This window comes from Mustelus asterias, chromosome 28, assembly GCF_964213995.1.
Source record: "Mustelus asterias chromosome 28, sMusAst1.hap1.1, whole genome shotgun sequence".
NCBI lineage: Eukaryota > Metazoa > Chordata > Chondrichthyes > Carcharhiniformes > Triakidae > Mustelus > Mustelus asterias.
The window spans coordinates 21,299,846-21,435,102 of record NC_135828.1 but is presented as its reverse complement, the minus strand read 5'-3'; the positions used below and the strand labels follow the sequence as shown (position 1 = coordinate 21,435,102).

Genomic DNA, 135,257 nt, shown 5'->3' with positions numbered 1-135,257 from the left:
CCCATCTCTGACCATCGACTCTCCTCCAGCTCCTCCACACGACGCACTTCACCGCCTTTCTCAGTTCGTTAGCTCCGTCTCCCTCTCCGCAGGTGCTGCCGGACCTGCTGCGTGTTTTCCAGAACTTTCTGTTTTTACTTCACTCAAAGATACAGTCGGGTGAGTAACCAAAGACTTGTTCAAAGAGGTAGCACATTAAGACCATAAGATATAGGAGCAGAATTAGGCCATTTGGCCCATCGAGTCTGCTCTGCCATTTAATCATGGCCGATAAGTTTCTCAACCCCATTCTCCTACCTTTTCCCCATAATCTTTGATCCCCTTACCAATCTATCTCTGTCTCAAATACACTCAATGACCCGGCTCCACAGCCTTCTGTGGCAATGAATTCCACAGATTCACCACTCTCTGGCTGAAGAAATTTCTCCTCATCTCAGTTCTAAAGGGTCGTCCCTTTACTCTGAGGCTGTGCCCTCGGATTCTAGTCTCTCCCACTAATGGAAACATCTTCCCCACGTCCACTCCATCCAGGCCTTTCAGTATTCTGTAAGTTTCAATGAGATCCCCCCTCATCCTTCTAAACTCCATTGAGTACAGACCCAGAGTCCTCAAACGCTCCTCATACGTCAAGCTTTTCATTCCCGGGATCATTGTCATGAACCTCCTCTGGACCCTCTCCAAGGCCCAGCACATCCTTCCTTAGATACGGGGCTCAGAATTGCTCACATTAAACATACTCCATGACAGAACTTCCACAGCTCTCTGAGGAAGAGAATTCCAAAGATTCATCATCCTCTGAGTGAAGAAATTCCTCCTCACCTCAATATTCAATGGCCGGTCCTTTATTCTGAGATTGTGTTGCGTGGTTCTAGAATCCCCTTCTTGCCCCCAACCAGGGGGAACATCCTTCCTGCATTTGCCCTGTTGAGTTCTGTAAATACTTTGTATATTTCAACGAGATCACCTCCTTCTTCGAAACGCTACAGACTACAGGCCCGGTCTCCTCAATCTTTTCCTGTCGGAGACTCTTGCCATCCCAGGAATGGATAATCCCAATCTTAGTGTCACAATGTCCGTGAGCTCCTTGTTGTTGGAGGATGAGGAAAGCAGCAATGAGAGGTTTCAGAGGATGAAGCAGTATTGATACCAATTGTTGCAAGTGGGGTGTTAATTTATTATTTTAGCAAGATCAAAAATACTCCAGATTATATCTTAAAAACACTGTGAAGGTACCGATTGGACAAGCACATTACCCAGAACCTTGTCAAGGTGAGCTGTATTATCGGACAAGATGACGGACTGTGAGACCTTGCCTTTCCCATTTGCACGCACGGCACAGTGGTTAGCACTGCTGCCTCACAGCGCCAGGGACCCGGGTTCCATTCCCGGCTTGGGTCACTGTCTGTGCAGAGTTTGCACCTTCTCATGTCTGCGTGTGTTTCCTCCAGGTGCTCTGGTTTCTTCCCACAATCCAAAAGATGTGTGGGTTAGGTGGATTGGCCATGATAAATTGCCCCTTAGTGTCCAAAAGGTGTGAAGGTTAGGTGGATTGGCCATGCTACATTGCCCCTTAGTGTCCGAAAGATGTCTACTTGGTGGATTAGCCATGCTAAATTGTCCCTTGGTGTCCAAAGATGTGTACTTGATAGATTAGCCATGCTAAAGTGTCCTTTGGTGTGCAAAGATGTGTAGGTTAGGTGGATTGGCCTTGCTAAATTATCCCTTGGTGTGCAAGGATGTGCAGGTTAGGTGGATTGGCCATGCTAAATTGTCCCTTGGTGTGCAAGGATGTGCAGGTTAGGTGGATTGGCCATGCTAATTTGCCCCTTACTGTCCAAAGATGTGTAGGTTAGATGGATTGGCCAAAGTAAATGTGCAGGGTTATGGGGATAGGGCAATGGGGAGGGTCTGGGTGGAATGCTCTTTCAGAGAGTCAATGCTGATTCAATGGGCCGAATGGCCTCCTTCTGCACTGTAGGGATTCTATGGATTGTTTGAGGTGTAAGGCGGACTCCTGATTCTGACAATCCCGCTCTGGAGTTAGGAATGCCTGAGGCCTGGCTCCAAGTTAACTGGTGAAAAGCTGGAAACCCTCTGAGCGCGTGAGCCTGTGCCGGGTGACAGTGGGTCGGGAACAGTGGTCGGGAACCATGTATCCGTCTATTTCTGTGACTCAACGATTCTGAGTTCCAACAAAGGTCACCGGGTTGCAATTCATTAACCTTTGCCCACTTCCTCCTCCTCCTCCTCCTCCCTCAAGGGGACAAATGGGCCATTTTGTAACTTGTTCTCCCTGTGAGAGACCAGATGACTCAAAACCAATGAGGGAGTCAAGTCTTCTTTGTGTGAGTGCAGTATACAAAGAGATTATTTCATCTGGAGAGTTCCCCAACTGTAAAACCAGGCCCAAGCCATGGTTAACCTTAATATTTATATAAATGTTAGAAACGATACCTCAGACTTGTTTTTGATAACTTTAGATGTTTTATATTTTAATCGTTTATTTTAAAATATAATTGCATCATATAATAATCATCCGAAGTCAAAATGAATAGTTATGAGTGTGTATAGTCTCAACAAGAGATAGTGTTTAGGAAATTTTGCACCAATGTTTCATTAAGTAAGCAAAGGATCCCATGAGCGCCAGGAGAGACTTTTTAAAAATGCTGCCTCACCCACGGGTGTGGGGACTGGCTGCCCCAGATTACCCGACTTGTCCTCCAATGTCAATGATATGGAACGGTGCACTGGCAGCAGGCGCTCACGTTTCCCGGGCGCGCGGGCGAGATGGGACGGATGGATTTGCCCACCTCTCTCTCCGACCAACAGCTATCAGCCCCCATTCGTATCAAAAGCAGGATGGGCCGGAGAGTGTTGCAAATAGCCTTCAGATCCCCGAGGACTGTAAAGGCGGCATGAGATACCAGAGGGAACACAGTCGGTTCATTGCACACACTGTGTAGGCAGTCAGCAATGAATCTCTCCTCTCAGAAGTACAGACACCTCACTTAAGATTGTCTCCAACTAATTAGTGATCATTTTGTCACGGGGCAGTGATGTGTTGGTTGTTTGACTGAACCGATTTCTGGGCTAACAATGCAGTTGAGAAGTTCAATTCGACTCAAATAAAGCTGAAAATAAAATGATGCTTTTTGGAAAAAAGTGGCCGGAAAGCTATTGTCAAAATCAGATGCTTTAAGGAAGGAAATTTACTGCCTGGACCTTATCCAGTCTATAAGAGCGTCTACTGGCCACACACACACACACACACAGTACCGAATGGAGTGACTGCCACACAGTCATGCCAATAGTAAAAAGGAAAATGGCTGTGTTGGTGGAGGCCTGATCACCCCCAAGATCCCTGACTCCCCCAGATTTCTGATTCACCCCAAGATCTCTGATTCTCCAAGATCTCTGATTACCCCCCCCAAGATCTCTGATTCACCCAAGAACTCTGATTCCCTCCAAGATCTCTGATTACCCCCAAGATCTCTGATTCTCTCCAAGATCTCTGATTCCCTCCAAGATCTCTGAATCCCCCAAGTTCTCTGAATTCCCCCAAGATCTCTAATTACCTCCAAGATCTCTGATTTCCCCTAAAGATCTCTGATCCCCCGACCTCTGGTTTCCCCAGATCTCTGATTCCCACCCCCCAAGATCTCTGAATCCCCCAAGAAATCTGATTCCCTCCAAGATCTCTAATTAGCTGAGGTCACCCACCTCCAGCCAGATCATTGATGAGCACCAGTTTTTAAGTTTATTTATTAGTGCCACAAGTAGGCTTACATTAACACTGCAATGAAGTTACTGTGAAAACCCCCCAGTCGCCGCACTCCAGCGCCTGTTCGGGTACACTGAGGGAGAATTTAGCACGGTCAATGCACCTAACCAGCATATTTTTCGGTCTGTGGGAGGAAACAGGAGCATCCAGAGGAAACCCACGCAGACATGGAGAGAACGTGCAGACTCTGCACAGAGAGTGGCCCAAGCTGGGAATCGAACTTGGGTCCCTGGCGCTGTGAGTCAGCAGTGCTAACCACTGTGCCGCCTCTGACCAGAGGTCAGAGGTGGGGCTGTTCATTCAGGGTGGGCCATGCGTAGACCTGGAAAACATTCTTGCCTGCACCATGCCAAGTACCAGGCAATAACCATATTAGACAAGAGCGAATCTGACCAATTGTCATCTCCGCCACCATCAACATGCCATGGTTCTCCCCGTGTCTGCGTGGGTTTCCTCTGAGTGCTCTGGTTTCCTTCTTGTGACACTAATAAATAAACTTAAACTTAAGAGGTCAAAGTTGACCAGAAACTCAACTGGACCAGATGAATGCCATGGTTATGAGGGTAGACCGGAGGCTGGTTATTCTAGAACACAGGGGACTAAGCAGAGAATAACAATGTCTAGACTTCAGCCAGCTAGTTCATTGTTAAGTCAACTGTTTCCAGTAAGTCATAAGCAGTCAAAAGCTGACATCTAGAACCAACTGATTTCTGGGCAGATTTCCCAATTTGGTTGCTCTTGGTGCCTGCTGGTTATTATGGTTTGGGGTCAATTAGCGGTCAACAGATGCAGTCTTCAACCTGTTTCAGCTGATTTCCCCTTCTGGGTTGCCGCACCTCCTGACCTATGCCATCTTCATAGACAAGGGGCGCAATTTTCCCATCCTGCCTGCCACGGGAATTTTAGTGGGAGGGGGGGAGAAGGGGGCCATGCAAAGGTTCATTGACCTCAGGCAGGATTGGGGCGAACACGACTGGAAAATCCCGCCCAAGGGTGCGATCTTTTCGGCCGTTCACGCTAAGCTCCCACAGCAGTCAACTCAGCTCCACTTACCCGCCTGCTCACCATAACCCTTAATTCCTTCACTGTTCAAAAGTCTATCTTCGTCATTCCAGTCCAACACCGGCATCATAGAAATCATAGAAACCCTACAGTGCAGAAGGAGGCCATTCGGCCCATCGAGTCTGCACCGACCACAATCCCACCCAGGCCCCACTTATTTACCCGCTAATCCCTCTAACCTACACATCTCAGGACTCTAAGGGGCAATTTTTAACCTGGCCAATCAACCTAACCCGCACATCTTTGGACTGTGGGAGGAAACCGGAGCACCCGGAGGAAACCCACGCAGACACGAGGAGAATGTGCAAACTCCACACAGGCAGTGACCCGAGCCGGGAATTGAACCCGGGACCCTGGAGCTGTGAAGCAGCAGTGCTAACCACTGTGCTACCATGCCGCCCATCTTCACATTATACTTGCAGATGACCATGGACAAGGGGCCGCAGGGATCTCTGACAATGGTGACACACAGGAGCTTGTTCCGGTACCGAGAATTGCCATTTGGTACCACATCTTCTCCTGCGTCGTCCCAAAGAGCAGCAGATCAGATCCTGAGTGGACGGAGCAAGATCCAGTGCTCCCTGGATGACATCCTAGACACTGGAAGAGAAGAAGAGGAACATCTTTGAAACTTGGTTGCCGCTCTCCAGAGATTGGAAGGCTATGGTCTGAGATTCCGCAAGGACAAGTGTGAGTTTTTCCAATCCTCCGCTGAACATTTGAGAGATGCGATTGATGCCACTGACTTTCCCAAATCTCCTGCTAAGCTTAAGGCCATCACAGAGCTGTCTGCACTTCCGGATATAAGCCAGTTACATTCCTTTCTGGGATTGTTGAATTATTATGGAAGATTTAGAATCGTAGAGTAGAATCATAGAATCCCTACAGTGCAGAAGGAGGCTATTCAGCCCATCAAGTCTGCACTGACCACAATCCCACCCAGGCCCTATCCCTGTAACACCATGTATTTACTCTAACTAGTCCCCCTGACACTAGGGTCAATTTAGCACGGCCAATCCACCTAACCCGCACATCTTTGGATTGGGGGAGGAAACCGGAGCACCCGGAGGAAACCCACGCAGACACGGGCAGAATGTGCAGACTCCACACAGGCAGTGACCCAAGTTGGAATTGAACCCGGTTCCCTGGCGCTGTGAGGCAGCAGTGCTAACCATTGTGCCACCGTGCCGCCCCAAAATTGGCCACCCTACTACTGTAGGAAATTGGAGCTGTCTCTACAGTCAGGATGTCTCCTATGGGGGGCTCATTCCTCCACCTAAGGAAATAGATATTAGAGAAGCTACATGGGGGCTTCTCATGAAGTACACATGGTGGAAATAGCAAAAGGTTATTTCTGGTGACCTGGACTGGGTGCTGACATCGAATAAAAAGCTAGAACATGTTCGCCCTGTACAAAGGATAGAAACCTGGCACCTGTAGCACCGCTGCATCCAAGGAAATGGCCTGAAGAGGCTTGGCTATATTACATGTGGATTTTACAGGACCTTTCGAAGGACATATGTTCTTAGTAACTGTTGACGCTCACACCAAATGTGATGACATCTATCTTTTCATTCATTCCTGGGACATGGGCGTCGCTGGCTAGGCCAGCATTTATTGCCCATCCCTAGTTGCCCTTGAGAAGGTGGTGGTGAGCTGCCTTCTTGAATCGCTGCAGTCCATGTTCTGTGGGTTGACCCACAATGCCATTAGGGAGGGAATTCCAAGATTTTGACCCAGCGACTGTGAAGGAACGGCGATATATTTCCAAGTCAGGGCAGTGAGTGTCTTGGAGGGGAACTTGCAGGTGGTGGTGTTCCCATGTATCTGCTGCCCTTGTCCTTCTAGATGGAAGTGGTGGTGGGTTTGGAAGATGCTGTCTAAGGATCTTTGGTGAATTGCTGCAGTGCATCTTGTAGATAGTACACACTGCTGCTACTGAGCGTTGGTGGTGGAGGGAGTGAATGTTTGTAGATGTGGTGCCAATCAAGCGGGGCTGCTTTGTCCTGGATGGTGTTGAGCTTCCTGAGTGTAGTTGGAGCTGCACCCATCCAGGCAAGTGGGGAGTATTCCATCACACTCCTGATTCGTGCCTTGTAGATGATGGATCGGCTTTGGAGAGTCAGGAGGTGAGTTACCTGCCGCAATATTCCTAGCCTCTGACCTGCTCTTGTATCCACTGTGTTTATGTGGCGAGACTAGTTGGGTTTCTGGTTTCTACCTCATCTGAGAAGACTATTGAGAAGCTGGGGGAAGTGTTTAGCTACTTTGAATTTCCAGAACAGCTGGTGAGCAACAAGGGACCAACTTATCTCGCAGGAATTTGAGAATTTCATAGATTCCGACTGTGCAAAGGAGGCCATTCGGCCCATCAAGTTTGCACCAACTACAATCCCACCCAGGCCCTATTCCCATAACCTCACATATTTACTCTGTTGATCCCCTGATACTAGGGTCAATTTAGCATGGCCAATCAACCGAATCCGCACATCTTTGGACTGTGAGAGGAAACCGGGGCACCCGGAGGAAACCCACGCAGACACGGGGAGAATGTGCAAACTCCACTCACCTACTGAAGGGGCAGCGCTCCGAAAGCTTGTGATTCCAAATAAACCTGTTGGACTTTAACCTGGTGCTGCGAGACTTCTTACCAAACTCCACACAGACAGTAACCCAAGGCAGTGACCCAAGCTGGGAATCGAACCCGGGTCCCTGGCGCTGTGAGGCAGTAGTGCTAACCACTGTGCCACCGTGCCAACCTACAACTAAACGCCATTCAACACATTCCATCATCGCCGGATCACTCTGCCACTAACGGATTAGCAGAATGCTTTATCCAAATCATGAAACATGCTTTGAAAACAACCAAAGAACAGGGTTTTCTTATCCAATGTCTCAAGAAATTTTTACTGATTTATCGGAAAACCACACTTGCCACGAGCGAGACCTCTCCTTATTACTCATGGTGAAAAGGCAGCTAAGTTCTTCATTCGATCTTCAAAAACCAAGGAGATTGTGACAACAAGAACAAACACAAGTGGGTCATGTGAAAGCAAGGCAAAGAACAAGAGTTTTCCAACAACAAGGAGTCTTGGCTCGGAACTACTCCTCGGGGGAGGAATAGATTCCTGCCACAACCCTTGCACACACTGGACCTGTCTCTTGTACTATCCAGATCAATGATGACCTTATCTGGGGGAGACATGCAGACCAGTTACTGGCTGGAAAAGCCAGTACTGGATAAAATTGGAGTCTGCTGAGTATTCAAGTATACCAAGTCAGGACCTTCCTGCAGCTCACCACACACTGCCGAGGAGGTTAACACCTCACCCTCTGTTCAGGAGCAGAGACAACTTTTACAGATGCACCATAGAAAGCATTCTTTCTGGTTGCTTCGCAGCTTGGTATGGGCTCCTGCTCTGACCAAGACCGCAAGGAACTACAAAAGATCGTGAATGTAGCCCAACCCATCACGCAAACCAGCCTCCCATCCATTGACTCTGTCTACACTTCCCGCTGCCTCGGAAAAGCAGCCAGCATAATTAAGGACCCCACGCATCCCGGACATTCTCTCTTCCGCCTTCTTCTGTCGGGAAAAAGATACAAAAGTCTGAGGTCACATACCAACCGACTCAAGAACAGCTTCTTCCCTGCTGCCATCAGACTTTTGAATGGACCTACTTCACATTAAGTTGATCTTTCTCTACACCCTAGCCATGAACGGTATGCTTTGTCTATATAGCGCGCAAGAAACAATACTTTTCAGTGTATCCCAATACATGTGACAATAATAAATCAAATCAAATCAATACAACATGGATAGGATCTTTCTCTACACCCTATCTGTAAATGTAACACTACATTCTGCACTCTCTCCTTTCCTTCTCCCCTATGTACTCTATGAATGGCATGTTTTGTCTTTGTAGCACACAAGAACCAATGGTTTTCACTGTATCCCAATACATAAGAACTAGGAGCAGGAGTAGGCCATCTGGCCCCTCGAGCCTGTTCCGCCATTCAATAAAATCATGGCTGATCTTTTCATGGACTCAGCTCCACTTACCCGCCCGCTCGCCATCACCCTCCAATACTAATAGATGTGACAATAATAAATCAAATCAAATCAAAAACCTCCAGTTCCCATGCCGGTTAAACCAACCAACCAACCGCTGATGTCAGTGTGAAGATAAAAATGCCAGAAGCTCGCCGTCACCCGTTCTGGGAGCAACAGCCTCCAGACCGCCTGAACTTATAACCGTGAGCAACTCATTGACTATCGTTCATGTTGAACTTGTGAGGATATTCAAATTAAGGAAGAGGAATGGAAGCGTTATATATTTGTCCTTTTTACCTCACCGTGGAACTCTGCTGTAGAAATGGAGGCAAGGAAGTGATGTTGATCATAGAATCATAGAAACCCTACAGTGCAGAAGGAGGCCATTCGGCCCATCGAGTCTGCACCGACCACAATCCCACCCAGGCCCTACCCCCACATATTTTACCCGCTAATCCCTCTAACCTACACATCCCAGGACTCTAAGGGGCAATTTTTAACCTGGCCAATCAACCTAACCCGCACATCTTTGGACTGTGGGAGGAAACCGGAGCACCCGGAGGAAACCCACGCAGACACGAGGAGAATGTGCAAACTCCACACAGACAGTGACCCGAGCCGGGAATCGAACCCGGGACCCTGGAGCTGTGAAGCAGCAGTGCTAACCACTGTGCTACCGTGCCGCCCATAATTGTATCAATAAAGGGCACCTAGGGATGGGCAATAAACGCTGGCCAGCCAGCGACGCCCATCAAAGAATCCCGACAGTGACAAAGGAGGCCATTCGGCCCATCGAGTCTGCACCAACCACAATACCACCCAGGCCCTATTCCCGTAACCCCACATATTTACCCTGCTAATTCCCCTGACACTAGGGTCAATTTAGCATAGCCAACCAACCTAACCAGCATGTAATGCGATGTGGCGTGGGAAACAGAGATAGCAGCAGGTAAGAGAGAGAGAACGCACACCACAATAAAGTTACTCATTTTCTATGATACTATGATTCTATTTATCGAGTGTCCCTGGGTATCTCCAAATGCACAACACAAGGGATTTTCATTGCAGTGTTAATGTAAGCCTACTTGTGACACTAATAAATAAACTTTAAACTTTAAAAAAATACCTGACACCTTTTCCAAGTAAGAAGTCTCACAACACCAGGTTAAAGTCCAACAGGTTTATTTGGTAGCACAAGCCACAAGCTTTCGGAGCGCTGCTCCTTCATCAGGTGAGTGGGAGTTCTGTTCACAAACAGGGCATATAAAGACACAAACTCAATTTACAAAATAATGGTTGGATTGCGAGTCTTGACAGGTAATCAAGTCTTAAAGGATCTTTTCCAAGAACAAACAAAGAACAAAGAAAATTACAGTACAGGGAACAGGCCCTTCGGCCCTCCAAGCCTGCACCGACCATGCTGTCTGACTGAACTAAAACCCCCTACCCTTCCGGGGACCATATCCCTCTATTCCCATCCTATTCACGTATTTGTCCAGATGCTCCTTAAAAGTCACTATTGTAGCCGCTTCCACTACCTCCCCCGGCAGCGAGTTCTAGGCACTCACCACCCTCTGTGTAAAAAACTTGCCTCGTACATCTCCTTTAAACTTTGCTCCTCACACCTTAAACATATGCCCCCTAGTAATTGACTCTTCCACCCTTGGAAAAAGCTTCTGACTATCCACTCTGCATGCCCCTCATAATCTTGTAGACTTCTATCAGGTCGCCCCTCAACCTCCGCCGTTCCTGTGAGAACAAACCAAGTTTCTCCAACCTCTCCTCATAGCTAATGCCCTCCAGACCAAGCAACATCCTGGTAAGTCTTTTCTGTACGCTCTCCAAAGCCTCCACATCCTTCTGGTAGTGTGGCGACCAGAATTGAACAGTATATTCCAAGTGTGGCCTAACTAAGGTTCTGATTCACTCAATGATTTTAAAAATAACGAGCTGTTAAAGAATCGCAGAAACTTGTTTGGTCATTTTTCTCTGCGTCCCTGGGCCTTGAACCAAGCGGTGGTTTGACCTTAGTGACTGACACACCAATGATAGTCGGCTCAGTCTGGGAGTGTTGGGTCATCCATTATTGCGCGATTCCGAGAAAACAGTCATTCGAACTAACAGTAAACAGAAACCAATCATAGAATCCCTACAGTGCAGAAAAAGGCCATTTGGCCCATCGAGCCCACACCAACAACAGTCCAACCCAGATCCTATCCCCGTAATCCTACATATCTACCCTGCTAATCCCTCTGACACTAAGATGGCACTGGAGTGTGGCGACCTCTTGCGATCTGTGCCCAGCATACCCTCTGATTCTATCATTTGCTCTTGTTCTATGCTTCTAAAACTCTGTAACTGTAACACTACATTCTACACTCTCTCCTTTCCTTCTACCCTATGTACTCTATGAATGGTATGTTTTGTCTGCATAGCACTAGGAGCAGGAGGAGGCCATCTGGCCCCTCGAGCCTGCTTCGCCATTCAGTAAAATCATGGCTGATCTTTTCGTGGACTCAGCTCCACTTACCCGCCCACCCTCCATTCCTTTACTGTTCAAAAATTTGCCTATCCTTGCCTTAAAAACATTAAATGAGATAGCCTCAACTGCTTCACTGGACAATAATAAATCAAATCAGAGCCAATAGACCGCACATTGTTTGGGACGAAACTGGAGCACCCGGAGGAAACCCACGCAGACACAGGGAGAACATGCAGACTCCGCACTGACAGTGACCCAAGGCTGGAATTGAACCCAGGACCCTGGCGCTGTGAGGCAGCAGTGTTAACCATTGTGCCACCGTGCCGCCCTATAGAATCATAGAATCCTTACATTACAGAAGGAGGCCAGTTGGCACAGCGGGTCTGCAGCAACTCTTACCCATGGCTTACCTCACGTATTTACCCCACTAAACCCCCTAACCTATAGGTCTTTGGACACTAAGAGCGGGATTTTCTGGCAGCGATCGCCCCAAAACCGGAAAAGCCATCCGATGTCAATGGACCTTTGCATGGTCCGTGTCCCACCCAATACGATTCCCGTGGCGGGCGGGACGGGAACATTCCGGTGTAAGGGTCAATTCAGCCTGGCCAATCAATCGGTTGCATTGCTCTTTGTGGGATCTTGCTGTGCACCGGTTTGGCTGCTGTATGAACTGACATAGCAACGACTACGCTTCATAAAGAACTCCTGCGAACCACTCCGGGGATGAGGAACGGTGTGAGAAAAGGAAGTATTGAAGGAAATCTAAAGGTGGAGCCAGTGAAGTTCTTTATCTGTGGAGATTGCGGTCACTGGGCTGAGAGGGTGGCACAGTGGGTAGCACTGCTGCCTCACAGCATCAGGGACCCGGGTTTGATTCCCGTCTTGGGTCACTGTCTGTGTGGAGTTTGCACATTCTCCCCATGCCCCGCAGCAACTCACCAAGGCTCCTTAGGCAGCACCTTCCAAACCCACAACCCCTGCCATCTGGAAGGACAAGGGCAGCAGATACATGGGAACACATTCATCCACAAGTTCCCCTCCAAGCCACTCACCATCCTCACTTGGAAATATATCGGCTGTTCCTTTGCTGTCACTGGGGTCAAAATCCTGGAATGCCCTCCCTAACAGCACTGTGGGTGTACCTACACCACAGGGACTGTTCAAGAAGGCGGCTCACCCACCACCTTCTCAAGGGGCAATTAGAGATGGGCCTTGCCAGTGACGTCCACATCCGGTCGAAAAATTCACAACCGTTCTGGCTATCAAAGATTCATCGTAAGTCAAACCATTGACTTCCTTTGAACGTTTATTTCCCCCTTTGCTGATCAGGAATGGACAAGGGTTCACCTACAAAGACCGTGATTACATCGGATCTAAACGAGTTAGGTTTGGTTTGACCCTCCTGAAGATGAATCTGCCATGCAAATTACCCCCTCAGCTATCTGTCTATAAGTGGGAGCTGAGTCCTACCAGGGGGCAAAGACATTGGGAAGGGGCAGGGTGGGGGGATGGTTCAGAGCAGCTATGCTGAGATAGGTCGGCCCACTTTGTAATTAATGAAAGCCCCTCAGAACCGGAACCTTTGACATCAGCAACAATTTGCATTTCTGTAGTGCCATTTAGGTACAATAACATCCCAAATTGCTTCACATGCGCCCAATCAGACAGAAGCTGGCACCGATTGGACAAATAATCAGAACCCAGGAGGGAAAAAGAGTAAAACAGAGTAAAGAGGACTGGTCTGGACTGTTACTCCCTTCTGGGGAGTTTGCACAAGTTTGGTTGGACTCTGATGATTTAGTAGACCACTAATCCAGAAGCTAATGCACTGAGGGACACGAGTTCAAATCCCACCCCATCAGAGGGTAGAATTTAACTCCAGTTAATAAATCTGGAATTGTAAACTAATCTCAGTAACAGTGACCATGACAACTATCGTTGATTGTGTAAAAACCCATCTGGTTCACTAATGTCCTTTCGGGAAGGGAATCTGCCGTCCTTACCCTGTCTGGCCTACATGTGACTCCAGAGTCACAGCAATGTATTCGACTCCCAGCTGCCCTGTGAGATGGCCGAGCAAGCCACTCAGTTGAAGGGTAATTAGAGATGGGCAATAAATGCGGACCATGCCAGCCACACCCAAACCCCATGAACGAATAGCGCTCGGAAAAATGTAGCTTCAAATGACAATTAAAAAGAACAAAATTTAGGGTCTATTAAGTCTGCGCTGACTCCAAAAGAGCATCTTACCCAGGCCCACCCCTCTCCCGGTAACCCCGTGCATTGATTTGATTTGATTTATTATTGTCACATGTATTGGGATACAGTGAACAGTATTGTTTCTTGCGCGCTATACAGACAACGCATACCGTTCATAGAGTACATAGGGGAGAAGGAAAGGAGAGGGTGCAGAATGTAGTGTTACAGTCATAGCTAGGGTGTAGAGAAAGATCAGCTTAATGCGAGGTAGGTCCATTCAAAAGTCTGATGGCAGCAGGGAAGAAGCTGTTCTTGAGTCGGTTGGTACGTGATCTCAGACTTTTGTATCGTTTTCCCAATGGAAGAAGGTGGAAGAGAGAATGTCCGGGGTGCGTGGGGTCCTTGATTATGCTGGCTGCTTTACCGAGGCAGCGGGAAGTGTAGGCGGAGTCAATGGATGGGAGGCTGGTTTGCGTGATGGACTGAGCTATGTTCACAACCCTTTGCAGTTTCTTGCCGTCTTGGGCAGAGCAGGAGCCATACCAAGCTGTGATACAACCAGAAAGAATGCTTTCTATGGTGCATTTGTAAAAGTTGGTGAGAATCGTAGCTGACATGCCAAATTTCCTTAGCCTCCTGAGAAAGTGGAGGCGTTGGTGGGGCTTTCTTAACTATAGTGTCGGCATGGGGGGGACCAGGACAGGTTGTTGGTGATCTCGACACCTAGAAACCTGAAACTCTTGAGCATTTCAACTTCATCCCCGTTGATGTAGACAGGGGTATATTCTCCACTACACTTCCTGAAGTCAATGACAATTTCCTGCATTTTATTGAAATTGAGGGAGAGATTATTGTTGCCGCACCAGTTCACCAGATTCTCTATCTCTTTCCTGTACTCTGTCTCGTCATTGTTTGAGATCCGACCCACCACGGTGGTGTCATCAGCGAACTTGAAAATCGAGTTGGAGGAGAATTTGGCCGCACAGTCATAGGTGTATAAGGAATAGATAGGGGGCTAAGGACACAGCTTTGTGGGCTATTACCATGGCTAATCCCCTTAACCTGCACATCTCGGAGGAAACCGGAGCATCCCCCGGAGGAAACCCACGCAGACACGGGGAGAAGGTGCAGACTGGGGCTGGGTTGGTGATACCAGAACATTCTGACTCAAGTGTAAATGGGTTTGCGTCTGAGTCACAATGTATCTATCTGTGGTAAAGTCATGAGGGCAGCAATAAGGAACACTGAGTACTAAGCAGGTGACCGATTAGCCAACTTTAACCACTGCAGAAACAGTCATTAACACCTGGTGTGAAGCAGAAAGTCTAAACACTTAGAAAAATATAACTAAAGGAAAGTGCGTTTTTGAGGGAGGGAGAATCACTTTAAATGATCAGCTGGGAGTCTGGAGGAATATTGGGTGAGATTTTGAGGTTCTGGGAACAATTGGCCCAGAATATCATCCCATTTAGTGACACTTACCTCAAAGCCAGATCAGAACAGTTAGATGTGAATAAATACTCTCTGTATTCCCGCTCCAACCTCAGGGCTTAACCCCCGACCTCAGAAGGTCAACTGGACAGCAAGCAGTGTTCCGGGGTAAGACAATGGCTGGAGTTTTCCGCTCTCGCTCGTCCCACTGCCAGCGAGAACGGAGAATTTGGCACACTCAGCCAAATCTCCAGTCGCTGCGGCGGGACTGGAGAATCCCAGCCACAGGCGAGTTCGGAGAATCCCAGCCCCGGGGGAGGTCGGGGGATCCCGGTCAATGTTGCAGCTGTGTAAATCAGAGGGGATTTGAAGCTAAACCACGTTAATTATAGGACAGTCAGGTGGCCAAGAGCTCACTCAGGGAGGTTTGCTCTGAGGAGATAATGGAACGTAGGAGCGAGGGAAGAATTTCCAGATTTACCCAAAGCAGAACTCACTCGGAGGAAAATGGCATCTGCATGGGCACTGACAGGGTGCCCTTGGGCTGAATTTGCCCAGTTGGATTGCAACCCCCAACACCAGCTTCTGTTCAGGGATCTGTCAGTGACCTTGGCTCCCAGAAGCAGCTATAAAGAATCAGAGGTCTCATCCAGCTGAGGACAGCGAGTGGAGCAGGGACCTGTTAGTCCATTGGGGAGTGTTTGTAGCAGGAGAGGCAGGCTTTACTGTATTAGAGAGCAGAACGCAAGGATGGCTGAAAACGAGAGAAGTTGGGAGAGAATTCCTGCTCTCAGGAACTGGGATGATTTCCAGCTCTCCGGGGCTATGAGAGGATTCCCCTACTACAGGGCTGGGAGAGAATTCCAGCTCTTCCCGGGATTGGGAGAGAATTCCCGCTCTCTGGGACTGAGACATTATTCCTGCTCTCAGAGACTGGGAGGAAATTCTAGTTCTTCCTGGACTGGGAGAGAACTCCCACCCTCAGGGACTGGGAGAGAACGCCCACCCTCAGGGACTGGGAGAGAACTCCCACCCTCAGGGACTGGGAGAGAACTCCCACCCTCAGGGACTGGGAGAGAACGCCCACCCTCAGGGACTGGGAGAGAACGCCCACCCTCAGGGACTGGGAGAGAACTCCCACCCTCAGGGACTGGGAGAGAATTCCCACTCTCTGGGCCTTGGGGAGAATTCCCACTCTCTGGGACTGGGAAAGAATTCCCACTCTCTGGGCCTGAGGGAGAATTCCCACTCTCTGTGACTGGGATAGAATTCCCATTCTCTGTGACTGGGAGAGAATTCCCACTCCCTGGGACTGGGAGAGAATTCCCACTCCCTGGGACAGGGAGAGAATTCCCACTCCCCGGGACAGGGAGGGGATTCCCGTTCTCCTTGGGGAAGAGAAGATTAAGGTGAAATGTTACAGCAGTGTTGACAGTGACGAGGGATTGGGACAGAGTAGATTGGAATTCAGTGATCCCAATGGTGAGAGGGCCGGAGGATACAGATTTCAGGAGATTGGCTGAACGGGGAATGGTGAAATGGAACAATGTCGTTACGCGGTGAGGATCTGTAATGCACTGCATGACAGCGTGTTGGAGGCAGGTTCAATCACATCTATCCTTCTTTAAGAAACTCCTTCCATTCAATTAATCTGTTGGTCATCTAAACTAATGTGCTCAGCATCATACTCTGTTTTATTATAACTTCTTGTTCATCCCTAATTGCCCTTGAACTGAGTGATGGCATTTAGGGCAGGACCCATTGCTGTGGGTCTGGAGTCATACAACCCCTACAGTGCAGAAGGAGGCCATTCAGCCCATCGAGCCTGCACCGACAACAATCCCACCCAGGCCCTATCCCCGTTACCCCACATATTTACCCTGCCAATGCCCCCGACACTAAGGGGCAATTCGGCATGGCCAACCAACCTATCCTGCACATCTGTCCTTGGTGCTGTGAGGCAGCGGTGCTAGCCACTGTGCCACCATACTGCCCATGTAGACCAAACTGGGTATGATAAGGACAGCAGATGGGTTTTCATGGCAATGGATAAGACTTTTTAATTTCACCATTTGCTGTGGTGGGATTCGAACCCGGGTCCCCTGGGCCTCTGGATTATTTAGCCCAGTGACAATACCACTACACCACCGCCTCCCCATTCCTGTGAAATGCCCTGTGGCTTTTCATTATGTGAATTACATACACATCTGTTACTGCTGTTCTCTCCCTTAGAATATGCACTGTCGATGCTTGTGATTAAGATTCCTCTCTCCCACAAAGTTTATTTCTTAGTGTCACAAGTAGGTTTACATTAACACTGCAATGAAGTTACTGTGAAAATTCCCTAGTCGCCACACTCCGGCGCCTGTTCGGGTACACCGAGGGAGAATTTAGCACGGCCAATGCACCCTAACCAGCACGTCTTTCAGACTGGGGGAGGAAACCGGAGCACCCGGAGGAAACCCACGCAGACACGGGGAGAATGTGCAGACTGCACACAGACAGTGACCCAAGCCGGGAATCGAACCCGGGTCCCTGGCGCTGTGAGGCAGCAGTGCTAACCACTTACAGCTGTCCTTGGGAATCTTGCCTAAGTTGTCCTCTGATAGAACCAGCAAGCCCTGGGTCGGTATTCTGTGAGCAGGAGTGGGTCCCTCGTTCAGGGTCCCTCATTGAGGATCCCTCATTGAGGCTCCCTTGTTGAGGGTCTCTTGTTGAGGGGGTCCCTTGTTGAGGGTCCCTCGTTGAGGGGTCCTACACTCCACAGCAGTCCTCGATCTTGGTCAACCTCCAGCCCAATTTCCCACAGGCCTCTTTGCCTCCCTGCTGGAAAAGATTTGACCCGTTGTTTTGCTGGCTTTCCTTTGCCCTGTTTCAACTTGCCCCCCTCGGGGGTGGGACGGGGGTAGGGGACATACTCTTGAGAGTTCTGCCACTGCTGTGCTGTGTGTGTGGGTGTTAAACCCAGGCTTCAGGGCACGAGGTTAGTGGGGGAAATGGAAAGGAGGCCAGGAGCTCTGATGCTTTGTAGGTGACAGGCAGGTTCGAAGAGAACAACCTCTCCTGGCAGTGGAGCTTGCTGTAGACTGTGTTCGTTTAAAACCAGCCTAATGACTAGACAGCTTAAACAAATAACGATTACTTCAAGGACAAGTCTGAGAACATCACAGTCCCTAACATGCGTTCTCTCAGACTGAGCTGGAACCCTGGGTCTATAGAGAGTGGGCAATTTTTAAAAAGAATTTGTTCATGAGATGTGGGTGCTTCTGGCTGGGCCAGCATTTATTGCCCATCCCTAATTGCCCCAGGAGGGCAATTACGAGTCAACCCACATTGCTGTGGATCTGGAGTCACATGTAGGCCAGACCAGGGTGAGGAAAGCAAATGTCCTTCCCTAAAGCAATCAAATGGGTCTTTATGACATGGTCATCATTAGACTTAGAATCATAGACTCCTCCAGTGCAGAAGGAGGCCATTCGGCCCATCGAGTCTGCACTGACCACAACACCACCCAGGCCCTATCCCCATAAGCCCACATATTTACCCTAATTAGTCCCCCTGACACTAAAGGGCAATTTAGCATGGCCAATCCACCTAACCTGCATGTCTTTCCTCCGGGAAACCGGAGCTCCCGGAGGAAACCCATGCAGACACGGGGAGAAGGTGCAAACTTGACGCACAGTGATCCAAGCCGGGAATCGAACCAGGTTCCTTGGCACTGTGAGGCAGCAGTGCTAACCGCTGTGCCACCGTGCCGCCCAGAATTCCAGATTTTTATTGGATTCAAATTTCACCATCTGCCAAGGTGGGATTCGAACCCGGGTCCCCAGAGGATTACTCTCTGGATTACTAGTCCAATGATAATCCCACTGCTTCCCACAGGGCACTACAATCACCTCCTCCCAGAATGGAGGCAAACCCCAAACTGTACCAAGGGCCGGGCCTGAGTAACTGTTGTGTGGTGAATGACCAATTTGGTCCAATGCTCACAGGCACCTTGATCAGTCAGGGTGGGGAGTGGAGTTCAAAGGTTATGACACAGAGCTCTGTTGGAATTTGATCCAGGTGGGGGAGGGGAGGGGGAGGCTTTGGCGGAGGATGGAAGCAGCGCAGAGGGCCTGGAGATTCCTTGGGTACAACGATTTTCCTTTCGAACTGACAACAATCAAAGGACAATAAATGTGCCATTTTCCCAGTGGCCTATGGTCAACCGGTCAACACTGGGCAACAATGGGGTGTGCCCGGCACATGTTGTGTCCTTTGGCATTGGTAAACTGCACCTGAGCTCTACCTGTGCCACCTGAACCCAATGAGACCCTCACCTGAATCTCTACCAGGAACATTTAAGTTATGAAGAGAGGCTGGATAGGCTTGGGATGTTCTCGTTGGAGCAGAGAAGACTGAAGGGTGACCTGATCAAGGTGCAAGAGATTATGAGGGACATGGACAAAGTGAATAAGGAGCAGCTGTTCCCCTTAGTTGAAGGGTCAGTCACGAGGGGATATGGGTTCAAGGTGAGGGGCAGGAGGTTTAGGAGGGATGTGAGGAAAAGCTTTTTTACCCAGAGGGCGGTGATGATCCAGAATGCGTTGCCTGGGAGGGTGGTGGAGGTGGGTTGCCTCACATCCTTTAAAAAGTACCTGGATGAACACTTGGCACGTCATAACATTCAGGGCTATGGGCCAAGTGCTGGCAAGTGGGATTAGGTGGGAGGTGTTTCTCACATCGATGCCGACTCGATGGGCCAAAGGGCCTCATCTGTACTGTGTGGTTCTATGATTCTATGTGTTAGTCGCCAGGGAGAATGGCCAGAGCTGGGAACTGAGTTCACTGCAGTGAGTTCCTGACTCTCTCACCTAACTAACACAGCAAATGAAAATCAGCCTCTCTTGCGTTCTAAGTGATATCTCGATATTGACCCAATATGTCCCAGAATGATCTTTGTTACAATTTACAAATTGACTTTTGTTCTTTCTAAGTTTAACTTTTGTTTAGACTGATCTCCTCTCGGAACGCACTGAACTTCTCTCCCCGCGGGGTGAAGGAATACAGGCTAAAATTTCACCTCGGATCATCGACCGTGGAGAGATAGTGAATCTCGACGTCCTGCGCTTTCTGTCGTAACGGGACAGAGTCAGGCCCATTACACCGTCTGCTGGCACTTTGAAATCCAATCAGTGCCGCTCATTGGCCGCGGTTGCCTTCCCCAACGGGCAACGTCGCGAGCGGATAGGAAGATTTTCCAGTCCCGACCGTGACGATGTCCGTTGGTGTTGGGGTCGGAAATTCTCACCCCCCCTCACCCCTTTTCCAGCAGCCCTACATACTTCTCCTCTTCAATTCTCTTTTGCAAGTTACCGTCTGACTCAGCGACCCTGTCCATTTGGGCAGGACCTTCCAGATCATTGTGTGCAGTTTTGGTCTCCTTTTCTGAGGAAGGATGTTCTTGCTCTCGAGGGAGTGCAGTGAAGGTTTACCAGGCTGATTCCAGGGATGGCGGGGCTGATGTATGAGGAGAGATTGACTAGGTTAGGATTATTTTCGCTGGAGTTCAGACGAATGAGGGGGAACTCACAGAGACTTATAAAATTCTAAAAGGACATGACAGGGTAGATGCAGGGAGGATGTTCCCGATGGTGGGGAAGTCCAGAACCAGGGGTCACAGTCTGAGGATTCGGGGTAGGCCATTTAGGACGGAGATGAGGAGACATTTCGTCACCCAAAGAGTGGTGAGCCTGTGGAATTCATTACCGCAGGAAGTAGTTGATGCCAAAACATTGAATGTATTCAAGAGGCGGCTGGATATAGCACTTGGGGTGAATGGGATCAAAGGTTATGGGGAGAAAGCAGGATTAGGCTATTGAGTTGGATGATCAGCCATGATCGTAATGAATGGTGGAGCAGGCTTGAAGGGCCGAATGGCCTCCTCCTGCTCCTATCTTCTATATGTTTCTATAACACCCCGCTGGATTTTCGTGCCAAATTATCTCAAATCTGTGCCCTCTGACGTGCCTGCCAGCGGAACCAACTTGGGCAGGCGGAGAAGTGGCCCTGGTCAAACCTGAGGAAAAAGACCTTCTGAGCGAGGTCAGGAAAAGCCGGTTAGAATATCTTGGCCACATAATAAGAAATCATGATTCAGGAAGTCTGATGTTCTGGCTAATGCTCCGAGGACATGGGTTCAAATCCCACCAGAGCAGCTGGTGGAACTTAAATTCAATTCATTAATCGGGAACACAAAACAATCTCAGTGATGGTGACCATGACAATTAGCATTGATTGTCGTAAAAACCCATTCACTAATGCCACCCTTACCTGGTCTGGCCTACATGTGACTTCAGACCCACAGCAATGTGGGAAATTCTTAACACAAGTCAGGAGTGTGATGGAATATTCCCCACTTGCCTGGATGGGTGCAGCTCCAACAACACTCAAGAAGCTCGACACCATCCAGGACAAAGCAGCCCCGCTTGATTGGCACCCCATCCACAAACATCCACTCCCTCCACCACCAACGCACAGTGGCAGCCATGTCTACCATTTACAAGATACACTGCAGCAATTCACCAAGGCTCCTTAGGCAGCACCTTCCAAACCCACGACCTCTACCATCTAGAAGGACAAGGGCAGCAGATACCTGGTGATACCACGACCAGCAAGTTCCCCTCCAACCCGCTCATCACCGTGAATTGGAAATATATCGGCCATTCCTTCCTGGAACTCCCTCCCTAACAGCACTGTGGGTGTACCTACACCACATGGACTGCAGCGGTTCAAGAAGGCAGCTCACCACCACCTTCTCAAGGGCAACTAGGGATGGGCAATAAATGCTGGCCAGCCAGCGACACCCATGTCCTGCAAATGAGTAAAAAAATACAAAAGAGCTGATTTAGAATCATAGAATCCCTACAGTGCAGAAGGAGGCCATTCGGCCCATCATGCCTGCACCAACAACAATCCCCCCAGGCCCTATCCCTGTAACCCCACGTATTTACCCAACTAGTTCCCTGACACTAAGGGGCAATTTACCATGGCCAATCCACCTAACCCGCACATCTTTGGAGTGTGGGAGGAAACCAGAGCAAACCCACGCAGACACGGGGAGAATGTGCAAACTCCGCACAGACAGTGACCCAAGCCGGAATCGAACCCGGGTCCCTGGCGCTGTGAGGCAGCAGTGCTAACCACTCGGTAACATTCGGGGTGAGGGTAGTTATAGAATCATTTCCGTATATAGACTATCCTTCAATTTACTTAAAACTACTTCCCACCATGAATCTGTTCCAATGCCCAAATTCTCAGTGTTATCCGGGCCGGGACTTTCACGACAGCGGGATCTTCTCTGGACTATTAGTCCAATAATGACGGTATTGTCATTGGACTAATAATCCAGAGACCCAGGGTAACGCTCTAAGGACCCAGGTTCAAATCCCCACCATGGCAAATGGAAATTTAATAAAGATCTGGAATTAAGAATCTACTGATGACAATGAAACCATTGTCGATTGTCATAAAAACCCATCTGGTTCACTAATGTCCATTTAGGGAAGGAAATCTGCCGTCCTTACCCGGTCTGGCCTATATTTGACTCCAGAGCCACAGCAATGTGGTTGACTCTCAACTGCGACAGTGCAGACCCAATGGACCGAATGGCTTACTTCGGCTCCTATGTCATATGGCCACTCAGTTCAAGGAGCAATTAGGGATGGGCAACAAATGCTGGCCTTGCCAGCGATGCCCACATCCCATCAAAGAATAAAGAAAAGTGCCCATCTACTTTCAATCCTTACAATCATCCCTGACTACCACTTGAGGAGAGGTCTGAGAGGCCACCCATACCCTCCGGAGCAAAACAGTTAACCTCAGTGCCAAGTTAGCAGCATTTCTGTCCCGGGGGAATCATAGAATCATAGAGTGATTGAGGAAATAATGGAATCATAAGTGCAGAAGGAGGCCATTCAGCCCATCCAGTCTGCACCAATCACAATCCCACCCAGGCCCCATTCCCATAACCCCATACATTTACTCCTAACTAGCCCCCCTAACACCAAGGGGCAATTTAGCATGGCCAATCCACCTAACCCACACATCTTTGGAGTATGGGAGGAAACCAGAGGACCCAGAGGAAACCCAGGCAGACACAGGGAGAATGTGCAAACTCCACACAGTGATCCAAGTCGAGAATCGAACCCAGGTCCCTGGCACTGTGAGGCAGCAGTGCTAACCACTGTGACCAGGAACTAGGCTGAAGTCTCCAACGTCCTGAATGAGAATATTTAAAGTAAGTTGGAAATAAGGAAGGAGGTGAGACTCCTTGAGAGGGGAGATTGACTCGAATGGTTCCTGGGATATGGGATTTTATCCAGAGGTTTGGGACGTTGAGGTTGTTCTCCTTGGAGTAGAGGGGATCGAGGGGAGAGTCGATCGAGGCAGGTTTGGATAAGGTGGACAGAGAAAGACCCTTCCCATTGGCTGACGATACAAGGACATAAGGGACTCAGATTGAATATTCTGGATAAGAGATGCCGGGTGTCTCCTTGTGTCTGAATGGGTTTCCTCCGGGTGCTCCGGTTTCCTCCCACAGTCTGAAAGACGTGCTGGTTAGGGTGCACTGACTATGCTAAATTCTCGCTCAGTGTACCCGAACAGGTGCTGGAGTGTGGCGACTAGGGGATTTTCACAGTAACCTCATTAGGAACATAGGAATTGGGAACAGAAGTTGGCAAATTCAGCCCTTGGAACCTGCTCCACCATTCAATCAGATCATGGCTGATCTCTCCCTGGTCTCAAATCCACCTCCCCACCTGTTCCCCATATCCTCTTATCTCTTTTTAAATTAGAAATATAACTATCTTTCTTGTGAAACCATTTAATGATTCAGACTCCCCCGCGCTATGGGGCAACGAGTTCCACAAATTATCCACCCTCTGTGAGAAGTAGTTCCTCCTCATCTCAGTTTTAAATCTACCGCCTCACAACCCATTGCTGTCATAACGTAAGCCAACTTGTGACACAATAAATAAATGATTAATAACATTTCATGGGGATAGAGTTACAGTGAGGCACAGTGGTTAGCATCAGGGACCCAGGTTCGATTCCCGGCTTGGGTCACTGTCTGTGCAGTGTCTGCACATTCTCCCAGTGTCTGCGTGGGTTTCCTCCGGGTGCTCCGGTTTCCTCCCACACTCCAAAGATGTGTTGGTTAGGTGGATTGGCTATGCTAAATTGCCCCTAGTGTCCCAAAATGTGCAGGTCAGGTGGATTGGCTATGCTAAATTGACCCTTAGTGTCCAAAGATAGCCATGACTTTTTCCCCTAACCCTGGGGGAAAAGACCTTGGTCTATTCACCTTATCTATGCCCCTCATGTTATGCAAATCTCTATAAGGTCACACCTTATCCTCCTACACTCCAGGAGAAAAAGTCCCAGCCTATCCAGCCTCTCCTTATAAGTCAAACCTTCCAGTCCCGGTAACATACTTGTAAATCTTTTTTCCAACCTCTCCAGTTTAATAACATCCTTCCTTTTACCAGAATTGTACACAGTGCTCCAAATGTGGCCTCAACAATGTAAGATTCCCGATTGGTGACCCTTGACCCCATGCAGGGTCGTGAATACGCAAATAGTTTGACCTATAAACAATGGCGACAAATTCCCAAAGATGGGAAGGAGAGTGGGCAATGTGGGGGAAGGACATGCGAGCTGGGAGATCATGTGACAAAAATTCTGGGAACAGCCGTAGAGATGACAACCCGGGCACTCCGATAAAGAAAATAACTCAAACTGCGGCTAAATGTTAACTTCACACAGGCAGTGCTGACTTTAATTTAACATATTACAAAACAGAATGATTGTAAACATTAGTTCAAGTCCGGATTTACAAAATTAAATTTACATTCAAAAAAATGCTGCAAGTCTCTCACAGAGGGCCTGAAATTTAGGCCCCAGGTTGAGTTCAAAGTTCAAAGCTGCCGTAGCACTCCTTTTGTTGGCTATACATTGAGATTGAATCTATCCGACCCACCTCAAATATAGCGTGGGAAAACTGGGCACCAATTAATTTATTCAAAATAGATCGTGGCTTCCCATTATCATTATTGTCCTGGTCCCCCCATGCCAACACTATGGTTAAGAAAGCCCACCAACGCCTCTACTTTCTCAAAAAACTAAGGAAATTTAACATGTCCACGATGACTCTCACCAACTTTTATAGATGCACCATAGAAAGCATTCTTTCTGGTTGTATCACAGCTTGATATGGCTCCTGCTCTGTCCAAGACCACAAGAAACTACAAAGGGTCGTGAATGTAGCCCAATTCATCACGCAAACCAGCCTCCCATCCATTGACTCTGTCTACATTCCCGCTGCCTCAGAAAAGCAGCCAGCATAATTATGGACCCCACGCACCGCGGACATTCTCTCTTCCACCATCTTCCGTCGGGAAAAAGATACAAAAGTCTGCGGTCACGTACCAACCGACTCAAGAACAGCTTCTTCCCTGCTGCCATCAGACTTTTGAATGGACCTAGCTCGCATTAAGTTGATCTTTCTCTACACCGTGGCTATGACTGTAACACTACATTGTGCACCATCTTCTTTCCTTCTCTATGAACGGTATACGGTATGTCTGTATAGCGTGCAAGAAACAATACTTTTCACTGTATCCCAATACGTGACAATAATAAATCAAATCAAATCATGGAGAATGTGGGGAGTGAAATTGGCCTCGGCTGTTTGAGAGTTAGTTAGATGTCGTACGGACAACTCCACTCCATTGTCATTCCCATCAGAGTGGGTTGTCATTGAGGGTCAAGGTTCAATCTGCAGGCTGGGGCTGAGTCCATGGATTTCAGCCAGGGTTAATGGGTCCACGGTACTCAGTGTGTCAGGCCATTAACAGGTCTCTTCAGCTGTCCAGAATGTGGACAATACAAAATGTGGAAGCACTGTAAACCATGAGGAAGATAGTGTCGAACCTCAAAAGGGCATAGGTCAGTAGGTGGAAGGAACGTACAGGAAGCAGGTGAAGCCCAATGCGTGGAAATGAGGGAAGTGATTCATTGTGATAGGAAGTAAGTGGAGAGAGAATCGGAAAGAAAGGGGACAACTCTAAAGGGGATGCAGAAACTGAGGGACCTGGGTGTATGTGCATTAAGACCTGAGTTCAATTCCGGCCTCGGGTCACCATCTGTGTGGAGTTTGCACAGTCTCCCCATGTCCGCGTGGGTTTCCTCCGGGTGCTCCGGTTTCCTCCCACAGTCCAAAGATGTACAGGCTAGGTTGATTGGCCATGCTAAATTGCCCCTAGTGTCAGGGGATTAGCAGGGTAAATATGTGGGGTTATGGGGATAGGGCCTGGATGGGATTGTGATCGGTGCAGACTCATTGGGCTGAATGGCCTCCTTCTGCACTGTAGGGATTCTATGATTCTATGACCATGAAGGTTTAAGTTTATTTCTTAGAGTCAGACGTTAGGCTTACATTAACACTGCAATGAAGTTACTGTGAAAATCCCCGAGTCACCAAACTCCGGTGCCTGTTCGGGTACACTGAGGGAGAATTTGGCATGGCCAATGCACCTAACCAGCACGTCTTTCAGACTGTGGGAGGAAACTGGAGCATCCGGAGGAAACCCACGCAGACACGGGGAGAACGTGCAGTCTCCACACAGACAGTGACCCAAGCCGGGAATCGAACCCTGGTCCCTGGCACTGCGTCAGGAGAGCTTGAGAGAGTGCTTGATTTTTTTCAAGCGTATCTTCACACACACTCTCTTCCCCTTTGGGGGCAATAGTGAGGGAAATAATGCAAGGAAATACCAGGCTTATTTATTGAACCACGTTATGCACAATCCTTCCGTGGGCAACAAGTGCTGGCATTGGACTCGAACCGGGAGCTTCAGGTCCAGAGGCAGGGATGCCACCATTAAGCCACAAGGCCTCCTATAGCGTGGTTTACAAAGTTATTGAATAGGAGCATAGAGTGCAAGGGCAGAGAGGTTGTGTTGAACTTGTATAAGACACAAGTTAGACCTCAGCTTGAATGTTATGTACAGTTCGGGTCACCGCATTGGAGAGAGTGCAGAAGAGGTTTACAAGAATGGTTCCAGGGATGGGAAACTTCAGTTACGAGGCTGGATTGAAGAGGTTGGGACTGTTCTCCTTGGAGAGAAGAAGGCTAAGAGATTTGATAAAGATGTTCAAAATCAGGAGGAGGTTGGATAGAGAGGGAGAAACTGTTACCCCTCGTAACAGGATCGAGAACGAGAGGGCACAGATTTAAAATAATTGGCAAAAGAAGCAAAAGCGACTGGAGGATAAACATTCACACAGCGAGTGGTTAGGGTCAGTACCCACTTGCTGCACCAAAATGATTTGAACCGGGCCCTGGCTTCCCTGTCGCGGGGAGGGGGGAGAAGCTGCGTGTGCCATTGCCCAAGGGGTGGGGGGGTGGTCACAGCACTGGCCGGTTGTCACCGAGCAGTTGGTGAGAGGGTCTCTCCAACGAGACTGTGGTGGAGACAGAGTCAATCGAAGCATTCAAAAGGAAAATGAGACTGTTATCCAAAAAGGAAGGATGTGCAGGGATCTCGGGGTGGGAGGGGGAATGGCACGAAGGAAAATGCTCATTCAGAGAGCCAGTACAGACACGATGGGCCGAATGACCCTTTCCTGCACTGTAACAATCCAATGATTGCACGGGTCTGCCTTGCTGTGACAACATGACCTTTTTTAATATGCATGTTGCAGTTTGGAGCTATGAATAGTGATGTTGGAGGCTGTAATGTTCGTTCTGCCACACAGCTAAGCAGGTATCGCTCTTGCCCCTTGCCCTCTGCCATTGGCGAGAGTGTTGGGAGGATTGGTCAAACTCTTTGGGCGCGTTATGAATGCAGCTGGGTAGGCACAGGTAAATCGGCCAGGATTTTGTTTCCCGACTACTCGACAGTGACTGTGTGCTGGAACATTGCGGCGGGGTCCCTGAGGAAATAACGGATTGGGATCAGTGCCGCTCCACCCACCACCACCTCCCCCTCCCACCCCCCGCCCTTCCCGCCACAACATTCAACAACTTCCTCACACTCGCGGCCTTGGCCTAGTGTGCTGAGAAAGACTGCTTTGCTGAGAGGAGGTCAACAAAATGGAGACAAATCAGGGAAGGAAAAAACAACTCAGGAAGCACCCCAAACGCTGTAAATATCCCAAGGTGCTTCACTTGAAGGTTATCAGACAAAGAAAATGACATCCGGGTTCGATTCTCGGGTCACTGTCTGTGTGGAGCTTGCACGTTCTCCCCATGTCTGTGTGGGTTTCCTCCGGGTGCTCCGGTTTCCTCTCTCAGTCCAATGATGTGTAGGTTAGGTGGATTGGCCATGCTAAATTGCCCCTTGGTGTCCAAAGATGTGCAGGTTAGGTGGATTGGCCATGCTAAATTGCTCCCTTAGCATCCAAAGATGTGCAGGTTAGGGGGATTAGCCATGCTAAATTGCCCCTATGTGTCCCAAGAAGCAGAGGTTAGATGGATTGGCCATGCTAGATTGCCCCTATGTGTCCCAAGGCGTGCAGGTTACGTGGATTGGCCATGCTAAATGTGTGAGGTTATGAGGATAGGGTCTGGGTAAAATGCTCTGTCAGTCGGTGCAGACTCGATGGGCCGAATGGCCCCCTTCTGCACTGTAAGGATTCTATGATTCTATGACAGGGTAGATTGTCTCAACAGAGGAGAGAGAGGCAGACAAGTTTATAGGGAGAAAATTCGAGAACTTAGGGCCTCGATGGCCAGAGGCATGGCCGTCAATGATGGGTCGGAGGGACTGGAGGATGTGATAAGGGGTGAGAGTTGGGGGATTGCGAGGTTCTCAGACTCTGTTAGGGCTGCTGGATCTGTGAAAGAGGAAGCAAGGCCACGGAGGGCTAAACAGCGGCAGTGGTGACCGCGCCCGTAGTTTCCTTTATTCCAGAGTGACTTTAACACACGAAATATGGCAGGCTCCATCCGAATGGAAAAGTGAGCAAATCTTTCATAGGTTAAGGAGGGAACTGACTCGTCCATTCTGAACACATTAAATTCAACCTTGCAAATCAGACCCAAATCAAGCGATTAGTTTGTTTTACTGGGGCTGGAGACACTTGAAGAATCCCAACTTGGTGTTCCCAGCAGCTATCTCCCGGAGAAGTCTTTCACCTCATGCCATCCAGTCCTGACCTCAGAACAGTTCGTCAGGAATAAGACAGCAAGTCAAAGCCCGCTGTCTTGACCTTGCCATTGGTGAACACAGGGGAGCGTGTGCAGCTGATAATGTCGATTAAAGTAGCAATGAAGTTTAACTGGGTAAAAGGTAAGGCAAAACACCAAGGCAGAGCTGAGGCCACAGGAGACAGAATTACACAAAAACCACTGCATAACTGGGTTTACACGTGGCGTCCTGCGGTTTTGATAAAAGACCTTTTGAAACCACAGTCCTCTGATGGAGACGTGCCACTCCATCCCATGACACTTACTGAATTTCACACTGATGTCAGGCTTCACCGATTCGAGGATTGTAACTGGGGTAGAAGGCGGGTCGATTCTCATTCGCCCCGACTTCCCGAGGCTGGCCGGAGTCGCGGGCGGAGGGGACGTACGCGGCACTTCTGGAAACGTTACGGCAAAGGACAGCTGGGAATTGGCGGTCAGGCTAACATTGAACTTAAGACTGGGGCCGAACGGGTTCGCCAGCCCCGCTCCGAGGGCTACGCCCTCTCTCAGAGTAGCTGCTTGCACATCTCAGAATTGGCCCGATGCAGTGGTAATTCTGCGCCCTGAACTCGGTGCGTTCTCTTCTTCCCGGTGGTAAACTGGGCTCCTTTTCGCAAAGACTCGTAGACTGTAACCGTCTCCCTGAAAACAAAGAGAGTGGGGGGGGAGGGGGAGAAAAGACAACCTTAACATTCATATCCTGCAATGAAGAACAACTTCAAAATGGCGGCTGCATCACAGAATTGTTACATCACAGGAGGAGGCCACTCGGCCCATCGTCTCTGCACCAACATCTGTATATTTAATCACCAAAAATCCAAATGGGCCAATCTCCCAAAAGGGGAAACTAGATTGACATCGATTGCTCCCTAATGAGCAATTAGGATCATAGAATCCCTACAGTGCAGAAAGAGGCCATTTGGCCCATTGAATCTGCACCAACCACAATCCCAACTGGACCTTCTCCCCAGAACTCATTTACCCTAGCTAGTGCCCCTGACACTAAGGGGCAATTTAGCATGGCCAATCCACCTAACCCGCACATTTTTGGACACTAAGGGGCAATTTAGCATGGCCAATCCACCTAACCCGCACATCTTTGGACACTAAGGGGCAATTTAGCATGGCCAATCCACCTAACCTACACATTTTTGGACACTAAGGGGCAATTTAGCATGGCCGAAACACCTAAGCCGCACATCTTTGGACACTAAGGGGCAGTTTAGCACGGCCAATCCACCTAACCCGCACATTTTTGGACACTAAGGGGCAGTTTAGCATGGCCAATCCACCTAACCCGCACATTTTTGGACACTAAGGGGCAATTTAGCATGGCCAATCCACCTAACCCGCACATCTTTGGACACTAAAGGGCAATTTAGCATGGCCAATCCACCTAACCCGCACATCTTTGGACACTAAAGGGCAATTTAGCATGGCCAATCCACCTAACCCGCACATTTTTGGACACTAAGGGGCAATTTAGCATGGCCAATCCACCTAACCCGCACATCTTTGGACACTAAAGGGCAATTTAGCATGGCCAATCCACCTAACCCGCACATCTTTGGACACTAAAGGGCAATTTAGCATGGCCAATCCACCTAACCCGCACATCTTTGGACACTAAAGGGCAATTTAGCATGGCCAATCCACCTAACCCGCACATCTTTGGACACTAAGGGGCAATTTAGCATGGCCAATCCACCTAACCTACACATTTTTGGACACTAAGGGGCAATTTAGCATGGCCGAACCACCTAACCCCCACATCTTTGGACTCTAAGGGGCAATTTAGCATGGCCAATCCACCTATCCCGCACATCTTTGGACTGTGGGAGGAAACCGGAACACCCGGAGGAAACCCACGCAGACACACGGAGAACATGCAAACTCCACACAGACAGTGAACCAAGCCGGGAATCGAGCCCGGGTCCTTGGCGCTGTGAGGCAGCAGTGCTAACCACTGTGCCACCGTGCCACTCTCACCTCTAACTAATTAGAGGTGAGAGTGCATGCATCTCTGAGTCACAGGGTTACGGGTTCGAGTCCAACTCCAGAGACGTGAACCCGTAATTCAGGCTGCCGTTTGAGGGCTGTGCCCTGGGAGTGCAGCACTATCCAAGATGCCGTCCTTTGAATGAGATGTTAGCCTGTTTGCCTGCTTAGCTGAGCATAAAGGATCGAAGAGGGGCAGAGAGGTTTTCCTGGCCAACATTCAAACTAGTAATCCAGAGACTCAGGGTGATGTTCTGGGGACCTGGGTTCGAATCCCACCACGGCAGATGGTGAAATTTGAATTCAATAAAAATCTGTGGAATTCTTTCCCGCAGAGGGCTGTAGAGACTGGGTTAAGTATATTCAAGGCTGAGATAGACAGATTTTTAATTAGTAAGGGAATCGAGGGTTACGGGGATAAGGCGGGAAAGTGGAGTTGAGGATTATCCCATCAGATCAGTCATGATCTCATTGAATGGCGGAGCAGCTTTGATGGGCTGAATGGCCTACTTCTGCTCCTATGCCTTATGATCTTCTGGTCCAATTGGACATTGCGTGCAGTTCTGGTCACCACACTTTAGAAGGGTCCTTGAGCGGGTGCGATAGGGGTGGTTCCTGGGTTGGGAGGGGGGAAAGCAGAAGGGGTTATGTTACAATGTTAGCGTGGAGAAGCTGAGATCGTTCTCAATGGAGCAAAGGAGTTTGAGGGAAGATTGGAGAGAGGTGTAGATGAGGAGGTAGACAGGGGATAATTGTCCCCATCAGCTGATGGTACAAGACTAGGTTCACAGATTAAAGTTCTTGGGCAGGAAATACAGGGAAAATATGAGGAAGAACGTTTCTCCCGCACAAACAATCAGTGATTTCAAAGGCAAATTGGATGGATGCTTGAAGGGGATAGGATTGCTGGGATGCGGCGATCAGGGAGGGAGTAGGAATGACAGCAACATGAGGAGCTAGACAGTCTCAATGGGCCGAGTGGCTTCCTCCTCCAGAGGGGGTTTACACATATAGATCAATAGACCAGCGGCAGCGAGATGAGGCCCTTAAGGTGGGCATTAATCGGCCTCCTTTGGTAGCGGGGCGAGAAGGCCGCCCTCAAGCCTTCCTACCACAGGCTTGACCAGAGCGGAGGAAGGAAATGGCGGAGGCCCCACCCTCCCATGCGGTGGGAGAGAGCATTCAAATCCAGCCTTTGACACAGAGCAGTGATGGTAGAGATCGACATTCAGAGTGCTTTACCTGTATGGGAAGGACTTCTTCAGCAGCTGGAGACAGATCAGAATTGGGGAATCCTCAAAGTTGACGGTGCTGACAAAATCCAACATCGCTGCAGCCTCAGAACTGATATTCACTCCTGCCTGGGCAAAGGGTGAGTCCGCTTTGATTGCAGAATTAATCACCAGAGTGCCTCTGCAGAGTAATGGGGCAAGTATTACAATCGTATTGCCACACTTAACAATCAACCCAGCAGCAGATATTTAAAAATTCATTCCTGGGACATGGGCGTCGCTGGCTGGGCCAGCATTTATTGCCCATCCCTAGTTGCCCGAGGGCAGTTGAGAGTCAACCACATTGCTGTGGCTCTTGGATCACATGCAAACCAGACCAGGTAAGCATGGCAGATTTCATAGAATCCCAATAGTGCAGTAGGAGGCCATTCGGCCCATCGAGTCTGCACCAACCACAATCCCACCCAGGCCCTATCCCCATAACTCCATGTATTTACCCCACTAATCCCCCTAAGGGGTAATTTAGCATGGCCAATCTACCTAACGCGCACATCTTTGGACTGTGGGAGGAAACCGGAGCACCCGGAGGAAACCCACGCAGACATGGGGAGAACGTGCAGACTCCACACAGACAGTGACCCAAGCCGGGAATTGAACCCGGGTCCCTGGTGCTGTGAGGCAGCAGTCCTAACCACTGTGCCACCATGCTGCATTTCCTTCCTTAAAGGACATTAGTGAACCAGATGGGTTTTTTCCCGACAATCGTTTCATGGTCATTAGTAGATTCTTAATTCCAGGTGTTTTTTATTGAATTCAAATTCTGTTCTGCCGTGGCAGGATTTGAACCCGGGTCCCCAGAACATTAGCTGAGTTTTTGGATTAATAGTCCGAAAGACGTGCCAGTTAGAATCTCTACAAAGCAGCAAGAGGCCATTTGGCCCTTCGAGGCTGCACCGACAGCATATCCTACTCAGGCCCTTCCCCTTAGGTGCATTGGCCATGCTAAATTCTCCCTCAGAGTACCCAAACAGGCGCCGGACTGTGGCGACTCGGGGATTTTCACAGTAACTTCACTGCAGTGTTAATATAAGCTTTACTTGTGACAGTAAGAAATAAATCTTTACCTGAACTTTACTTTCTAGTGATAATACCACGAGGCCATCGCCTCCCATTTAGATCTACCATTTAGCAGTGCTTGCTCGTTATTCCCTAACCCTCCCGGATTGGACCAGGCAGGTTTTGCAAACCGGACAAACTCTTCATTAAATTGCCAGAGTTTTACAGCTAGCTGTTCCAACAACCCTTAATGTGGCTCGCTGTCAAATTCTGTTTGGTAGTGTGTTAGTGCCCTGGGACATGTTGCTGCATGAAAAGGTGCTATATCAATGCAAGTTACTGTTCTCACTCTGTGCTGTCCTCTCACCTGGGAGGAAAAGGATGGGGTGGTTGGGGGTGGGGGGGGGGGGGGGCAGGGGAGGTTTGGTGGGCTCATTGCGGAATACCAAATGCTGTTAATTAAGACTTGCCACGACCTACTTCACCTCAGGATATAAAACCAAAATATTTATCCCTCAACCAGCATCACTGAAGCATTATTTCATACCTCTTTATGGGATCTTGCTGTGCAGACATGGATATAAGAAAATCAGAAGTAGAAGCGGGACGAAGTTCTTCGACCTGTTAGTATGCTTCACCGTTCAATTTGAAAATGGCTGATCTTCTGAAACGACACCACTTTCCCGCCTCCTCCCCATTCCCCCCCCCCCAACCCCAACCCCAATTTCCATAGAGACAGAAAATCTGTCTGTTTCAGCCTCAAACATTTCCAACAACTGACCATCTGCAACCCTCTGGGAATGACACAATGGCCATACGTCTCCGGTCTCACACACCCCGCCGTCGCTGCCAGCGAGAACGGAGAATTTGGCGCTCAGCCAAATATCAGTTCACTGCAGCGGGACTGGAGAATCCCAGCTGGGGACGGGGTTGGAGAATCCGGCCCAATATTTCTCACAAATCTCCTTTTTATAAAGTATTTAATTTATGCACCATGGAAAGCATTCTTTCTGGTTGTATCACAGCTTGGTATGGGTTCCTGCTCTGCCCAAGACCGCAAGGAACTACAAAGGGTCGTGAATGTAGCCCAATCCATCACACAAACCAGCCTCCCATCCATTGACTCCGTCTACACTTCCCGCTGCCTTGGGAAAAGCAGCCAGCATTATCAAGGACCCCGGGCACCCCAGACATTCTCTCTTCCACCTTCTTCCGTCGGGAAAAAGATATAAAAGTCTGAGATCACGTACCAACCGACTCAAAAACAGCTTCTTCCCTGCTGCCATCAGACTTTTGAATGGATCTACCATATATTAAGTTGATCTTTCTCTACACCCTAGCTATGACTGTAACACTACATTCTGCACTCTCTCCTTTCCTTCTCTATGAACTGTATATTTTGCCTGTATAGGGCGCAAGAAACAATACTTTTCACTGTATACTAATACATGTGACAATAATAAATCAAATCAAATTATTCAATACAAGCAATAGTTTTGTCAAAGGGTCATCTGGACTCGAAACATCAGCTCTTTTCTCTCCTCACAGATGCTGCCAGACCTGCTGAGATTTTCCAGCATTTTCTCTTTAGAAATCAAATTATTTGATCAGTTGTAAATGTCTTTTTGGCTCATTCATGGGAGCGATGGAGGATTTGCTTTCTGAATATTAGATTAGCTGTGGTCAGTCACTGAACAGAAATGTTTGCTTTGCAGAATATCAATGGAGATAGGAGACTTCAGACTCCACTGAGGCCTCTAGTGGCCAGAGCCTGCAACTACCCCGTGACAGTTGACATTGAAAACATGAATGTCTCAAAATGGCATGGCTACTCCTGACGGGTGAGCCTAGATATGTCAGTACTGTCGGGGAGAGGCAGTAGGTGAGACAAATCAATCAATCAGATGGAAATGGGTGGAGTCTGTGAAGGACGGGGAACCTGGGGACGACCAAAATCTACTTCTCAATTTCACCCAGAGGGTGGTGGGGATCTGGAACTCGCTGCCTGAAAGGGTGGTAGAGGCGGAATCCTCACAACGTTTAAGAAGCATTTAGATGAGCATTTGAAATGTCATAGCGTACACGGGTACGGACCAAGTGCTGGAAAATGGGATCGGAATAGATAGGTGATGATGTCCAGCGCTGCCACGATGGGCCGAAGGACCTCTTTCTGTGCTGTAAATCTCTATGACTAAGTGTAGAAATGAACATTTCCAGAGCACTAAAGCTCGGGCAAAACTCAACCTTTGACAATGAGAATTTTCGTTTGATTGAACTGTCCCAAGAGTCTACACGGGGATATTTTATGTTGACACTGAGCCACACAAGGAAACATTAAGACAAATGCCCATCAGCCCAGGCTTTTAGGAAGCTTTTAGTGTTAAATAGAGATGTGGAATGGTTTGGGGAGGGAATTATTGAGCATTATCCATGGTCTAATGGCTCCTCATTCTTGCTATCTGCTCAAGTTCACCTTTACTAGAAGTGTCTAAACCACGGGCACTCAGTGAATTCAGTATTGACTGTGGAATTGGCCTGATGGAAGTCCCAGGTGTTCACTTGTAACTCACTGGAGTTGAGCCATCCGGTCCTTCGAGCCTCCTCCGCCATTCATTTTGATCATGGCTGATCATCAAATTCAATATCCTGATCCTCCCCTTCCCCCCTGATCCCTTTAGCCCCAAGAGCTATATCTAATTTTGGCGGCACAGTGGTTAGCACTGCCGCCTCACAGCGCCAAGGACCCAGGTTCAATTCTGGCCTCGGGTGACTGTCTGTGTGGAACATAGAACATTACAGCGCAGTACAGGCCCTTCGGCCCTCGATGTTGCGCCGACCAGCGAAACCAATCTAAAGCCCATCTAACCTACACTATTCCAATATCATCCATATGTTTATCCAATAACCATTTGAATGCTCTTAATGTTGACGAGTCCACTGCTGTTGCAGGCAGGGCATTCCACGCCCTTACTACTCTCTGAGTAAAGAACCTACCTCTAACATCTGTCCTATATCTCTCACCCCTCAATTTAAAGCTATGTCCCCTCGTGTTAGCCATCACCATCTGAGGAAAAAGGCTCTCACTATCCACCCTATCTAATCCTCTAATCATCTTGTATGCCTCTATTAAGTCACCTCTGAACCTTCTTCTCTCTAACGAAAACAACCTCAAGCCCCTCAGCCTTTCCTCATACGATTTTCCCACCATACCAGGCAACATCCTGGTAAATCTCCTCTGCACCCTTTCCAACACTTCCACATCCTTCCTATAATGCGGCGACCAGAACTGTACGCAATACTCCAAGTGCGGCCGCACCAGAGTTTTGTACAGTTGCAACATGACCTCCTGGTTCCGAAACTCAATCCCTCTACCAATAAAAGCTAACACACCGTACGCCTTCTTAACAACCCTATCAACTTGGGTGCCAACTTTCAGGGATCTATGCACATGGACACCCAGATCCCTCTGTTCATCCACACTACCAAGTATCTTACCATTAGCCCAGTACTCTGTATTCCTGTTACTCCTTCCAAAGTGAATCACTTTGCACTTTTCCGCATTAAACTCCATTTGCCACCTCTCAGCCCAGCTCTGCAGCTTATCTATGTCCCTCTGTAACCTGCCACTTCCCTCCGCACTGTCTACAACTCCACCGACTTTAGTGTCATCCGCAAATTTACTAACCCATCCTTCTATGCCCTCATCCAGGTCATTAATAAAAATGACAAACAGCAGTGGCCCTAAAACAGATCCTTGCGGTACACCACTAGTAACTGAACTCCAGGATGAATATTTCCCATCAACCACCACCCTCTGTTTTCTTACAGCTAGCCAATTCCTGATCCAAACCACTAAATCACCCTCAATCCCATGTGTCCGTATTTTCTGCAAAAGCTTACCATGGGGAACCTTATCAAACGCTTTGCTGAAATCCATATACACCACATCAACTGCTTTACCCTCATCCACCTCTTTGGTCACCTTCTCAAAGAACTCAATAAGGTTTGTGAGGCACGACCTACCCTTCACAAAACCGTGCTGACTATCCCTAATCAAATTATTCCTTTCCAGGTGATTATAAATCCTATCTCTTATAATCCTTTCCAATACTTTGCCCACAACAGAAGTAAGGCTCACCGGTCTATAATTACCAGGGTTGTCCCTACTCCCCTTTTTGAACAAGGGGACAACATTTGCTATCCTCCAGTCTTCTGGCACTGTTCCAGTAGACAATGACGACCCAAAGGTCAAAGCCAAAGGCTCTGCAATCTCCTCTCTAGCCTCCCAGAGAATCCTAGGATAAATCCCATCCGGCCCAGGGGAATTATCTATTTTTACCCTTTCCAGAATTGCTAACACCTCGTCCTTATGAACCTCAATCCCAACCAGTCCAACAGCCTGCATCTCAGTACTCCCCTCGACAACACTATCCCTCTCCAGTGTGAATACTGATGAAAAATATTCATTTAGTGCCTCTCCTATCTCTTCAGACTCCACGCACAACTTCCCACTCCTGTCCTTGACTGGCCCTAATCTTACCCTAGTCATTCTTTTACTCCTGACATACCTATAGAAAGCTTTAGCGTTTTCTTCGATCCTACCTGCCAAAGACTTCTCATGTCCCCTCCTGGCTCTTCTTAACTCTTTCTTTAGGTCCTTCCTGGCTAACTTGTAACTCTCAAGCTCCCTAACTGAGCCTTCACGTCTCATCTTTACATAAGTCTCCTTCTTCCTCTTCACAAGAGATTCAACCTCCTTAGTACACCACGGTTCCCTCACACGTCTGCTTCCTCCCTGCCTGACAGGTACATATTTATCAAGGACGCGTAGTAGCTGTTCCTTGAACAAGTTCCACATTACAATTGTGCCCATCCCCTGCAGTTTCCTTCCCCAACCTATGCCAGCTAAATCTCGCCTAATCGCATCATAATTTCCTTTCCCCCAGCTATAACTCTTGCCCTTTGGTATATACCTATCCTTTTCCATTGCTAAAGTAAACGTAATCGAATTGTGGTCACTGTCACCAAAGTGCTCACCTACCTCCAAATCTAACACCTGGCCTGGTTCATTACCAGGTACCAAATCCAATGTGGCCTCGCCTCTTGTTGGCCTATCTACATACTGTGTCAGGAAGCCTTCCTGCACACATTGGACAAAAACCGACCCCTCCAAAGTACTCGAACTGTAGCTTTTCCAGTCAATATTTGCAAAGTTAAAGTCCCCCATAACAACTACCCTGTTACTTTCGCTCCTATCCAGAATCATCTTTGCAATCTTTTCCTCTACATCTCTGGAACTTTTCGGAGGTCTATAAAAAACTCCCAACAGGGTGACCTCTCCTTTCCTGTTTCTAACCTCAGCCCAAACTACCTCAGTAGACGAGTCCTCATCAAAAGTCCTTTCTGCCACCGTAATACTATCCTTGACTAACAATGCCACACCTCCCCCTCTTTTACCACCTTCCCTGCACTTACTGAAACATCTAAACCCCGGAACCTGCAACAACCATTCCTGTCCCTGCTCGATCCATGTCTCCAAGATGGCCACAACATCGAAATCCCAGGTACCAACCCATGCTGCAAGCTCACCCACCTTATTCCGGATGCTCCTGGCGTTGAAGTATACACACTTCAAACCGCCTTCCTGCCTGCCAGTACACTCCTGTGACCCTGAAACCTCATCCATGACCTCACTACTCTCAACCTCCTGTACACCGGAGCTACAATTCAGGTACCCCCCCCCCCCCCCCCTGCTGAATTAGTTTAAACCCTCCCGAAGAGCAATCAGCAAATTTCTCCCCCAAGATATTGGTACCCCTCTGGTTCAAGTGCAGACCATCCTGTTTGTAGAGGTCCCACCTACCCCAGAAAGAGCCCCAATTGTCCAGGTATCTGAAACCCTCCCTCCTGCACCATCCCTGTAACCACGTGTCCAACTGCTCTCTTTCCCTATTCCTCTCCTAATTATCACGTGGCAGGGGTAACAAACCAGAGATAACAACTTTGTTTGTTCTAGCCCTAACTCCCTGAATTTCTGCACATTCACCCCGTGTCTGCACGGGTTTCCTCCGGGTGCTCCAGTTTCTTCCCACATTCCAAAGATGTGCGGGTTAGGTGGATTGGCCTTGCTAAATTACCCCTTAGTGACAGGGGATTAGCAGGGTAAATATTAGGGGGGGGGGTGGTGGGAAGGGATAGAGCTTGGGTGGAATTGGTGTCAGTGCAGGCTCGGTGGGCTGAATGGCCTCCTTCTGCACTGTAGGGATTCTATGGATCTAATTTGGTCAAAGACTGCCTAATTTGATGGAAGTTAATAGCTAATAAACTAAATTAATAAATTTAATGAACTATGAAAGTTAATACCTAAGCTAAGACTTGGTTATGCTGTATACTTTACTAGTGTTGCGATTGTATCAATACTTCCTTAATCAAAAAACACAATGAGATGTTCGGCAATCCTTGTACTTGCGTACCTATTACCATTTTAACACACGATCCTGCTCCCATACCCACATGTCTGTCCTTGGCCTGCTGCAATGTTCCAGTGAAGCTCAACACAAACTGGAGGAACAGCATCTCATCTCCCGGCGAGGCACTTTACAACCTTCCGGTCTCAACATCGAATTCAACAACTTCAGATGATTAGCTCCACCCCACCCCGACCCCTTTGTTTTCATTTTATTTAATTTTTAACTGTTCTATACCTTATATTTCTTTATTTTTCTTCCCCCCCCTCACTCTTTCCCCCTATTTCTCCCCCTTTTTTCTCAATTTTAACTCTCTCCCCCCCCATCTCCCCGCCTCCCCCCCACATCTTCATCTGTTACAGTTCACCCTCTGATTTCAGCTTCTTTGGTCATTCACACCCTTTATTCTCTCTATGGGCTGCCATTAGCAGCCTTTCCCCTTGGTTTTGTGGCTATGACTCATCTTTCATTCCCTCAACCCTACAGTATAAACATCTCCCACTTTCTGTGCCTTTTAGCTTTGACAAAGGGTCATCTGGCCTCGAAACGCCAGCTCTTTTCTCTCCTTGCAGGGTGCTGCCCGACCTGCTGAGATTTTCCAGCATTTTCTCTTTTGGTTTCAGATTCCAGCATCCGCGATAATTTGCCTTTACCTATTCCTGATGTTGGTTTTGGATTTCTGGCTCCAGAGGCTGAGTTCGATGCTGCCAGAAATGTCAATTCCTACTCCTCCCTGGAATTCTGCGCTTGCTTGCAGTCCCGACTGCAGTAGGATTGCCTGCAGGAGAGAGGAAATTAAATACACTGAACCATTGCAGCAAGAGTGGGTGTTTTCAATCTTGGTGCTTTGGGAGAATAATGTGTTATCTCTATTAGTTGCATGGTAGTTTAAAACTCCCCAAGCTGTCTGAATTGAAACCAATTACTCTGAAACGACGCTGCAATCTTCTTATTTTCAAAACTACATTAATTTCACACTTTGCCTCCTTATTTATTGCTTTCTGCATTTTCTCACAGGCCCTGAGCTATTTCCACACCCGTTGTTGTCCATTACGTTACAAGATGATTTTAATATCATTCAATTTATGGTTCCTCGCTGCTTCCCATTCCTGGATTATATTCATATTCCTGGCCGTCTCTTACTTTTCCGCTCCTGTGTCCAATACACAAATCTATCCGTGTGTACAGGCCAACCTGCTGTGTTTCCAGCATTTTCTCAATCCACCCACTTCAATTTCATTCATTTATATTGCGAATAAAAAATAATCACGCAATTACCCATGGTTGACTACATAGCCAGGGTAGATTGCAAATTTAATATTCTGTTAATGCATTGCGAAGGTTCTAACACTGGTACTTTCCACACATTACCCAGGCTGACATTTCACTGCGGTAATGGGGGAGTGCTGCACTTTCAGATGTGGTGTCTGTCTGGTCAGGCGGATTGGAAAAGACTCTGTAGACTATTGGAAATGAAGCAAGGAGTTCTTCTAGTGTCTTGGCTAACATTCCTCCCTAAGACAATGCCACTGAAACCATTCATTCGGGACTTGTCAATGTCCTGTCAATTATTGTGTTAAAGGTTCATTAACGTCCTGTCAATTACATTGTTAAAGTTCGGTAATATCCTGTCAATCATATTGTTAAAGTTTGTTAATGTCCTTTCAATACATTGCTAAGGTTTGTTAATATCCTGTCAATTACATTGTTAATGTTTGTTAATATCCAGTCAACTGTGTTGTTAAAGGTTCATTAATGTCCTGTAAATACACTGTTAAGGTTCATTAATGTCCTGTCAATTAAATTGTTAAAGTTTGTTAATATCCTGTCAAGTACATTGTTACGGTTTGTTAAGATCCTGTCAATACATTGCTAAGGTTTGTTAATATTCTGTCAATTACATTGTTAAGGGTTCATTAATATCCTGTCACACACCCCGCACATTCTCTCTTCCGTCGGGAAAAAGATACAAAAGTGTGAGGTCATGAACCAACCAACTCAAGAACAGCTTCTTCCCTGCTGCCATCAGACTTTTGAATGGATCTACCATATATTAAGTTGATCTTTCTCTACACCCTAGCTATGACTGTAACACTACATTCTGCACTCTCTCCTTTCCTTCTCTATGAACAGTATGCTTTGTCTGTAAAGCGTGCAAGAATACTTTTCTCTGTCTACTAATACATGTGATAATAATAAATCAAATCAAAAATTACATTGCTACGGTTTATTAAGGGTTAACATTGTTAAGGGTTCATTAACGTCCTGTCAGTTACATTGTTAAAGTTTGTTAATATCCTGTCAATTACATTGCTAAGGTTCTTTAATGTCCTGTCAGTTACATTGTTAATAGTTCTTTAATGTCCTGTCAGTTACATTGTTAATAGTTCTTTAATCGCCTGTCAGTTACATTGTTAAAGTTTGTTAATATTCTGTCAATTACATTGCTAAGGTTCTTTAATGTCCTGTCAATTATATTGCTAAGGTTCTTTAATGTCCTGTCAATTACATTGCTAAAGTTCTTTAATGTCCTGTCAATTATATTGCTAAGGTTCTTTAATGTCCTGTCAATTGCATTGTTAAGGTTTGTTTATAACTTTAACAATGTAATTGAAATGACAAGAGAAATAGGTGATGGGGATTAACTGTCTTTTAACACATTTCTGGCCTCAGTCTTGTGCAGGAGAAGAAACTGGTGCAGTCTCTTCTTCAAGAGGTAAAAACCAAAAGCCTCCAAAAACAGGAGGCTGCCCTCAAGGTAGCGGGAGGAACAGTTCCACTGGAATAATGTTCTATTCCTGTCAATCCATGGTCTGGAGGGTCCCATGGAGACCTATGCTTTGACCTCCCTCAGTCCAGTGCACCATTTGGTGCCCTGGAGCTGCTATACTATGTCATAGGACTTACAAAATATCAATGGGGATTGTAGTTTATCCAAGATATTGTTTGTTTGTACGTATGTCTGCATATTCTGATTTTATACCACTTCTGAATGCTAGGTGTAGTCAACTGTCAAGTATGAGTAACAGAGCTATTGTAAAAACTGTACAGCAACCTTCACTAGCTATCAACCAAATCTGTGTGTGTATCAGTTACAGTTTATTTATTATTGTCACAAGCAGGCTTACATTAACACTGCAATAAAGTTACTATGAAAGTCCCCCAGTTGCCACACACTGGTGCCTGTTCGGGTACACCGAGGGAGAATTTAGCACGGCCAATGCACCCTAACCAGCAGGTCTTTCGGACTGTGGGAGGAAACCCCCGCAGAGAATGTGCACTCTCTGCACAGTCAGTGACCCCGAGCCGGGAATGGAACCCGGATCCCTGGCGCTGTGCGGCAGCGGTGCTAACCACTGTGCCACCGCGCTGCCCCCACTGTCATTTTCATCCAACATTAAAGGCGAAAACGTCCAAACAGGGGATAGTAGCTGGGGCACTGGGTTGAGTGCGAGGTGAGCTGTGAGACTGAGCGAGTCAATGAACTCTCTCAATAAAAGGAAAGCTCAGTCTCTTAGACTTGGATTCACCCAACTGGCTTGGATCCTATTAACAAGACCGTGCTGCGCACAGATATATTCAACATGAATCTGTTAAAGTGGCTTCATAAATAAACATCCTTCTTTTCCAATAGCTTACTGTGGTTCCATCACTGCAAGGTAGGAAAGTGTTTCTCTGGAGTAAAGGGAAATACAGTGTCATCAGGGAGGAAATTAGACGGGTAAATTGGAAGGAGGCATTCTTGGGGAAAAGTACCGAAGGAAAGTGGAGGATTTTCAAGGAATGTTTGTCTGGAGCTCTGCATGACAACGTTCCGATGAGACAGGGGGGTGTTGGTAGGGTACGGGAACCGTGGTGCACGAAGGTTGTGATGAACCTGGTGAATAAGAAAAGAGAGGCGTACAGAAGGTTCAGAGAGCTAGGAGGTGTTAAGGATTTAGAGGAGTATACGGGATGTAGGAAGGAGCTTAAGAAGGAAATTAGGAGAGCGAGAAGGGGTCATGAGAAGGCCTTGGCGGGTAAGATTCAGGAGAATCCCAAGGCTTTCTACAAATATGTCAAGAGTAAAAGGATGAGATGTGAAGGCATAGGACCCTTAAAAGGTGAAGGGGGAAAAGTTTGTGCGGAACCGTTAGAAATGGCGGAGCTGCTTAATGAATACTTTACCTCGGTATTCACGGTGGAAAGGGATCTGGGTGGTTGTACTGCTGGTTTGCGGTGGACAGAAAGGATCGAGCATGTGGACATAAAGAAAGAGGATGTGTTGGAACTATTGAATGGCATCAAGGTTGGTAAGTCGCCGGGACCGGATGGGATGTACCCCAGGTTACTGTGGGAGGCGAGGGAGGAGATTGCGGAGCCTTTGGCGATGATCTTTGCATCGTCGATGGAGACGGGAGAGGTTCCGGAGGATTGGAGGATTGCAGATGTGGTCCCTATATTCAAGAAAGGGAACAGGGACAGCCCGGGAAATTACCGACCGGTGAGTCTAACCTCAGTGGTTGGTAAGTTGATGGAGAGGATCCTGAGAGACAGGATTTATGATCATCTAGAGAAGTTTAGTATGATCAAAAGTAGTCAGCACGGCTTTGTCAAGGGCAGGTCGTGCCTTACAAGCCTGGTTGAGTTCTTTGAAAATGTGACCAAACACATTGACGAAGGAAGAGCGGTGGATGTGGTCTATATGGACTTCAGCAAGGCGTTCGATAAGGTCCCCCATGCAAGACTTCTTGAGAAAGTGAGAGGGCATGGGATCCAAGGGGCTGTTGCCTTGTGGATCCAGAACTGGCTTGCCTGCAGAAGGCAGAGAGTGGCTGTGGAGGGGTCTTTCTCTGCATGGAGGTCAGTGACCAGTGGAGTGCCCCAGGGATCTGTTCTGGGACCCTTGCTGTTTGTCATTTTCATAAATGACCTGGATGAGGAAGTGGAGGGATGGGTTGGTAAGTTTGCTGACGACACCAAGGTAGGTGGTGTTGTGGATAGTTTGGAGGGATGTCAGAAGTTGCAGCAAGACATAGATAGAATGCAAGACTGGGCGGAGAAGTGGCAGATGGACTTCAACCCGGATAAGTGTGTAGTGATCCATTTTGGCAGATCCAATGGGATGAAGCAGCAGTATAATATGAAGGGTACCATTCTTAGCAGTGTAGAGGATCAGAAGGACCTTGGGGTCCGGGTCCATAGGACTCTTAAATCGGCCTCGCAAGTGGAGGATGCGGTCAAGAAGGCGTACGGCGTACTGGCCTTCATTAATCGAGGGATTGAGTTTAGGAGTCGGGAGATAATGCTGCAGCTTTATAGGACCCTGGTTAGACCCCACTTGGAGTACTGCGCGCAGTTCTGGTCACCTCATTACAGGAAAGATGTTGAAGCCATTGAAAGGGTGCAGAGGAGATTTACAAGGATGTTGCCTGGATTGGGGGGCATGCCTTATGAGGATAGGTTGAGGGAGCTTGGCCTCTTCTCCCTGGAGAGACGAAGGATGAGAGGTGACCTGATAGAGGTTTACAAGATGTTGAGAGGTCTGGATAGGGTAGACTCCCAGAGGCTATTTCCAAGGGCTGAAATGGTTGCTACGAGAGGACACAGGTTTAAGGTGCTGGGGGGTAGGTACAGAGGAGATGTCAGGGGTAAGTTTTTCACTCAGAGGGTGGTGGGTGAGTGGAATCGGCTGACGTCGGTGGTGGTGGAGGCAAACTCGTTGGGGTCTTTTAAGAGACTTCTGGATGAGTACATGGGATTTAATGGGATTGAGGGCTATAGATAGGCCTAGAGGTGGGGATGTGATCGGCGCAACTTGTGGGCCGAAGGGCCTGTTTGTGCTGTGGCTTTCTATGTTCTATGTTCTATAAAACAAGGAGGTAACCGAGGGCAAGGAGAGCTGCCGTAATGTATATCAGAAAATCAAAAATTAAATCGCAACAATAATCTCACACTGCACTCCATTTGTGCCGTGCGGTAAATATAATATAAATTCCTGCGCTCAGAATTATCTTGGCTTCATTCAGTTCAAACATCATTATCAGTGCCAAATTGTAGGAGTTGGTAAACTAATAATTCTGGTTGCTATCAGCTTATGTGATTGTTGCTATTGACGACTGCAGATCAATGGGAATGCTTGTTACGATACGTGTTCATGAGAAAATAAAGTCTTGCATTTATCTTTTCATGACCAGATATCTCAAAGTGCCTCACAGCCAATTAAATACTTTGAACCACAGGTGATTGGAGGGGACCCGAGGAAAAACGTTTTCACCCAGAGGGTTGCGATTTAATTTTTGATATTCTGATATACATTACGGCAGCTTTCCTTGTGGCCCGTTTACACTATCTCCTTGTTTTATATCATTAATACCTTGGAGTGATGGAACCACAGTAAGCGATCTCCTTCCCGAAAGGGACATTAGTGAACCAGATGGGTTTTTCCGACAATGGTTTCAAGGTCGTCAGTAGATTCTTAAAAAATATCTGGAATTACGAATCTACTGGTGACCATGAAACCATTGTCGGAAAAACCCATCTGGTTCGCTTTAGGGAAGGGAATCTGCTGCCCTTACCTGGTCTGGCCTACATGTGACTCCAGAGCCACAGCAATGTGGTTGACTCTCAACTGCCCTCAGGAAATTAGGGATAGGCAATAAACGCTGGCCCAGCCAGCGACGCCCATGTCCCACGAATGAATAAAATCAAAGATACGGTGCAAAATGAGGCCATTCAGCCCATCGAGTCTGCGCCAGCCAGAAAAAAAAGAGATAAGGAAGTGACCAGAGATAATGAGGTGACCAGAACTGCGCGCAGTACTCCAAGTGGGGTCTAACCAGGGTCCTATAAAGCTGCAGCATTATCTCCCGACTCCTAAACTCAATCCCTCGATTAATGAAGGCTAGTACGCCATACGCCTTCTTGACCGCATCCTCCACCTGCGAGGCCGATTTAAGAGTCCTATGGACCCGGACCCCAAGGTCCCTCTGATCCTCTACACTGCTAAGAATGGTACCCTTCATTTTATACTGCTGCTCCATCCCATTGGATCTGCCAAAATGGATCACCACACACTTATCCGGGTTGAAGTCCATCTGCCACTTCTCCGCCCAGTCCTGCATTCTATCTATGTCTCGCTGCAACTTCTGACATCCCTCCAAACTATCCACAACACCACCTACCTTGGTGTCGTCAGCAAACTTACCAACCCATCCCTCCACTTCCTCATCCAGTACATGGGATTTAATGGGATTGAGGGCTATAGATAGGCCTAGAGGTGGGGATGTGATCGGCGCAACTTGTGGGCCGAAGGGCCTGTTTGTGCTGTGGCTTTCTATGTTCTATGTTCTATAAATAGGAATGAACTACTCATTCTAATCCCACCTTCCAGCACTAGGTCCCATAGCCTTGCAGCTCCCAGCGCTACAGATGCAGATCCAGGTAGCTTTTAAATGAGTTAAGCATTTCATTCTCAACCCACCAACTCACACAGCGGATTCCAGACACCCACCACCCTCTGGGTGATAATCTTTTTCCTCATGTTCCCCCCAATCATTCCACCAATGGCCTTAAATCTGTATCCTGTGGTAATTCACCCCTCCGCCAGGAGAAACAAGTCTCCCCTGTCTGCGCCCCTCATGATTGTGTCCACCTCCATTAGGTCCCTCCCTCAGCCCCCTCTGTTCCAAGGAGAACAACCGCAGCCTAATCCAATCTCTCCTCAACGCTGCAATTTTCAAGCCCTGGGCAACATTCTTGTAAATCTACGCACTGTTCAGTCGCTGTTACACTGTACGAAACGCAGCAGCCAAATTGTGCACAGCAAGCTCCCACACGCAGCAACGGGAAACTGATCAGATTAATCTTCCCACCCACGCCCAATGCTGATTTAGGGATGAATATTGGCCAGGAATCATAGAAGCGACCATTCAGCCCATCAAGTCAGCACCGACTCTCTGACAGAGCAACTTACCCAGTCCCTCTCTCCTGCCCTATCCCTGTAAGCCCACACATTTCCCATGGCCAATCCACCTAACCTGCACATCTTTGGACACTAAGGGGCAATTTAACATGGCCAATCCACCGAACCCGCACATCTTTGGACACTAAGGGGCAATTTAACATGGCCAATCCACCGAACCCGCACATCTTTGGACACTAAGGGGCAATTTAACATGGCCAATCCACCGAACCCGCACATCTTTGGACACTAAGGGGCAATTTAGCATGGCCAATCCACCGAACCCGCACATCTTTGGACACTAAGGGGCAATTTAACATGGCCAATCCACCTAACCTACACATCTTTGGACACTAAGGGGCAATTTAGCATGGCCAATCCACTTAACCTAGACATCTTTGGACACTAAAGGGCAATTTAGCATAGCCAATCCACCTAACCTGCACACCTTTGGAGTGTGGGAGGAAACCGGAGCATCCGGAGGAAACCCACGCAGGCACGGGGAAAATCCAGAGGATACCGAGAGTAACTCCTTTGCTTTTCCTTCCATCTAACAAACAGGCACCTCCTACATTGCAGCACTCCAACAGTGCTACACTGGGGTCTGGGGGTGAATTTTATGCTCATGTACCCAGAAGGAGACTTGAACCGGGAACCTTCTGAATCAGAGGCAGGAGTGATCCTCAGCTGTTCTAGTCAGCAGTAATCGGTTTGTGATAATGAGGTTGCACTGTGCTCCCTTACCTGGAGCTGGTCTATGAATAAGATGGACCCTTTTATTATGGGTATCGGTTCCTCCGTGATGGACCAGATCTTTTCCATTAAGTCACTGTACCCTTGGAAAAACACAACAGGAGGGAGCTGGACATCAAAGAGGATCATCGACATTCCAGCTGTGGCTTCAACATCTTCTTGCTCAACTTCCTTCGAGCTTTCTGCAAAGAATGAGTCAAGGCCTTGGACATCGATTATTACCTGTTCCAGATACAGAGAAGAAGTGTGGGTGATAAATAACAGTGAGAATCGGACAGGAACAACCGTACTGTGTCGGATCAGGAGCCGGAACAAGGTCAGGGTCCAGAAAAACCAGACCACAGCATAAGAAAACACGCAAAACACATATGAAGCTGACATGTGTACTACGTGGAATTGCCCCTCCAGTTTAGACAGCGGAAACCTATTGGGCAGTTTTACCTTCTTCGCAAGGTAGGTTCTGCATTGGGGGAGGGATTGTAAAATTGAACGGACGGGTCTCCTTCCCCCATTGTCCAGCCCAATCTAGACGCAGTTTCACAATTGCTTGGGCAAGTTCTTGGATGGGAACCACCCCCTCCTCCATCTTTCACCTATTAACGTCCCTAAATATCCACATAAAGGCCTTATACCGCCCAGCTTTAGGCTGCCATGAGGGGGTGTGGATAGGGAGGGAAACTGAGACAAAACCTTTCCTCCATCTTGGGAGGGGGGTGGTTAAGTGGTGGGGATGCACCTCAGTCTGAAGACTCCTTAAGGGTTTGGGATGCCTTCCCCTCCGGGGCCTTGGAATTCCAGCTCTCCCTCCCTGCTCTATCCCCTCAAGTTGTAATCGTACCCCCCCCCTCCTCCCCAGGGTATCCCCTTCCATCCCGTCCCTGGGCCCCACGGGACTTACCTTTTCAAATGTCTCGGGACTAAAGGCGCGATCTTACCTGCCGTTCACGCCACGCTCCCACTGCAGCCAAGTCGGAGAATTTGGTGACCGGCCAAATCTCCTCACTCTGCGACGGGATGGGAAAATCCCCCCCTGGCGCGGACGGTGATAAGATTCCGACCTTGATCCCGGGCAGGCTGCTGCAGTACCGCTTCTGGCCACCGCAGCGCTGAGCCTGGCGGGGTCGGAGAGGAGCTCTCATGAGTGGGACTTCCTTCCAAGGGCGGATGGAGGTCCCGCTCAGTGCCAATCAATGGAGTGGGCTTCCGAGGCTCGGCGGTGGCACGCCGACTCTCAGGATGGCGTGCGGCGACCACTCTTTGAACAGGGCTCATTGCAATGCTGGTGCCAGTAAAGAGGCAGGTCACTCCCCTGGCATTCTCCCTGTTGGCTGCTGTAACCTCCGTGGAAGATCAGCGGAAATTCCACAGCCCAGAAAGAGTTACTGCTAATGTTACGATGGAGAACCCCCACCAAGGAAATACTCCAGGTGTGGCCTCACCAACGCCCTGTACCATTGCAGCAAAACATCCCTATCCCTATACTCAAATCCAAAGGCCGGCTGTACAAGCCACCTGCTGGACAGCCCTTCGACAACTTGCCAGCGATGGGTGAGCCGTTGAGACCAATAGGTTGCGTCACGCTCTGCGGGGTCTCTGTCCCATGACGCAGGACATGTGAGCGTCAATGAGGTTGATGTTAAAGCGCACTTGTATGTCTGTAATATCATTCCGAATCTGGAGTCTACCTTCAGTGAGGGTACCAGACACGCGGGTGCTCCGAGGTTAAAAGGAACTAACCTGGCTTGCGTGAAGCTGACCTTCCCGTGTAGATACAAAGATGTCGGAGTAACTTTGCTGTAAAATCCCACTGTCACCAAAGAGTAGATCCATCTTGTACGATGACACCATGTCAGCCGTCACTTATAAAGAAAGAAATCAAATTGAAACTGATCCCTTTAAAGAGGGAATACTGAAATTCTATTTCACGCAATCCAGTGAATGGGTCCAGTTATTTTTACCTGCTAAATAACCTGAACAGGAGGCTGAAATTCCAGTCCTGGACATTCGATGGTAATTAAATATCGTTGGGTCTTTCAGGACTTTGTGAAGAACTTTCCTACCGTGAGTAAAAGGATATAAGAAAGTGTTAAGATGTTACTCATGCAATTTGCTGCAATCACTGGAAGTGTAGCTACAGCGAACATAATTGCGTCTGACTCAGCAACGGGTTAGTACACCAGGTGACATAGCACTAGACCTATAATTTTCCTAGCTCCAGACCAAAGGCATGGAATTATCACCCTATATAGTCTCAAATGGCAGTCTTGGCACAGTTACTAATGGATAAAACTCAACAGAAAGCATATGTGGCAGGCAGCTTCCCAACAGGTTTCAGAGGGCGTTAATGTGGGGACAAAAACACCCCACTGCTTCAGAAATGTTAGTTCAATGTTTGAGTCCGTGACTACTTGTTGCTATGAAGTAATGTATAGACTTTAACCATTGATAGGTGGGCCTCATATAATCTACAGAATAGGCAAGTATAAACATGCTCTTGCTCTACAGAAGCCCATCGCTGGAGCCACCCAATCCACAACCTCTTTCCGGAACCTTCGAAATGAAGTTGTGGTTAGCGCTGCTGCCTCACAGCGCCAGGGACCCGGGTTCGATTCCTGGCCTCGGGTCACTGTCTGTGTGGAGTCCGCACGTTCTCCCCGTGTCTGCGTGGGTTTCCTCCGGGTGCTCCGGTTTCCTCCCATACTCCAAAGACGTGCTAAATTGCCCCGTAGTGTCAGGGGAACTAGCAGGGTAAATATGTGGGGTTACAGGGATAGGGCCTGGGTGGGATTGTTGTCGGTGCAGGCTCGATGGGCCGAATGGCCTCCTTCTGCACTGTAGGGATTCTATGATTTTAAATCAGCCCCTTTATGTGTTTTTAACTCATTCGTGGGACATGGGCGTCACTGGCTGGCCAGCATTTATTGCCCATCCCTAATTGCCCTCGAGAAGGTGGTGGTGAGCTGCCTTCTTGAACCGCTGCTGTCCATGTGGTGTAAGTACACCCACAGTGCTGTTAGGGAGGGAGTTCCAGGAAGCAACGGCGATATATTTCCAATTCAGTATGGCGAGTGGCTTGGAGGGGAACTTGCAGGTGATGGTGTCACCAAGTATCTGCTGCCCTTGTCCTTCTAGATGGAAGTAGTTGTGGGTTTGGAAGGCGCTGCTTCAGGAGCCTTGGTGAGTTGCTGCAGTGCATCTTGTAGGTGGTACACACTGCTGCTACTGAGCGTCGGTGGTGGAGGGAGTGAATGTTTGTAGATGTGGTGCCAATCAAGCGGGGCTGCTTTGTCCTGGATGGTGTTGATCTTCTTGAGTGTTGTTGGAGCTGCACCCATCCAGGCAAGTGGGGAGTATTCCATCACACTCCTGACTTGTACCTTGTAGATGGTGGACAGGCTTTGGGGAGTCAGGAGGTGAGTTACTCACCGCAGGATTCCCAGCCTCTGACCTGCTCTTGTAGCCACTGTGTTTATATAACTATCCAATTCCATTTCTGGTCAATGGTAACCCCCAGGTTGAACAAGTTGTTCCAGTAGCACTGCTGCCTCACAGCACCAGGGACCCGGGTTCGATTCCCGGCTTGGGTCACTGTCTGTGTGGAGTTTGCACATTCTCCCTGTGTCCACATGGGTTTCCTCCGGGTGCTCCAGTTTCCTCCCACAGTCTGAAAGACATGCTGGTTAGGTGCATGGGCCGTGCTAAATTCTCCCTCAGTGTACCCGAACAGGCACCGGAGTGTGGCGACTAGGGGATTTTCACAGTAACTTCATTGCAATGTTAATGTAAGAATACTTGTGACAAATAAATTAACTTTACTTTACTGGAAGTTCTATGCAAATCTACATTATAAGACCATAAGATATAGGAGCAGAATTAGGCCATTCGGCCCATCGAGTCTGCTCCGCCATTCAATCATGGCTGATAAGTTTCTCAACTCCATTCTCCCGCCTTTTCCCGTAACCTTTGATCCCCTTGCCGATCAAGAACCTATCTATCTCTGTCTTAATGACCTGGCCTCCACAGCCTTCTGTGGCAATGGATTCCAGAGATTCAGCACCTTCTAGTCGAAGAAATTCCTCCTCATCTCGATTCTAAAGGGTTGTCCCTTTACTCTGAGGCTGTGCCCTCGGACCCCAGTCTCTCCCACGAATGGAAACATCTTCTCCACGTCCACTCTATCCAGGCCTCTCAGTATTCTGTAAGTTTCAATGAGATCCCCCCTCATCCTTCTAAACTCCATCGAGTACAGACCCAGAGTCCCCAAACTGCTCCTAAGTGTTTAACCTAAATTCATCTCATGGTTGGATTTAGTGAATTCAGTGTTGTCCAACTGTCAATAATGTGCGCAGTCTTCAGGAGGAGCTATCCACAGTTTAGCGCATGGTCTGGAAGTATTTGACACGTACACCACTGGAGGAATGTTTTCCTAAAGGCTCCCAGATGCCAAGACTGTTGGAGGAAGAAGAATTCTCAAGTTATCATTAAGTCTTACCTGGCAGGATGACGTTCCGAGCTCAGGATACTCTGCACCTTTTCGGTGATGTACTTGGACAGTTCCGATTCTATTTCCCCAACAGACAGTAGGATGTTTTTCAATTCCATCTCTGAAGGCTGGTTGTTGAGAATCACATCGAGTGCAGCCAGTCGAACGCTAACCCTGTAACTATTTCTGCTCTGGTGAAAAATCCCATTCATCCGCTTCTTCACCTGGAATGAGCGAGTGTGAGACAGACACAAGGGGCCGTCAGTATCACCATGATTGTTCCAACTCATTATCCAGTGCTCAGATTGGTTAGTCTGAGGGTTGTTTAGCATTCTGCTCGCGAATGTGCCTCCCTCTCTATTCTGTCACAATCCGTTTGACTCCCATTTGGCTTCACATTTCCTACTTAATGGTTTATTCGTGTGGGTCACCCTCCGTGTGGGTGACCTTCCCTGTGGGTGGACGCTCCCTACGGGTGGACGCCCCCTACGGGTCCCCAGAACATTAGCTGAGCTTCTGGATTAATATTCTAGCCATAATACCACTAGTCCATCGATCAACCTCCACTGCCAGTAAGCAGCAGCCAACAACTGATATAATCTCCCTTCCATTCATTTGTTGTCTGGCTCTTGCTAGCTTTGCTGCAATGAGCTGGCTGGATGAGATAGAGAACGTCGAATTATAAATGGCCTTCGATCTATCACTGTCTGAGCACCATTCATCCTTTGCAATTCTTTCTTGTGTGAATACAGAACATCTTCAAAGCATTATTAAAGTTGCAGCGATAGGGAGCATTGGACCATTTCAGAATAGATTGTGTGGGGAGCGAGGGGGCGTTTGTGAAATTAATTCAAATAATGTCACAAAGGAAACAAATAATGCTGGAAATCGGAAATAAAAACAGAAAATGCTGGAAATACTCAGGAGGTCTGACGGCATCTGTGGAGAGAGAAACAGAGCCAACATTTCAGTCAATGACTCTTCATTGCAAACTCTACTCCCAACTGGACAATTATTGATTTCCTTCGGCAATATATCACCCCTCCAATGTCAATCACCTTCTTGAATTTTCTGTTAGGATTTCTTTCAAATTGGAGGCTTAATGTAAAAATAACACCAATTGGAAAATATTAAAATTCCCCGCAAATGATATAACGGGGACAAGTTATCGGCCTGGCGCTCAGAAGCCAGTTTCACAGGCTCTACCTGCACCATTTTAAAGTTAAAGTTTATTTATTAGTGTCATGAGTAGACTTACATTAACACTGCAATTAAGTTACTGTGAAAATCCCCTAGTTGCCACACTCCAGCGCCTGTTTGGGTACACTGAGGGAGAATTTAGCACGGCCAATGCGCCTAACCAGCACGTCTTTCGGACTGTGGGAGGGAACCGGAGCACCCTGAGGAAACCCACGCAGACACGGGGAGAATGTGCAGACTCTGCACAGACAGTGACCCAAGCTGGGAATTGAACCCGGGTCCCTGGCGCAGTTAGGCAGCAGTGCTAACCACTGTGCCACCGTGCCGCCCCAATTGGGCAACAAAATACTCAGTTAATCTGCGGGATTTGACACAGAATGTCCTGTTCTTTTCTTCCTGTTGCCTCAGGTATAACTAATTACAAAACAATGAAGCATCTTTCATAATTTATGCCAAAACAAAATGGCTGACACCCATTTTTCAGCCATTGTGGTTTGTCCTTGTCAGCGGTTAAGTCTCAAAATGGAGCCCGGTATCTTCCCGCTCTGTTGCTATCAGCGATGTTAGTGTCTCCCATTTTGAAAGGGGCTTACCATTGGGCGTCCAGAGCACTTGCCTGTTTTAGGTGATGGCCCGCTCTGAATGTGGGTCCTTTGATGTAAATAAGATTGCCATCTTATGTCAGAACTGGTCAGTGCACGCACTGCACGCCAGTTGCACGGAGGATGGGCGCTGACAAAGGGAGGTGTTCGGTTATTTTCCACGACCCCAGGGAGCAGGAGTTCCCTTCCAGAGCTCACCAAAGGAATCTGAACAGCGGTTGTGCTGGGATTGACACCTATAGTGATCCTATCCAGCTCCCTCTCTGACAATTAGCCCAGCTCCATTTTGAGGCTTCAACAACAACACTAAATTGCATTTAGGTAGTGCCTATAATGCGACATAATGTCTAAAGGCACTTTGCAGGAGCAATACCAAACAATGTTTGACACCAAGCCAACAAACTATTTCTTGAAATTATTTCATAGGATGTGGGTGTCGCTGGCTAGGCCAGCTTTTATTGTCCATCCCTAGTTGCCCTTTGAGAAGGTGGTGGTGAGCTGCCATCTTGAATCGCTGCAGTCCATGTGCTGTGGGTTGACCCACAATGCCGTTAGGGAGGGAATTCCAGGATTTTGCCCCAGCGACTGTGAAGGAACGGCGATATATTTCCAAGTCAGGATGGTGAGTGACTTGGTGGGGAACTTGCAGGTGGTGGTGTTCCCATGTATCTGCTGCCCTTGTCCTTCTAGATGGAAGTGGTCGTGGGTTGGGAAGGTGCTGTCTAAGGAGCCTTGGTGAATTGCTGCAGTGCATCTTGTAGATGGTACACACTGCTGCTACTGAGCGTCGGTGCTGGAGGGAGGGATGTTTATGGATGTGGTGCCAATTAAGTGGGCTGCTTTGTCCTGGATGGTGTCAAGCTTCTCGAGTGTTGTTGGAGCTGTATTCATCCAGACAAGTTGGAGAGTATTCTGTCACACTCTTGACCTGTGCCTTGTGGACAAGCTTTGGGGAGTCAGGAGGTGAGTTCTCACTGCAGGATTCCCAGCCTCTGACCTGCTCTGGTAGCCACAGTATTTATATGGCTAGTCCATGTTTAGTTTCTGTTCAATGGTAACCCCCAGGATGTTGATAGTGGGGAGGTTTCAGTAATGGTAACGCCATTGACTGTCAAGGAGTGATGGTTAGACCCTTTCTTGTTGGAGATGGTCAGTGCCTGGCACTTGTGTGGCGTGAATGTTACTTGCCACTTGCCAGCCCAAGCCTAGATATTGACCTGGTCTTACTGAATATGGACATGTCCTGCTTCAGTATCTGAGGAGTTGCGAATGGTGCTGAACATTGTGTAATCATCAGCGAACATCCCCACTTCTGACCTTACGATGGAAGGAAGGTCATTGATGAAGCAGCTGAAGATGGATGGGTCTCGGACAGGTAACCAAAAACGGAGTCAAAAAGGTAGGTTTCGAGGGGCAGCTTATAGAAGGAGAGCGAGGTAGAGAGCTTTAGGGAGTGAATTCCAGAGACCTGATGGGCTGAGTGGCCTCCTTCTGCACTGTATGGATCCTATGGAGGCACGGTTATTAGTGGTTGGAATCGGGGTGTGTTGGGATATCCCGTCGGATTGCAGAGCTGGAAAAGTTACAGACTTACGGAGGAGCAAGGTCAGAGAGAGACGTGAAAACAGGAGGAATTTTAGCACAGGCATTTTGCTTGGCTGGGAGCCCCGGTGGGTCAGTGAGCACGGGGGGTAATGGGAACACACTTCAACAACCCAGTGAGTTCTAGTATCTCGCCCACCTGCTTCACCTTCACTCTTCCCGGGAGATCCAGTCAGAATTCTCACAACACCAGGTTAAAGTCCAACAGGTTATTTGAAATCTCACCTGCTGAAGGAGCAGCGCTCCGAAAGCTCGCGGTTCCAAAATGAACCTGTTGGACTTTAACCTGGTGTTGTGAGGCTTCTTACTGTGTCCACCCCAGTCCAATGCATCTCCACATCATGGGAGACGCAGGACTGAGAGGATGTTGGCAGGTTAATGGAGTGATGCAGCATGAAGGCCGGGGCCTGGGTACCTCATCCTTCCATGTTCCTATTATCCTGCAGGAGTCGCTGGATGGTGCCGAGGAACGGGATTTCTCCTTTCAGCAGCCTCTGGTATGAGGTTTACATCAGCATTTCCATCACCGCATCTCTCTCTCTCCCTCTTCCCCTACCCACCCAAGATAGGGAACTCAGTAAGCCCGACTCACATACACTCAAGTGTCCGGAGTGGGCGCTTGAATCATTGACCTTCTGTCTCAAGTCACAGAATTGTTATAACATAGGAGACCCTGGTCTGAATCGGGGAATGGGCTGCAGTGTTTCACATGAATTCAGGTTTATGCAGAGAAGGAAAGGCGGCGTCGAGACTGTTGGAATAGTGACAGAGTTCAGGAAAGAGACAGAGAATCTGGTGAACTGGTGCAGTGACAATAATCTCTCCCCCAATGTCAACAAAACAAAGGAGACTGTCATCGACTTCAGGAAGGGTAAAGGATAACATGCCCCTGTCTACATCAACGGGGACGAAGTAGAAATCATCAAGAGCTTCAAGTTCCTAGGTGTCCAGATCACCAACAACCTGTCCTGGTCCCCCCATGCCGACACTATAGTTAAGAAAGCCCACCAACGCCTCTACTTTCTCAGGAGACTAAGGAAATTTGGCATGTCAGCTACGACTCTCACCGATGCACCATAGAAAGCATTCTTTCTGGTTGTATCACAGCTTGGTATGGCTCCTGCTCTGCCCAAGACTGCAAGGAACTACAAAAGGTCGTGAATGTAGCCCAATCGATCACGCAAACCAGCCTCCCATCCATTGACTCTGTTTGCACTTCCCGCTGCCTCGGCAAAGCAGCCAACATAATTAAGGATCCCACACACCCTGGATATTCTTTCTTCCACCTTCTTCTGTCGGGAAAAAGATACAAAAGTCTGAGGTCACATACCAACCGACTCAAGAACAGCCTCTTCCCTGCTGCCGTCAGACTTTTGAATGGACCTACCTCGCACTAAGTTGATCTTTCTCTACACCCTAGCTATGACTGTAACACTACATTCTGCACTCCCTGCTTTTCTTCTCTATGAACGGTATGCTTTCTAAGTGCGCAAGAAACAATACTGTTCACTGTATCCCAATACGTGTGACAATAATAAATCAAATCAGATAGTCAGGGCTGGAGGTTAGGGAGGTGCAGATGAGGGTTTCAGCAGAGGCAGGGACAGAGATAACAGAAGGCCGGGTGGCTGACCAGAACCTATCGGCTGCCCAAAAGTGAAGGAAGACCCCAGTGTGTGTGGCTTTACCTCCTGGGTGATGTGGGCACTCGAAAATCGCTGCAGTACATTCACGGCGACGGTTGCCACGGAGCCGGTTTGCCCCTCTGTATACTTTAACAGGAGTGGGATGGTTTCGGGAAGGAGTGCATTCTTAAGGGCGAGGAGGTACATCTTTATATCCGCCTCTTCTGTGGCCGCATTCAGTCCATCCAGGATCACTCTCTTTGCAGTCTTGACTTCCTGTCAACAATCGCAAACGTACGGAAGAGTTAGCAGCCTGGCCTGAGGCCGGAATCGAACCCAGTTCCCTGGCGCTGTGAGGCAGCAGTGCCAACCACTGTGCCATCATGCCACCCAACTGTTTGCCAAAACTATTGGAACTACTAACCTGGAGTTGACACAGGTTCCTCTGGCACAGTTTGCCAATGACCGCTCCGACCACGGAAACGGTGGTGTCTCGGATTTCTCTGCTTGCAATCTTACCCCGGAGCTTAGCCTGCAAGGGAGTGACACCAACCAGATTAATGTTCCCAGCACTGTTTAAATAACACCTGGCTTATCGAGGGAACTACACACTCTGAGGGCGAGATGTCCCCTCAGGCCCTGTGCTTTCCAGCAGCGGGGACCTGCCATTGGAACCTTCTGAAACCCGTCATTGTGGGGGGGGAGGGGTTCGCCTTCAGTGAGAGCTGGAAAATCCGATGCTCCAAAAGAGAATCAGAATGGACTCGAAACATTAACTTTGTCTTCTCTGCCCAACTTGCTGAGATCTTCCAACATCTTGTGGACCTGGGGGTCCTCGTTCATGAAAGCCAGAAGGCTGGCGCACAGGTTCAGAAGATTAATAGGGAAGGCAGGTGGAATGCTGGCTTTTATTTCAAAGGATCCAGACAAGCTGTGGGGGTTACAGATAGTGTGACTTGAACCCAAGATCCCAGTTGAGGCCGTCCTCATGTGTGATAGCCAAGTTCCGCACACTTGAGGACGGCCTCAACCGGGATCTCACTGGCTGTCCTGTCTAGAGTAAATGCTGGGGGTTACACAGGGTAAATGTTGAGGGTTACACAGGGTAAATGTTGGGGGTTACACAGGGTAAATGTTGGGGGTTACACAGAGTGAATGTTGGGGGTTACACAGGGTGAATGTTGGGGGTTACACAGGGTGAATATTGGGGGTTACACAGGGTGAATATTGGGGGTTACACAGGGTAAATGTTGGGGGTTACACAGGGTAAATGTTGGGGGTTACACAGGGTAAATGTTGGGGTTACACAGGGTAAATGTTGGGGGTTACACAGGGTAAATGTTGGGATTACACAGGGTAAATGTTGGGGGTTACACAGGGTAAATGTTGGGGGTTACACAGGGTAAATGTTGGGGGTTACACAGGGTAAATGTTGGGGGTTACACAGGGTAAATGTTGGGGTTACACAGGGTAAATGTTGGGAGGGTTTTATGTTGGGAGGATGTTTCCACTCATGGGTGAGTGTGGGACCAGAGGGCATTGTCTCAGAATAAGGGGGTGCTCATTTAAGATGGATTTAAGGAAGAATTCCTTCTCTCTGGTGAATCTTTAGAATTCTTTACCCCAGGAAGCTGTGAAGGTCAAGTCCTTGGAGATTTCCAAGGCTGCGATCGATTGGTTTTTAATTGGTTGGGGAATTAAGGGTTACGGGAGATTGGGCAGGAGTGTGAAATCAGCCAGGATCTTATTCTATGGTGGAGCAGGCTCGAAGGGCTGAATGGCCTCCTCCTGTTTCTATTTCTTACAGTCTTATGGTCAATGGCTTTGAAGATGCGCTTTGGCCGCATGAATATGCAATGATGCTCTGCATTTAAACTAACCATGTCATCATAGGACCATCGAAAATATTTCACTCAACAACCAGAGAAGATGTTTCCACATTGTGGGCAAGGTCAAATGTAGGAGCCGTAAACGTCAGATAGTCACAAATAAACCCAGTCACAAATTCAGGAAAAAAAAGACATCTTTATCCAGAGGCCACATTTGGAGCATTGCGTGCAGTTCTGGTCACCACATTTCCAGAAGGACGTGGAAGCTTTGGAGAGAGGGCAAAGAAGGTTCACCAGGATGTTGCCTGGTCTCGGGGGTGTTGTCTATGAGGAGAGGTTGAATAAACTGGGATTGTTTTCACTGGAAAGATGGAGATGAGGGGAGACTGGATAGAGGTCTACAAAATTGTGAGATGCATAGACAGGGTAGATAGTCAGAGGCTTTTTCCCAGGGTGGAAATGTCGATTACAAGGGGGCACAGGCTCAAGGTGAGAGGGAGAAAGTTTAAGGGAGGTATTCGGGGGAAGTTTTTCACGCAGAGAGTGGTGGGTGCCTGGAATGCGCTGCCAGAGGAGGTGGTGGAAGCAGACACATTAGCAACATTTAAGAGGCATCTGGATGGGTCCATGAATAGGGAGGGAATAGAGGGATACGGACCGAGTCAGGGCAGAAGGGTTTTTTTTAGTTTAGTTAGGGCATCATGATCAGCACGGGCTTGGAGGGCTGAAGGGCCTGTTCCTGTGCTGTACTTTTCTTTGTTCTTTGCTCTCTTTGTTCTTTGTCCAGAGACTGGCTAGCACGCGGAACACATGGAGCGGTTGATGCAAATAATATAAATGCATTGAAGGGTGAGCCAGATGGGTGTATGAGGGGAAAAGACGCGGGATTCTCCGGCCATTCACGCCAGCAGATTTTCCAGTCCCGCTGCAGTGAACGGAGATTTGGCTGAGCGCCGAATTCTCCGTCCACTTTGGCAGCAACGGCGGGGTGTGAATGGCCGGAGAATTCCGACCACGGCAGGACATGCTGATAGGATTAGACAAAGAGGACATTGGTGTGGAGTGTCAACACTGGCATGGAACTGTCGGGCCGAATGGCCTGTTTCTGCGATGTACCCAGTTCCTAACACGTCGTAACCAAGTAACTGAAGCAGACGTGCCTTTATATTAATGATATCTTTTCTGGACTTTGTGGCCAGGATTTTACAACCTCGCTCGGTTGAGGCTCATAAAATCCTGCCCGAGGCCAGCGGAGAATTCCGTTCTGCGTGCTGGGAAAATTCCGGCCAACGTGTCTCAAGCCAGGAAAACCTGCTGGCAATTTGCTGGCAAGAAAGCAGCCCTTTTACCAGCTGCTGGTCACCGGCACCCCAGGGCTCTGCTGAGCCAAGAGCGGCGCAAAATAATTTCAACAAACTGACCCGATATAATTTGACAAGGTGGGTTTTTGGCGCTCAGGCGCAGAGTGCCAGTTAAGAGGCGGCATTGTACCAGGGTTCCTAATCCTGTAAGGCGTGATTCAGACGTACCAGTAACATGTGTAAGAGCTCTTTGGTCGGGTGGGAAGTGAAGGCACTGGCGTACAGGAATGTCCGCAGTTGAGGAATCTGTGCTTCCTTGGCGAAATCCAGGTACTCAGTGAGAGCTCTCAGTGAGGGTTCTGTCTGCGCAGCTGTTGCAGAGTCGATGAGAAAGGAGCTAGAACGGGGCACAGATGGTGAAGGACTTGTTAGCCTGTTTGAGACAATGACCATTCGCCATCGCACCTGCAACTTGGTTTCAATCACAAATTAGAGAAGTAATCATCTCCAAAAGGGAATAATGAACAGCACCCACCATACTTAAAATGTTAAACAGGGAGGGGGGGGGGGTGGAATTTCTCACATCCATTTCCCGCCACTCAACCATCGCAATTTGCAAAACTGCCCCACTCACAGCCAGCTGGTCACCCTCAACTCATCCATCAACTGAAGATAGCATTCTCTGCGAATGTGTCATAGGTTGGTACGGCTCCTGCTCTGAGCAAGACCGCAAGCAACTACAAAGGCTTGTAAACCATTGAATCCCTACAGTGCAGAAGGAGGCCATTCGGCCCATCGAGTCTGCACCAATAACAATCCCACCCAAGCCCTATCTCCATAACCCCACATATTTACCCTGCTGATCCTAACCTGATGTGGAGATGCCGGCGTTGGACTGGGGTAAACACAGTAAGAGGTTTAACAACACCAGGTTAAAGTCCAACAGGTTCATTTGGTGACAAAAGCCACACAAGCTTAAACTTCTTACTGATCCTAACCTGCACATCTTTGGACACTAAGGGACAATTTAGCATGGCCAATCCCCCTAACCTGCACATCTTGGGACACTAAGAGGCAATTTAACATGGCTAATCCTCTTAACCAGCACACCTCTGGACACTAAGAGTCAATTTAGCTTGGCGAATCCCCCTAACCTGCACATCTTGGGACACTAAGAGGCAATTTAGCATGGTTAATCCCCCTAACCTGCACACCTCTGGTCACTAAGGGGAAATTTAGCATAGCCAATCCACCTAACGCGCACATCTTTGGACTGTGGGAGGAAACCGGAGCACCCGGAAGAAACCCACGCAGACTCAGGGAGAATGTGCAGACTCCACACAGACAGTCACCCAAGGCCGGAATTGAACCCGGGTCCCTGGTGCTGTGAGGCAGCAGTGCTAACCACTGTGCCACCGTGCCGCTCAATGTAGCCCAGTTGTGAACATAGCCTAGTCCATCACGCAAACCAGCCTCCCATCCATTGACTCCGTCTACATTTCCCGCTGCCTCGGAAAAGCAGCCGGCATAATCAAGGACCCCACGCACCCCGGACATTCTCTCTTCCACCCTCTTCCATCGGGAAAAAGATGCAAAAGTCTGGGATCAAGTACCAACTGACTCAAGAACAGCTTCTTCCCTGCTGCCATCAGACATTTGAATGGACCTGCGTTATATTAAGTTGATCTTTCTCTACGCCCTGGCTATGACTGTAACACTACATTCTGCACTCTCTCCTTTGTATCTGCCCTATATACTCTATGAACGGTATGCTTTGTCTGTATAGCGCGCAAGAAATAATACTTTTCACTGTATACTAACACGTGACAATAATAAATCAAATCAAATCAAATAATTGGCTCTACAAAAAGTGATAGCAGTGACCAAAGGGTAGATGCTGAGAGGTTGTTTCCCGTGTGGGAGAGTCTGGGACCAGAGGGCACAATCTCAGAGTGAGGGGGTCACCCATTTCAGGCAGAGATGAGGAGGAATTTCTTCTCTCAGAGGGGAGTGAATCTGTGGAATTCTTTCCCGCAGAGGGATGTAGAGGCTGGGTCATTAAGTATGTTCAAGGCTGAGATAGATAGATTTTAATCAGTAATGGAATCGAGGGTTATGGGGATAAGGCGGGAAAGTGGAGTTGAGGATTATCACATCAGATCAGTCACGATCTCATCGAACGGTGAAGCAGACTTGATGGGCCGAATGGTCTACTTCTGTTCCAACGTCTTGTGGTCTAATGAAAGGGAAATCATCTTTAACAAACCCGTTGGAGTGTTTTGAGGATGCAACTCGCAGGACAGATAGAATCATAGAATTCATAGAAACCCTGCAGTGCAGAAGGAGGCCATTCAGCCCATCGAGTCTGCACCGACCACAATCCCACCCAGACCCTACCCCCACATATTTACCCGCTAATCCCACTAACCTACGCATCTCAGGACTCTAAGGGGCAATTTTTAACCTGGCCAATCAACCTAACCCGCACATCTTTGGACTGTGGGAGGAAACCGGAGCACCCGGAGGAAACCCACGCAGACACGAGGAGAATGTGCAAACTCCACACAGACAGTGACCCGAGCCGGGAATCGAACCCGGGACCCTGGAGCTGTGAAGCAGCAGTGCTAACCACTGTGCTACCGTGCCGCCGATAAGGGGGAACCAGTATATTTAGAAAGCTTTTGATAAAGGTGCTACACAAGAGAGTAGTAAACAAAATTATAGCTCACAGGATTGCGGGGGGGAGGGGGAGGGGGGGGAAGATATACTGACATGGATTGAGAATTGGTTCAGGGACTAAAGACAGAGAGTAGGAACAATTTTTTAAAAATTATTCTTTATTCGTGGGACGTGGGTGTCGCTGACTGGCCAGCATTTATTGCCCATCCCTAGTTGCCCGAGGGCAGTTGAGAGTCAACCACATTGCTGTGGCTCTGGAGTCACATGTAGGCCAGACCGGGTAAGGACGGCAGATTTCCTTCGCTAAAGGACATCAGTGAACCAGATGGGTTTTTCCAACAATGGTTTCATGGTCATCAGTAGATTCTTAATTCCAGATATTTTTTATTGAATTCAAATTCCACCATCTGCCGTGGCGGGATTCGAACCCGGGTCCCCAAAACATTAGCTGAGTTTCTGGATTAATAGTCCAGTGATAACACCATGAGGCCATCGCCTCCCCAATGGGCCGTTTTCAGGTTGGCAGCATATCCTCCATCTTTGAGCCTGCCTTGATGTGACACTCAAACATTGACAAAAGAAAGGTTTCCAATTTTATGCTCTGCTAAGTGCGAGATGGGTGTGTGCTTGACAGAGAGAAAGCGATTCCTAGGCAATGTGCACATTTAAAATCACAAAAGGGACACGGGGCATCGACTCACATCTCATTGCCAGGTGACTTCTCCAGCAAACTCAGCACGTCAATCTTCTCCGCTTCTCTCAGCAGTTGAACAAACTCCAGGAACCTCCGTGTGGTGGATACTTCAGAAAAATCCTGTAGGTCTACCTTTTTATTGAGGCTTTTCAAATAGTCACTTGCCTGAAAGAGAAACAGAGTCACCTTTCATTGTAGGTTTTGACCGGAGCCCAACAACAATTCAACTTAGCGAAGGAATTATCCGCCTATGGAAAAGCCAATTGTTACAAGAATGTCAGATTTTTTTTTTATTTTTCATTCGTGGGACATGGGCGTCACTGGCTTGCCAGCATTTAGTCCCTAGTTGCCTGAGGGCAGTTGAGAGTCATAGAACCCCTACAGTGCAGAGGGAGGCCATTCAGCCCATCGGGTCTGCACCGTCCACAATCCCATCCAGGCCCTACCCCCATAACCCCATGCATTTGCCCTAGCTAGTCCCCCTGACACTAAGGGGCAATTCTGCATGGTCAATCCACCTAACCCGCACATCTTTGGACTGTGGGAGGAAACCGGAGCACCCGGAGGAAACCCACGGGGAGAACATGCAAACTCCACACAGACAGTGACCCAAGCTAGGAATTGAACCCAGGTCCCTGGCACTGTGAATCAGCAGTGCTAACCACCGTGCCGCCCACAGTCAACCACATTGCTGTTACTCTGGAGTCACATGTAGACCAGATCAGGTAAGGACGGCAGATCTCCTTCCCTAAAGGACATTAGTGAACCAGATGGGTTTTTACGACAATCGACAATGGTTCCACGGTCATCAGTCGATTCTTAATTCCAGAGTTTTAAAAATTGAATTCAAATTCCACCATCTGCCGTGGCGGGATTCAAACCCGCAGAACATTAGCTGTGTTTCTGGATTAAAAGTCTAGCGATAATACCACTAGGCCATCACCTCCTTCCAATAAGTGACGCTCCCCTAATGGTTTAGGCAAAACAATGATGTGAGTCCCCCCCCCTTCACACACCATCCCCTCCCTTCACACACCCCACCCCCACCCCTTCCGCCATGCCTTAGCCTATATTTATCCCTCAATCAAGATTACAATAAAAAAAACACATCATCTGTGTATTGATTTTAATGATGTGGCCCTCTTTGGAATACAAGCTCCCAGATTAAGGCAGTACTGGCCTGTCCAATCACGGAGCCCTGTATACGTACATCATGTGGGGTGTCAGGGTTACTGGCACTCTGGGTTTATACTCTGAATGAGGAAGTACCTGTCTCAGTGTTGCTGGCTGTCTAAATAAATCTAAGTTTGGTGAAGGGATACCGGCCTCGGAGGAGTTAGATCAATTTGGACGTTGCTGTTTATGGGAGCTTGCTGTGTACAAATTGGCTGCCCTGCTCCTTTCTGCAGTGCGGCAGCGCAAACATTTCAAAAGTGCATTGGCTGTAGAGCGCTTTGGGATTTCCTGTGGGTGTGAAAGGCGCTATAGAAATGCAAGTCTTCCGCTCTCATGGCCAATGAACTGATGTCCACAAATGGTCAACTTCCCAATGGTGTTGCAGACTTGACACGGTCTGGAGATGAAGCACGCCTAAAGCATGGAGGGGGATAGGAGTTTAATCATTTTAAAATCACACATTTTGTCCGTACTACAGAGTGAAATGGCAACATTGAGGGCAATTTGGCAAGTGGAGTTGTGGAGTTGTCCGGCTAAAGCACTGCAGCACCACCATTGGTGGGAGGATGAAATTACAGCACGCCTCATCCACACCATTCTCATCTCCAGATTCCCACTCACTCCTGCTCACACTCCCATCTCCCAGCCTCTGTGAACTTAAACTCACCCAAAACTTGCACGCCTTCAAGATAATAGAGAATTAAAAGATATTCTTAGTTCCTCCCTTCCCGCAGGATCCAATCTCTGTTGGTTTAACACAGTTTTGTATGCTCCGAGGTGCACTAATTAAACTGTAGGAAAACTTAGATACAAGTCCCCGCTGGCAAGGCTGATGTAGAAATTGGTACAACTTTTGGTGCAGTGTTCGTGTGTATGCAACGTAGAAAGTTCAGAGGCTCTGTCTCCATCCATCATTCACAATCTTCATTTTTGATTTTATTTTGATTTGATTTATTATTGTCACATGTATTAGTATACAGTGAGAAGTATTGTTTCTTGCGCGCTTTACAGACAAAGCATACCGTTCATAGAGAAGGAAAAGAGAGTGCAGAATGTAGTGTCATAGCTGGGGTGTAGAGAAAGATCAACTTAATGCAAGGAAGGTCCATTCAAAAGTCTGGCAGCAGCAGGGAAGAAGCTGTTCTTGAGTCAGTTGATACGTGACCTCAGACTTTTGTATCTTTTTTCCAACAGAAGAAGGTGGAAGAGAGAATGTCCGGGGAGTGTGGGGTCCTTGATTATGCTGGCTGCTTTTCCGAGGCAGCGGGAAGTGTAGACAGAATCAATGGATGGGAGGCTGGTTTGCGTGATGGATTGGGCTACATTTACGACCCTTTGTAGTTTCTTGTGGTCTTGGGCAGAGCAGGAGCCCATACCAAGCTGTGATACAACCAGAAAGAATGCTTTCTATGGTGCATCTGTAAAAGTTGGTGAGAGTCGTAGTTGACATGCCAAATATCCTTAGTCTTCTGAGAAAGTAGAGGCATTGGTGGGCTTTCTTAACTATAGCGTCGGCATGGGGGGGAACCAGATTGTTGGTAAACTGGACATTTCCCCCTCCCTGCTCCTCTCTCGCAATATCAGATCCCCCACCATTCTGTCTTTGCCTCTGACTCATCCCTTTAGAAATCTCAAACTCTGTCCACCGCAAACAAATGCATCTTCGGTTTCCCCCCCAACACCCCGTATGTCACATTTGACGGACTTTTGAGTGCAGCTGTAGCTCCAGTTATGTCCCACTTTGCTCCCTTTATGACTACACATGAGGCAAGAATTCAAAAGCTAGAAATCGGAAATAAAAACAGAGGAAGCCGGGGATTTGAAGTAGCTCAAACATAGAAAATAGGATCGGGAGTGGGCGGCACGGTGGTCAGCACTGCTGCCTCACAGCGCCAGGGACCCGGGTTCGATTCCTAGCTCGGATAACTGTCTGTGCGGAGTCTGCACGTTCTCCCCATGTCTGCGTGCATTTCCTCCGGGTGCTCCGGTTTCCTCCCACAGTGCAAAGATGTGCGGGTTAGGTGGCTTGGCCGTGCTAAGTTATTGCTTAGTGTCAGGGGGACTAGCTCGGGTAAATGCATGGGGTTATGGGGATAGGACCTGGGTGGGTTGTGGTTTGTGCACTCGATGGGCCGGATGGCCTCCTTCTGCACTGTACGATTCTATGAGTGGCCATTTAACCCCCTATCTAAACACATACTCCGGCGCTCTCAACGATTTACACGTTTAGAGCCTAAATTAGCCTCAGAAAAGGGAAGATCTAATTTTTCAAGGTATTTCTGTGGCACTCAATGAGGAAGGGTACAGATCCAGGATGTCATAAGCCCCCTTTCCAATGCTGATTGCGCACTGTGAACATTTCCCATTTTAACTACTTTCCGCACGTTGATTTGAGGCTTTTGGCTCGGTTTTCAGGGTAAAAACCAACTAATCTCTGACAGTGAACCTTAAAGCACACATCGCAATCCTGAAATCTACTGCAATGGAGGTGAATTTAACGTATTCAGTTCCTTTGAAGTAATGACCTTGGCCTCATAGCCCCGCATTAAGGCCTACTCTCCGAATGAAAGCTGCTTATCGAGTTGCTAGCTTTTTTTTTCTTGCGCTTTGATGCTCCTTACCAAATGTTCAAGGTTTTTGTCAGCTAGCGCGCTTGCAGAATTTGGCCGCTGTTAAAATGGAGCGGTCGTCGCCATGGAGACGAAACATGGCAGCCGTTCTGCAGCCGCCGGATCCCGCCAAGAGCAAAACGTCAAAAGGCCGATTCGGAACATGGGGACCGGGCGGGAGAGGCCACTCACCCCTATTTGACCCTTCAATGAGGACCATGGTTGACCTTTGAACTCTCTCCGTTCGCCCACCTTCACCTCAAGGCTGTGAAAGGTTAAAGAAGCTCTCTCCAAAATATTAAACAAGATGCTAGACTTTAGCTGCAACGCGCGACAGAAATCCAAAACAAGACTGGAATTTAAATGCTTCCCACAACTTTGAACTGAAGAGAGAGGCAAAGAGGCAACCAACCAGGTTCTGAAACCACACTCCCACTTGGCAAGTCTGCAAGGCAGTCCCCGCACTTGCTGTTCACGGTGCTGTTATCTCATTGTACAAAGGCCGTGTGAATAACCTCCTCCCTGCTTTTCAATGTGCTGTATTTCTGAAGCCGCATCGCCAGTTACATGGGTAAGATGGGTATAGAGGGATATGGGCCAAACGCGGGCAATTGGGACTAGCTTAGGGTTAAAGAAAGGGGCAGTACAGACAAGTTGGGCTGAAGGGCCTGTTTCCATGTGTAAACCTCTATGACTCTATGGTTCATAGCGCCGCCATCCAAACTACTGTGGTCAGGTTTGGCACGGCGCGGTGGCACTTGGCACGGTTACAGAGGCATCATTCTGCATCCCTCCTGCCCAAGTCTGAGTGTTCAGGTCCCCCTGCCAAGAGCTTGCGCCCCGAATCCAGGCTGACTCCCCGTTGTTGTACCAATGGAGGTGCCCTCTTCCTGATGGGGTGGCGCCATGGTTGGCACTGCTGCCTCACAGCGCCAGAGAGCCAGTTTGATTCCAGCCTCAGGTGACTGTGTAGAGTCTGCACGTTCTCCCCGTGTCTGCGGGGGTTTCCTCCCACAGTCCAAAGATGTGCAGGTTAGATGGATTGGCCATGCTAAATTGCCCCTTAGTGTCCAAAGATGTGCAGGTTAGGTGGATTGACCATGTTAAATTGCCCCTTAGTGCCCAAAGATGTGCAGGTTAGGTGGATTAGCCACGGTAAATGTGTGGGGTTACAGGAATAAGGCGGGATAGAGGGCCTGGGTAAGATAGTCAGTCAGAGACACGGCGCAGACTCAATGGGCCAAATGGCCTCCTTCTGCACTGTAGGGATTCTATGATGTAAGGCCAAACCTTGAGCCCAGTTTACTGTCTCAGGCAAATGTACAAGATCCCATGACACTACTCGAAGGAGACGGGGAGATTTCCCCGGGCAATATTTATCCTTCAATTAGTAGCACAAAATCTGTTCATCATTGCGTTGCGATAGTGGGAACTTGCAAAGTGGCTGCTGCCAAATGTCATGCAATACAACTCGACAGGTAAAGGTTAAACATTTTAGAATAGGAGTCACGATATAAATACAAGCCTTCCTTTCTTTAACAAACCAAAAAGAACCATTTGACAATGCCTCCCCTTGTTTCTTTTTGCTGCGACGCTTTGCTGTCTTGTACATTTGGCTGTATTTGTGAATCAACCTTTATCGAGGGCATTTCCACGTTCTGAGGGACAGTTCTGCATTTCATTTGCCAATAATTCAGGTGCAGAAACCCACATCTTACTGCCCACGTGAATGTTACTCAACGGTGGTGTAGTGGGATTGTCGCTGGACTCGTAATCCAGAGACCCGGGGTAATGCTCTGAGGACCTGGGTTCGAGTCCCACCACGGCAGGTGGTGAATTTTGAATTAAATCTAAAAATTGGAATCAAATGGTGAGCAGGAAACCATTGTCGTAAAAACCCATCTGGTTCACTCATGTCCTTTAGGGAAGGAAATCTGCCGTCCTTACCTGGTCTGGCCTACATGTGACTCCAGATCCTACTTTACTACTTAATTCTACTCTACTTTCTCAGAAGGCTAAGGAAATTCGGCATGTCTGAAGTGACTCTCACCAACTTTTACAGATGCACTATAGAAAGCATTCTTTCTGGTTGTAGCACAGCTTGGTATGGGCTCCTGCTCTGCCCAAAACAACAAGAAACTAAAAAGGGTCGTGAATGTAGCCCAGTCCATCACGCAAACCAACCTCCCATCCATTGACTCTGTCTACACTTCCTGCTGCCACCGAAATGCAGCCAGCATAATTAAAGACCCCACGCAGCCTGGACATTCTCTCTTCCACCTTCTTCCGTCGGGAAAAAGGTACAAAAGTCTGTGGTCACGTACCAACCGACTCAAGAACAGCTTCTTCCCTGCTGCTGTCAGACTTTTGAATCATAGAAACCCTACAGTGCAGAAGGAGGCCATTCAGCCCATCGAGTCTGCACCGACCACAATCCCACCCAGGTCCTACCCCCACATATTTTACCCGCTAACCCCTCTAACCTATGCATCTCAGGACTCTAAGGGGCAATTTTTTACCTGGCCAATCAACCTAACCCGCACATCTTTGGACTGTGGGAGGAAACCGGAGCACCCGAGGAAACCCACGCAGACACGAGGAGAATGTGCAAACTCCACACAGACAGTGACCCGAGCTGGGAATCGAACCCGGGACCCTGGAGCTGTGAAGCAGCAGTGCTAACCACTGTGCTACCGTGCCGCCCATGGACCTACCTCGCACTAAGTTGATCTTTCTCTACACCCTAGCTATGGCTGTAAAACTACATTCTGCACTCTCTCGTTTCCTTCTCTATGAACGGTATGCTTTGTCTGTATAGCGCGCAAGAAACAATATTTTTCACTGTATGCCGACTCACGTGACAATAATAAACCAAATCAAATCAAATCAAGATCCACGGCAATGTGGTTGATTCCTAACTGCCCTCTGGAATATCCTAGCGAAACACTCAGTTCAAGGGCTATTCATGATGGCAACCACATTCACTGAATGGGCGGCACAGTGGGTTAGCACTGCTGCCTCACAGCAGCAGGCACCCAGGTTTGATTCCCGGCTTGGGTCACTGTCTGTGTTGGGTTTGCACGTTCTCCCCAATGGCGGGGGAAATAGCAAATGCACTAGTGGTAATTTATCAAAATTCGCTGGACTCTGGGGTGATTCCCGCAGATTGGAAAACAGCAAATGTGACGCCACTGTTGAAAAATGAGGTAGACAAAAGGTGGGTAACTACAGGCCGGTTAGCTTACCTTCTGTAGTAGGGAAAATGCTTGAATCTATCATCAAGGAAGAAATAGCGAGACATCTGGATATAAATTGTCCCATTGGTAAGACGCAGCATGGGTTCATGAAGGGCAGGTCATGTTTGACTAATTTGGTGGAATTCTTTGAGAACATTACATGTGCAGTGGACAATGGGGAACCTGTGGGTGTGGTGCATCTGGGTTTCCAGAAGGCAATTGACAAGGTGCCGCACCAAAGACTGCTGCATAAGATAAAGGTGCACGGTGTTACGGGTAATGTATTAGCATGGATAGAGGATTGGTTAACTCACAGAAAGCAAAGAGTGGGGGTAAATGGGTGTGTTTCTGGTTGGTGATCAGTAACTAGTGCTGTGCCTCAGGGATCAGTGTTGGGACCGCAATTGTTTGCAATTTACATAGATGGTTTGGAGTTGGGGACCAAGTGTAGTGTGTCAAAATTCGCAGATGACACTAAGATGAGTGGAAGAGTAAAGTGTGCAGAGGATGCTGAAAGTCTGCAAAGGGATATAGATAGTCTAAGTGAGTGGGGGGGGTCTGGCAGATGGAGTACAATGTTGGTAAATGTGAGGTCATCCATTTTGGTAGGAATATCAGCAAAATGGACTATTATTTAAATGGTAGAAAATTGCAGCATGCTGCTGTGCAGAGGGACCTGGGTATCCTTGTGCAAAAAGGTGGTTTGCAGGTGCAGCAGGTAATTAAAAACGCAAATGGAATTTTGTCCTTCATTGCTAGAGGGATGGAGTTTAAAAACAGCGAGATTATGTTGCAGCTGTATAAGGTGCTGGTGTGGCCACACCTGGAGTACTGTGTACAGTTTTGGTCTCCTTACTTGAGAAAGGATATACTGGCACTGGAGGGGGCGCAGAGGAGATTCACTAGGTTGATTCCGGAGTTGAGAGGGTTGGCTTATGAGGAGAGACTGAGTAGACTGGGGCTATACTCATTGGAATTCAGAAGAATGAGGGGAAATCTGATAAGAAACATATAAGATTATGAAAGAAATAGATAAGATAGAAACAGGGAAGTTGTTTCCACTGGCGGGTGAAACTAAAACTAGGGGGCATGGCCCCAAAATAAGGGGGAGCAGATTTAGGACTGAGTTGAGGAGGAACTTTTTCACACAAAGGGTTGTGAATCTGTGGAATTCCCTGCCCAGTGAAGCAGTTGAGGCTACCTCATTGAATGATTTTAAGGCAAGGATAGATACATTTTTGAACAGTAAAGGAATTAAGGGTTATGGTGAGCGGGCGGGTAAGTGGAGCCGAGTCCACAAAAAGATCAGCCATGATCTTATTGAATGGCGGAGCAGGCTCGAGGGGCCAGATGGCCTACTCCTGCTTCTAGTTCATACTTCAATTAGGTCATAGAATCCTATAGTTCAGGGGCAGCAAGGTAGCACAGTGGTTAGCACTGCTGCCTCACAGCACCAGAGACCCGGGTTCGATTCCCGGCTTGGGTCACTGTCTGTGTGGATTTGCACATTCTCCCCATGTCTGCGTGGGTTTCCTCCGGGTGCGCTGGTTTCTTCCCACAGTCCAAAGATGTGCAGATTAGGTGGATTGGCCAGGCTAAATTGCCCTGAGTGACAGGGGGATTAGTAGGATGAATATGTGGGGTTATGGGGATCGGGCCTGGGTGGGATTGTTGTCGGTGCAGACTCGATGGACCGAATGGCCTCCTTCTGCACTGTAGGGATTCTATGATTCTTTGAAGGAGGCCATTCGGCCAATAAAAAATATCTGGAACTAGGAATCTACTAATGGCCATGAAACCATTGTCGGAAAAACCCATCTGGTTCACTAATGTCCTTTAGGGAAGGAAATCTGCCGTCCTTACCCGGTCTGGCCTACATGTGACTCCAGAGCCACAACAATGTGGTTGACTCTTAACCGCCCTCTGAACAAGGGCAACTAAGGATGGGCAATAAATGCTGGCCAGCCAGCGACGCCCATGTCCCACGAATGGATTAAAAAATACCCTTCTGAGAGAACATAGAAGTAAGATGAAGGAAAATACACTCATGCTGCCGGCCTGTCTTCTTTGGAAACATAGAAGATAGGAGCAGGAGGAGGCCATTTGGCCCTTCGAGCCTGCTCCACCATTCATCACCATCATGGCTGATCACCCAAGGGCTACAAAGCCCTTTTCCTGCTGATATCCTGAAACTAATTACAAGTTCCCTAGTTTTGGGAGAGGGAAGGTGTAGATCTTCAGGGTGTGGGTGAATTTCCAACCCTAGGTCAAAGAAAACCAGCTTTTCACAGTATGAAATTTTGTACATTATGGAGAATTAGGGGAAAACAAGAATAAACGTATCACTAATAGGGTCTTTTAAGAGACTCCTGGATGAGTACATGGGACTTAATAGGATGGAGGGTTATAGGTAGGCCTAGAAGGTAGGGGTATGTTCGGCACAACTTGTGGGGCCGAAGGGCCTGTTTTGTGCTGTAGGTTTTCTATGTTTCTATGCTTCTACTATCATAAAACCAGTAAATAAACGATAGCAGTATCTATTGGGGAAAGAATATCTTGGGCATCAAGTAAATGGCATTTTGGTTCGAGTAATGCCACACTAATTAACGAATGTTTGGTAATTAACAATCACTAATAGGAACAGACTCAAACTATACTTTTACAGGGGTGGCACAGTGGTTAGCACTGCTGCCTCACAGCGCCAGGGACCCGGGTTCAATTCCCGGTCTTGGGTCACTGTCTGTGTGGAGTTTGCACGTTCTCCCCGTGTCTGCATGGGTTTCCTCCGGGTGCTCCAGTTTCCTCCCACAGTCCAAAGATGTGCGGGTTAGGTTGATTGGCCGTGCTAAATTAGTGTCAGGGGGATTGGCAGGGTAAATATTAGGGGTTACGGGGATAGGGGCTGGGTGGGATTGTTGTTGGTGCAGACTCAATGGGCCGAATGGCACTGTAGGGATTTTATGAGGTACTGGCTATAAACTTCAAGGCTACAAACTAATCACAAGGTTCAGGTGAAAATTGTAAAACATTTAAAATTTGCTTTTGCATTGCATGCCATTAAACGTCCTTGATGGGATTGCTGATTTAAAACCTCTCCCAGTATTTTACATCGAGTAAATGATCCCTGGGCAACAGCCCCAGCTTTGTGCGCCCTCATCTTGTGTTGTTACCTTGTGTGTGGCATCTTATCAAAGGACAATCCGCTGGGTCCATTGTATCCACTCTCTCTGCAGCTATGTCTTTTAGTGTCCCAGGATGAGGCAATGAAGGTCCTGGGATTTGTCAGATTGTCGACCCTTAGGTTTCCCCAATATGTTTTCCCTGCTGATATTAATTACTTTTATTTTTACTCTTCATTAGCCCCGTTGTCGCCTCTCTCACTTCTATTATGAAATCCATACATTTTACTCAGACGCAAAGGGCCTCGCATGCCCCAAGACTGGGAAATACCCTCCCCCATCCCGAGGCCAACGGACCTTTGCATGGTCCTGTCCCGCCCGTTACAATTCCCGTGGTGGGTGGGACGGGACAGGGAAATTCCACCCAAAATATCTGTCCAACATTTCTATCTTTTCACCTTCTTTACTTTCCTCTGCCTCTGAGTGACCAATCTTCCCTTTAGCTACTCTCCTCCTTTTTAAAAATGCTTTTAAAAGCTCTTACAATTTGTGTTTACATTCATACGTGGTTTACTCTATATTTTTCTATATTTCTCATGCTTGCAATTCTTTTTGCTACATTACAAGTCTCTTTTTCTAACATAATACTATCCCTTCGGGCGGCACGGTGGTACAGTGGTTAGCGTCGCTGCCTCACAGCGCCAGGGACCCGGGGTTCAATTCCCGGCTTGATTTATTAATTGAATTCAAATTCCATCAGCTGCCATGGTGGGATTTGAACCCATGTCTGTGGAGCATTAGCCTGGGCCTCTGGATTACTAGGTCAGTCACTACACCACCATCTTCATGCACTTTTTACACGTAGACTGGAGTTTTGGTTGTAGAAGCTCCATTTTGTCCCACTGAATGGAAAATGTACAATCAATTGGTCGGCAGCAGTGTACACTAATACACTGGGAGATCGCCCATCACCGCCTGGACATTCCCTCCCCCCTCCGTCGCCAATCGCTGTCCGGGACATACCTCCCCCCCCCCCCCCCCCCCCCACCACCCCATGATCGCCGCCCCAGCTGATTCCCCCCCAATCTCTGCCCCGGCCAATTTTCCCCCAAACTCCACCGATACAGAGTTCTCCCCTTCTTGCCATGGAGCCCCCCAACCCCCCCCGCCTCCCCCCCCCATTAGGCCCTACCCCCATGACACTGCCAGGGGCACTGCCCCCGAACACATGGGGGGAGGGGGGGCTTCAATGACTCTGTTTCCACTGGCAAGGCCGTCATGTCTGGCTCCCATTGGTGGGCGACCATACATGATCCTCGCCAGTGAGAACCTCATCCAGCAAACAGGTAAGGACAAGTGAGACCGGACGGTAAGGCCCAGAGCTCACTAATTGCATTTAAATTAAGTTTTGAATATTGAAATTGGCTTCACGCTGCCAGTAACATCTTGAGAGGCAAAAAAACCAAGCATGAACCCGGTTTTTTGCCTCTGACCGGATCTTACCTCCTCCATCACACCGGTAAGATCGCCTCCCCGAGCTGGTTAGGATTATGTTCATTGGAGTTTAGAAGGGTGAGAGGGGATCCTCATAGAAACTTATAAAATTCTAACAGGGTTAGACAGGGTAGATTCAGAAAGAATGTTCCCGATGGTGAGGGAGTCCAGAACTCAGGGTCATAGTTTGAGGATAAGGGGTAAACCTTTTAGAACTGAGGTGAGGAGAAATTTCTTCACCCAGAGGGTGGTGAATGTGTGGAATTCACTACCACAGAAAGTAGTTGAGGCCAAAACGTTGTGTGATTTCAAGAAGGAATTAGATATAGATCTTGGGGATAAAGAGATCAAAGGATATACTCCTTATACACCTCTGACTGTGTGGCCATATTCCCCTCCAACTCGATGATCAAGTTTGCTGACGACACCACCGTAGTGGGTCGGATCTCAAACAATGACGAGACAGAGTACAGGAATGAGTAGAGAATCTGGTGAACTGATGCGGCAACAATAATCTCTCCCTCAATGTCAACAAAATGAAGGAGATTGTCATCGACTTCAAGAAGCATAGTGGAGAACATGCCCCTGTCTACAACAACGGGGACGAAGTAGAAAGGGTTGAGAGCTTCACGTTTTTAGGTGTCCAGATCACCAACAACCTGTCCTGGTCCCCCCATGCCGACACTATAGTTAAGAAAGCCCATCAACGCCTCTACTTTCTCAGAAGACTAAGGAAATTTGGCATGTCAGCTATGACTCTCACCAACTTTTACAGATCCACCATAGAAAGCATCCTTTCGGGTTATATCACAGCTTGGTATGGCTCCTGCTCTGCCCAAGAAAGCAAGGAACTCAAAAGGTTGTGAATGTAGCCCAGTCCATCACACAAACCAGCGTGGTGTCATCAGCAAACTTGATCATCGAGTTGGAGGGGAATATGGCCACACAGTCATAGGTGCATAAGGAGTATATCCTTTGATCTCTTTATCCCCAAGAGCTATATCTAATTCCTTCTTGAAATCACACAACGTTTTGGCCTCAACTACTTTCTGTGGTGGTGAATTCCACACATTCACCACCCTCTGGGTGAAGAAATTTCTCCTCACCTCAGTTCTAAATGGTTTACCCCTTATCCATTGACTCTGTCTACACTTCCCGCTGCCTCAGGAAAGCAGCCAGCATAATTAAGGATCCCACGTACCCCGAACATTCTCTCTTCCACCTTCTTCCGTCGGGGAAAAGATACAAAAATCTGAGGTCACATACCAACCGACTCAAGAACAGCTTCTTCCCTGCTGCTGTCGGACTTTTGAATGGACCTACCTCGCATTCAGTTGATCTTTCTCTACACCTTAGCTATGACTGTAACACTACATTCTGCACTCTCTCCTTTCCTTCTCTATGAACAGTATGCTTTGTCTGTATATCGCGCAAGAAACAATACTTTTCACTGTATACTAATACATGTAAACCTGTTGGACTTTAACCTGGTGTTGTTAAAACTCTTACTGTATTCACCCCAGTCCAACACCGGCATCTCCACATCATGACTAATACATGTGACAATAATAAATCAAATCAAATCAAAAATATGGGGAGAGAAAGGCAAGATCAGGATATTGAATTTGATGATCAGCCATGATCCTAATGAATGGTGGGACAGACTCGGAGGGCTGAATGGACTCCTCCTGCTTCTGGTTTCGATGTATTAGTTTAGCTTGGGACGCAGCAACATTGCAACACTTCTCCACTGCTACTGAAACGTTTAATCACGGTTTCATCTCAAAAGCAGGGCAAAGAATTCAAGATGTAAGCTTTTGAATTTATTCGAAGATTACTTCTGACATTACAATGTGGAAATTGGCACAATTACAATGGCAAAAAAAAACCCCAAGGGCAGCTAGTGCAGAGAGAACAAGGCTGTTTAGATTCTCTGCTCCACCCTAACTCCTTATTAAGTCATAAACCTTCATCCTCAGCAAGGGAAGCTGATGCACTGTTGACCACACACCAGCAGAGAATTTTCTGATAATTGCACTTAAGTGTTCAAATGATATTGTCTTATCACTTGAGATGTAAAAATGTAATAAATGGATTTAATCTTAATTCCACTGATGCATTCAGCTGCCTCGGAATGGAATCCCTACAGATCAGAGAGAGGCCATTTGGCCCATCGAGGCTACACCCCAGCTCTCCGAAAGAGCAGCCCACCCTGACCCTCTGCCCTCTTCCCATAGCCCCTATTTTATTCGGCAAAGCAGACTTTATTGGCTGTAAGCATTCTGGTGCACTGGGAGGGAGTGAGAATACTGCCAGGCACACAGAAGAATCAAATAACTGAATCTACTTCAATTTATACCACACCAGCAACAGCAATATCCAGATATAAATTACTAATTCATTTCAATCCAGCCGAGTTTAAATTTATCTTTTATTTATTCATTTCTCTGGAGGATAAGTTTTATTTGATACATTTATTTATTTAGCATGCTCATTCCTCAACCCACACAACTTTGGATACTATGGGGAAATTTAGCATGGCCAATCCACCTAACCTACGCATCTTTGGACACTAAGGGACAATTTACCATGGCCAATCCACCTAACCTACGCATCTTTGGAGTGTGGGAGGAAACCGGAGCACCCGGAGGAAACCCACGCAGATGCGGGGAGAACGTGCAGACTCCGCACAGACAGTGACCCAAGCCGGGGATTGAACCCGGGTCCCTGGCGCTGTGAGGCACAGTAAGAAGTCTCACAACACCAAGTTAAAGTCCAACAGGTTTATTTGGTAGCAAATACCATAAGCTTTCGGAGCACAGCTCCTTCGTCAGATGGAGTGGATATCTGTTCTCCAACAGTGCACAGACACAGAAATCAAGTTACAGAATTAGAATGCAAATCTCTACAGCCAGCCAGGTCTTAAAGGTACAGACAATGTGGGTGGAGGGAGCATTCAACACAGGTTAAAGAGATGTGTATTGTCTCCAGACAGAACAGCTGTGAGGCAGCAGAGCTAACCGCTGTGCCACCGTTTTAATATGTCAAAAAAACAATATTTACAAGCTGATGTCAATGTTATCAGATATTGTGGATAATAATAGTGTCTCACACTGACCATGGTTCACCAGCTAATTCAGGCCCATTCTGTAAATAAAAGTTAACAAACAGAGTATTGCATCTACTCAGCAAATTGGTGATGTTAGAACACAGTGTGGATACTTACAGGTGTACACACTTTGCAGGGTTCCTTCACCAGACTCCCAGTCAGAGGGAAGGGCGTATAGATCCCAAGGTCATGCAGCACTTCCTGGAGATTTTTCCCAGAAAGTTGTCCCGGCCAGTCTTCTGAGGACAGGTGCTGAAGATGCTGTCTGCGGTGGAAAGAATCGCTTTAGTCGACTGACTTCCAATAACTGCAACTTTGGCCCACTCGAGACACAGAGCATATTGGGCCAAGTTCAGAACAAGGAGCATAGAGATCATAAAAATCAAGATCATAGAATCCCTAAGGCACAGATAGAAGCCATTCCGCCCATCAATTCTGGACACACTCTCCGAAAAAGCATCCTACTCAAGCCCACCACCCCCCCGTCCTATCACTGTAAACACCCCCCCCTCCCCCACCGACTCGCACCATGATCAATCCACCTAACCTACACGTCTTTGGACACTAAGAGGCAATTTAGCATGGCCAATCCAACTAACCTACACGTCTTTGGACACTAAGGGACAATTTAGCATGGCCAATCCAACTAACCTACAAATCTTTGGACACTAAGGGGCAATTTAGCATGGCCAATCCAACTAACCTACACGTCTTTGGACACTAAGAGGCAATTTAGCATGGCCAATCCAACTAACCTACACGTCTTTGGACACTAAGGGACAATTTAGCATGGCCAATCCACCGAACCTGCACATCCTTGGACTGTGGGAGGAAACCGGAGCACCCGGAGGAAACCCACGCAGACACGGGGACAATATGCAGACTCCACACAGAGTGACCTGAGGCCGGGAATCGAACCCGGGTCCCTGGCGCTGTGAGGCAGCAGTGCTAACCACTGTGCCACCGTGCCACCCAGAACGAGCAATCGGCAGGAATGGAGGAGGCTGGACGAGCAGACCCCAGCAAAATGGCAGAAGGCGCATTTACATAGCGCCAATCCCGACCTCAGCATGTCAAAAAAGCCTTTTCCAGCCTAATGGGGGTGCTTTCAAAGTGCGGTTACTGGCAGCCATTTTGTGCACAGAGGAAAGGATTAGATACTCTTTCTTGTCCTGTGGGATAAATGTTGGCCAGGAAACCGGCAGAACTCCCCTGATCTTTGAACAGAGCCGTTATCGCAAAGGGCAGATGAGGCCTGGACCGTTTCCACGATGGAGCGCACACACGTCCCACCCTTTTTTTGACAATAAACCTCATCCCTCCAATCCCCAGCCACACACACGAGAGCAAGCAACACTCGGGAAACCTTGAACTGATCTTGGCACCGACTGTTGATTGAAGATTGAGGTGGATCACGTGACTCTCCTCAGTAACAGCTGCCTTGATAACACCGTTCTCCACAGAGTAAAGACCTTTACAGGTGGGCTGCCACTGAACTCCCAGAACCTTGAAATGAAAGGCCAACATTTTTTTAAAAAATCAAACATCTGCTTAACTAACGGCAAACTGAAGGACTTCTAAAAGCTTCTGAAAAGCACATCATCTTAGAAGATCTAAGGATTGTGATTTGGCATTCTATGAATTAAGCAGTTAGGGCAACTGTAGTGGGCTAAGGCACACAAGAAACAGGAGGGGGTGTGTAGGCCTCTCCAACCTGCATAGTCAGCCCTATATTAACATCAATGCTGACCTGAACCTGGCTTCAATCCCACATTCCTGCCTGCTTCCCTTAACCCTTGACTCCCAATTCAGCTGCGAGCATGAAGATCGAGGCAAAATACTGCGGATGCTGGAATCTGAAGCCAAAACAGAAAGTTTGACAGCATCTGTGGAGAGAATCATAGAATCCCTACAGTGCAGAAGGAGGCCATTCGAGTCCACACCGACCACAATCTCTTCATTAATTAGACAATGAGCTTTCACCTCCTGGGTTCAGAAGCAGCAATGTGACAATGTTAGAAAGACTAAACCGGGTCGTGTCTTAGAGGGAATTGAGAGCGGGTCATCCTCACTGAAGCTTTTTTCCTCAGTTGGGGCTGCTTCTGATCAACAGGTCCTTCCAGCAGAGGGGGGGCGTCCAACCTGACTGCCTGCCCCTCTGCCGTGGCTACATTCACGGTCGGGTATCCCTGGACAGGGAGCATGCGGTGTCCACGGGCACAGTCGAGGCCTTCCGTGCACGTTGGGCACCGCAGGGGTGGGGGTGCATTATTGACCCATTTAATCACATTTTGGTTTGAGGTTTTAAGTTTCATTTCAGATTTGCTTTGGGCCGTTCCCTCTTAAAGGGGCTGCCCTTCTCGCTTTGTCCCTCAGTTTATTTGATCGAATGTTACACTCAAAAGACAGAGAAAGGATGCAGAAGGGTCAAGTGGCGACCAGTGTTTGTACTGAACTCCAGTGCTCCAATAAATAGTGTTTCAGCACGGTGGCACAGTGGTTAGCACTGCTGCCTCACAGCGCCAGGAACCCGGGTTCGGTTCCCAGCCTGGGGTCACTGTCTGTGCAGAGTCTGCACATTCTCCCCCGTGTCTGCGTGGGTTCCCTCCGGGTGCTCCGGTTTCCTCCCACAGTCCGAAAGACGTGCGTTGGCCGTGCTAAATTCTCCCTCAGTGTACCCGAACAGGAGCCGGAGTGTGGCGGCTAGGGCATTTTCACAGTAACTTCATTGCAGTGTTAATGTCAGCCGACTTGCGACACTAATAAATAAACTTTTAACTTTAAAAGTGTTGTGAATCATCAGAATATTCTTCTGCTCCCGAATGCAGCCAATGCAAATTCACCCGTAAAACACACTGGTCTGGCCACAATCTGAACTCAATTCAGTGCAGCTGTGTTCCTGCATCATAGAATGGACACTGGGGCAGTAACAATCTCAGACAGGAGGTCGTCAGCAGTCTGATTCAGCGTGGGATAGTTTCCGAGAGAGAGAATCATAGAATCCCTACAGTGCAGAAGGAGGCCATTCAGCCCATCGAGTCTGCACCGACCACAATCCCACCCAGGCCCTATCCCCATAACCCCATGCATTTACCCTGCCACCTGACACTAAGGGTCAATTTACCATGGCCAATCCACCTAACCCGCACATCTTTGGACTGTGGGAGGAAACCGGAGCACCCGGAGAAAACCCACGCACACATGGGGAGAACGTGCAGACTCCGCACAGGCAGTGACCCAAGCCGGGAATCGAACCCGGGTCCCTGACGCTATGAGGCAGCAGTGCTAACAAGGGTGCCACCGTGCCACGGGATGGAGCGGGTGGCTGGGGAATGGAGTTACGGCAAGGATCGAGGAGACTGGTTTCGGTCATCCCAGCGTTCAGTGATGGAAAACGCCGCATTGGGGTGCCGGACAAACACTCTGGATAGAAGAAGGGGCAGAGATAGGTTGCGGTGAGACGTGTGTGTGGAAAATGGCCCCATGCTTTCAGTTGATGTCATGGAGGGGGAGTGTGAAATAGGAAGGGGGGGGTGGGGCCAGGATAGATGTTGGGGTGGGGGAGTGGAGGTGCCAGATTGAATGGGCGTGGGAAGGAGATGCCAACACGGGTGGTACCCTTGTTATGGGCTGGATAATGACTAAATGGAAGCAGGTGAGAGCAGTCCCGCCCAGCTGGAGGAGAGAGGAGAGGTGATGGAACTACAAAGGGTTGCGAATGAAGCTGAGTCCATCACGCAAACCAGCCTCCCATCCATTGACACTTCCCGTTGCCTCAGGAAAGCAGCCGGCATAATCAAGAACCGCACGCACCCCGAACATTCTCTCTTCCACCTTCTTCCGTCGGGAAAAAGATACAAAAGTCTGAGGTCACGTACCGACCGACTCAAGAACAGCTTCTTCCCTGCTGCCATCAGACTTTTGAATGGACCTACCTCGCATTCAGTTGATCTTTCTCTACACTCTAGCTATGACTGTAACACTACATTCTGCACTCTCTCCTTTCCTTCTCTATGAACGGTATGCTTTGTCTGTATAGCGTGCAAGAAACAATACTTTTCACTGTATCCCAGTTACTGTGGCGACTGGGGGATTTTCACAGTAACTTCATTGCGGTGTTAATGTAATCCTACTTGCGACACTAATCTGTGGATCACTGTCTGTGTGGAGTTTGCACATTCTCCTCGTGTCTGCGTGGGTTTCCTCCGGGTGCTCCGGTTTCCTCCCACAGTCCAAAGATGTGCGGGTTAGGTTGATTGGCCAAGCTAAAATTGCCCTTTAGTGTCCTGGGATGCGTAGATTAGAGGGATTAGTGGATAAAATATGTAGGGATATGGGGGTAGGGCCTGGGTGGGATTGTGGTCGGTGCAGACTCGATGGGCCGAATGGCCTTTCTGTTCTGTAGGGTTTCTATGATAATAAATAAACTTTAAACAATACATGTGACAAGAATAAATCAAATCAAAACCAAATGGAGGGGAGGGTGGAGGATACCGGTGATATAAACTACAGAGAGTGGGGAACTAAGTCCTCTCATGGTTGCAAAGAGGTAGCAACACACTGCAGGAATATACAGAGATTAAATCCAGATTCCCGTGCCAGAACGATAATCACTACGCATCTGGATGGCCATGAGATGGGGTTTAGCCATGACCTTTCTCCTCTGAACTGTGAGCTGAGAATGAAGCGTTGTGATACAGCCACACAGCCTCTTGGGAAATGAAATGCATTCTCCTCCCTAAACTGTGACCACCCCCCTCCCCCCCGCCGATCACGTCAAAAGCCACCAGCGACATCTCACTTCACAAGTCTTCCTGTGCCCCACCCACAGCAACAGGAAATGTTCAAACCTGCTTGCATTTTTTGCCGGTTCGCACTGTCGAACTCTACACCCCGAATATTGGGCAGCAAGGGGAAAGGAACCAGCCACCCAGTGGTGCCTCACCCTCACCTGCTCCGACTATCAGGGCATCAAGGACGCGATTCAGGCTCTCCGATTCGAAGGGCGAGTGAACCTTTTGCTTTGGAGTGACGCCAGGAGTTTATAAATGAGGAGGTGTAGGTCTGTCAAACACATCAGAACTTCATCTCAGGGGGTAGAGCGAGAAGGGTGAACATTGGATCATTATGGTCTCTGCCCAATATTATCCAGCGCCAATGGCCAAATTGGTTTCCATTTCAGCTTTATCCGTTATTCTACCAAATTACTCAGATATCCCAGTCCAACGCCGGCATCTCCACATCAAAAGTGCAGAAGAGGCCATTCGGCCCATCGAGTCTGCTCCAACTCTCTGACAGAGTATCTTCCCCAGGCCCTCTCTCCCCACCCTATCCCAGAACCCCACACATACTTCCCATGACCAATCCGCCTAACCTGCACATCTTTGGACACTAAGGGGCAATTTAGCATGGCCAATCCACCTAACCTACACATCTTTGGACACTAAGGGGCAATTTAGCATGTCTAATCCACCTAACCTACACATCTTTGGACACTAAGGGGCAATTTAGCATGGCCAATCCACTTAACCTGCACATTATTGGAGTGTGGGAGGAAACCGGAGCATCTGGAGGAAACCCAGACAGACACGGAGAGAAGGTGCAAACTCCACACAGACACCCAAGGCCGGAATCGAACCTGGGTCCCTGGCACTGTGAGGCAGCAGTACTAACCATTGTACCACCGTGTTGCCCTAACAGCTTTGTAGGCTCAAAGCTACAAGAAAATGATTTACGGAGTGTAACAGGAATATTGGAGTGCCATTGGCGGCTCACACTGCATTGATCGCAATTAATAATTCCCATTCGAACTTCCTACCACACAAGAGCCATGGGTTAGACCACCTGTAAATAGAGCTGATAACTGGCAAAGCACACGTGGCACTGGCTGGTTCGAGAGTGAGACAGACACGGTTATATTGCTGGACCACATTGCTCCATCTGCTGTTTAGCCGGAGTTCCTGCTCACCTTTCTGTGAGGAGGAAGTCCACAAATGTCATGTGGCCAACTCTGGTTGGATGCCTCCCCGGAGATTCTATCACTGATGTCCCCTCCCCTCGCCACTCCACCTCCGTGCTCCCCCTCTCGCCCATTGCCATTTGGCAATGGAGAAGCAAACATATCCTTTGTCACCCGGCTGGATTGTTCCTGACTGGTTTGTTAGGAAAGAACCTGCTATAGGGCCATCCAGAAAGGTAGAACAAAGAACAAGAACAAAGAACAATACAGCACAGGAACAGGCCCTTCGGCCCTCCAAGCCCGCGCCGCTCCCCGGTCCAGGATTGAATCCTGAATCCAGGATCCCCGCCCAATTTTCCAGCCTATCTACATACCAATATCCTATCCACCGTGCTGTCCCTCACAGCTACGATGCTTTGTTCATTACAACCTATTAACTCACCCCCACCCCCCCATTCCAGACCATGTGATCTCCAGGGAGAGGCGAAAACCCAGAGTGAAAAACCCCAGGGCCAATATGGGGAAAAAAAATCTGGGAAATTCCTCTCCGACCCCCTGAGGCGATCGAAACGAGTCCAGGAGATCACAATGGCCCTGATCGGAAAATGCTTCCCAACCCTAGTCATTTCCACTTCCACGAACACCATATGAATTCCCTGCCCCCGAGACAGGTTCCCAACTATCCGCAGTCTCGCTCTGTACTGGCACCAGCAAGATGATCATAGAATGAAGCCTTGAAACGAGAAACAAGGAACAATTAGCCCGCGCCACTCCCTGGTCCAAACTAGACCACTCTTTTGTATCCCTCCATTCCCACTCCGTTCATATAGCTGTCTAGATAAGTCTTAAACGTTCCCAGTGTGTCCGCCTCCACCACCTTGCCCGGCAACACATTCCAGGCCCCCACGACCCTCTGTGTGAAATATGTCCTTCTGATATCTGTGTTAAACCTCCCCCCCTTCACCTTGAACCTATGACCCCTCGTGAACGTCACCACCGACCCGGGGAAAAGCTTCCCACCGTTCACCCTATCTATGCCTTTCATAATTTTATACACCTCTATTAAGTCTCCCCTCATCCTCCATCTTTCCAAGGAGAACAACCCCAGTTTCCCCAATCTCTCCTCATAACCAAGCCCCTCCATACCAGGCAACATCCTGGTAAACCTCCTCTGTACTCTCTCCAAAGCCTCCACGTCCTTCTGGTAGTGTGGCGACCAGAACTGGACGCAGTATTCCAAATGCGGTCGAACCAACGTTCTATACATCTGCAACATCAGACCCCAACTCTTATACTCTATGCCCCGTCCTATAAAGGCAAGCATGCCATATGCCTTCTTCACCACCTTCTCCACCTGTGACGTCACCTTCAAAGATCTGTGGACTTGCACACCCAGGTCCCTCTGCGTCTCTACACCCTTTATGGTTCTTCCATTTATCGTGTAGCTCCTCCCTACATTATTCCCACCAAAATGCATCACTTCGCATTTATCAGGATTGAACTCCATCTGCCATTTCCTTGCCCAAATTTCCAGCCTATCTATATCCTTCTGTAGCCTCTGACAATGTTCCTCACTATCTGCAAGTCCGGCCAGTTTTGTGTCGTCCGCAAACTTACTGATCACCCCAGTTACTCCTACTTCCAGATCATTTATATAAATCACAAACAGCAGAGGTCCCAATACAGAGCCCTGCGGTACACCACTAGTCACAGGCCTCCAGCCGGAAAAAGACCCTTCCACTACCACCCTCTGTCTTCTATGACCAAGCCAGTTCTCCACCCATCTAGCCACCTCCCCCTTTATCCCATGGGATCCAACCTTTTTCACTAGCCTACCATGAGGGACTTTGTCAAACGCTTTACTAAAGTCCATATAGACAACATCCACGGCCCTTCCTTCGTCACCCATTTTGGTCACTTCTTCAAAAAACACCACCAGGTTAGTGAGGCATGACCTCCCTCTCACAAAACCATGTTGACTATCGTTAATGAGTTTATTCCTTTCTAAATGCGCATACATCCTATCTCTAAGAATCTTCTCCAACAACTTCCCCACCACGGACGTCAAGCTCACCGGCCTATAATTACCCGGGTTATCCTTCCTACCCTTCTTAAATAACGGGACCACATTGGCTATCCTCCAATCCTCTGGGACCTCACCTGTGTCCAGAAGACGGGTACACGGTCAAAAAAGGTTTTGGAACCACTACTGTTTTTGTGGCTATAACTCATCTTTCATTCCTTCCCCCTTTCCTCCCCCCTTTTCTCAATTTTACCTCTCTCCCACCATCCCATTCCCCCCACATCTTCAGCTGTCACAGTTTACCCTCTGATTTCAGCTTCTCTGCCGTTTGGCCATTCACACCCTCTATTCTCTCTATGGGCTGCCATTAGCAGCCTTTCCCCTTGTTTTTGTGGCCAAGGCTAATCTTTCATTCCCTCCCCCTGCAGTATAAATATCTCTCACTTTCTATGCCTTTTAGTTTTGACAAAGGGTCATCTGGATTCGAAAGGTCAGCTCTTTTCTCTCCTTACAGATGCTGCCAGACCTGCTGAGATTTTCCAGCATTTTCTCTTTTGGTTTTGGAGCCACTAATCTTCAATAAATATGGTGATACCTCATTGTGGATCTTTGGTTGACACCACAAGCTATTTCCTTCCCATTCCAGTACATAGACATTGAGCTAACTCTCTATAACCTACCCAGGTTAACATCTGCCTTCAATTCTTCAAGCATTCATTTGAGCTACTTCACCAGTGTGGGTCAGGTAACTGGGATACAGACCGGGATAAACTGACACTCAACTTGGCGCTGGGAAAGCTGCCAGTGTTACATCAGTGAAAGGGCAGCACGGTGGCACAGTGGTTAGCACTGCTGCCTCACAGCGCCAGGGACCAGGGTTCGATTCCCAGCTCGGGTCGCCGTCTATGTGGAGTCTGCATGTTCTCCCCGTGTCTGCGTGGGTTTCCTGCGGGGGCTCCGGTTTCCTCCCACAGTCCGAAAGACGTGCTGGTTAGGTGCATTGGCCATGCTAAATTCTCCCTCTCTGTACCCGAACAGGCGCCGGAGTGTGGCGACTAGGGGATTTTCACAGTAACTTCATTGCAATGTTAATGTGAGCCTACTTGTGACACTAATAAATAAACTTAAAAATGTGCAGGTTAGGTGGATTAGCCTTGTGAAATTGCCCTTTAGTGTCCAAAGATATGCAGGTTAGGTGGATTGGCCATGCTAAATTGTCCCTTAGTGTCAGGGGCATAAGCAGGGTATATACATGGGGTTATGGGGATAGGGCCTGGGTGGAATTGTTGTCGGTGCAGGCTCGATGGGCTGAATAGCCTCCTTCTGCACTGTGGGGATTCTATGATTCTGTCCTATGATACTATGAACATACCTGATTGGGTGGGCCAAATCCGAAATCCGGTCTCTCACAGCTGAGGAGGTCCTTGATTTTGGTCACCTGGTTATCGCCTGTTTCGTAAGTGACTCTGCAGTTGCCAGAGACGTCAACCTGAAAAAGAGGATGAATTCGATGACCGATCGGTCTGTCCCTAACGGCACAAAAGCAAAATGCCAAAATCTGAAATAAAAAACCAAAATTAATGCAAGAGCTCGAGAATCGGGAACAGGAAGAGGCTTGGGCCTACTCTGACAATCGATAAGATCAGGCCTGAACTCCCATTTTCCCGTAATTCGATGGACTGATGACCTTGTGAGAGAAATAAAAGTCTTCCCATCTCAGTTTTAAATGGGAGCCCTAATTTTTAAAACTGTGTCCCCAAGTTCCAGACATCCCCCCACAAGGGGAAACCACCTCAGGTTGATGACCTTTCATCTGAACCTGTGAGACATCGACTCGGTTTCTCCCTCCGCAGACACTGCCTGGCCGGTTTTCCAGCATTTTCCGTTGTTCTTATTTTCAACCCCAGGAGTAATTTTGTGACACGCCGCTTGATATGCAACTCCTAACTCATCCCAGAAGAACATCTGGCGGCTCTGAGTGGGAGCCACTTTTAATAACTGAACAGGAAAGAAAACCTGAACTTTAAAGGTCGCTCGCAGTCTGTTCTCAAAGCCTCATTGCGATCACACAACGACAGAATGACATCTCGACGCTGAACTGGATAATTGGCAAAACTGCCAAACACCTCACAACTTGGGTAAGGGCCAACAACTTGAGAACGGCCTCTGCATGTGAACACTGACAGAAATCCTGCGGTCTCCCCCCCGGGAAGTGTTCGATTACAAGCATCAGACGATTCATGGGGAGGCGATGGCCTAGTGGTATTATCGCTAAACTATTAATCCAGAAACTCAGCTAATGTTCTGGGGACCCGGGTTCGAATCCCGCCACGACAGCAGGTGGAATTTGAATTCAATAAAAAATATCTGGAATTAAGAATCTACTGATGACCATGAAGCCATTGTCGATTGTCGGGAAAACCCACCTGGTTCATTAATGTCCTTTAGGGAAGGAAATCTGCCGTCCTTACCTGGTCTGGCCTACATGTGACTCCAGAGCCACAGCAATGTGGTTGACTCTCAACTGCCGTCCAAGGGCAACTAGGGATGGGCAATAAATGCTGGCCCAGCCAGCGATACCCATGTCCCACAAGCGAATAAAATAAAATTCAGGGAGCGATGCCGTAAAATTTTATTTTATTCGTTCGTGGGACATGGGCGTCGCTGGCTGGCCAGCATCTATTGCCCATCCCTAGTTGCCCTTGAAGGTATAATTCCCATTGTGCCTCTGCCCATCCCGTGACTCTGTCTACATTTCCTGTTGCCTCAGAAAAGCAGCCAGCATAATCAAGGACCCCACGCACTCCGGAAATTCTCTCTTCCACTTTCTTCCGTCGAGAAAAAGATACAAAAGTCTGAGGACACGTACCAACTGACTCAAGAACAGATTCCTCCCTGCTGCCATCAGACTTTTGAATGGATCTACCTCATACTAAGTTGATCTTTCTCTACACACTAGCTATGACTGTAACACTGCATTCTGCATCCTTTCCTTTTCCCCTATGTGCTCTATGTACGGTATGCTTTGTCTGTATAGTGTGCAAGAAACAGTACGTTTCACTGTATCCCAATACATGTGACAATAATAAATCAAATCAAATATTAAGCTGATCTTTCTCTACACCCCATCGGCAACTGCAACACCATATTCTGCATCCTCTCCTTTCCTTCTCCCCTATGTACTTATGGTGTCACAGTGTTTAGCACTGCTACCTCACAGCGCCAGGGACCCGGGTTCGATTCCCGGCTTCCCATGTCTGCATGGGTTTCCACTGGGTGCTCCGGTTTCCTCCCACAGTCCAAAGACGTGCTGGTTAGGTGCATTGTCCGTGCTAAATTCTCCCTCAGTGTACCCGAACAGAGTGTGGCGACTAGGGGGTTTTCACAGTCACTTCATTGCAGTGTTAATGTAAGCCTACTTGTGCCAGTAGTAAATAACCTTTAAACTTTGTCTGTATAATGCGCAAGAAACAATGCTTTTCATTGCATCCCAATACATGTGACAATAATAAATCAAATCGAATTAGTCCCACTTCCCACCTCTCTCCTCACAGACTGGCAAATCTTTCCCCTTTATGGTATTTTGAAACTCATTATTGAATCTGCTTCCACCGCCTTTTCAGACAGTGCAGGCCAGATCGTGGCAACTCACTGAGTAAAAATGCTTTTTCCTTATTTTGCTACTGCTTCCTTTGCCTCCAACCTGTGTCTTCTGGGCTTTCTGTCCATAGCAAATGTTTTTCCTTATTTACTCCATCAAAACCCTTCCAACACCTCCGTCAAACCCCTCCTCGACCTCCCCTACTCTAGTTTCTCAGTCTCTCCAGGTGTCTCCCAGTCGCGGTCCGGTAAATCTCTGCACCCTCCCCGTGGCCCCGATGACCTTCCTAAAGACCAACATCGGAGGCCATAAGGATGAGATAGTCACGAATCAATCCACTAAGGAATTACAGAGGAACTTCTTTATTCAGTGTTGAGAATGTGGAAGTTTTTACTACAGGGGAGCATCTGAGGTGAATGGCATAGGTACGGTTATGGGGGTGAGATGAGAGAGAAAAACACAGAGGGATATGTTGATGGGGTTAGGTGTAGAGGTGTGGGAGGAGGCTCGTGTCGACTTGGTGGACCAAAGAACGTGCAAACTCCTCACAGTCACCCAAGGCCGGAATTGACACGGGTCCCTGGCGCTGAGAGGCAGCAGTGCTAACCACTGTGCTGCTCTGTAGGCCAGACCAGGTAAGGATGGCAGATTTCCCTCTCTAAAGGACATTAGTGAGTCAGATGGGTTTTTCCGACAATCGACAATGCTTTCATGGTCATCAGTAGATTCTTAATTCCAGATTGTTATTGAATTCAAATTTTGATTTGATCTATTATTGTAACATGTATTAGTATACAGTGAATTAGTATACAGATGGCTCCTGCTCTGCCCAAGACCGCAAGAAACTACAAAAGGTCGTGAATGTAGCCCAATCCATCACGCAAACCAGCCTCCCATCCATTCACTCTATCTACACTTCCTGCTGCCTCGGCAAAGCAGCCGGCATAATTAAGGACCTCACACACCCCGGACATTCTCTCTTCTTCCTTTGGGAAAAAGATACAAAAGTCTGAGGTCACGTACCGACCGACTCAAGAACAGCTTCTTCCCTGCTGCTGTCAGACTTTTGAATGGACCTACCTCGCATTAAGTTGATCTTCTCTGCACCCTAGCTATGACTGTAACACTACATTCTGCACTCTCTCCTTTCTTTCTCTATGAATGGTATGCTCTGTCTGTATAGCACACAAAAACAATGCTTTTCACTGTATACTAATACATGTGACAATAATAAATCAAATCAAACCGGATTGAAGGATTTCAGTTCAGAGGGATTGTACCAAAGATTCAATAGACTGGGCCTTTATTCTCGGGAGATTCAAAGAATGAATGGCGATCTCACTCAATTGTACAAAATTCTCACCGGACTCAACAGAGTAGACGCAGGAAGGATGCTTCCCCCTCGGCTGGGGGGCCTTGTGAGATGTCTACAACAGAGGATTCGGCATTCCTATGACAACAGGAGCAACATTCTGGACAAATGTCATCCATCATCAAAGTACATTTCCAAAGTTGCCGAGGGGCTTTCAGCCTCCTGAATACTGGGTGAACCGTGCGAATCCAGAGATTGGTGCACTAGTTGCTCACTTGTCACTGAGACCTGCTGTCTGCAGGCTGGAACAACACTCTCTCATTCAGCCAGTGTGCGTATGAGCCCTGTTAAACCACCTCCAAAATCGGCCACATGGGAAGAGTAAATACCAAAAGAGCTCGAGGGAAACTGTGGTCTGGCAAACATTTTTGCAGCTTGTATGCGGAGAATTCAGGGGTCTGCGGGTACAGTGAACACCTGAGTACAGACCCAGTGAGTGTGAGGGTCATAGGCTGTTCATCCTAGGGGAGTGGTGTAGTGGTATTAGTAATCCAGAGACCCATGGTAACGCTCTGGGGACCCGGGTTCGAATCCCGCCATGTCAGATGACGAAATTTGGAATTAGGAATCTACTGATGACCATGAAACGATTGTCAATTATCGGGAAAACCCATCTGGTTCACCAAAGTCCTTTAGGGAAAGAAAGCTGCCGTCCTTACCTGGTCTGGCCTACATATGACTCCAGAGCCACAGCAATGTGGTTGACTCTCAAATGCCCTCTGAAATGGAGGGCAGTTAGGGATGGGCAAGAAATACTGGCCTAGCCAGCGCACCCACATCCCATAAATAAATAAAAAGACACACAGACACGGGGAGAAATGTACATAGAGTCATAGACTTTACTGCAAACTCCACATAGGCAGTCACGCAAGGCCGGAATCTAACCCGGGTCCCTGGCGCTGTGAGGCAGCAGTGCTAACCGGCTGGGGTTCAGTTAATATAAATGCAGTCCAACTGTTCTAGCACATTCTAAATGAAACAGCTGAAGTCCAGGCTTGTCGGATACTGAGGCCAGTTGCCATGGCCACCGAGGTCGATCAGTTTTTGGGCCTTGCCTGTTACACGTAGTGCCTCATCCTGATGGGTGGAGTGGAAAAAGAGTAAAAAGAAAACTGGCAAGATCAGCCTGCCCCACCACGTCCCCCCCTCCCTCTCCCCCCACCCCCCTCCCGGCCAGATCAGGAAGGCCTGTTTATGGTTCAAATTATCCTCCTTTTGTCAACATAAAGCACAGACAGAAACGAAGAAAAATGGAAGTGCGAATCGCGTTTACATCGTGACTTTAGTCCCTTCCCTCGGATTTCCTCAAAATGCTTCACATACAATGAATAGCCATCAAAGCACGATCACCGTTGCCATGTCGGCGACTGCAGCGGCCATTTTGTGCACCACCAGGTCTCACAAGGAGAGGGCATCGGAAGAGAGAATGGGGAAGGAGACCAAAACCTGTTCAAGTGAAAGGAAGGGCTTACCTCAGCGACGGTCCCCGAACCCATCTGCAGCTGGAAAAGACTGACCAGACCCCGTTTTAGGTTTAGAATTAACCCCGTTTCTTCAGTGGGGCCGTACAGAGCCTCTATCTGAAAGAGAATTAAATAAGTTAGGCCTGAAAGGCCCTGAATTTCAGAAGCGCTAGCTTTTGCCCAGTATCGCTACAAACAGACAAGGGCAATGGAAAAGTCTGGAAGTTGCTCTTTCACCATTAATAATCAACAATCATAGGTCTACAAGAGAAATTGGGAAAGAACTGTCAAGAATATTACAGTTTAAATTTAAACACGATACTGCCACAACTTCCAAACAATTGGGAGATGCTCAAATATAAAATTTATCTCAATTTAAGTCAGTTTAGGTTTTATAAACACAAAGTAGGAGCGGGAATAGATCATTTGGCCCTTTGAACCCACTCCCCTATTCAATAAGATCATCTTTTACCTCAACTCCACCTCCCCAAACTATCCCAAACCCCTTAATATCCAAAACTCCATCCACCATAGCCGAGAGTATACACAGCAGCCGACTGTCCCTAGCTCCCTGGGTTAGAGAATTCCAAAGATTTGCAACCCTTTGGCTAGGATTTTCCAGCCACGCCAGGGCGGAACCCACTGCGGGACGGGGGAGAGGGTGGGGGGCATCTGCAGCAGCCCAGCCAAAGGTCCACTGATTTTCAACAGGACTGGAAAACCCCGACCTTTGAGTGAAGAAATTTCTTCTCCTCTCAGCCAACCTTATTCGGATACTGTGGGGAGAATTTTCCTGTCCCGCCCGCCACGGGAATCGTGATCCGTTGACCTCGGGTAGGAATCGAACCCAGGTCCCTGGAGCTGTGAAGCAGCAGTGCTAACCACTGTGCTACCGTGCCGTCCACTGTGCTACCGTGCCGCTCACAGTCGTGAATGTAGCCCAATCCATCACGCAAACCAGCCTCCCATCCATTGACTCTGTCTACACTTCCCGCTGCCTCGGAAAAGCAGACAGCATAATCAAGGACCCCACGCACCCCGGACATTCTCTCTTCCACTTTCTTCTGTCAGGAAAAAGATACAAAAGTCTGAGGTCACGTAACAACCCACTCAAGAACAGCTTCTTCCCTGCTGCCATCAGACCTTTGAATGGACCTACTTGATGTTAAGTTGATCTTTCTATGATGGCGTTGGCTTAGGAAACAACAATGGCCAAAGCACCAGGAGAAATGCCTAACCCTACTTCAGAAAGTACAGGAGAATGTTTAACATCCACTGTAACCGGCAGGCCAGGCCTTGGCCTAAGGCCTTAGCTGGAAGATGGTACCTCAGATAGTACGCCATGCCCCACCAGTGCTGCGCTGATATGTCGGCCTACATTGGAGGCTCACGTACTGGAGTGGGCCTTCACTCGACAACCTCTGGAGGTTTGAGCGCTGCCTCAGGCTGACACTTGTTAAGTGGTTTGTTCCAAACTAAAGAGGAGAAAGAAATTACCTTTCCAGAATTCCAGTGAAATATCACAGGCTTTTTCAATGTTGAAGGCCCCAACAAAGCCTCAATGTAAATGTTCTTGAAGATGTTTTGGCTCTCTGTTCGTTCTGACACATTCAACAGTTTGACTTCTTGTATCTGTTGACCAAGGCAAGCACAGTGTAAGGTTATCATTTTAATAATTTATCCAAGGGTAGAGTGCGCAGTTCTTTCTCGAATTCGCTAAATTGTCCAGAGACCCAGAGGTACTTCTCAGTCTTGTCCCAAATTACAGAGCAAATTACTTCTGAAAGAGTCTGAATGGGTATGGATCATAGAATTATACAGCCTATAAGGCCACTTGTACCTGCTGCCTCTTTGTAACGTCAACTCGTTCCATTTCCCACTCTTTCCTTTCTGAAAATTATTATTGAATCTGTTTCTAACACCCTTTCATTCCAAATTATCAGAACTCCATAGAACCATTGAATCCCTACAATGCAGAAGGAGGCCATTCAGCCTATCAAGTCTGCACTGACTCTCCAACAGAGCATCTTGCCCAGGCTCCCCTCATCCCTGTAACCCCACACATTTCCCATGGTCAATCCATCTAACCTACACATCTTTGCACACTAAGGGGCAATTTAGCATGGCCAACCCACCTAACCTGCACATCTTTGGACACTAAGGGGCAATTTAGCATGGCCAATCCACCTAACCTGCACATCTTTGGACACTAAGGGGCAATTTTGCATGGCCAATCCACCTAACCTGCACATCTTTGGACACTAAGGGGCAATTTAGCATGGCCAATCCACCTAACCTGCACACCTTTGGACACTAAGGGGCAATTTAGCATGGCCAATCCACCTAACCTGCACACCTTTGGACACTAAGGGGCAATTTAGCATGGCCAATCCACCTAACCTGCACATCTTTGGACTGTGGGAGAAAACCAGAGCACCCGGAGGAAATCCACGCGGACACGGGGAGAACGTGCAGACTCCACACAGACAGTGACCCGAGGCCGGAATCGAATCCCTGTGAGGTAGCAGTGCTAACCCATTCTGTCACCCTGTAATTCGCTGCATATTTTCTTTCCCCTCATGTCACTCTTCTGCCAGTTGCCTTAAGGAAGTGTGCTCTGTTTACTGACCCTTATTCCGCTGGAAACAGTTTCTTTTTATTTACTTGCTCAAAAAGTATCACCAGCCTGAACATTTCGCATAAATCTCTCCTTAACCTTCTCTGCTCGAAGGTGGAAAACGCCAGTTTCCCTAGTCTTCCGCATAAATTAAGGTTTGCAGTTAGCAGGGAAGCCTACTAAAGTGTCCAGCAGCCATCTTAAAGCATTTCAAACTCAAATCAAATCTGAAACTTACTCATGTTTCTGAATTGTTGAGTAACATTAGTATTGTTATGCACAGGGACTGGAGGGAACTAAAACCATTGTCCCATTTTCCTTGCAGTCTGTAAATTCCTCCTCAAGCCACACACCTTCCTGACTTGTCAGGGAGGCAATGGCCGAGTGGTATTATCGCTAGACTACTAACCCAGAAACTCAGCTAATGTTCTGGGGACCCGGGTTCGAATCCCGTCACGGCAGATGGCGGAATTTGAATTCAATAAAAAATATCTGGGATTAAGAATCTACTGATGACCGTGAAACCATTGTTGATTGTTGGAAAAATCCATATGGACGGCACAGTGGTTAGCACTGCTGCCTCAGGGACCCGAGTTCAGTTCCGCCCTCGGGTCACTGCCTGTGTGGAGTTTGCACCTTCTCCCCGTGTCTGCGTGGGTTTCCTCCGGGTGCTCTGGTTTCCTCCCACACTCCAAAGATAGGGTTAGTTGGATTGGCCATTGCCTAAATTGCCCCATAGTGTCAGGGGGACTAGCTAGGGTAAATACATGGGGTTATAGGGATAGGGGCTGGGTGGGATTGTTGTCAGTGCAGGTTCGATGGGCTGAATGGCCTCCTTCTGCGTTGTAGGGATTCTGTGATTCTATCTATGGCTTGGAAATATATCGGCTGTTCCTTCACTGTCCCTGGGTCAAAATTTAGTATAGCCAATCCACCTAAGCTATATATAGAAACATAGAAAACTACAGCACAAAACAGGCCCTTCAGCCCTACAAGTTGTGCCGAACATATCCCTACCTTTTAGGCCTACCTATAACTCTCCATCCTATTACGTCCCATGTACTCATCCAGGAGTCTCTTAAAAGACCCTATTGAGTTTGCCTCCACCACCACTGACGGCAGCCGATTCCACTCACCCACCACCTTCTGTGTGAAAAACTTCCCCCTAACATTTCCCCTGTACCTAACCCCCAGCACCTTAAACCTGTGTCCTCTCGTAGCAGCCATTTCCACCCTGGGAAAAAGCCTCTGAGAGTCCACCCAATCTATGCCTCTCAACATCTTATACACCTCTATTAGGTCTCCTCTCATCCTACGTCTCTCCAAGGAGAAAAGACTGAGCTCCCTCAGCCTATCCTCATAAGGCATGCCATTCAATCCAGGCAACATCCTTGTAAATCTCCTCTGCACCCTTTCAATCTTTTCCACATCCTTCCTGTAATGAGGCGACCAGAACTGAGCACAGTATCTTTAGACTTCAAGGGGCAATTTAGCACGGCCACTCCAGGTAACATCTTTGGACTGTGGGAGGAAACCGGAGCACCCGGAGGAATCCCACGCAGACACGGTGAGAATGTGCAAACTCCGCACAGACAGTGACCCGATTCGACAGCGAATCGAACCCGGGTCCCTGGCGCTGTGAGGCAGCAGTGCTAACCACTGTGCCACTGTGCCAGTCCACACACTCCATAAAGCCATAAGATAAAGGAGCAGAATTAGGCCAATTCCCTCCCTAACTTGGCACAGTTTACCCACATCACATGGCCTTCCAGAAAGTGGCTCACCACCACCTACATGAGGGCAATTAGAGATGGGCAATAAATGCTGGCCTTGGCGCTATCCCACTCAACAAATGAGTTAGAAAATACCGCCTTTGATTGCTTGTGTTTGTGCTGTTTATGATGTTGGAAATTCTAAAGAAGAATATAAATGCAAGCGGCCCAATCCTGTTGCTGTTTAGGCCGGGGGGTCTTATGGTCCCGCCAATGGCACACTCCTGCCGTGGGTTTCCCAGCGGTGAGGGTTGCGCTCAACAGAAAGCCCTGTTGATAATCGTGGAACCAAAAAGTCCCACGGTGAGTGAGCCGCGTGCTACTTCCCGCCTCCACCACACCCCGGACAGGAGGAATACACCGCCCAAGGAATAATTCAGCCGGCATTTGGACTTCCTAGAAACATACTTTTCCAAGTCAGGAGGTGTAACTAAAATCATGATCAGGCTATTAAATGTCTATGAAAGAGTGAGGGACCAGGGGTTATGGAGAGAAGGCAGGAGAATGGGAATGAGAATCATATCAGCCATGATTGAATGGCGGAGCAGAGTCGCTGGGGCGAATGGCCTAATTCTGCTCCAATATCGTTTGGCCTTATGGAGTGTATGGGCTGGCACAGTGGTTAGCACTGCTGCCTCACAGCACCAGGGACCCGGTTCGATTCCCGCCTCGGATGACTGTCTGCTTGGAGTTTGCACGTCCCTGTGTCTGCGTGGGTTTCCTCCGGTTTCCTCCCACACTCCAAAGATGTGTAGGTTAGGTGGATTGGCCGTGCTAAATTGCCCCTTAAGGTCTAAAGATGGGTAGGTTAGATGGATCGGCCATGCTAAATTGCCCCTTCATGTTAGGGATGTGTATGTTAGGTGGGTTGGCCATGGTAAATTTGTGAGGTTATGCGGATAGGGTGTGGGAGAGGGTCTAGTTAAGATATTCTGTCAGAGAGTACGTGCAGACGCAATGGGCCGAATGGCCTCCTTCTGCACTGTTGGGATTCTGTGAATCTATGAAAATCAAAAAAAGTTTGGCATTAATCCACACGCAGCGATATCGGGACAGGTGACCACAAGCTAAGTTGGAATGGTGGGTTTTGAGGGATGGATTAAAAGAGTGAGGCGGGGAGACTGAGGGAGAAAATTCCAGGATTTAGGGCCTGGGCAGCTGAAGGCATGGCTGCCAATGTCGAAGAAATGGAAATCTGGAGTGGACCAGCGAACTGGTTTAAAGACTCCAGCGTCCCAATCTGCCATCACCCAGATCCCAACCCGCAGGAGTTAAAATAGAACTAAAAAGTAACGCACTTACCTGCAAATGAATAAGCTGTTCGTGCTGGTTGCTGCTATTTTCCCAAACCACGCGGAGCTGAATGACAGCTTCGATCCGGAATCCTGCTCCGGGCAATGTTGCTGGGCTGGACAAGCTCTCCAATAACAAATCCACATTGTACTGATATTTAAACAACGCACTGGGTCGGTATGCAAGGCCTATGGCCTGTCCTGAGGCACAAAGAGGACCACCATTACATTTCAGAATCATAGATTACTTACAGTACAGAAGGAGGCCATTTGGCCCATCGAGTCAGTAATAGAGCATCCCACCCAGACCCTATCCCCATAACCCCACACATTTACCCTGCTAATCCCCCTAACCCACATATCTTGGGACACCTAGGTTCAATTTAACATGGCCACTCCATCTAATCTACACATCTTTGGATACTAAGGGGCAATTTAGCATGGCTAATCCACCTAACCTAAGACCATAAGACATAGGAGCAGAATTAGACCACTCGGCCCATCGAGTCTGCTCTGCCATTCAATCATGGCTGATTTTTTTTCTCATCCCCATTCTCCTGCCTTTTCCACATAACCCCTGAGCCCCTTATTAATCAAGAATCTATCGATCTCTGTCTCAAAGACACTCGATGACCTATCCTCCACAGCCTTCTGCGGCAAAGAGTTCCACAGAACCTGAACATCTTTGACCACTAAGGGGCAATTTAGCATGGCCAATCCACCTAACCTGCACAACTTTGGACTGTGGGAGGAAACCCACGCAGACACGGGGAGAACGTGCAAACTCCACACAGAAAGAGACCTGACCCCAGAATTGAACCCGGGTCCCTGCCGCTGTGAGGCGACAGTGCTAATCACTGTCTAAGTATCTGTTGCAATAATTACTTATTTAGATGATTTTTCGGTATCTGTTCTTCAACAAAGTGTGTTATCTGTTTGAAGTCTGCATTGAGGTCACTCTCTTTTCACACTTGTTCAGGATTTGAACCTGTTCTCTGGCCTAAAGTCCCCTGTTAAATTCCTTCAACTCTAATGTTTCAAACTACCCTTGCAGCCTCACTGAAAGGCTCCAAGATTTCTCAGTGGGAAGTGCCCCCAGGTTTCTCTTCATAGCCCCGAAGGGCATCCAAATTATTTGCCAGACTTCAGCAAGAATATTTCCTTAATCGAACCCAGAAATAGATCCAACATGGTAGCACAGTGGTTGGCACTGCTGTCTCACAGCACCAGGGACCAGGGTTCAATTCCCGGCTTGGGTCACTGTCTGTGTGAAGTCTGCACCTTCTCCCCGTGTCTGCGTGGGTTGCCTCCGGGTGCTCCGATTTCCTCCCACAGTCCAAAAGACGTGCTGGTTAGGGTGCATTGGCCCTGCTAAATTCTCCCTCAGTGTAACTCGAACAGGCACCGGAGTGTGGCGACTAGGGGATTTTCACAGTAACTTCATTGCAGTGTTAATGTAAGCCTAATTGTGACTAATAAATAAACTTTACATTATTTTAATTCCGACGAAACTACTTCAGGGGCGAGACGGAATTATGAGATGAGATAAAGACAAGAGGGATGAATGAAAGAGACAGAATGTCAGGGTTTAGCCGCAGTTAGGCCGCATTTTAATCTTGGGCTGAGTTTTTAATGTGATCCTGGAATAGTCTCGAATATTGGTCTGAGAGGCTCCGCTATCCAATGGGAGTTGAGCTTTAACATGGTGCATGAACCAATGGAAGGAGTTGGGGACCTTGGGTATCAAGTTTGGACTTTAGACTGCACGAGGCAGGAACAACTTTTGTGCAACAATTCAAAGTTTTAACCATTCGATCATGGGAAGTCTCAGAAATGGGAAGCTTAGAATCTCCTTTCATGAAGGAAATCTTGTATTCATGGAATAAAGAGTGTACACACTTTTAACATGAGATTTATAGGGCTAAAAACCATCAATTTTGCAATTGAAGCCATGAATGTCAAACATTGAATATATAGAATGTATTCAAGAGGCGGCTGGATATAGCACTTGGGGCGAATGGGATCGAAGGTTATGGGGAGAAAGCAGGATTAGGCTATTGAGTTGGATGATCAGCCATGATCGTGATGAATGGCAGAGCAGGCTCGAAGGGCCAAATGGCCTCCTCCCACTCCCATCTTCTATGTTTCTATGTCCAATGGGTGAGGGATGGTTCTGAGCTGCACTCTGCTGAGTGGCAATACAAGTCTTCAGTCATTCTCCAACATCACTGGAGCATTTTGATGGGGAGTCATCGAATTTTATAACCATAGAATCCCTACAGTGCAGAAAAAGGCCATCCGGCCCATCGAGTCTGCACTGCCTCTCCAAAAGAGCATCCCACTCAAGCCCTCTCCTTTGCCTATCCCCGTAACCCCACGCATTTACCATGGCTAATCCACCTCATTCAAATTTCACCATCTGCTATGATGGGATTCGAACCCGGGTCCCCAGAGCATTACCCTGGGTCTCTGGGTTACAAGTCTACTGATCACACAACCACCTGTCACCAGCAAGTGGAAGCCTTACAGATGAGAAAGAGGGAAGATTAGATTCCTGAGAGATTTGAGAGATAAGAGTGTGGGAGTTCTGGTCACCCTATTATAGAAAGAATATTATTAAAGTAGAGAGAGTACAGAAAGAATTTACTAGGATGCTACCGGGACTTGATGGTTTGAGTTATAAGGAGAGGCTGGATAGACTGGGACTTTTTTCCTTGGCGTGTAGGAGGCTGAGGGGTGATCTTACAGAGGTCTATAAAATAATGAGGGGCATAGATCAGCTAGATAGTCAATATCCTTTCCCAAAGGTAGGGGAGTCTAAAACTAGACGGCATAGGTTTAAGGTGAGAGGGGAGAGATACAAAAGGCTCCAGAGGGGCATATCTTTCACACAGAGGGTGGTGAGTGTCTGGAACAAGCTGCCAGAGGTAGTAGTAGAGGCGGGTACAATTTTGTCTTTTAAAAAGCATTTAGACACTTACATGGGTAAGATGGGTATAGAGGGATATGGGCCAAATGCGGGCAATTGGGACTAGTTTAATTTAAAAAAGGGCGGCATGGACAAGTTGGGCCGAAGGGTCTGTTTCCATGCTGTAAACCTCTATGACTCTGAGTGGCGTTGCTAGAAATCATAGAAACCCTACAGTTCCAAAGGAGGCCATTCAGACCATTGAGCCTGCACTGACCACAATCCCACCCAGGCCCTATCCCCATAACCCCACGTATTAACCCTGCTAATCCCCTGACTCTGAAGGGAAATTGAGTCTGGCCAATCCACCTAACCCACACATCTTTGAAAATGTCCTGGCTATGATTAGATAGGGCAGAGTGGAACCCAATCAGGGCACATTGACCAATGGTGGATGGCACTAGAAGAAGGCGGTGTCAGAAGTTACAAACTGGAAAGGAAGAATGAAGAGTGGAATGGCAACATTACAGCCTCAAGAATCTCCTTCCTCGGCCTGGTGAGGCCCACTTTATTCTGGTGGTAGGGGTGGAATCCTAACTGAAGAGTCTCCAACAGTTCACTGCGGGAGACAACATTGGTCGAGGACGTTGAAGAGGAAAGAGAGGTTGGAGATGGGGGTGATAGTTCGCATGACAGAAGGTGATAACAACTGTTTAGAAAGGAAACGTCTTCTTATTGGAGGCACAATTTCCATGGGGGGCAAGGGTGAGGTTAATGAGTGGCTTGGCAGTGTGGAAAAGAGGTTGAGGCAGAATATTTGCTCTCTTGGGTGATTTGGATGTAGCGATGGCTTTGGAAAAGGACAGCGAGGCCCACTGACTCAGCCCAGTCTGGGCAGGACCACTAACGGACAGATAGGCCAACTGTACACCAGTTACGCTCAAGGACCTGCCCGGCAGAGAGGGAGTTAGGAAAAGCATTCCAGAGGAATAACCAGATCGAGAGGGGCAGCAAGAGTTTTCTGGGGACGAGGGGCGTTACGGTGGCACAGTGGTTAGCACTGCTGCCTCACAGCATCAGGGACCCGGGTTCGATTCCTGGCTTGGGTCACTGTCTATGTGGAGTTTGCACGTTCTCCCCATGTCTGGGTGGGTTTCCCCCGGTTGCTCCGGTTTCCTCCCACAGCCCAAACTTGTGCGGGTTAGTTGGATTGGTCATGCTAAATTCTCCCTTAGTGTCAGGGGGACTAGCTAGGGTAAATGCATGGGGTTATGATTTTGATTTGATTTGATTTATTATTGTCACATGTATTAGTACACAGTGAAAAGTATTGTTTCTTGCACGCTATACAGACAAAGCATACCGTTCATAGAGAAGGAAACGAGAGAGTGCAGAATGTAGTGTTACAGTCATAGCTAAGGTGCAGGGAAAGATCAACTTAATATCAGGTAGGTCCATTCAAAAGTCTGATAGCAGCAGGGAAGAAGTTGTTCTTGAGTTGGTTGGGACGTGACCTTAGACTTTTGTATCTTTTTCCCGATGGAAGAAAGTGGACGAGAGAATGTCCGGGATGCATGGGGTCCTGGCTGCTTCTCCGAGGCAGCGGGAAGTGTAGATGGAGTCAATGGATGGGAGGCTGGTTTGCGTGATGGACTGAGCTACATTCACAACCTTTTGTAGTTTCTTGCAGTCTTGGGCAGAGCAGGAGCCCATATCAAGCTGTGATACAACCAGAAAGAATGCTTTCTATGGTGCATCTGTAAAAGTTGGTGAGAGTCATAGCTGACATGCCAAATTTTCTTAGACTTCTGAGAAAGTAGAGGTGTTAATGGGCTTTCTTAACTATAGTGTCGGCAAGGGGGGGACCAGGACAGGTTGTTGGTGAACGAGACACCTAAACACTTGAAGCTCTCGACCCTTTCTACTTTGTCCCCAATGATGTAGACAGGGGCATGTTCTCCTTTACGCTTCCTGAAGTCGATGACAATCTCCTTTGTTTCGTTGACATTGAAGGAGAGGTTATTGTTGCCGCACCAGTTCACCAGATTCTCTATCTCATTCCTGTACTCTGTCTCGTCATTGTTTGAGATCCGACCTAATACGGTGGTGTCATCAGCAAACTTAAAAATCGAGTTGGAGGCGAATTTGGCCACACAGTCATAGGTGTATAAGGTGTATGGTAGGGGGCTGAGAACACAGCCTTGTGGGGCACCGGTGTTGAGATGATCGTGGAGGAGGTGTTGTTGCCTATCCTTACTGATTGTGGTCTGTGGGTTAGGAAGTTCAGGATCCAGTCGCAGAGGGAGGAGCCAAGCCCCAGGCCACGGAGTTTGGAGACGAGTGTTGTAGGAATACTGGTGTTGAAGGCTGAGCTGTAGTCAATAAATAGGAGTCTGACATAGGTGTCTTTGTTATCTAGGTGTTCCAGGGTTGAGTGCAGGGGCAGGGACGTGGTGTCTGCTGTGGACCTGTTGCAGCAGTAGGTGAACTGTCGTGGATCCAGGCAATCTGGGAGGCTGGAATTGATTCGTGCCATGACTAGCCCATGACTATGGGGTTAGGGCCTGGGTGGGACTGTGGTCGGTGCAGACTCGATGGGCTGAACAGCCTCCTACTACACTGTCGGGATTCTATGAGGGCAAAGATGGTTGTGAGGGAGCCTTTGGACAAGTTTTTCAGCAGGCGTATTACGGTGAATGGAAGGACTTTAGCCAGTTGTCCATTTGGATATGTAGTTATAAATGACTCAGGGGTGAATGCAGAGTGAATAGGTGAGGTTGATGGTGAAGGATATCTTCAGAGATAGAATCATCATTGATCGAGGTCACAGGAGTTGAGAGGCCATGAGAACAGAAGGAGTTGAAGGCTGGCGATATGGTGTTCATAAGAAGGGAGAGGTTAAGGCATGACAGTGAGTGGTCTGATTCAGGAATGCACTGCCGGGAAGTGTGGTGGAGGCAGATTCAATCGAGGCATTCAAGAGGGGCGGCACAGTAGCACAGTGGTTAGCACTGCTGCTTCACAGCTCCAGGGTCCTGGGTTCGATTCCCGGCTTGGGTCACTGTCTGTGTGGAGTTTGCACATTCTCCTCGTGTCTGCGTGGGTTTCCTCCGGGTGCTCCGGTTTCCTCCCACAGTCCAAAGATGTGCGGGTTAGGTTGATTGGCCAGGTTAAAAATTGCCCCTTCGGGTCCTGGGATATGTAGGTTAGAGGGATTAGCGGGTAAAATATGTGGGGGTAGGGCCTGGGTGGGATTGTGGTTGGTGCAGACTCGATGGGCCGAATGGCCTCCTTCTGCACTGTAGGGTTTCTATGGTTTCTATGATGATTCTATGACATGAGGTGAATATTTGAATAGAAACAACATGCAGAGGTACAGGGGGAAAAGGCAAGAGAATATAACACTAAGTCGTAAAGCTCTTTCGGAGAGCCACTGCAGACACGATGGGCCAAATGGCCTCCTAATGCACTGTAATCATTCTGTGATTTTATTAAAAAACCCACTGTCATAGGATAGAATCCCCACAGTGCAGGAGGAGGCCATTCAGCCCATCGGGTCTGCACTGACTCTCTGACAGAGCATCTTACGCAGGCCCAAAACCCCGCAATCCCGTACATTCACCACGGCTAATCCCTCTAACCTAACATCTATATGGACGTTAAGGGGCAATATTTACCATTCTGCCCACCATGGGAATCGGAGCGGACGAGGGGCGGACCATGAAGAGATCTGTTGACCTCGGGTGGGGTTTTGGTGCGAGTGAGGGGGAAAATCCCGCCCTTACTGTCAGGGGAATTAACAGGATAAATAGGTGGGGTTAAGGGGGTAGAGTCTGGGTGGGATTGTTGTCAGTGCAGGCTCAATGGGCTGAATGGCCTCCTTCTGCACTGTTGGGATTCTATGATTCTATATACGCACACACACAAATATTTCACATATTTAATTTACTTGTGCATTATACAGAATAAATGCGACCAGTCAGAAAATGATATTTCCCCATCTATTTCTAAATTATTAATGCCATACTGGGAAATTGGGTTAGTCAGCAACTGGAGACAACCCTACTGTCTCTGCACTCCTTTTAATTTGTCTGGGTACGGATCACAGGTCAAGGGGGAATAACTTCGAATCATAGAATCTCTATGTGCAGAAGGAGGCCATTTGGCCCATCAAGTCTGCACTGCCAAAAATCCCACCCAGGCCCTATCCCCACAACCCCACACACTTACCATGGCCAATCCAACTAACCTGCACTTCTTTGGACACTAAGGGGCAATTTAGCGTGGCCAATCCACCTAACCTACATTCTTTGGACACTAAGGGGCAATTTAGCATGGCCAATCCACCTAACCCGCACATCTTTGGAGTGTGGGAGGAAACCGGAGCACCCAGAGGAAACCCACGCAGACACGGGGAGAACATGCAGACTCCACACAGACAGTGACTCAAGGCGGGAATCGAACCCGGGTCCGGGGCACTGTGAGGTGGCAGTGCTAATCACTGTGCAGTGCACAAAAGAGAAGGGTCGCTACAAAAAACAGAAAATGCTGGAAAATCTCAACAGGTTTGACAGCATCTGTGGAGAGGAAGTAGAGCCAGCGTTTTGAGTCAGGAAGGCCCAGAGAAGGTTGTGAGCTAGCCTGTGATCAGAGACTTTTAGCTAGAGGGGGCCACTCCATCTGACCAGGAGGCCTCCCCTCTTCCCCACTGCTCTTACCAACTGTATATGTTGGGTGGCTTTTGCAGGTTTATGTTCAGCGTGGTAGCCACCTGGGATGGAACTCAAACCAGGGACCTCTGTCTCAGATGCTACCCACAAGAGCTGGCACCCTCATTGAGTTCACACTCAGGGGATCATGAGCAAGTTCAGAATCCTGGATAAAGCCTGGCTGGCATTGTGTGTGCCCTCAGTCTAAACCCCTCTCACCTTCAGCACAAAGCAGCGTGAGGATCACTAGCTTCCAGATCCCCCAGACTTCCGGAATCCCCATCTTCCGCATAGGAAATTGCACACATTCCCCGCTGGTCAGTTTCAGAGAAGCGGCTCCGATCAGGAAGAGAGAGCTCACAGAGGCAGCTCTACCCTGCCAGGAAAGCACACACAGCCTGGCTGGGGCAGCACAGAGTGCCGAGTCTGCGGAGCTGGAGAAGGAAGGGTTTAAAAAAAACACTTGCGAAACTTTGCCGGAACTTGTAAAACTTGCTGAAGTTTTGTAATTGAACGAGAGGCGGCCGGGAGAGGTCACTGACTCTGAACAGCCTGTGACTGTGTGTTGCTGTGTCAGTGTGTGTGAGAGATACTGTGAACGTTTGTGTCCTGTTGTGTGATGATATGCCAGTGACTGTATGTATGTGTGGGTCTGGTGGGTGTCTGGGATGGTGTTATCTGTGAGTCTATGTAATTGTCCAGGTCTAATGATTATCTTTGTCTAATTGCCTGGCTATGTCTGTCTGTGTGTCTCTGTCTGGCTGTGTGTGAGTCTGTCTGGCTGTGTCTCTGCCTGTGTGTCTGTTTGTATCTGTGTGTGTATCTGTCTGTGTGTGTCTGTCTGTTTGTGTGTGTGTCTATTTGTGTGTCTCTGTGTGTGGCTGTCTGGCAGTGTGGCTGTCTGTATGTCTGTCTGGTTGTGTGTGTGTGTCTGTCTGGCTGTGTCTCTGTGTTTGTGTGTCTGTCTGGCTGTGTGCTAGTCTGTCTGTGTTTGTGTGTGTGTCTCTGTGTCTGTCTGGCTGTGTCTCTGTGTTTGTGTGTCTGTCTGGCTGTGTGCTAGTCTGTCTGTGTTTGTGTGTGTGTCTCTGTGTCTGTCTGGCTGTGTCTCTGTGTTTGTGTGTCTGTCTGTTTGTCTCTGATCTCTTGGCCTCTGAAATGAACAAAGACTGAAAAGCTGCCCTGCAGACTGGTGTCACATTTTCAACCTCCCCAGGAAACAACCTCATTCACAGGGATAGTGTGAAACAGAGCTGGGTTCAGAGAGAGAGAGAGTGTGACAGGCAGGGGAAAGAGAGCTGGATTCAGAGAGAGAGAGAGTGTGACAGGCAGGGGATAGAGAGCTGGGTTCAGAGAGAGAGAGAGTGTGACAGGCAGAGGATAGAGAGCTGGATTCAGAGAGAGAGAGAGTGTGACAGGCAGAGGATAGAGAGCTGGATTCAGAGAGAGAGAGAGTGTGACAGGCAGGGGAAAGAGAGCTGGATTCAGAGAGAGAGAGAGTGTGACAGGCAGGGGAAAGAGAGCTGGATTCAGAGAGAGAGAGTGTGACAGGCAGGGGAAAGAGAGCTGGATTCAGAGAGAGAGAGAGAGTGTGACAGGCAGGGGAAAGAGCTGGATTCAGAGAGAGAGAGAGTGTGACATGCAGGGGAAAGAGAGCTGGATTCAGAGAGAGAGAGAGAGTGTGACAGGCAGGGGAAAGAGAGCTGGATTCAGAGAGAGAGAGAGAGTGTGACAGGCAGGGGAAAGAGCTGGATTCAGAGAGAGAGAGAGTGTGACAGGCAGGGGAAAGAGAGCTGGATTCAGAGAGAGAGAGAGTGTGACAGGCAGGGGAAAGAGAGCTGGATTCAGAGAGAGAGAGAGAGTGTGACAGGCAGGGGAAAGAGAGCTGGATTCAGAGAGAGAGAGAGTGTGACATGCAGGGGAAAGAGAGCTAGATTCAGAGAGAGAGAGAGAGAGTGTGACAGGCAGAGGATAGAGAGCTGGATTCAGAGAGAGAGAGAGTGTGACAGGCAGGGGAAAGAGAGCTGGATTCAGAGAGAGAGAGAGTGTGACAGGCAGGGGAAAGAGAGCTGGATTCAGAGAGAGAGAGAGTGTGACAGGCAGGGGAAAGAGAGCTGGATTCAGAGAGAGAGAGTGTGACAGGCAGGGGAAAGAGAGCTGGATTCAGAGAGAGAGAGAGAGTGTGACAGGCAGGGGAAAGAGAGCTGGATTCAGAGAGAGAGAGAGTGTGACAGGCAGGGGGAAAAGAGCTAGATTCAGAGAGAGAGTGTGACAGGCAGGGGGAAAAGAGCTAGATTCAGAGAGAGAGAGAGTGTGACAGGCAGGGGAAAGAGAGCTGGATTCAGAGAGAGAGAGTGTGACAGGTAGGGGGAAAAGAGCTAGATTCAGAGAGAGAGTGTGACAGGCAGGGGGAAAAGAGCTAGATTCAGAGAGAGAGTGTGACAGGCAGGGGAAAGAGAGCTGGATTCAGAGAGAGAGTGATAGGTAGGGGGAAAAGAGCTGGATTCAGAGAGAGAGAGAGTGTGTGACAGGCAGGGGAAAGAGAGCTGGATTCAGAGAGAGAGAGAGAGAGTGTGACAGGCAGGGGAAAGAGAGCTGGATTCAGAGAGAGAGAGAGAGAGTGTGTGACAGGCAGGGGAAAGAGAGCTGGATTCAGAGAGAGAGAGAGTGTGACAGGCAGGGGAAAGAGCTGGATTCAGAGAGAGAGTGATAGGTAGGGGGAAAGAGAGCTGGGTTCAGAGAGAGAGAGAGAGAGAGAGTGACAGGCAGGGGGAAAGAGAGCTGGATTCAGAGAGAGAGAGAGAGTGTGACAGGCAGGGGAAAGAGAGCTGGATTCAGAGAGAGAGAGAGAGAGAGTGTGACAGGCAGGGGAAAGAGAGCTGGATTCAGAGAGAGAGAGAGAGAGAGTGTGACAGGCAGGGGAAAGAGAGCTGGATTCAGAGAGAGAGAGAGTGTGACAGGTAGGGGGAAAAGAGCTGGATTCAGAGAGAGAGAGAGTGTGACAGGCAGGGGGAAAAGAGCTGGATTCAGAGAGAGAGAGAGTGTGACAGGCAGGGGAAGCAGACAAGGGATAAAATGTGTTGTCAAGGGATAAAGTTTAAACTGGGATGGAACAGTGATCAATTACAGACTCGATAATAAATACCTGACAGCATTTTGAAAAATATGCAACAAAACACAAGAAGATGAGTTTATGAAGAATAATTTCAAATGATGAATTGTACGAGGAATTCTGATTGATTTAGTTTATACCTATATCGATATAAATCTGAGAACGGGTTCCAATCATTAATGTACTGCAAGGATTTCCCATTATCCAGTGATGTTGGGTGGGACTGCACACAGAAAGGCCAAACTTTTACTCCTTGTTGGGAAAGTTCTGGATTCTCCAAACCCCACTCAGTGTGGGGGGAGGGGAGGGGAGGGGGGTTCATCTACAGGACATGAGACCCCCATAAGGCCAGGGCAATGGGCTGGAGCTGTGGGGAATGTGGAGGAGGCAGCTATGGACATAGCCAGGATGCATTCTCAGCTGGTAATTGGAGAATTGCCTGTGGCTGGAGGCACTTCAGAACTTTTATTCTTTCATGGGATGTGGGTGTCGCTGGCTGGGCCCAGCATTTATTGCCCCATATCTAATTACCCCTTGAGCAGGTGGTGGTGAGTTGCCTTCTCGAATCCGCTGCAGTCTGTGTGGTGTAGGTGCACCCACTGTGCTGTTAGGGAGGGAGTTCCAGGATTTTGACCCAGCAGCAGTGGAGGAACGGCCGATATATTTCCACGTCAGGATGGTGAGTGACTTGGAGGGGAACTTGCAGGTGGTGGTGTTCCCATCTGCCTGCTGCCCTTCTAGATGGTAGAGGTCACAGGTTTGGAATAGCGGCACGGTGGCACAGTGGTTAGCACTGCTGCCTCACAGTGCCAGGGACCCGGGTTCGATTCCTGGCTTGGGTCACTGTCTGTGCAGAGTTTGCACATTCTCCCTGTGTCTGCATGAGTTTCCTCCGGGTGCTCCAGTTTCCTCCCACAGTCCGAAAGATGTGCTGGTTAGGTTGATTGGCCAGGTTAAATTAACCCTAATGTCAGGGAGATTAGCAGGGTAAATATGAGGGGGTTACAGGAATAGGGCCTGGGTGGGATTGTGGTCGCTGCAGACTTGTTTGGTTGAATGGCCTCCTTCTGCACTGTAGGGATTCTATGATTATATCCCCGTAATCCCAAGCAATTCCCATGGCAAATTCCCCCTAACCTACACACCCTGGGACAGTAAGGGGCAATGTAGCATGACTAATCCCCCTAACCTGCACATCTTTGGACTGTGGGCTCTAGGGAGCACCTGGAGGAAACCCACGCAGACATGGGGAGAATGTGCAAACTCCACACAGACACTCATCCAAGGTCGGAATTGAACCCGGGCCCCTGGAGCTATGAGGCACTGTGCCACCATGCCGCCTGAAGAAAGGGAAATGGGTGACTCTGAGTAGCCTCTCTGTGCCCGATGTTGTGAACCTTGATCAGGGCACTGAGTGCACTTTGAAAGTTGGCATACCCGCATTGGCGTACATTCCATAGGATCTGTATGAGGAAAATCCTTAACATACATTGCAGCCTCAACTTGGCAATTGGGAACTGCATTCTGGTGAGCTGGGTTTCCTTGGGGATAATCGCTGGTGAAAATGCTCAACTCCCTCAGCGCTGGAAGCCAATAATCCGCTTCGATTGTGGAAACCGATGCAGGAGGAAGAAATCCGAATATACAATTTAATTTCAGAATGATAACTGGACAAAAAGGGCTCCTTGTCAATTAGCCAGTGCACACCCAGCATTGTTGAAGGCCTCCGAAGACTCAAGTTTCAGAATCTTTTCACAGGCTAATTATAAACAACACTGATGGTTTCCAAGCCACGTATTGTAAGCAGTTTCTTTTCCCCCTCAGCAGGCACCTTTGCACTTAATGTAGCGATAACCTGGTTGAATTGTGTAAATCAATGACATGCCATTCACTAGCATCTGCCAAGAGTATTCTGACCCAGCTCTGCAAAACACTTGAGCCTCTCACAGTGCGTTCAACTCACCGAGGGCAAGGTTTCCCAAAGCATAGTCGTGGTCGGAGGGCTGCAGAGAATGTTTGCCCTGCATCGATTTCGCAACATGGCTTCCAAAGGCCAACCTGCATTGCTGAAGGTTTCTGAACTTCTGCTGTCGTTGTGACTAATGGAAATACTTGCGATCTGATCAGTTGAGTATCTGTCATTGGATTGGTCTAATGCCAGGGTCACATTGACCAACAGGAAGGTACAGGTCCATTACAAATCATTGTCATTTCTCCAAGCTAGGTTATTCAAATATAGAAATAACAAGAAGTCTGTTCTTATGGAGCTTTTCAAATTATCCTGTCGTGGGATTGACGAGAGTCCCTCGGGCAAAGATAGAATTCATTGCCCATCTGTTATTGCCCTTGAGAAGGTGGTGGTGGGCTGCCAACGTGAACCACTGCAGTCCCTGTAGTGTAGGTGCACCCACATCACTGTTAGGGAGGGACTTCCAGGATCTGTGGCACAGTGGTTAGCACTACTGCCTCACAGCGCCAGGGACCCGGGTTCGATTCCCAGCTTGGGTCACTGTCTGTGTGGAGTTTGCACATTCTCCCCATGTCTGCGTGGGTTTCCTCGGGGTGCTCTGGTTTCCTCCCACACCCCAAAGATGTGCGGGTTAGGTGGATTGGCCGTGCGAAATTGCCCCTTAGTGTCAGGAGGTCTAGTTGGGTTAATTCATGGGGTCACGGGGATAGGGCTTTGGTGGGATTGTGGTCAGTGCAGACTTGATGGGCCGAATGGCCTCCTTCTGCAGTGTAGGGATTCTATGATCTTGACTCAGCGGTGTCGAAGGAACACCGGCATACTTCCAAGTTCAAAGTTCCTGGATTCTTAAATACTGAACTGGTTGGAGGCGTGAACGCACCCTTTACATTCAGATGCAGGAGTGCGTCATCTGAACTGACCTGATACATAGCTCTGGAGGGTCCCAGGGCTTGGTAACAGTGGATGTGGTTTCCAGGCATCTCAACAAGGCTTTAGACAAGGCTGGTCGCAAAGGTACAATCCCACGGGATCCAAGTAAGTGTGGCGAAACATCCAAAATTGGCTTGGTGAGGGGGAGCGAAATGCTACGACCCCAGCTGGTGTTACTATTGGACAAGTCAGATCCCAGGGTGAAATCCAGCTAGATAGATCCCAACTTATATTTTTGGTTTGGGTCCGTGGCTCCTGAACAGAGTCACGGGATTGTCGACGAACTTTTAACAAAAGAATAAAACATTTATTTTAAACAAGGAGAGATCTATATCGTGCAACTCCTTCACCCCAGCTGTACATTGACAGATATATACACAGGATAACACAAGGGACAAAATCTATCTTATACTCTAATGGTCTCAGTAAGTACATCGTCAATGTGAACCAATGGGCGAAATGTGGTCAGCGACCCTGTACTCTGGAATTAAACAACTTCTGTGGATTTCTCAAGAATTCCCCCCAGCCGCTCATCAGACTGTGAGCTAACTGTCTCACAGAAATGCTGTCTTCCACACGAGGCTTTCCAATCACCACTCTCAAAGAACATGCCTTGGAATCTTCGCCCAAATGACTCTTTTCCCAGTTGTCATCAACAAGAATCCACCTCCAGGGTTGCAACCTCTCCTTCTGGAGTATTCCCCTGCCCTGAATGACCACATTCAAGTACAAATTTGAATTACTTAAAACTATGGGGTGAATTTTCCCATTCCACCTGCCACGGGAATCTGGAGCAGACGAGGGGTGGACCATGGAAAGGTCTGTTGACCTCGGGCGGGATCTTGCAGTTTCGGGGTGAGCAAGGCCATAAAATCCCACCCTGAATCTATTTCTTAACAGAAAGGGTCGTGGATGGCGATTGTCTTTTTTGCCACTGGGGTTCCGCCGGTTTCCGTCTTTGTAGTTTGTGTCAAGGATTTGTCTCAAATGTAGCAGACATGATGAAGAAGTTTGAAGGTGATGCAAGCATTGTCAATGGAACTGAGAGTGAGGAGGAAAGTTTTAGACACCAGGAAGATTATAGATGGTCTGGTCAGGTGGGTAGAAAATGGAATTCAACTTGGGGAAGTGTAAGATAATGCAGTTTGGGAGTTGCAGGGGAATAGTCAATAAATGGGAGGATACTGAATAATGCGGAGAAACAGAGGGACCTTGGAGTAAATGTCCATAGATCCTTAAAATAGCAAGAATGGGGTTGAGAAACTTATCAACCATGGCACAGCAGACTTGATGGGCCGAATAGCCTAATTCTATTCCTATGTCTTATGGTCTTGCATGTCGATAATGTGATTAAGAAGCCAAATGGCCTACTCTCCAAAGGCTAAGGCATTGAATATAAGAGCAGCCATGCAATCTAGGAAGTTATGTTCGAACTGCATGCAACACTAGTTGGGCCACTGCTTGGGTACCGTGTATAGCTCTGGTCACCACATCACAGGGAGGATGTGGTTGCATTGGCGAGGTGGAGAGGAAGTTAATGAGGAGCTTGCCAGGACCGGAAAGGTATTACTCTGAGGCAGGATCAGAGAGGCTGGGGTGGTTTTCCTTGGAACAGAAAAGGCTGAGGTGTCTGGAATTGTAAAGGGTCGGAATTTTCCCGTTCCACCTGCCACAGGAATCTGGAGCAGACAAGGGGTGGACCATGGAAAGGTCTGTTGACCTCGGGAAGAATCTTCCAGTTTCGGGGTGAGCGAGGCCATAAAATCCCACCCTGAATCTATTTCCTAACAGAAAGGGTCGTGGATGACGAATGTTCTTTTGCCACTGGGGTTCCGCCGGTTTCCGTCTTTGTAGTTTGTGTCAAGGATTTGTCTCAAATGTAGCAGACATGATGAAGAAGTTTGAAGATGATACAAGCAGCAAGATTAAAAACCAGGGGGGAAAAAGCAGGGATGTTATAGTTAAGAAATGGGCGGCACGGTAGCACAGTGGTTAGCACTGCTGCTTCACAGCTCCAGGGTCCCGGGTTCGATTCCCGGCTCGGGTCACTGTCTGTGTGGAGTTTGCACATTCTCCTCGTGTCTGCGTGGGTTTCCTCCGGGTGCTCCGGTTTCCTCCCACAGTCCAAAGATGTGCGGGTTAGGTTGATTGGCCAGGTTAAAAATTGCCCCTTAGAATCCTAAAATGTGTAGGTTAGAGGGATTAGTGGGTAAAATATGTGGGGGTAGGGCCTGGGTGGGATTGTGGTCGGTGCAGACTCGATGGGCCGAATGGCCTCCTTCTGCACTGTAGGGTTTCTATGATCTATGATCTGACCTAATATCTCCTTCTATGATCTATGATCTAAAGGCCACCAACGCCTCTACTTTCTCAGGAGGCTGAGGAAGTTCGGCACATCCGCTACGACTCTCACCAACTTTTACAGATGCACCATAGAAAGCATCCTTTCCAGATGTATCACAGCTTGGTATGGCTCCTGCTCTGCCCAAGACTGCAAGAAACTACAAAGAGTCATGAACGAAGCCCAGTCCATCACGCAAACCAGCCTTCCATCCATTGACTCTGTCTACACTTCCCGCTGCCTCAGAAAAGCAGCCAGCATAATTAAGGACCCCACGCACCCCGAACATAAGCTCTTTCACCTTCTTCCATCGGGAAAAAAATACAAAAGTCTGAGGTCACGTATCAACCGACTCAAGAACAGCTTCTTCCCTGCTGCCATCAGACTGTGCCTTAATGATATTGGAGGATGCGAGGAGTTGGCAATGCTCTCCTGAGAATTAAGATTGTGGCTCTGCATTGAATGACTTTAATGGACTGTGCCTCCCTGCATTGATTCAGCTGAATCAGTAATCCACCTGTGTAGCGTATCTTCATTCAATGAACCGTGACGTCTGAAGCCAATTATGAAATGAAAATGAATTAATCCAAGTATTGTATTCCATGGTTACAAGTTATTGGACAGGATGCGCTAATCACTGCATGACATTGCCAGTAAACTAAGCTGGTTCCGATAGTTTTCTGAGGATGACATTCAGGAGAAAATCACACATTATGTTGTGAGAATTCGGGCCACTTTCAGGGTGTACAGAAATGTAACTTTGGTTGCAATGATGGATGCCTTGTCGTGTGTCAATAGTTTGTATTTTATGTTCATTTTTACATTAGGCAAGCATAAATTCACTTGACTAACCTATCTGGGTATTGTTCCCACTTCAGTTGCTTGTCGTGTGGAACAATAAATGGGTGAATTTATTGGATGTATTGTGTAACTGGTAACAATGTTGTGGTTCCCACTAGTCACTGTGAATTCACTGAAAGGCAACGGCCCTGCTATAGAGGCTGCCAAGACTCACCCTGCATCCCACAAGTTTACAAATCAGAATAACCCATAGAAATATTTCACATTCCCACCAACGGTGGAATCCCTACAGTCCGAAAAGAGGCCATCCGGCCCATCGAGTCTGCACCTATTCTCTGAAAGAGAATTCCCCTCTGCCCTATTCCCCCGTGCCTTTACCATGGCCAATCCACCTAACCTGCACATCTTTGGACACTAAGGGGCAATTAGATAGACAGACAGATCCACCTAACCTGCACATCTTTGGACTGTGGGAGGAAACCGGAGCACCTGGAGGAAACCCACGCCAACACAGAGAGAGTGTGCAAACTCCACAGTCACCCAAGGCCAGAATTGAACCTGGATCGCTGGCGCTGTAAGACAGCAGTGCTAACCACTGTGCCACCGTGCTGCCCAACTGAATCACAGAGGCATTGTAGCATACATGGCTTGGACTTTTCTATTGAAACTGGTGTGTAAGATTTGCAGGCCTTGATGAGAGTGCAGAATGGATTTACTAGAATGGTACAAAGGATCTGCACCCTCAGTTATTTAGAGAGTAAAAAGATTTCAGGAATGTTCTCCTTAGAGAAGGGAAGGTTAAGGGAGATTCAAAAGAGGTGTTTAATATTATGATGGGCTTTGGTAGACTGTACTGGGAGAAGCTGTTTTACCCCTGGCAGAAGGGTTGGTAACCAGAGAATGCTGGTTTATAATCATTAATAACAACTATGACCGGGATTCTCCTATCCCGTTCACCCCGCTCCAGCTTCCAGCGAGAATGGAGAATTTAGCGCTCAGCCAAAACTCCATTCACTGCAGCGGGACTGGAGAATCCCAGCTGTGGGTGAGGTCAGAGGTTATCCAATGCATGTTTTTATTCTTTTTAAGGTGTGTGGGCATTTCTGTCTAGGCCAGGAATACTTGCCCATCCCTAATTGAGAAGGTGGTGGTGATCTGCCTTCTCAAACAGCTGCAGTCCGTGTGGTGTAGATACACCCACAGTGCTGTTAGGGAGGGAGATCCAGGATTTTGACCCAGCGACAGTGAAGGAACGGGCGATATATTCCCAAGCCAGGATGGTGAGTGGCTCAGAAGGGAACTTGCAGGTAGTGGTGTTTCCTTGTTCCTGCTGTCCTTGTCCCTCTAGATGGTAGAGGTCACAGGTTTGGAAGATGCAATTGAAGGAATCATAAGAACATAAGAACATAAGAAATAGGAGCAGGAGTAGGCCATCTAGCCCCTCGAGCCTGCCCCGCCATTCAATAAGATCATGGCTGATCTGACGTGGATCAGTACCACTTACCCGCCTGATCCCCATAACCCTTAATTCCCTTACCGCTCAGGAATCCATCCATCCGCGCTTTAAACATATTCAGCGAGGTAGCCTCCACCACCTCAGTGGGCAGAGAATTCCAGAGATTCACCACCCTCTGGGAGAAGAAGTTCCTCCTCAACTCTGTCTTAAACCGACCCCCCTTTATTTTGAGGCTGTGTCCTCTAGTTTTAACTTCCTTACTAAGTGGAAAGAATCTCTCCGCCTCCACCCTATCCAGCCCCCGCATTATCTTATAAGTCTCCATAAGATCCCCCCTCATCCTTCTAAACTCCAACGAGTACAAACCCAATCTCCTCAGCCTCTCCTCATAATCCAAACCCCTCATCTCCGGTATCAACCTGGTGAACCTTCTCTGCACTCCCTCCAATGCCAATATATCCTTCCTCATATAAGGGGACCAATACTGCACACAGTATTCCAGCTGCGGCCTCACCAATGCCCTGTACAGGTGCATCAAGACATCCCTGCTTTTATATTCTATCCCCCTCGCAATATAGGCCAACATCCCATTTGCCTTCTTGATCACCTGTTGTACCTGCAGACTGGGCTTTTGCGTCTCATGCACAAGGACCCCCAGGTCCCTTTGCACGGTAGCATGTTTTAATTTGTTTCCATTGAGATAGTAATCCCATTTGTTATTATTTCCTCCAAAGTGTATAACCTCGCATTTCTCAACGTTATACTCCATTTGCCATATCCTCGCCCACTCACTCAGCCTGTCCAAATCTCTCTGCAGATCTTCTCCGTCCTCCACACGATTCACTTTTCCACTTATCTTTGTGTCGTCTGCAAACTTCGTTACCCTACACTCCGTCCCCTCCTCCAGATCATCTATATAAATGGTAAACAGTTGCGGCCCGAGTACCGATCCCTGCGGCACGCCACTAGTTACCTTCCTCCAACTGGAAAAACACCCATTTATTCCGACTCTTTGCTTCCTGTCGGATAGCCAGTCCCCAATCCACTTTAACACACTACCCCCAACTCCGTGTGCCCTAATCTTCTTCAGCAGCCTTTTATGGGGCACCTTATCAAACGCCTTTTGGAAATCCAAAAACACCGCATCCACCGGTTCTCCTCCATCAACCGCCCTAGTCACATCTTCATAAAAATCCAACATGTTCGTCAAGCACGACTTTCCCCTCATGAATCCATGCTGCGTCTGATTGATCGAACCATTTCTATCCAGATGCCCTGCTATCTCCTCTTTAATAATGGATTCCAGCATTTTCCCTACTACAGACGTTAAGCTGACCGGCCTATAGTTACCCGCCTTTTGTCTCCTTCCTTTTTTAAACAGCGGCGTAACATTAGCCGTTTTCCAATCAACCGGCACTACCCCAGAATGCAACGAGTTTTGATAAATAATCACTAACGCATCCACTATTACCTCTGACATTTCTTTCAATACCCTGGGATGCATTCCATCCGGACCCGGGGACTTGTCCACCTTCAGTCCCATTAGTCTACCCAGCACTGCCTCTCTGGTAACATTAATCGTATTAAGTATTTCTCCTGCTGCCAACCCTCTATCGTTAATCTTGGGGAGTTGCTGCAGTGCATCTTGTAGATGGCACACATGGCTGCGTTGGTGATTGAGGGAGTGAATGAGTGGAGAGATCTGTTTTATTATGCAGTGCATGTTATGATCTGGAATACCCTGCCCGAGAAGTTGATGGACGTGGACACAATGGTGTCTTTCAAAGGGGAATTCGATACATGTCTGACAAGGAGAAATTTGCAGGGTGCTGGAGGCAAAAACAGGGTCGTGGGATGAATTGGATATCTCTTTCAAAGAACGGGTGGGCACAGTGGCACAGTGGTTAGCACTGCTGCCTCACAGCGCCAGGGACCCGGGTTCAATTCCAGGCTTGGGTGACTATCTGTATGGAGTTTGCACATTCGCCCTGCGTCTGCGTGGGCTTCCTCCGGTTTTCTCCCACAGTCCAAAGGTGTGCAGGTCAGGTTGATTGGCTATGCTAAAATTGACTCTTAGTGACAGGGAGACTAGCTGGGTAAATCTTGGGGTTGTGGGGATAGGGCCTGATTGGGATTGTTGTCAGTGCAGGCCCGATGGGCCAAGTGGCCTCCATCTGCATTGTAGAGACTCTGATTCTATGATCTGTGAACTAACACAGACAGAATGGGCTGGATGACCCTCTGTCCTGTACAAAGTTATGATTCTAATCGCAAGAATACGCCTCAGGTATTTAAAAATCAGTTCTTGGACATGAGAGGGCCTTTGACAATTTAATTCTTCTGAAGGAACCTTGTTTACGTAAGTGGGAATCCTACAGGTTATAAAAGATAACAAACTAAAGATAATAACAGTTTGCAGCAAGGCCTGGGTGGGATTGTTGGGGGTGCAGTCTCGATGGGCCGAACGGCCTCCTTCTGCACTGTAGCGATTCCATGATTCTATGGCTGTAGGTAGGCAACATAGAAAATCACAGATGAAACAATAGGGGTTAATTTTAACCAAACTCACTGGGCAGGAGTCCAGTGAAACACTGATAATTCACCCAGCTCAATATTACTTCAAGGAAGAATTGGATCAAACCAGGTACAACACTAGGCTTGACACTGGTGGTTTCCCAAGAGGTGAGTTGGGTTAAATTTCTTCCTCCTACCCATATTTCTCCTACATATTAAAAATATAATTATCACAATTTCATTTAGATAGGTAGAAGTCACAATGTAAAAACCAATACTTCTGTGCGCGATTGATTGGTCAAGAGTGCAAAGTAAATTGCCATGTTTGATGCAAGTGTTTTATGAATTGATGACACTGTGCATGGAAATACATTCCACATCGGATGAACCTTGTGGAACCCACACCCGGAATCCTGTGAACAGGTTTGGGTCCCCTTATCCAAGGAAATATACACTGGCATTGGAGGCAGTCCAGAGGAGGTTCACTAGGTTGATCCCATGAATGGAGGGATTTTCTTATGAGGAGAGGTTGAATAGGTTGGGCCTGTACTCATTGGAGTTTTGAAGAATGAGGGGCGACCTTATCGAGATTTATAGGATTCTCAGTGGGCTCAATAGGGTAGATGCTGAGAGGTTGTTTCCCCTTGTGGGAGACCAGAGGGCATTACCTCAGAGTAAGGGGTCATCGAGTCATGAGATATACAGCACGGAAACAGGCCCTTTGGCCCAACTCGTCCAGGCCGGCCAAGTCTCCTAAACTGAACCAGTCCCATTTGTCTGCGTTTGGGCCCATATCCCTCTAAACCTTTCCTATCCATGTACCTGTCCAAATGTCTATTAAACGTTGTAATTGTACCCGCCTTTATCACCTCCTCTGGCAGCTCATTCCATATCCGCACCACCCTCTGTGTGAAAACGTTGCCCCTTGGGTCCCTTTTAAATCGTTCCCCTCTTGCCTTTAACCTACACCCTCTAGTTTTGGACTCCCCTAACCCTGGGGAAAAACCTTGGGCTATTCACCTCATCTCACGATGCCCCTCATGATTTTATAAACCTCTATAAGGTCACCCCTCATCCTCCTACGCTCCAGGTTGCCCATTTAAGACAGAGATGAGGAAGAATTTCTTCTCTCAGAGGGTAGCGAATCTCATAGAATCCTACAGTGCAGAAGGCCATTCGGCCCATCGAGTCTGCACTGACCACAATCTCACCCAGGCCCTATCCCCATAACCATTTATCCTAGCTACTCCCCCTGACACTAAGGGGCAATTTAGCATAGCCAATCCACCTAACCCGCACAGTTTTAGACTGTGGGAAGAAACCGGAGCACCCGGAGGAAACCCACGCAGACATGGGGAGAATGTGCAAACTCCACACAGACAGTGACCCAAGCCGGGAATCGAACCTGGGTCCCTGGCATGTGAGGCAGCAGTGCTAACCACTGTGCTACCGTGCTGCCCCTGTGGAATTTGTTTCCACAGTAAGAAGTCTCACAACACCAGGTTAAAGTCCAACAGGTTTATTTGCTACCAAATAAACCTGTTGGACTTTAACTTGGTGTTGTGAGACTTCTTACTGTGTTCACCCCAGTCCAACGCTGGCATCTCCACATCAATTTGTTTCCCGCAGAGGGCTGTAGAGTCTGGGTCATTAAGTATGTTCAAGGCTGAGACAGACAGGTTTTAATCAGTAAGGGAATCGAGGGTTATGGGGATAAGGCGGGAAAATGGAGTTGAGGATTATCACATCAGATCAGTCATGATCTCATTGAATGGCGGAGCAGAATCAATGGGCCGAATGGTCTACTTCTGCTCCTAATTTGGTCTTATGTCAAAAATCAAAGAGTGAAAATAATGTGTAGTCTCATCAATTTGGTTCATTCATTGCCACAGGATACAAATAAGAATCATGATGCAGAAAGATTCAAAATCAACAGTTTGGGGCGTTGCTCCAATAGCACACTGGGAACCGGTAAAGACACCTCCTATTCATCGTTATTCCTGCTGTGTGATTCAAGAAAAAAAAACACCTTTAGGTTTTCACAGATAATCGTGATTGTAAATAATGGAAGTGTGAGCAATAAAGATGTGAATCCGATCCGCCCCGCTTGGCGAAGTTAAAACCAGGACACAGCTACTTTCTTTACTGGAGAGAGTTTATTGACTTTATTCATTGTCGACACCTCTCTGATCACCCAGCGTCCCCATTTACAGTCTTTTGAATAAAACGAACAACCAATTAAACTAAATCAAATAAGCTGAGGGACACATTACGCAGTAGCCTCTTTAAAGGATATAGCACAGAAAAGAAACAGAACTTCAAAGAAAACATAAGTCGTCAAATTAAAATGTGATTAAATAGGGGCCAATACCCCCATTTACAAGTGCAGAAATACGCTTCGCCTGGTTAACAATCGATTTGTCATTAAACATTAACGATGTAACTGCCATTGAACCCTAATTGACAAGGGTTCCATTGTACTTCACGGGTAAGCAAGACTATCCGAATTATAATCCGAACCAGAGTGAATCTGCAACGAAAACAGAAAATGCTGGAAAATCTCAGCAGGTCTGACAGCATCTGTGGAGAGAGAATAGACACTCGAAACATTGGCTCTATTCTCTCTCCACAGATGCTGTCAGACCTGCTGAGATTTTCCAGCATTTTCTCTTTTTGTTTCAGATTCCAGCATCCGGCGTATTTTGCCTTCATGAAATTTTTATGAAACTGTCGGAATCCACCAACTTTCTCAGGAGGCTAAGGAAATTCGGCATGTCCGCTACGACTCTCCACCAAATTTTACAGATGCACCATAGAAAGCATCCTTTCCGGATGAATCCCAGCTTGGTATGGCTCCTGCTCTGATCAATACTACAAGAAACTACAAAGGATCGTGAATGTAGCCCAGTCCATCACGCAAACCAGCCTCCCATCCATTGACTCTGTCTACACTTCCCGCTACCTCGGAAAAGAAGCCAGCATAATCAATAACCCCACGCACCCCGGACATTCTCTCTTCCACCTTCTTCCGTCAAGAAAAAGATACAAAAGTCTGAGGTCACGTACCAAACCGACTCAAGAACAGCTTCTTCCCTGCTGCTGTCAGACTTTAGAATGGACCTATCTTATATTAAGCTGATCTTTCTCTACACACTAGCTCTGACTGTAACACTACATTCTGCACCCTCTCCTTTCCTTCTCTCCGATGTACTCTATGAACGGTATGCTTTGGCTGTATAGCGTACAAGAAACAATACCTTTCACTGTATCCCAATACATGTGACAATAATAAATCAAATCAAAATCTAATCAGCTTGCTGTGCTCATGAGAATGATCGTTGCTACTCGATTCTAACTTCACCGTCAATGAGCTGACACTTAGGCCGGAATTTTACCGGCATATCCGCCCGCGGAATCAGGGCGGGCGAGGCTCGGAGAACGGCATTCTCCATTGGCCTCAGGTGAGATCGTACGAACCTCGGGCGGACGTGCCAATAAAATTCCGCCCTCTGTCTTCATTTGTAAACCAACTGTTGCGTCATTGAGCCCTTCCTGGGACTTATTTTCAAATTTTTGTTCTCACGCCTGGACTTCCAACCTCACGACTGTTAAAGTCAGCATTGACAGGAGCGAGATGCAGAGTGGCTTCACTCTGTCCTCACAATGCACCTTGTCTCAACTTCAGGAGAACACCAGTGGGAATATTTTCCAATAGTTTCCGTCCGTTGACTGGGGAATATAATCAAATTATTGCCAGTTTGGGGAGGTCTTTGAGCGATGTATCTGCACCCTCGGAGCACTAAGAAAAGCTACTGATCCCTTCTTCCTGCACCGTAGACAGAAAAAAAAATGATTAACTGATTCATTCTTGCTAAATTCAATCTGGGAGACGCCAGCTGGGGCTTTGTGCAACCCCATTGCATAACCCGATCCCTCAGGATAATATTTTTTCCACAGTTTGAGAAACAATCAATCCAAATAAAAGGCTTTTTAAAATTCATTTGTGATGGGTGTTGCTGACTGGCCAGTATTTATTGCCCATCCCTAGTTGCCCTTGAGATTTTATAGCGATTGATACAACTGAGTGTGTTGCTAGGCCAGGGACCCGGGTTTGAGTCCGGCCTTGGGTGACTACCTATGTGGAGTTTGCACGTTTCTCCCCGTGTCTGTGTGTCTTTTTATTTATTTATGGGATGTGGGCGGCATTTATTGCCCATCGCTAACTACCCTCCATTTCAGAGGGCAGCTGAGAGTCAACCACATTGCTGTGGGTCTGGAGTCACATGTAGGCCAGACCAGGTAAGGACGGCAGATTTCCTTCCCTAAAAGGGCATTAGTGAACCAGATGGGTTTTTCCGACAATCGACAATGGTTTCATGGTCATCAGTAGATTCTTAATTCCAGATATTTTTTAATGAATTCAAATTCCACCACCTGCTGTGGCGGGATTCGAACCCGGGTCCCCAGAACATTAGCCGAGTTTCGCCCCCGGTCTCTTTCTTTAAAATGTGTTTTTTATACTTTTCCAATTCAATCAGATCAAGTCCAATTCAGAGTCTCAACAAGTTGAGACATTTCCGATCCAGGCTGACAAGACAGGGTATGCGACCCTTTACCCTGTCTTGGGCCTGAGCATGATGTGGAGATGCCGGCGTTGGACTGGGGCGGGCACAGTAAGAAGTCTCACAACACCAGGTTAAAATCCAACAGGTTTATTTGGTAGCAAATACCATAAGCTTTCGGAGCGCTGCTCCTTCGTCAGATGGAGTGGTCTACATGAGCCAAGCTGATTGGAGGAAGGGGAGGTTTCCTCCTCCAAGGCTTGATCTCGTTTGCATCTTAGCCAAAAGGCCGAGATGCCGCTTTTTAAAATTGCTTCATATGAAAATGAAGCTTAAATGTAACCCAATGACCTCAACCAAGTGCAGCATCCGCATAACCACACTTGATCTTAGCCAAAAGGCCGAAAATTTGTTCCTGGGACATGGGTGTCGCTGGCTATCCATCATTTATTGCCCATCCCTAGTCTCAGACAGCAGTTGAGAGTCAACCACATTGCTGTGGGTCTGGAGTTACAAATAGGCCAGACTGGATAAGGACGGCAGATTTCTATCCCTAAAAGGGCATTAGTGAACCAAATGGGTTTTTCCGACAATCGACAATAGTTTCATGGTCATGAGTAGATTCTTAATTCCAGATATTTTTTAATGAATTCAAATTCCACCATCTGCTGTGGCGGGATTCGAACCCGGGTCCCCAGAACATTAGCTGAGTTTCTGGGTTAATAGTCTAGTGATAGTACCATGAGGCCATCGTCTCCCCAAATTTCTTTCATTAAAAGTGCACAGAATGCTATCATACAGTGTTGTACAAATATTAGTTGACACTGAAGACTGCAGTGACAGATTATTGTCCACAGACGTACAAACATGGCTGAGATCTCACCGTTACAATGTTCACAGTTCCATCACAAGAAAGGATAAACAAATTAAATCACTGTTAAGACAGGTAAAGGACATTTTTCTTGAAGAGAGAATGGTCCATTAATATTGCCTCTTTATCATCACCGAGTTATCCAAAAGCACCTCTGAGTCATTGGAGCATTTTCTCTTTGATGGGTCAACAGAGAAATTTGTGCTCAAGATCTCACGAAGCAATCCTGCTCGACCTTAAAAATCATTGTTTGACTCACACAAGTGGTATTAGCAAGGACTAATTTCGACGAGTGAGGAAGCGACTTATTGCAAGCTGTCAATCTGGTGGGCGGCACGGTGGCACAGTGGTTAGCACTGCTGCCTCACAGCGCCAGGGACCCGGGTTCGATTCCCAGCTTGGGTCACTGTCTGTATAGAGTCTGCACATTCTCCCCGTGTCTGCGTGGGTTTCCTCCGGGTTCCTCCCACAGTCCGAAAGACGTGCTGGTTAGGTGCTAAATTCTCCCTCAGTGTACCCGAACAGGCGCCGGAGTGTGGCGACTAGGGGATTTTCGCAGTAACTTCATTGCAGTGTTAATGTAAGCCTACTTGTGACACTAATAAACAAACTTCAAACAATCTTTCTTTTTAATTCATTCAGGGGACATGGGCATCGCGGGTTGGGCCAACATTTATTGCCCATTCCTAATTGCCCCTTGAACTGAGTGGCTCGCTAGGCCATTTTCAGAGGATGGTTAAGAATCAACCACATTGCTGTGGCTCTGGAGTCACATGTAGGCCAGACCGGGTAAGGACGGCAGATTTCCTTCCCTAAAGGACATTAGTGAACCAGATGGGTTTTTATGGCAATTGACAATGGTTTCATGGGCCTGAATTTTACATTCGAGTGCACCCAAAGTTGAGGTGGGCGGGAGTGGATGTGGAACCCGCTCCTGCCTGAGATCACATTAAAGCGATATGACACTCAGCGGCCAATTAAGCGTGAAACACACTCAGTGGGGGGTCTGATGGGGAGGAGAGTGGGCTCAAAGTAAAGGGAGGGTTGCAGGCTGGTTCTTCCTCAGGGGGAACAGCCAGTATGGTGCTGTCTGAGGGAGCTACTGACCCGTGAAAGATCAGCGGAACATCTGTGCCATGAATGTGTGGGCAGCACAATCATATAGCGACCTCAGTCTCCAGACACATTGGTTCATTTTGAGCCCTGACCTTTCACCCCGCCTTGGATCCTGATTGCAGCTAAAACGAAAAGGCCGCCTGGCCATTCGGCCCACCCGCCAATGGTAGCGGCATACGAGCCACGAAAAACCCTTATTAATTTAAATTGGCTGCTTGATTATTGATGGTTGTACTTCAATCAGGCCATTGAGGTTGGCCAATGGGAGTATGAACTTACTGATTGGCCAATCAGGGAGTCTTTGCCTTGTATGTAACCAGGAGTGTCAGTTCCTCTGGCACTCTCGAAGGTAGACTGCTGACTGCGAGCACTCTGTGTACTGCTGTTAGAGTTTGTAAATAATGGGATTCTGGTGAAGGGACTTCTGCCTCCGAAGACTAATTACATTCGTGCGATTCAGGAACCCGCCCATCGACTGAAGTACTGCACGAGGGTGCAATGATGCTGGGAAGGGCGCGATGATGTGCATCCTACATCTCTTCCCGCGATTTTACCCACTTTTGGATAGAGTGGGTGCTCACCAGAGCAGCGTAAAGTTCCGGCCACGATCGGCAACACTAGATTTTGATTCCCGACATTATTAATTGAATTTAAATTCCACCAGCTGCTGGGATTGGAACCCGTGTCCCCGGAGCTTTAACCTGGGCCTCTGGATTGCTAGTCCAGTGACGTTAACCACTGTGCCACCATCTTGCAGTTGGCGGTTCCTATTTCTCAAAAATTAGGACTACTGTTTGGAAAATAATATTAATCTTCGGGAAACTGGTGGGACAGATTTTTGTATCAACTGAAAGATGAGAAAGGCCTGCGTCCATAGCTCTGAGCTAGAATAAGACAGTTAACTGAAGATATAATCTGCTTAACTGTGCTCTGATGTCCATTATCAAACATTGGAATGATGACTACATTCAACCATCCGTTTTATTACTTATTAAACTCGATAAACTGAGAATCTTTGACAAAAAAAAGAATGTGGCAATTGCTAAAGGTAACCGGAGGAGTTGAACCTATCGTTTGAGAAGTGTTAATGATACAATCGAATGCTATCTTATCCTATTTCATTTTTTTCAAAAAACATGTTGTTATCTAGACACCAATCGCCAAGACAGACTGGTAAAGCTTTACTCATCCCGGGACTGCTTCATTTACTCTGGGTTTGCCTCAGTCACCTCCTCTTTTCCATTTCCTTGCGGTTCTGGAGATTTGCTTTGATGAATTTGAAGAACTTCTGCGTTTCCTATGTGATCTAAGATTGAAGGGAGACAGGGGATTCAGAAAGGAGAACGATTGGCTGAAGTTTGGTTACGAGGGAAAAAGAGACGTACCCGCCAAGATACCTCTTTAATTAAGATGCCAACTTGCCCCACACCAACATCCAACATCCATCCCTCTATTCCGATTTTAAAACAAAATTCATTCATGGGATGTGGGTGTTGCTGGCTGGGTCAGCGTTTATTGCCCATCTTTTACAGATGCACCATAGAAAGCATTCTTTATGGTCGCTTCACAGCTTGGTATGGCTCCTGCTCTGCCCAAGACCGCAAAGAACTACAAAGGGTCATGAATGTAGCCCAGTCCATCACACAAACCAGCCTCCCATCCATTGACTCTGTCTACACTTCCCGCTGCCTCGGCAAAGCAGCCAGCATAATCAAGGATCCCAACGCACCCCGGACATTCTCTCTTCCACCTTCTTCCGTCGGGAAAAAGATACAAAAATCTGAGGTCACCTCCCAACCGACTCAAGAACAGCTTCTTCCCTGCTGCTGTCAGACTTTTGAATGGACCTATCTTGCATTAAGTTGATCTTTCTCTACACCCTAGCTATGACTGCAACACTACATTCTGCATTTCGTTTCCTTCTCTATGAACGGTACGTTTTGTCTGTACAGCATGCAAGAAACAATACTTTTCCCTGTATGTTAATACATGTGGCAATAATAAATCAAATCAAGCCTCATTGCCCTGGCTTCTTTGGCCATTTTAGAGAGCATTTTTTAAAGAGTCAATCACTGTGGTGTCACATGTAGGCCAGACCGGGTAAGGATAGCAGATTCCCGATGACAACGGGTGGCATCTTCCAAACTACCACCCCCCAACCCACCCCAAGGCGTGCTTTCCTGCGGGGGAGGTGTCTCTTGCCATTGACCGATATCTGCGCCATTTTGTGTAGCTCGCCCATCTTGCCGCCCGGGAACCCATCACGGGGGCCTTTGGCAGGACCGGAAGACCCTGCCAGAAAATCCCACCCAAAGGCTCAGCATCCAATTCTTTTCCCCTCTGTGAAGATCCGTAGCGGGTTTCTCCTCAGGAGAAGCACTTTCTCAAATCAACAAGTTTAAAAAAAATGAAAATCTTCCAATTAACTTCAATCAGGGGTCCGCCAATTTAGTCAACTCTTACGGGGTAAATGTTCTGGTCCCACTCAGGAATTGTCATGGGCGGGACTGAAAGTTGGACAGACCATTTAAAGATCCGCTGTCCTCGGGTAGGAATTTCCAGTCTCAGGGCAGGCGTGACTGGAAAATCCCGCACCACGTGTCCGTAACATGCTAGGGTTTCTCCTCCTCTATCGTTTCCTTTTGACTGGCATAGTGTACACGCTCATGTGTGCCAGCGTGATGGCACGTGGTGACATCGTGGCTGGAAATCCCCGACCTCGGCTGGGATTCTCCAGTCCCGCTGCAATAGAGTTTTGGCCGAGCACCAAATTATCTTTTCTCGCTGGCTGCGGTGGTGGGGCGAGTGAGCGAGTCCGGAGAATCCCAGCCCACATGTGTCACTTAGGGCAGCCATTTTCCCTCTGAGCTTGAATGAAGCATGAGACAGTGAGGCGAATTTTCCCGTTCCGCCCGCCACGGGAATCGTAGCAAGGGAGGGGGGGGTGGGTACGGAACATGGAAATGTCCTTTGACCTCAGACAGGATGTACCAGTTTTAGGGCGGGCGCGACCAGAACAATCCGCTAAGTATTCGGGATCATACAAACATAGGGTCAGGGTGCGGGAGTAGGCCACCATCAATCCGAGGCCAGATTAGAAGCCCACTTTAAACAGAAAACCGGCCTCCACTTTGGTGGGGGGGGGGGGGGGGCAATGGCCTAATGGTATTATTGTCAGACTATTGGTCCAGAAACTCAGCTAATGTTCTGGGGACCCGGGTTCGAATCCCGCCACGGCAGATGTTGGAATTTGAATTCAATAAAAAATATCTGGAATTAAGAATCTACTGATGACCATGAAGCCATTGTCGGAAAAACCCATCTGGTTCACTAATGTCCTTTAGGGAAGGAAATCTGCCGTCCTTACCCGGTCTGGCCTACATGTGACTCCAGAGCCACAGCAATGTGGTTGACTCTTAATTGCCCTTGGGCAACTAGGGATGGGCAATAAATGCTGGCCAGCCAGCGACGCCCATGTCCCATAAATGAATTTTAAAAATATATTAATAAAAGGGTGCTAAACACATTTACAATAAATTAATTAACATTTAGCAGAGGGATAAAGTGTGTTACAGCTTCTGCTAAAGTAACGGACAGAGGAAAGTTATAAGACCCCATTCATTTGTTATTTACCTGCTGATATCACCATCGTTAATGTCCAGCTTGTCAGAACAGACCAATCACATACATGGTTGTCATGTCTTTTTCGTCTGGGCACATCCCAGATAAATGGTACTTCATTCACCTCTGACTAAATAAAGTCACCGTGGACTCTATACACCTGCCCGTGCCCCTGGATTGCGTCCAGATCACAATGTTTTAATTGGTGTATCGCGAGCAACTTGACCTGGTCATCTTTTTGCCAAGTTAAACTTTCTCACCTGGTACTTCCTCTTCAATTACTTCCGGCTTCTTTTTGAGATAATATCTGGATAAACACAATGTCGAAGGTGTTGTTACAAACAGCAACACAGAGTAGACTTTGGCAATACAATGTACAGCCCCCGTTGTGGGAAAATCGAAGTGACCCTTCCGAAGGGAAGAATGAGGTGCTTGTCTTTGAGTGGGTTTCTTTACCCAGGAAGTGGTGAGGATGTGGAACTTGTTACCATAGAAAAGCTACAACACAAAAGGAGGCCATTCGGCCCATCTTGTCCATGCCAGTTACCACACAGTTGGTGTGATGATTAGCAGAGATGATACTAAGGGGCAATTTAGCATGGCCAATCCACCTAACCTGCACATCTTTGGACACTAAGGGGCAATTTAGCATGGCCAATCCACCTATCCTACACATCTTTGGACACTAAGGGATAATTTAGCATGGCCAAACAACCTAAACTACACATCTTAGGACACTATGGGGCAATTTAGCATGGCCAATCTACCTAACCTGCACATCTTTGGACACTAAGGGGCATTTTAGCATGGCCAATACATCTAACTGCATATCTTTGGATACTAAGGGGTACTTTAGCATGGCCAATCCACCTAACCTATACATCTTTGGACACCATGGGACAATTTAGCATGGCCAGTCAACCTAACCCACACATCTTTGGACTGTGGGAGGAAACCGGAGCATCCGGAGGAAACCCACGCAGACACGGGGAGAACGTGCAGACTCCACACAGACAGTGACCCAAGGCTGGAATTGAACCCGGGTCCCTGGCGCTGTGAGGCAGCAGTGCTAACCACTGTGCCACCACCCCGCCCAACACAAAGTATGAGGAGTGTGAGTAAATGAACATTTGCAGGAAACGTACCAACGCAAGCAATCTAGGTTCCTAATGAAACAATGATATATTTGGCAAGGTATCTAGAGGGGATGGGTGTGAAGGCAGTGCAATGTTCCTCTTGCACTATGTTCGAGGTGAGGGACGACGACAGTGTCCCTGCTGATTATACCTGTGAGAAGTGCATCCATCTGCAGCTCCTCCAAAACCGTGTAAGGGAACTGGAGCTGGAGTTGGAGGAACTTAGGATCATTAGGGATGCAGAGATGGCCATAGACAGAAGCTTCAGGGATACAGTTACTCCGAGGAATGAAAATAGATGGGTGACGGTGAGAGGGGCTGGGAAGAAGCAGTCGGTGCAGGGATCCCCTGTGGTCGTTCCCCTTAGCAATAAGTATTCCGCTTTGGATATGGTTGAGGGGGACGACATACCAGTGGTGAGCCGCAGTGAGAGGATCTCCGGCACTGAGTCCGTCCCTGTGGCTCAGGAGGGTAAGGAGGAGAGCGGGAGGGCAATAGTTATTGGGGACTCGTTAGTTAGAGGGATAGATAGGAGGTTCTGTGGCAGCAAAAGAGACTCGAGGATGGTTTATTGCCTAGCGGATGGCAGGGTCCGTGACGTCTCGGACCGTGTTTTCCGGATTCTTAAGGGGGAGGGGAAACAGTCACAAGTCGTGGTACACATTGGTACCAACGACATAGGTAAGAGAAGGGACGGGGATTTAAAACAGGAATTTCGGGAGCTGGGCTGGAAGCTGAGAGCAAAGACAAAACATGTGATCATCTCTGGTACGCTACCGGTGCCACGTGATAGCGAGTTGAGGAACAGGGAGAGAGTGCACTTAAACATGTGGTTGCAGGGATGGTGCAGGAGGGAGGGTTTCAGATACGTGGATAATTGGAACACGTTCTGGGGAAGGTGGGACCTCTACAAACAGGACGGGGTGCACCTGAACCAGAGGGGCACCAATATCCTGGGAGGGAAATTTGCTACGGCTCTTCAGGGGGATTTAAACTAATTTGTCAGGGGAGTGGGAAAAGGAGTTGTAGTCCGGAAGTCAGTGTTGAGGGTGGTGAGATATTGGGGAAGGTATCAAGGTCAAGGGTGGGTACCGGTAGACAGGAAGATGGGTTGAAGTGTGTCTACTTCAATGCAAGGAGCATCCGGAACAAGGTGGATGAACTTGGGGCGTGGATTGCTACTTGGGACTACGATGTTGTGGCCATTACGGAGACGTGGGTAGAACAAGGACAGGAATGGTTGTTGGACGTTCCGGGGTATAGCAAATGTGGATTACAGGGTCAAAGGTAGGGTTCTGAAGACTGTGGAGGAACAGAGAGATCTTGGGGTCCATATCCACAGATCTCTAAAGGTTGCCACTCAAGTGGATAGAGCTGTGAAGAAGGCATATAGTGTATTAGCTTTTATTAACAGGGGGTTGGAGTTTAAGAGCCGTGGGGTTATGCTGCAACTGTACAGGACTTTGGTGAGACCGCATTTGGAATATTGCGTGCAGTTCTGGTCACCTCACTATAAGAAGGATGTGGAAGCGCTGGAAAGAGTGCAGAGGAGATTTACCAGGATGCTGCCTGGTTTGGAGTGTCGGTCTTATGAGGAAAGGTTGAGGGAGCTGGGGCTGTTCTCTCTGGAGCGGAGGAGATTGAGGGGAGACTTAATAGAGGTTTATAAAATGATGAAGGGGATAGATCGAGTGAACGTTCAAAGACTATTTCCTCGGGTGGATGGAGCTATTACAAGGGGGCATAACTATAGGGTTCATGGTGGGAGATATAGGAAGGATATCAGAGGTAGGTTCTTCACGCAGAGAGTGGTTGGGGTGTGGAATGGACTGCCTGCAGTGATAGTGGAGTCAGACACTTTAGGAACATTTAAGCGGTTATTGGATAGGCACATGGAGCACACCAGGATGGTAGGGAGTGGGATAGCTTGATCTTGGTTTCAGATGAAGGTCGGCACAACATCGTGGGCCGAAGGGCCTGTTCTGTGCTGTAATGTTCTATGTTCTATGTTCTATGTTCTATTTTAAATATTTAAAAAGTTGAACACTATTGGAACCATTCTAAGATGAACAGGAAGTGATGAGACTGTGTCACGCGACTTTTATCAATACCTGCTACGCTTTCTGACGTTGGAAGTGGATCGTTTTGAGCTCGATGCAGAAGGACTGTAATCGATTTGTTGTTTTACTTGCTGCTCTCTGTAATCAGCTTGCTGCTGGTATCCAGGGTAGCTTGCAAGGGCTGACTGAACCATCCCCAGTACAAAGTCTTTCTCTGCAAATAAATGGTGCACATAAAAATCACTGATGTGAGGCAAAAGAGCTCATGCTGGCAAAAATAAATGATCGTTGGAAAGAAACCAAAAGAAGTTCCAAAATCCGAGGGCCAGAAAGGTGCAAAGACTGATCTGAACACATGAATTTGTTGGCCATTCGGCCCCTCTCCACCATTCAATATCATGACTAATCCAATTCAACCTCAACCCCACATTCTTGCCTACCCCTGCTAACCCTTCACCCTCTTGCTTATCAAGACTCTATCTTCTGTTTGAGCCTCTCGGTTGCAGTTCAGTAAAGGAGACATGAGTTCTGCTTCTTCAGACACTACCTTTATTTCTTTGATCCAACTTCACACACAATTCTCCACCAACCCCCAGTGCCACCTGTGGTCCCTTTATAGATCAATGATTTCTATTGGATAATTGACATCAAAATTAGGATTTAATTGGAAGATCTGTGGATCCATTCCTAACATCTAGGCCTGCCCTAAAGGCTCTGCCTCAATCACCTTTTGAGGATGAGAGTTCCAAAGTCTCAAGACCCTCAGAGAATTATTTTTCCCCTCCTCTCTGTCTTAAGTGGGCAACCCCCGAGTTCTCGATGTAGGGCCAGCGGGAGTGGGGAGGAAGGCGGGATGTTCCTATCTTCATTTTCTGCAGCCCTTTGAATTTGGGTGGGTGGCAGATTTTCCATTCTCGCTGTACCCCATTCCAAAGTGGATATGTATAGCAAACTGTGTAGCAAACTAGCCTATCAGAATGCAGCCGAGAGACCCAATGGAATCTTATACTTGCTGAGAGCAGACACGGCTTCTGACCCAGGACCCAATGTTGACCCCAAATCATTTTTTTATTCTGGAGATGTGGGCGTCGCTGGCTGGGCCAGCAGTTCTGACCCATCCTTAGTTACCCTTAACTGCTTGCTAGGCCATGTCAGAGGGCAGTTAAGAGTCAACCATTTAGTGTGGCTCTGGAGTCACATGTAGGCCAGACCAGGTAAGGACGGCAGATTTCCTTCCCTAAAGGGCATTAGTGAACCAGATGGGTTTTTCCTGACAATCGACAAATGCTCATCATTAGACTTCTGATTTCAACATCTGCCGTGGTGGGATTCGAACCTGGGTCCCCAGAGCATTACTCTGGTCACTGGATTACTAGTCCAGTGACAGTGCCACTCCTCCAACATACTGCTGACTCACAGCGCCAGGGACCCAAGTTCAATTCCTGGCTTGGGTCACTGCCTGTGCGGTGACTGCATGTTCTCCCCGTGTCTGCATGGGTTTCCACTGGGTGCTCCGGATTCCTCCCACAGTCCGAAAGACATGCTGGTTAGGAGCACTGGTCATGCGAAATTCTCCCTCAGTGTACCCGAGCAGGCGC

At 48.0% G+C, this 135,257-nt stretch overlaps 1 protein-coding gene across 1 annotated transcript; it reads right to left on the bottom strand.

Moving 5' to 3' along the window:
- Positions 1-24,809: 24,809 nt before the first annotated feature.
- On the bottom strand, positions 24,810-107,522 carry LOC144480309 (microsomal triglyceride transfer protein large subunit-like). Its single transcript, XM_078199663.1, has 18 exons — positions 107,393-107,522; positions 99,567-99,757; positions 95,373-95,507; positions 93,885-93,992; positions 88,812-88,928; positions 80,824-80,963; positions 79,575-79,722; positions 64,722-64,879; positions 61,570-61,738; positions 58,636-58,743; positions 58,275-58,487; positions 53,192-53,406; positions 50,658-50,755; positions 50,437-50,558; positions 48,691-48,921; positions 40,658-40,782; positions 32,492-32,662; positions 24,810-29,893 (listed from the first exon to the last, which is right to left on the bottom strand). Exons 1-18 carry the CDS (start codon positions 107,463-107,465, stop codon positions 29,758-29,760), a joined length of 2,658 nt encoding a protein of 885 aa, XP_078055789.1. The 5' UTR covers positions 107,466-107,522; the 3' UTR covers positions 24,810-29,757.
- Between the last annotated feature and the right edge of the window lie 27,735 nt (positions 107,523-135,257).

Coding starts and splice junctions, on each gene's coding strand:
- LOC144480309 (XM_078199663.1), bottom strand. CDS start 107,465: ATGCGGAAGATGGGGATTCCGGAAGTCTGGGGGATCTGGAAGCTAGTG. Junction 79,723..80,823: donor GGTGCCAAGATCAGTTCAAG/GTTTCCCGAGTG, acceptor TTTCCACCGCAG/ACAGCATCTTCAGCACCTGT. Junction 29,894..32,491: donor AAGAAGTCCTTCCCATACAG/GTAAAGCACTCT, acceptor CTTTGTTTTCAG/GGAGACGGTTACAGTCTACG.